Source organism: Coregonus clupeaformis, chromosome 1, assembly GCF_020615455.1.
Source record: "Coregonus clupeaformis isolate EN_2021a chromosome 1, ASM2061545v1, whole genome shotgun sequence".
NCBI classification, from domain to species: domain Eukaryota; kingdom Metazoa; phylum Chordata; class Actinopteri; order Salmoniformes; family Salmonidae; genus Coregonus; species Coregonus clupeaformis.
This window is the reverse complement of record NC_059192.1, coordinates 44967501-45111679: the sequence shown is the minus strand read 5'-3', so window position 1 is coordinate 45111679 and position 144179 is coordinate 44967501. Positions and strand designations below refer to the sequence as shown.

General features: G+C 42.2%; 2 protein-coding genes across 5 annotated transcripts in view; both read right to left on the bottom strand.

The window, feature by feature from the left end:
* The window catches only part of LOC123492430 (putative nuclease HARBI1), a 1408-nt gene extending 1242 nt beyond the window's left edge, over window positions 1-166 (bottom strand). The window contains exon 1 of the mRNA XM_045224973.1: window positions 1-166. This exon is cut by the window's left edge and continues 818 nt beyond it. The gene's annotated coding sequence lies outside the window, so the exon portion shown is untranslated.
* A 31276-nt stretch (window positions 167-31442) lies between these two features.
* On the bottom strand, window positions 31443-137334 carry LOC121569219 (cilia- and flagella-associated protein 46). 4 transcript variants are annotated; one of them, XM_041879994.1, is made up of 60 exons: window positions 137050-137334; window positions 136837-136958; window positions 125668-125799; window positions 123524-123588; window positions 122303-122467; window positions 121998-122121; window positions 121717-121811; window positions 120624-120785; window positions 120251-120350; window positions 119467-119568; window positions 118922-119112; window positions 118603-118831; window positions 118068-118188; window positions 116881-117010; window positions 116166-116290; window positions 114644-114783; window positions 105441-105553; window positions 104685-104897; window positions 104181-104406; window positions 100228-100377; window positions 98469-98579; window positions 97884-98065; window positions 97272-97403; window positions 96881-97046; window positions 96606-96675; window positions 95987-96134; window positions 92715-92898; window positions 91969-92122; window positions 91797-91859; window positions 89490-89713; window positions 89098-89235; window positions 88687-88851; window positions 87612-87760; window positions 86837-86935; window positions 86621-86696; window positions 85901-86053; window positions 85497-85697; window positions 85286-85392; window positions 84848-85030; window positions 84584-84716; window positions 81687-81884; window positions 71213-71401; window positions 70914-71036; window positions 69950-70132; window positions 69590-69763; window positions 69167-69264; window positions 68735-68811; window positions 65826-65995; window positions 64702-64808; window positions 58397-58482; window positions 52065-52232; window positions 42579-42661; window positions 42121-42181; window positions 41707-41739; window positions 39033-39135; window positions 38736-38848; window positions 35863-35944; window positions 35393-35529; window positions 35128-35229; window positions 31443-31788 (listed from the first exon to the last, which is right to left on the bottom strand). In XM_041879994.1, the coding sequence occupies exons 1-60, from the start codon at window positions 137096-137098 to the stop codon at window positions 31661-31663; spliced, it is 8007 nt and encodes a 2668-aa protein (XP_041735928.1). In that variant the 5' UTR covers window positions 137099-137334; the 3' UTR covers window positions 31443-31660. The 4 variants fall into 4 exon arrangements, with proteins under 4 accessions (XP_041735928.1, XP_041735957.1, XP_041735939.1 ...); XM_041880023.1 differs by having other exon boundaries at window positions 39033-39132; XM_041880005.1 differs by having other exon boundaries at window positions 42579-42658.
* Between the last annotated feature and the right edge of the window lie 6845 nt (window positions 137335-144179).

Genomic DNA, 144179 nt, shown 5'->3' with positions numbered 1-144179 from the left:
ATAGCTTTTATATTAACTGGGATTTTCGTGTCACTTTTAGGGGAAATTCTAAGAAAACGTCATGCCTCTGAGAATTTTCTTAGAATTTGGCCGCTAGGAGCCACTTTTTGCACAAAAATTCTTTAGAGATACGGGCCCAGGACTTTTGCAATGAAAAGGCCATGGACATTACATGTCCTGCTCCAAAGGGCAGGACAGAAATATCCTCTCAGTCTAGATTCCTTTGTTCATATCATAACATGACCTGAACCAAAGTCACTCAAAGGATCTTATGATATAGGCCTAGATAGTGTTTTTACCTTTGTGTTTGTGTGTTAAGTTTTTCCTAATTGTAGGCTACTACCTTTAGCACTTGAAGTTAATGAAGTCTTTTAATGTTGAAATCATTATTTAAGCACTACTTCACTGCTTTAGCACATGGCCAATGTGAATTCTTTAAGAGAAGGCTTTAGAGGGTGTAAACGATGCTAAATGGGCGTAAACAAATAGCAGCACTGTAGCTGTTCAATGTGAAAGGTTATCTTTATTGTACGAAAATAGGCAATTTAACCCATAAGAGTCTAAGCCCTGTCTAAACCCGGGGGGGTTCTACAAAGCTATATGGAATCGTTCTAAGAAGGTCATACTAAGGATAATTTAGCTATTTGATTATTCATTTTAAGACCCCTTGAAGTATAAAAAAAAAGATATACAAAAATGATTTGATGAAAATGTTTATTTGGCCTTACTGCTATTAGCCCATACAAACACATTGAATAACAGATAATCCCCCCAAAATCTAAAGGAAGTTTGTTCTGAAGTGTCTGTCCTATATCTGAGAGATACAACAAAGATCAGGTAACATTTTTTTTGTTCGTTTTTACATATATTTGACCCCTTATTTTTGGTACTAAACAGTCTAAGCCAGGGTTCCCCAATTTGCGGCCCGCAGACCGAATTTGGCCCGTGTGTGTTTTTATATTCTGAGCAAAATAAATACTGAGAATATTTTTTTGCATTTTCATTGTTGGAAATAAAAAAAATGTAAAACACCAGGAAATCAGCTCCATGTAGCCCAAACAGTTTGGACGCTACAGACAGAAGTTGGCAGATTGGCTGTACCGAATTCAGACGAGTCCCAAGACGCTTGTGGGGGTCGTAGAGCAAAACGGAGAACCCCATCGTGAGAGTCTCATCTTTCCATAGAGGTGTCATAATAGTTTAACCGTTCGGACGCTACAGACGATTTTGTGAGAAGACCGATTTTTGGGATGTCTCATGGTCTGACAAACACCGCTCTACTGTAGCTCTGTCACCTTTCACCGCAGGCGGATGTGGTGGATTGAGACGCATCCAATGCAATAAAACAGATATCTCTAGCTTAAACTGACAGATTGTTATGGGGATTTTTTTATGATGCTAATTTATTTCCGTGGGGGCGCGGACATCGACCTTAGGGGGTTAATACTGTTAATAGTTTGCTTAAAGAGGGAACTTGGTGAGCATTACTTTCCCATGTTTCCACAGTGCATGATATACCATTTTTTTACTCTGGGTCTATACTTTTATCCAATGTAAAAAACAGCATTAAACATTTTGGAACATAAGACAGAAAATAGATGGTGGGTCACGTTTATTTTAGAACAGACCTACTTATAACCTTACATCTTAAACTAAATATGGAGCAGACAATTAATAATACATCTAATTTAGTTTAGCAACAGAATTAAACAAAATAGGTTTTGCATGCATAAAGAACGGTTTTGATTAATACATAGGCTTACAATAATGACAATGATATAATAATAATAATAATAATAATAATAATAATAATAATAATAATGATAAAACAAATCATTATAAATACATTTAAGTTCCAAAATTGCATCCTACCTCAATAGGGAGTTGCACAGTAGCCTGCATTCTTCTCATCTTAGTCCACTACAATATGAACATTTATATTAAATTCCCCTTGTAGGCTTTTCACTATAGGCATACTCTTTTTTCCTCTAACTTTTGTTTTACAGCAATGAAAAAGGCCCCCATCTTCACAATAAACAGTGGCCTAGGCCAAGGCTCCTCTGCTACTCTCGCTTTCCTCAGCAGCAGATGCACCTGCACACAAGGCGTGAGAGAATGGTGCTGAAGCACGAATCTGGTGTGTAGGCTATGAGAGACAGCCTCTCCTGGACAATTTGGCCTGGTACAATTGTATTTATTGGCTTTAAAAATATGTATTAAATTTTTTGGACAAATGGCAGCTAAGCATCTATCATCATGTCACCAGAATAAGACCCTCGACCATCCTGTGAAGTTCATCATAATACGTTAAAAAAGTTAAATGATAAATATTTAGGCTATATTGAAGCTATGGGTTGGTTTAGGTGCGCAAGGAATAGCTTGGAGATGAGGCAGAGCTGTGTTAAGCATTCCTGAATAAATGGGCCTGCCAGGAGAATATGTGGCCACATTATTATAGGACGAATTGGGAGAATGATGATCTGCAACAAACAGCGCATTCAGTATCAGAAGTAAAAACACAGCCAGACTGGCCTGCTACTGTGCCTTTCTAGACCTTATAAACTGTCCAGAGTAGATCCCCAACTGATCCAAATTGATTGAAACATTAAAATCACTAGGGCTTTTGCACCGTCATTCTAATGAAATTTTCACTGCAGCCTAGAGTAGGCTAGAATGTTGTACTCACTTCAAAATAATAATGTAATTATTCATTGCATTGTGGTGCTGTAGGCTAGTCTAGGGAGGATAATTGTATTGTCACTAAACAAGATCAATAGGGGAGATTTTTGAGCTGTGTGTCTCATGTCTTCACTGTTCTATCATGCGCAATGGTGCACCTGGCCTCTGCTGCCTATCAGCTATTCCTATTTGTTCTTGTCGATTCATAAAAAAACAGTATGCAGCTTTGAATGTTTATGTATGGTAAGATTGCTAGTTAGCCTATTGCAGATCTGGACAAATGATCCACCTACCACTATTGTCACTATGAATGGTGGATAGAAAGCAGGATAGACCGTTAGACTGGTAGACTCTTCTGACCTGTTGTATAGTAAAAGTTAGCATAAGGAAAAGCGTAGTGCATAAGGGAGGTACCAAAACATCTTGATACAGTGGGGAGAACAAGTATTTGATACACTGCCGATTTTGCAGGTTTTCCTACTTACAAAGCATGTAGAGGTCTGTAATTTTTATCACAGGTACACTTCAACTGTGAGAGACGGAATCTAAAACAAAAATCCAGAAAATCACATTGTATGATTTTTAAGTAATTAATTTGCATTTTATTGCATGACATAAGTATTTGATACATCAGAAAAGCAGAACTTAATATTTGGTACAGAAACCTTTGTTTGCAATTACAGAGATCATACGTTTCCTGTAGGTCTTGACCAGGTTTGCACACACTGCAGCAGGGATTTTGGCCCACTCCTCCATACAGACCTTCTCCAGATCCTTCAGGTTTCGGGGGCTGTCGCTGGGCAATACAGACTTTCAGCTCCCCTCCAAAGATTTTCTATTGGGTTCAGGTCTGGAGACTGGCTAGGCCACTCCAGGACCTTGAGATGCTTCTTACGGAGCCACTCCTTAGTTGCCCTGGTTGTGTGTTTCGGGTCGTTGTCATGCTGGAAGACCCAGCCACGACCCATCTTCAATGCTCTTACTGAGGGAAGGAGGTTGTTGGCCAAGATCTCGCGATACATGGCCCCATCCATCCTCCCCTCAATACGGTGCAGTCATCCTGTCCCCTTTCCACCTCCATGCTTCACGGTTGGGATGGTGTTCTTGGGGTTGTACTCATCCTTCTTCTTCCTCCAAACACGGCGAGTGGAGTTTAGACCAAAAAGCTCTATTTTTGTCTCATCAGACCACATGACCTTCTCCCATTCCTCCTCTGGATCATCCAGATGGTCATTGGCAAACTTCAGACGGGCCTGGACATGCGCTGGCTTGAGCAGGGGCACCTTGCGTGCGCTGCAGGATTTTAATCCATGACGGCGTGGTGTGTTACTAATGGTTTTCTTTGAGACTGTGGTCCCAGCTCTCTTCAGGTCATTGACCAGGTCCTGCCATGTAGTTCTGGGCTGATCCCTCACCTTTCTCATGATCAGTGATGCCCCACGAGGTGAGATCTTGCATGGAGCCCCAGACCGAGGGTGATTGACCGTCATCTTGAACTTCTTCCATTTTCTAATAATTGCGCCAACAGTTGTTGCCCTCTCACCAAGCTGCTTGCCTATTGTTCTGTAGCCCATCCCAGCCTTGTGCAGGTCTACAATTTTATCCCTGATGTCCTTACACAGCTCTCTGTTCTTGGCCATTGTGGAGAGGTTGGAGTCTGTTTGATTGAGTGTGTGGACAGGTGTCTTTTATACAGGTAACGAGTTCAAACAGGTGCAGTTAATACAGGTAATGAGTGGAGAACAGGAGGGCTTCTTAAAGAAAAACTAACAGGTCTGTGAGAGCCAGAAATCTTACTGGTTGGTAGGTGATCAAATACTTATGTCATGCAATAAAATGCAAATTAATTACTTAAAAATCATACAATGTGATTTTCTGGATTTTTGTTTTAGATTCCGTCTCTCACAGTTGAAGTGTACCCATGATAAAAAGTACAGACCTCTACATGCTTTGTAAGTAGGAAAACCTGCAAAATCGGCAGTGTATCAAATACTTGTTCTCCCCACTGTATAGGGGAGGCACATGCAAGCATATTAGTAAATTTGGCTAGGAAGGAATAAATTATATAGTAAAACCTACAAATGAGCGAATGTAAACCATGGAAAAAACGCACTACCCCCTCCTGTGCGCAATAAAAAAAACACACAACCCTCACCAAAGCAAAACAAAAAAAGTTTGACAACCCTCCCCTATTTTGGACCATCCCTCTCCCTAGTAAATTACAATCTGTCCCTAAATGAATCCAATCTGTTAGTAATTGGACTTATTGCACCCGTTACTGAGATATCCTCACTCTGGCTGGATTCCAATAGGAATTACACGTCACTTTGCAAGCCAGCATAATGTGATTTGCATGTAGCCTGTAAAGGAGTTTCAGTACACTGTATTAGGGTAGAACTAGGCTGTCAAAGTAAGGCCTTATGATATATGTAATGTATAATAATAATAATAATAATAATAATAATATGCCATTTAGCAGACGCTTTTATCATAATGAGTATAAAAACATATTCACTTAGGCACTCACTTGGTGAAGGCTATAAGACTGAAAGTCATTGAATGCAACAGCCAGGGGCTAGATTCAATCTGTGTCGTTTAAATTCAGCGCTATAGCGTGATTGAAATGTAAAAGTTATTTCCGATTGAGCCGACATATGCAGCGTTTACCGTGAATACAGTGTCCGCGAACACGGGAACATTTCCTTTACATTCCAATCATGCTATAGCGCTGAACTTCAGCGATACGGAATGAATCGAGCCATGTGTCTCTGTCACTAACAAACACAGTCATGGGTGGTACAGTAACTCTACAATTCATTCGAAAGGCACACTGGGAAATATGCAAATAAGGCTTTACACCCTTCATAGAGGGTTCTAGAAATAACCTTTAGAGGATGCAATGGTTCTTGGTTGAACCCTTTGTAGAGGGTTCTAGGAAGAACCCTTCATAAAAGGTTATGTATTATTATTATTTTATTTTATGCACTTTAAGATTATACTCTATAATGAAAAGCACTATCCAAATGTAATACATTATTATTATTATTATTATTAACCATTTACAGAGGGTTCTATGAAGAGGGTTCTACCTAGCAAGCCAAAGAACCCTATATGGTTCTACTTAACACATTTATTTCTAAGAGTGTAAGTAAAACCTTGGTACAATATTATCACAGTTGCTAGAGTATACAGCTAATAATAAAATCAAGTAAACGTCCTGTATAATTTTCACTAATCACGATGGTCCTTGCAAGCACAGTGCTAAACTTTAAGGTACAACATGTAAGAATTTTTCATTCAAATAGCTCTAAATGGCCATAATAAAGTGGTAAGGATTCGAAACCCCAGTGTTGCCTCTGGCAGCTGCTGGAATTACAGTGGTCGGGTACGATATGGCGGAGAAATTTGGCCTGTGTGCTCTCGCGTAAGAGGGGTGGCAAAGATTGTCTATAATATTGACAAGATAGTCAAGTGACCGCTCTAACAATGGAAATAAATGTCCTCAAAGATGGAGGGAGGAAGGGAGATCAGATGGGACCATTCTAGCCAATGAGAGGGCAGATACGCATGTGAACAAAAGGCCATAGGACTCATCATTGTATGCCGAAATGTCATGTGCGTCCACTTATATCAGTGCGTTCGTAACAACCTAACCATTACGAAACTTGTATAAGCTTCATATAGCAAATGAGCAATTACAATTTTGGTTGACTAAATTCAACACTCATTGACCTCCACACAAAAATCCCACATTTCGTGGGCTTATTTTCTGCCCATGCTGACAGATTTTGGGCAGAGTAAAACCTCTCGCTTCACTTCTTCCTCTTTGGACGTGGCCACTTGCCTCTCCCAGGACCCCAGACCCAGACAGTCACAGCCACAACAAACATGGACGATATTACAGCGTGGACGAAAAAAAAGTTTGGCCAGCCAAGGATGAAGGTTGTGGAAAGACCAGGGTGATCAGACGGAGTGGATAGCAATTTATGGACCGTAATGGGAATACACTCAGCTGGTAAACTTAACACAAAACTCGACTAATGTTAGCTCTGTTAGAAATCATACTTTATATCTACAGTGGGGAAAAAAAGTATTTAGTCAGCCACCAATTGTGCAAGTTCTCCCACTTAAAAAGATGAGAGAGGCCTGTAATTTTCATCATAGGTACACGTCAACTATGACAGACAAAATGAGGAAAAAAAATCCAGAAAATCACATTGTAGGATTTTTAATGAATTTATTTGCAAATTATGGTGGAAAATAAGTATTTGGTCAATAACAAAAGTTTCTCAATACTTTGTTATATACCCTTTGTTGGCAATGACACAGGTCAAACGTTTTCTGTAAGTCTTCACAAGGTTTTCACACACTGTTGCTGGTATTTTGGCCCATTCCTCCATGCAGATCTCCTCTAGAACAGTGATGTTTTGGGGCTGTCGCTGGGCAACACGGACTTTCAACTCCCTCCAAATATTTTCTATGGGGTTCAGGCCACGTTTCATCTTCAATGCCCTTGCTGATGGAAGGAGGTTTTCACTCAAAATCTCATTTGACTCATCTTACGTAAAAAACTATGGACCTTCTTTCTTTTCTTTCCAAAACACTTGAGTGTGCTGTCTGATGAACTTTCTCGTTATATTTCTCAGAATGATCTTCTTGACCCTAACCAGTAAGGCTTCAAGACGGGTCACTCAACCGAGACTGCTCTTCTCTGTGTCACGGAGGCTCTCCGCACTGCCAAAGCTGACTCTCTCCTCTGTTCTCATCCTACTAGATCTATCCACTGCCTTTGACACCGTGAGCCATCAGATCCTCCTGTCCACTATCTCAAGGCTGGGCGTCTCAGGCTATGCACACTCTTGGATTGCATCCTACCTGGCAGGCCGCTCCTACCAGGTGACGTGGAGAGGATCTGTGTCTGCACCACGTACTCTCACTACTGATGTCCCCCAGGGCTCGGTTCTAGGCCCACTCCTCTTCTTGCTATACACCAAGTCACTCTGCTCCGTCATATCCTGACATGGTCTCTCCTATCATTGCTATGCACATGACACTCAACTACTTTTCTACTTCCCCCCCTTCTGACACCCAGGTGGCAACACGCATCTCTGCATGGCTGGCAGATATCTCAACTTGGATGTCGGCCCACCACCTCAAGCTCAGCCTTGACAAGACGGAACTGCTCTTCCTCTCGGGGAAGGCCTGCCCGCTCAAAGACCTCTACATCACGGTTGACAACTCCACAGTGTCGCCCTTCCAGAGTGCAAAGAACCTTGGCGTGACCCTGGACAACACCCTGTCGTTCTCTGCTAACATAAAAAGCAGTGACCCGCTCTTGTACGTTCATGCTCTACAACATCCGTAGAATACAACCCTACCTCACACAGGAAGCGGCGCAGGTCCTAATCCAGGCACTTGTCCTCTCCCGTCTGGACTACTGTAACTCGCTGTTGGCTGGGCTCCCTGCTTGTGCCATCAAACCCCTGCAACTTATCCAAAATGCAGCAGCCCGCCTGGTTTTCAACCTTCCCAAGTTCTCTCATGTCACCCAGCTCCTCCGCACACTCCACTCGCTTCCAGTTGAAGCTCACATCCACTACAAGACCATAGTGCTTACCTACGGAACAGCAAGAGGAACTGCCCCTCCCTACCTTCAGGCTATGCTCAAACCCTATGCCCTAACCCGAGCACTCCGTTTTGCCACTTCAGGTCTCTTGTCCCTCCCACTTGCACTTCCGAGTAAAGCAAGAAAAACAATCAAGCATCCCAGAAAAGTGTTAAAAACAGCCCACGTTAGCTTAAGAAACTAGGTTCATGAAATCAATAATTTGCTAGTAACAGATGACATTCATATTCTGACAATCTCTGAAACTCACTTAGATAATACATTTGATACAGTGGTAGCAATAAATGGTGATAAGATCTACAGAAAATACAGAAATGCGAAAGTTGGAGGTGTGGCTGTTTATATTCAGAACCACATTCCTGTAAAGCTTAGAGAGGCTCTCAAATTAAGCCAGTTCTGGTGGGAAGCTGCTATAGACCGCCAAGTGCTAACAGTCAGTATCTGGATAACATGTGTGAAATGCTTGATAATGTATGTGATATCAATAGAGAGGTATATTTTCTGGGTGACTTAAATATTGAGCGGCTTTTATCAGGCTGCCCACTCAAGAGAAAGCTTCAAACTGTAACTAGTGCCTGGAACCTGGTTCAGGTTATCAATCAACCTACCAGGGTAGTTACAAACAGCACAGGAATTAAATCATCAACATATATTGATCAAATCTTTACTAATGCTGCAGAAATTAGTTTGAAAGCAGTATCCAAATCCATCGGATGTAGTGATCACAATATAGTAGCCATATCTAGGAAAACCAAAGTTCCAGAGGCTGGGCATAATATAGTGTATAAGAGGTCATACAATACGTTTTGTAGTGATTCCTATGTTGTTGATGTAAAGAATATTTGTTGGTCCGTGGTGTGTAATGAGGAGCAACCAGACGCTGCACTTGACACATTTATGAAATTGCTTATCCCAGTTACTAATAACCATGCACCCATTAAGAAAAACTGTTAAATCCCTGTGGATTGATGAGGAATTTAAAAATTGTATGGTTGAGAGGAATGAGGCAAAATAAATGGCAAATAGGTCTGGCTGTACAACCGATTGGCAAACGTACTGCAATTTTGGGCAAAAAGGCAAACTCCGCTCCATCGTTCATTGAATCAGATAGCTCGTTCATCACAAAACCCACTGATTTTGCCAGCTACTTTAATTATTTTTTCATTGGCAAGATTAGCAAACTTAGGCATGACATGCCAGCAACAAACACTGACACTACACATCCAAGTATATCTGACCAAATCATAAAAGACAAGCATTGTAATTTTGAATTCCGTAAAGTAAGTGTGGAAGAGGTGAAAAAATTATTGTTGTCTATCAACAATGACAAGCCACCGGGATCTGACAACTTGGATGGAAAATTACTCAGGATGAAAGCTGACGATATTGCCACTTCTATTTTCCATATCATCAATTTAAGCCTACTAGAGAGTGTGTGCCCTCAGGCCTGGAGGGAAGCAAAAGTTATTCCCCTACCTAAGAATAGTAAAGCCCCCTTTACTGGCTCAAATAGCCGACCAATCAGCCTGTTACCAACCCTTAGTACATTTTGGGGAAAAATGGTGTTTGACCAGATACAATGCTATTTTACAGTAAACAAATTTACAACAGACTTTCAGCACGGTCATAGGGAAGGACATTCAACAAGCACAGCACTTACACAAATGACTGATATTTGGCTGAGAGAAATTGATTATAAAAAGATTGTGGGGGCTGTTTTGTAAGATTTCAGTGTGGCTTTTCACATTATCGATCACAGTCTGTCGCTGGAAAAACGTATGTGTTATGGCTTTACACCCCCTGCTAGAGTATATTGTGGATAAAGAGTTACCTGTCTAATGGAAGCCTCTCCAACATAATCCAGGTAGAATCAGGAATTCCCCAGGGCAGCTGTCTAGGCCCCTTACTTTCTTCAACCTTTACTAACAACATGCCTCTGGCTTTGAGTAAAGCCAGTGTGTCTATGTATGCGGATGACTCAACACTATACACGTCAGCTACTACAGCGACTGAAATTACTGCAACACTTAACAAAGAGCTGCAGTTAGTTTCAGAATGAGTGACAAGGAATAAGTTAGTCCTAAATATTTCAGAAGCTAAAAGCATTGTATTTGGGACAAATCATTCACTAAACCCTAAACCTCAACTAAATCTTGTAATGAATAATGTGGAAATTGAGCAAGTTGAGGTGACTAAACTGCTTGGAGTAAGCCTGAATTGTAAACTGTCATGGTCAAAACATATTGATACAACGGTAGCTAGGATGGGGAGAAGTATGTCCATAATAAAGCGTTACTCTGCATTCTTAACAGCACTATCAACAAGGCAGGTCCTACAGGCCCTAGTTTTGTCGCAGCTGTACTACTGTTCAGTAGTGTGGTCAGGTGCCACAAAGAGGGACTTAGGAAAATTGTAATTGGCTCAGAACAGGGCAGCATGGCTGGCCCTAGGATCTACACAGAGAGCTAACATTAATAATATGCATGTCAATCTCTCCTGGCTCAAAGTAAAGGAGAGACTGACTTCATCACTACTTGTATTTGTGAGAGATATTGACATGTTGAATGCACGAGCTCTCTGCTTGAACTACTGGCACAAGGCTTGGACACCCATGAATACCCCACAAGACATGCCACCATAGGTCTCTTCACAGTCCCCATGTCCAGAACAGACTATGGGATGCGCACAATACTACATAGAGCCATGACTACATGGAACTCTATTCCACATCAAGTAACTCATGCAAGCAGTAAAATTTGATTTAAAAAACAGATAAAAATACACCTTATGGGACTGTGAAGCAACACAAACATAGGCACAGACACATGTATACAAACACATGATAACATACGCACCATACACACACACGTACACATTGATTTTGTGTTGTAGATATGTGGTAGTAGAGTAGGGGCCTGAGAGCACACACTTAATATGTTGTGAAATCTGTTTTGAATGTATTGTAATGTTTTTAAAATTGTATAACTGCCTTAATTTTGCTTAACCCCGGGAAAAGTAGCTGCTGCCATCGCAGCAGCTAATGGGGATCCATAATAATTACAAATACCTCTGTCTTTATCATCCAATGGGTTTTGAGAAGGAGAGGAGAGAGGACGCGAGGAGTATGCAATTGAGATCTTCCCTTTGTCGCTGTTGTTGTGAGTGGCAGGGGGAGGGGCTTGATGTCTGTGTGCAAGTGGGAAGGTGCACAGACGGCAGAACTATTTTTTGACAGGTGGTGCAGGATATTTTTTTGCCTGATTTAGATATGTTTCTGCTTATAATTTCCGACAATTGGTTTGTTAGTCAACTTTAATTTAGATACATGCAACTTATCTTCTGTCATTATATGTTGCCCTAGAAGACTATATAAACTCTTGCTCACCAGAATGTCATAAATAGATTGAATGAATGTTAAATCTAGTTGACATCAGTAGTTTTCTTTGTGATCTCTTTCTTTCGTGGATCAAAGACATTTTGGGACCGGGTTGAAAATGCAATAACAAAAAAAGATTTTTTAAGATTTTCTGTGCAAAATGTCCAAATTACATCAGTTTGCCCGTTTGTAAGGAAATAGCAAGCTATGAAAAAGGCCCAACATGTTTCTGATAAGATTTAAGTTCTGCTTGGATGCATATTTTATGTGGTTGAAATACTGTCAGCTTTTATGATGCTTATAAAGATACAGTGCATTTGGAAAGTATTCAGACCTATTAACTCTTTCCACATTTCATTACGTTACAGCCATATTATAAAATGGATTAAATTGTTTTTTCCCGCCCTCATCAATCTACACACAATACCCCATAATTACAAAGCAAAAACAAGTTTTCTGACATTTTATAAAGAATAAAAAACTATCACATTTACATAAGTATTTAGACCTTTCACTCAGTACCTTTGGCAGCAATTACAGCCTAGAGTCTTCTTGGGTATGATGCTACAAGCTTGGCACACCTGTATTTGGGGAGTTTCTCCCATTCCTCTCTGGTAGCATCATGCTGTGGAGATGTTTTTCAGCGGCAGGGACTGGGAGACTAGTCAGGATCGAGGGAAAGATGAACGGAGCTAAGTACAGAGAGGTCCTTGATGAAAACCTGCTCCAGAGCGCTCAGGACCTCAGACTGGGGCAACGGTTCACCTTTCAACAGGACAACGACCCTAAGCACACAGCCAAGACAACGCAGGAGTGGCTTCGGGACAAGTCTCTGAATGTCTTTGAGTGGCCCAGCCAGAGCCCGGACTATATGAAAATAACTGTGCAGCGATGCTCCCCATCCAACCTGACAGAGCTTGAGAGGATCTGCAGAGAAGAATGGGAGAAACTCCCCAAATACAGGTGTGCCAAGCTTTTAGCGTCATACCCAAGAAGACTCGAGGCTGTAGTCGCTGCCAAAGGAGCTTCAACAAAGTACTGAGTAAAGGGTCTGAATACTTATGTAAATGTATATTTTCAGTTTCTTATTTCTAATACATTTGCAAACATTTATAAAAACCTGTTTTTGCATTGTCATTATGGGGTATTGTGTGTAGATTGATGAGGGAAAACAACAATTGAATCCCATTTAAAATAAGTCTGTAACGTAACAAAATGTGGAAAAAGTCTAGGGGTCTGAATACTTTCCGAACGCACTGTACATTGAACAAAAATATAAACGCAACATGTAAAGTGTTGGTCCCATGATTCATGAGCTGAAATAAACGATCCCCAAAATGTTCCATATGCACAAAAAGCTTATTTCTCTAAAATTTTAAGCACGAACATCCCTGTTAGTGAGCATTTCTCCTTTGCCAAGATAAAACATCCACCTGATAGGTGTGGCATATCAAGAAGCTGATAAAACAGCATGATCATTACATAGGTGCACCTTGTGCTGGGGACAATGAAAGGCCACTCTAAAATGTGCAATTGTGTCACACAAAACAATGCCACAGATATCTCAAGTTTTGAGGGAGCGTGCAATTGGCATGCTGACTGCAGCAATGTCCACCAGAACTGTTGCCAGATAATTAAATGTTCATTTCTCTACCATAAGCCGTCTCCAACGTCATTTTAGAGAATTTGGCAGTACGTCCAACTGGCCTCACAACCGCAGACCACGTGTAACCACACCAGCCCAAGACCTCTACATCAGGCTTCTTCACCTGCGGTTCATCTCAGACCAGCCACCCGGACAGCTGATGAAACTGAGGAGTATTTATGTCTTTAATAAAGCCATTTTGTGGGGAAAAACTCATTCTGATTGGCTGGGACTGTTTCCCCAGAGGGTGGGCCTGGCTCCCAAGTAGATGGGCCTATGCCCTCCCAGACCCACACATGGTTGCACCCCTGCCCAGTCATTTGAAATCCATAGATTAGGGCATTATTTATTTATTTCAATTGACTGATTTCCTTTTATGAATTCTAACTCTAACTGAAATTGTTGCACGTTAGGTTTATATTTTTGTTCAGTGCATGTACAGAGCCTTGTAAAAGTATTAATCTTCCTTGGTGTTTTTCATATTTTGTTGCATTACAACCTGTAATTTAAATGGATTTTTATTTGGACATACACAAAATAGTCCAAATTGGTGAAGTGAAATGAAAAAAATTAAGTGTTTCAAAAAATTCAAAAAAACTAATAACGGAAAAGTGGTGCGTGCATATGTATTCACCCCCTTTGCTATGAAGCCCCTAAATAAGTTCTGGTGCAACCAATTACCTTCAGAAGTCACATAATTAGTTAAATAAAGTCCACCTGTGTGCAATCTAAGTGTCACATGATCTCAGTATATATACACCTGTTCTGAAAGGCCCCAGAGTCTGCAACACCGCTAAGCAAGGGGCACCACCAAGCAAGTGGCACCATGAAGACCAAGGAGCTCTCCAAACAGGTCAGGGACAAAGTTGTGGAGAAGTACAGATCAGGGTTAGGTTATAATGAAATATCAGAAACTTTGAACATCCCAAGGAGCACAATTAAATCCATTATTAAAAAATTGAAAGAATATGGCACCACAACAAACCTGCCAAGAGAGGGCCACGCACCAAAACTGACAGACCAGGCAAGGAGGGCATTAATCAGAGAGGCAACAAAGAGACCAAAGATAACCCTGAAGTATGAAAAATGTATGCACTCACTAACTGTAAGTCGCTCTGGATAAGAGCGTCTGCTAAATTACTAAAATGTAAAATGTAAGGAGCTGCAAAGCTCCACAGCGGAGATTGGAATGTCTGTCCATAGGACCACTTTAAGCCGTACACTCCACAGAGCTGGGCTTTACGGAAGAGTGGCCAGAAAAAAGCCTTTAAAGAAAAAAATAAGCAAACATGTTTGGTGTTCGCCAAAAGGCATGTGGGAGACTCCCCAAACATATGGAAGAAGCTACTCTGGTCAGATGAGACTAAAATTGAGCTTTTTGGACATCAAGGAAAATGTCTGGCGCAAACCCAACACCTCTCATCACCCCGAGAACACTATCCTCACAGTGAAGCATGGTGGTTGCAGCATCATGCTGTGGGGATGTTTTTCATCAGCAGGGACTGGGAAACTGGTCAGAATTGAAGGAATGATGGCTGTCGCTAAATACAGGGACATTTTTGAGGGAAACCTGTTCCAGTCTTCCAGAAATGTGAGACTGGGATGGAGGTTCACCTTCCAGCAGGACAATGACCCTAAGCATACTGCTAAAGCAACACTTGAGTGGTTTAAGGGGAAACATGTAAATGTCTTGGAATGGCCTAGTCAAAGCCCAGACCTCAATCCAATTGAGAATCTGTGGTATGACTTAAAGATGGCTGTACAACAGTGGAACCCATCCAATTTGAAGGAGCTGGAGCAGTTTAGCCTTGAAGAATGGGCAAAAATCCCAGTGGCTAGACATACCCCAAGAGACTTACAGCTGTAATTGCTGCAAAAGGTGGCTCTACAAAGTATTGACTTTGGGGGGCTGAATAGTTATACACGCTCAAGTTTTCTGTTTTTTAAATCTTATTTCTTGTTTGTTTCACAATAAGAAATATTTTGCATCTTCAAAGTGGTAGGCATGTTGTGTAAATCTAATGATACAACCCCCCCCAAAATCCAGAAAATCACATTGTATGATTTTTAAGTAATTAATTTGCATTTTATTGCATGACATAAGTATTTGATCACCTACCAACCAGTAAGATTTCTGGCTCTCACAGACCTGTTAGTTTTTCTTTAAGAAGCCCTCCTGTTCTCCACTCATTACCTGTATTAACTGCACCTGTTTGAACTCGTTACCTGTATAAAAGACACCTGTCCACACACTCAATCAAACAGACTCCAACCTCTCCACAATGGCCAAGACCAGAGAGCTGTGTAAGGACATCAGGGATAAAATTGTAGACCTGCACAAGGCTGGAATGGGCTACAGGACAATAGGCAATCAGCTTGGTGAGAAGGCAACAACTGTTGGCGCAATTATTAGAAAATGGAAGAAGTTCAAGATGATGGTCAATCATCCTCGGTCTGGGGCTCCATGCAAGATCTCACCTCGTGGGGCATCAATGATCATGAGGAAGGTGAGGGATCAGCCCAGAACTACACGGCAGGACCTGGTCAATGACCTGAAGAGAGCTGGGACCACAGTCTCAAAGAAAACCATTAGTAACACACTACGCCGTCATGGATTAAAATCCTGCAGCGCACGCAAGGTCCCCCTGCTCAAGCCAGCGCATGTCCAGGCCCGTCTGAAATTTGCCAATGACCATCTGGATGATCCAGAGGAGGAATGGGAGAAGGTCATGTCGTCTGATGAGACAAAAATAGAGCTTTTTGGTCGAAACTCCACTCGCCGTGTTTGGAGGAAGAAGAAGGATGAGTACAACCCCAAGAACACCATCCCAACCGTGAAGCATGGAGGTGGAAACATCATTCTTTGGGGATGCTTTTCTGCAAAGGGGACAGGACGACTGCACCGTATTGAGGGGAGGATGGATGGGGCCATGTATCGCGAAATCTTGGCCAACAACCTCCTTCCCTCAGTAAGAGCATTGAAGATGGGTCGTGGCTGGTTCTTTCAGCATGACAACGACCCGAAACACACAGCCAGGGCAACTAAGGAGTGGCTCCGTAAGAAGCATCTCAAGGTCCTGGAGTGGCCTAGCCAGTCTCCAGACCTGAACCCAATAGAAAATCTTTGAAGGGAGCTGAAAGTCAGTATTGCCCAGCGACAGCCCCGAAACCTGAAGGATCTGGAGAAGGTCTGTATGGAGGAGTGGGCCAAAATCCCTGCTGCAGTGTGTGCAAACCTGGTCAAGACCTACAGGAAACGTATGATCTCTGTAATTACAAACAAAGGTTTCTGTACCAAATATTAAGTTCTGCTTTTCTGATGTATCAAACACTTATGTCATGCAATAAAATGCAAATTAATTACTTAAAAATCATACAATGTGATTTTCTGGATTTTTGTTTTAGATTCCGCCTCTCACAGTTGAAGTGTACTGTTACGAACCCCGTGGCTCTAAACGTCTAGGGTGGATGGACATGAGACCCGTAACATAAATTATGCAAATTAGGAGTGTGGCATGGAGCAGTGAGAACAAATGTGACACAACAACCATGAACTACCGTCAAACACAAATGGTTTATTTCAGAACACACGGTAAGGGTTTGGGAAAAAGGGCTGAGCAGGACCCAAGAAATGAAACAATAGTGTAAAACCCCCTAAACTGATCTAGCCTGCCTGAAGAACCGCTAGGCTACTGCTAGTCATACAAAAGTACAGTGGGTGGTCCGCTCAGGTCTAACTAGTGTTTTTAGACAGATTTCTTCCTACGGGTAATGTACGCCCAAGGGCAACTAGCTTAAACTCCCCTTTTCCCAGAAACACACAAAGCTACCAAACAGGGTAATCAGCAATTAAGTAGTACACAATACACAGGACACAACAGTATCCGCACTCACATAACAAAACAGTAGTCTAACAGAATTACCAATCATAATAAACAGCAACTTAGTGAGTAACCAAAAACAGGACACCACCGTGTCCATACTCACATACGGAAATATTCTCTCTCTCTCAACAAACACAAGACTGGTTTTTATACAATGGGATGTGTGATTGAACAAACGAGTAACAGGTGGTGCAATGCACAGGAATGTTCACTGATTGGTCCAATCAGCAGACACCTCAACGACCACCAATCAGGAACATACAGGACACCTGTGATTAGGGCAGAAGGAGAGAAACACACAAAAACACAGGATACCTGTATCCGTAACACTCCCACCCTTAAAAGAGCAAACCACAATGGTTTGCGACGCACGTACTATCACAACACCCAAATTCACAAATCATCCTGCCGGGATAACAACAAAAAAAACCTAGATCATTACACACGAGACAAAGCATCTGCCAACACATTATCCAACCCCTTTTTGTGGCGGATCTCCAAATTATAATTTTGCACGACAAGTGCCCAACGCATAAGGCGTTGGTTCTGGTTGTACATCCGGTGGAGAAAAACTAAGGGGTTATGATCAGTATACACTATCACTGGTAATGCACTGGAACCAACATAAACTTCAAAGTACTGCAGAGCTAACAACAAAGCTAGAGCTTCTTGTTCAATGGTGGAATAGTTTGTCTGACATTTGTTAAATTTCCGTGAAAAATAACAGACAGGATGGTCCACTCCACTCTGGTCTTGCTGCAGTAGAACAGCCCCAGCACCTCTGGCACTTGCATCTACCTCCAGTTTAAACGGCCGTTCAAAATCTGGCGCAGCAAGAACAGGAGTACTACATAAGAGTGCTTTAGCAGTGTTGAAAGCAGTACGACAATCTTCAGACCATACAAATTTTCTCGCCGGACTGAGCAAATCCGTTAATGGAGCAACTACAGCAGAGAAATTTTTACAGAAACTACGGTAGTAGCCAACCATCCCTAAAAAACGGCGTAGCTCTCTTCTGGTGGTAGGTGCGGGAAATGCGTTTATAGCCGAGACCTTGGCATCTACAGGGCGCACCTGACCATGGCCGACCTGTTTACCAAGATAAGTAACAGTGGCCTTCCCAAACTCGCACTTTGCTAAGTTCAGGGTTAGAGAAGCGGTTGCTAGACGTTCACACACTACCCTTAGAGTGTTAACATGATCAGACCACTCAGTTGAATAAATTACCAGATCATCAAGGTAAGCACTACAATTAGGAACTCCAGCCAATACTGTGTTAACCAGGCGTTGGAAAGTGGCTGGTGCGTTCCGCATCCCAAATGCCATGACAGCATATTGTAGGAAGTGATCTGGGGTCACAAAGGCAGAGATGTCGGAGGCACGTGGGGTTAACGGCACCTGCCAGTAACCTTTAGAAGATCTAGTTTGGTTACATAAGTAGCAGCACCAACAGTATCAATACAGTCATCCAGTCTGGGTAACGGGAACGAGTCGGGCACTGTGACAGCATTGACTTTCCGATAGTCCGTACATAATCTGGATGTCCCATCAGGTTTAGGAACCAGAATGCACGGAGAACTCCAAGGACTTGAACTTGGCATAGCCAGGTTATTCTCCAGCAAATAACCGACCTCACCGCTCATTATCTTTCTCATAGAGACGTTGACACGATAAGGATGTTGCTTGATAGGTGCAGCGTTTCCAACATTAATGTCATGTTCTAACACATTTGTACATGTAGGAACATCATTAAAAAGACATGGAAAGCTGTGTAATAGTCTCACAATATCATCTGACTGTCTGTCCGTTAAATGAATCAGGCTTGACGGGAGAGACAGCAGCATCTCTGAATTGGGCAATCTAGCACACTGCTGCTGAGTATTGCGCAACTCCAAACCATCTCCGTCCACATCATTAACATGACCTCCCACTACAGCCGTAGCAGCAATAGAGACAGCCGACTCGGCCAGTTTCTCTGGACTGTCTACCTGAGTGACGGGTCTGGTGTGGTATGTCTTCAACATGTTAACGTGGCACACACGAGATTGGCGTTTTCTATCAGGAGTCTGTATCACGTAGTCAGTTTCAGTTAGTTTCTTTTCAATGACATAAGGACCAGAGAAACGTGCTGACAATGACGCTCCTGGCACAGGCAACAATACAAGAACTCGGTCACCTGGCTGCAGTGAACGAGAAACAGCCTGTGTATCATAGTGTCGTTTCATCAGTTTCTGTGAGGAAGACAGTGCTTCCTTTGCTAGAGCACAGGCAGCATGTAGGCGCTCACGAAAGCGACTAACGTAGTCCAACACATTTTCTTTCACACACAACTCTTGTGACAAAAACTGATCCTTAAGGACTTTCATAGGTCCTCTCATGGTGTGTCCAAACACCAGTTCAGCTGGGCTGAACCCTAGGGATTCCTGTACTGTCTCACGGACAGCAAACAACACTAGAGGAACTCCCTCATCCCAATCTTTCTCAGATTCCAAGCAATATTTACGGAGCATAGACTTCAGGGTCTGATGCCAACGTTCAAGCGCACCCTGAGACTCTGGGTGATATGCGCTTGACACACGGTGTGTAACTGACAAGGATTTTAACACTTGTTTGAAAAGTTTAGAAAGGAAATTCGTACCCTGATCAGTTTGTATCACCTTAGGTAATCCAAAAGTTGAGAAGAATTTGATCAACGCTTTACTCACCACCGGAGCAGTAATCCTTCGTAGAGGAATGGCCTCTGGGTACCTGGTGGCCACACACATAATGGTTAACATAAACTGGTTACCAGATTTTGTTTTTGGTAATGGTCCAACACAATCAACCATCACATGTTCGAAGGGTTCACCTATGGCCGGTATGGGACAAAGAGGCGCGGGGAAATAACCTGGTTCGGTTTCCCAACTACTTGACAGGTGTGGCAAGTCCGACAGAACTGAGCCACATCTTGTTTTAAGCCAGGCCAAAAGAAATGTCGCAAAACACGATCATAAGTCTTGGTGACTCCCAGATGTCCGGACCACTGGTGATCATGAGCGAGGGATAAAACATTTTGTCGAAAGGCTGTAGGAATCACTATTTGGTAAACAGCATTCCAATCTTCGCCAGCGTCAACATGGGATGTCCATTTACGCATGAGGAGATTACCATCAATGAAGTATGCCAGGTTTTTCTTCTTTAGCTCCTCCTCTGAGACAACACTAGAAAAACATTTAGCCAGGCTAATGTCAACCTGTTGGTTAGCGATCAGCTGCTCACGAGTAACTGGTAACTGTATTGCCTCAGCAACAAGTTCCACATCCTTCTTCCTTTCTCTGGGCTGTTGGTCAGACTGCACCAGCTTACCAGAGGTAGCACCCGAACTATCCTCTGGGTCACACTCTCTGAATAGAATCGTGTTCGACAAATCTATCACTTCACCCACTTGTCGTGCTTGAGCACGTGTGACAGCACAAGCGGGGAACACATCTGGATAACCCTGTGCCAGCTCCTCGGAGAGAGACTGGTCACTTTTATCCAATACCTCCAATACGGGTATCACCTTTCCTCCGGCAATATCGTTGCCCATTATAAATGTCACACCTTTTACTGGCAACATAGGACGTACGCCAACTCTGAACAATCCACTGACTAACTCAGTGTGTACGTTCACAAAGTGCAATGGCACTGGGACGAAACCCATTTCAATTCCTTGTACTAACACACTGGAACCACAATATGTATTATTAGACAAGGGCAACACATCAGCTAGTATGAACGACTGCGCCGCACCAGTATCTCTGAGGATTCTAACTGGACGCTGAGACGCTTCGTCATCTGATATAGAAACAAACCCCTCAAAAATGAACGGTTCATAACTGTGATCTGGGACAGGGACTTTCAAACCACATTCACTATGAGGCCTCTGTCTTGATTCCGGCCTTACAACCGTACGAATCAGCCCAACACCCGTTGGCGGCCTGGCGTGCTGAGGCATCCCTGGTTTGCGTTTTAGCAGAAAGCAATCACTAACCAAATGTCCCACCTTATGACAATAGAAACAGTGACGCACATCTTTTGGGCGTGCTGGATGTACTGCTGGTCGACTAGGATTAAAAGTTAGCAACTCCGCAGCCCTGCTCTCCGTACGAGCCGAAAACACGCTCTTATGCGTCAACACAAACTCGTCTGCCAATACAGACGCTTCCGACAGTGAGGCTACTTTCTGTTCGTTCAGATAAACTACAATGCGTTCCGGTAAACAATTTTTAAACTCTTCTAACAAGATTAACTCCCGTAGAGAGTTAAAATCAGTTACCTTACTAGCACTGTGCCATTTGTCAAACAGATTTCCTTTGTCTCTAGCAAACTCCACATAAGTCTGAGTAGGAGACTTTTTATGAGACCTAAATCTCTGTCGATATGCCTCAGGAACAAGCTCATAGGCACGAAGAACAGTAGCTTTGACCACTTCATAATTCAAACTGTCTTCAAGAGGTAGCGCTGCCAGAACCTCTTGGGCTTTACCTGTTAGTTTACACTGAAGTAATAGGCACCATACCTCTTCGGGCCATTTCAATGCTACCGCTATACGTTCAAACACACTGAAATAGGAATCAACCTCTGACTCCTGAACACAGGTACCAAGGTGATCTGCCTACTAATATCAAACGTAGCAGATGACACAGCTGGTGAGGATGGCTCACTAGCAGGCATAGTATTAGCAGAGACTAACCTCGCTGTTTCTGCCTCTAGTTCCATTTTACGCACCTCCAGTTCCATCTTACGCATCTCCAGTTCCATCTTACGCGTCTCCTGTTCTGCCTCTAGCTTACGCGTCTCCTGTTCTGCCTCTAGCTTACGCGTCTCCTGTTCTGCCTCTAGCTCCATTTTACGCATCTCCAGCTTGTCTTGCCTGATTTGTGCCCGCTCTTCCGCCTCCATTTGGAGCCGTGTCGAGCGGACATCCATCCTGGCATCACTGTCAGTCAGTGGGGAGAGTGGGTCATAACGGGGCAATGTGGCTGGAGCCTTAGTCTCGTCCTCAGACACTGATGGGCTTACAGGAACAGCAACCACATCCCCTACAGGAGCAGCAGACTCAGGCGGCGGTAACTCAAGCACTCGCTCGTTTAACAATATCGCTAGCACTACTTCCCTAACTTCTGCTTTCACTAAACCCCTCGGTATGGGTACAGAAAAGTGGTCAGCCAAAGCCTGTAGATCCACTCTACGGCAATTATCAAAAACCTCCCACGTAGGGTTTTCCAAAAATGCCTCCAACTCAAAAGTAGCCATCCTACTAGCAACACGAGCCGTCGACTACTGAACACACAAACAAAAACAGGTAGTACCACTGCCAAGCTCAACACTGAACCAGACACTTGCTAATTTGCATGAGTAGCATGGGATATATCCCGGACGAACCCCCACTTTATGTTACGAACCCCGTGGCTCTAAACGTCTAGGGTGGATGGACATGAGACCCGTAACATAAATTATGCAAATTAGGAGTGTGGCATGGAGCAGTGAGAACAAATGTGACACAACAACCATGAACTACCGTCAAACACAAATGGTTTATTTCAGAACACACGGTAAGGGTTTGGGAAAAAGGGCTGAGCAGGACCCAAGAAATGAAACAATAGTGTAAAACCCCCTAAACTGATCTAGCCTGCCTGAAGAACCGCTAGGCTACTGCTAGTCATACAAAAGTACAGTGGGTGGTCCGCTCAGGTCTAACTAGTGTTTTTAGACAGATTTCTTCCTACGGGTAATGTACGCCCAAGGGCAACTAGCTTAAACTCCCCTTTTCCCAGAAACACACAAAGCTACCAAACAGGGTAATCAGCAATTAAGTAGTACACAATACACAGGACACAACAGTTTTGTGGTCCTCTGTAGCTCAGCTGGTAGAGCACGGCGCTTGTAACGCCAAGGTAGTGGGTTCGATCCCCGGGACCACCCATACACAAAAAAAATTTATGCACGCATGACTGTAAGTCGCTTTGGATAAAAGCGTCTGCTAAATGGCATATTATTTTTTATTATTTATCCGCACTCACATAACAAAACAGTAGTCTAACAGAATTACCAATCATAATAAACAGCAACTTAGTGAGTAACCAAAAACAGGACACCACCGTGTCCATACTCACATACGGAAATATTCTCTCTCTCAACAAACACAAGACTGGTTTTTATACAATGGGATGTGTGATTGAACAAACGAGTAACAGGTGGTGCAATGCACAGGAATGTTCACTGATTGGTCCAATCAGCAGACACCTCAACGACCACCAATCAGGAACATACAGGACACCTGTGATTAGGGCAGAAGGAGAGAAACACACAAAAACACAGGATACCTGTATCCGTAACATGTACCTATGATAAATTACAGACCTCTACATGCTTTGTAAGTAGGAAAACCTGCAAAATCGGCAGTGTATCAAATACTTGTTCTCCCCACTGTATATACACTGCTCAAAAAAATAAAGGGAACACTTAAACAACACAATGTAACTCCAAGTCAATCACACTTCTGTGAAATCAAACTGTCCACTTAGGAAGCAACACTGATTGACAATAATTTTCACATGCTGTTGTGCAAATGGAATAGACAACAGGTGGAAATTATAGGGAATTAGCAAGACACCCCCAATAAAGGACTGGTTTTGCAGGTGGTGACCACAGACCACTTCTCAGTTCCTATGCTTCCTGGCTGATGTTTTGGTCACTTTTGAATGCTGGCAGTGCTTTCACTCTAGTGGTAGCATGAGACAGAGTCTACAACCCACACAAGTGGCTCAGGTAGTGCAGCTCATCCAGGATGGCACATCAATGCGAGCTGTGGCAAGAAGGTTTGCTGTGTCTGTCAGTGTAGTGTCCAGAGCATGGAGGCGCTACCAGAAGACAGGCCAGTACATCAGGAGACGTGGAGGAGGCCGTAGGAGGGCAACAACCCAGCAGCAGGACTGCTACCTCCGCCTTTGTGCAAGGAGGAGCAGGAGGAGCACTGCCAAAATGACCTCCAGCAGGCCACAAATGTGCATGTGTCTGCTCAAACGGTCAGAAACAGACTCCATGAGGGTGGTATGAGTGCCCGACGTCCACAGGTGGGGGTTGTGCTTACAGCCCAACACCGTGCAGGACATTTGGCATTTACCAGAGAACACCAAGATTGGCAAATTCGCCACTGGCGCCCTGTGCTCTTCACAGATGAAAGCAGGTTCACACTGAGCACGTGACAGACGTGACAGAGTCTGGAGACGCCGTGGAGAACGTTCTGCTGCCTGCAACATCCTCCAGCATGACCGGTTTGGCGGTGGGTCAGTCATGGTGTGGGGTTGCATTTCTTTGGGGGGCCGCACAGCCCTCCATGTGCTCGCCAGAGGTAGCCTGACTGCCATTAGGTATCAAGATGAGATCCTCAGACCCCTTGTGAGACCATATGCTGGTGCGGTTGGCCCTGGGTTCCTCCTAATGCAAGACAATGCTAGACCTCATGTGGCTGGAGTGTGTCAGCAGTTCCTGCAAGAGGAAGGCATTGATGCTATGGACTGGCCCGCCCGTTCCCCAGACCTGAATCCAATTGAGCACATCTGGGACATCATGTCTCGCTCCATCCACCAACGCCACGTTGCACTACAGACTGTCCAGGAGTTGGCGGATGCTTTAGTCCAGGTCTGGGAGGAGATCCCTCAGGAGACCATCCACCACCTCATCAGGAGCATGGAGGCCACACACACTACTGAGCCTCATTTTGACTTGTTTTAAGGACATTACATCAAAGTTGGATCAGCCTGTAGTGTGGTTTTCCACTTTAATTTTGAGGGTGACTCAAAATCCAGACCTCCATGGGTTGATAAATTTGATTTCCATTGATAATTTTTGTGTGATTTTGTTGTCAGCACATACAACTACGTAAAGAAAAAAGTATTTAATACGATTATTTCATTCATTCAGATCTAGGATGTGTTATTTTAGTGTTCCCTTTATTTTTTTGAGCAGTGTATATACACAGTTGAAGTCAGAAGTTTATATACACCTTAGCCAAATACATTTAAACTCTGTTTTTCACAATTCCTGACATTTAATCCTAGTAAAAATTCTGTCTTAGGTCAGTTAGGATCACCACTTTATTTTAAGAATGTGAAATGTCAGAATAATAGCAGAGAGAATGATTTATTTCAGCTTACATACATACACTCAATTAGTATTAGATAGCATTGCCTTTAAATTGTTTAACTTGGGTCAAACGTTTCAGGTAGCCTGCCACAAGCTTCCCACAATAAGTTGGGTGAAATTTGGCCCATTCCTCCTAACAGAGCTGGTGTCACTGAGTCAGGTTTGTAGGCCTCCTTGCTTGCACATGCTTTTTCAGTTCTGCCCACACATTTTCTATAGGATTGAGGTCAGGGCTTTGTGATGGCCACTCCAATACCTTGACTTTGTCCTTAAGCCATTTTGCCACAACTTTGGAAGTATGCTTGGGGTCGTTGTCCATTTGGAAGACCCATTTGCGACCAAGCTTTAACTTCCTGACTGATGTCTTGAGATGTTGCTTCAGGGATGTAGCTCAGTTGATAGAGCATGGCGTTTGCAACGCCAGGGTTGTGGGTTTGATTCCCACAGGGGGTATGAAAAAAAATAATGTATGCACTAACTGTAAGTCGCTCTGGATAAGAGCATCTGCTAAATGACTAAAATGTAAATGTAAATATATATATCCACATAATTTTCCTTCCTCATGATGCAATCTATTTTGTTAAGTGCACCCCCACTGCATGATGCACTGATGATTCTTCGGCTTGCAAGCCCCCCTTTTTCCTCCAAACATGACGATGGTCATTATGGCCAAACAGTTTTATTTTTGTTTCATCAGACCAGAGGACATTTCTCCAAAAAGTACGATCTTTGTCCCCATATGCAGTTGCAAACCGTAGTCTGTATTTTTTATGGTAGTTTTGGAGCAGTGGCTTCTTCCTTGCTGAGTGGCCTTTCAGGTTATGTCGATATAGGACTCGTTTTACTGTGGATATAGATGAACCTGTGTGTACCTGTTTCCTCCAGCATCTTCAAAAGGTCATTTGCTGTTGTTCTGGGATTGATATGCACTTTTTGCACCAAAGTACGTTCATCTCTAGGAGACAGAACGCATCTCCTTCCTGAGCGGTATGACGGCTGCGTGGTCCCATGGTGTTTATACTTGCGTACTATTGTTTGTACAGATGAACTTGGTACCTTCAGGCGTTTGGAAATTGCTCCCAAGGATGAACCAGACTTGTGGAGGTCTATTAGCCTATCATAACCTTCTAAAGCCATGACATCATTTTCTGGAATTTTCCAAGCTGTTTAAAGGCACAGTCAACTTAGTGTATGTAAACTTCTGACCCACTGGAATTGTGATACAGTGAATTATAAATGAAATAATCTGTCTGTAAACAATTGTTGGAAAAATTACTTGTGTCATGCACAAAGTAGATGTCCTAACCGACTTGCCAAAACTAGTTTGTTAACAAGAAATTTGTGGAGTGGTTGAAAAAATGAGTTTTAATGACTACAACCTAAGTGTATGTAAACTTCCGACTTCAACTGTATATACAGTACCAGTCAAAAGTTTGGACACCTACTCATTCATGGGTTTTTCTTTATTTGTACTATTTTCTACATTGTAGAATAATAGTGAAGACATCAAAACTATGAAATAACACATATGGAATCACGTAGTAACCAAAACAGTGTTAAACAAATCCAAAAATATTTTATATTTCAGATTCATCAAATAGCCACCCTTTGCCTTGATGACAGCTATGCACAATCTTGGCATTCTCTCAACCAGCTGGAATGCATTTCAATTAACAGGTCTGCCTTCTTAAAAGTTAATTTGTGGAATTTCTTTCCTTCTTAATGCGTTTGAGCCAATCAGTTGTGTTGTCACAAGGTAGGGGGAGTATACAGAAGATAGCCCTATTTGGTAAAAGACAGCGTCCATATTATGGCAAAACAGCTCAAATAAGCAAAGAGAAATGACAGTCCATCATTACTTTAAGACATGAAGGTCAGTCAATACGGAACATTTCCAATAACTTTTAAAGTTTCTTCAAGTGCAGTCGCAAAAACCATCAAGCGCTATGATGAAACTGGCTCTCATGAGGACCGCAACAGGAATGGAAGAACCAGAGTTACCTCTGCTGCAGAGGATAAGTTAATTAGAGTTACCAGCCTCAGAAATTGCAGCCCAAATAAATGCTTCACAGAGTTCAAGTAACAGACACATCTCAACATCAACTGCTCAGAGGAGACTGTGTGAATCAGGCCTTCATGGTCGAATTGCTGCAAAGAAACCACTACTAAAAGGACACCAATAAGAAGAGACTCGCTTGGGCCAAGACAATGAGGAATCGACATTAGACCAGCCCAAATTGGAGATTTTTGGTTCCAACCACCATGTCTTTGTGAGACGCGGTGTAGATGAACGGATGATCTCCGCATGTGTATTTCCCTCCGTAAAGCATGGAGGAGGAGGTGTTGTGGTGTGGGGGTGCTTTGCTGGCGACACTGTCTGGGATTTATTTAGAATTCACTTAACCAGCATTGCTACCACAGCATTCTGCAGCGATTTGCCATCCCATCTGGTTTGGGCTTAGTGGGACTGTCATTTGTTTTTCAACAGGACAATGACCCAACACACCTCCAGGCTGTGTAAGGGCTATTTTACCAAGAAGGAGAGTGATGGAGTGCTGCATCAGATGACCTGGCCTCCACAATCCCCCGACCTCAACCAAATTGAGATGGTTTGGGATGAGTTGGACCGCAGTTTGAAGGAAAAGCAGCCAACAAGTGCTCAGCATATGTGGGAACTCCTTCAAGACTGTTGGAAAAGCATTCCAGGTGAAGCTGGTTGAGAGAATGCCAAGAGTGTGCAAAGCTGTCATCAATGCAAAGGTTGACTATTTGAAGAATCTCAAGTATAAAATATATTTTTATTTGTTTGCCTGCTTTTTCGACACCGGACGGCTTATATCAGTACCGGGTGCTCCCATTCGGTCTCCACGGAGCCCCACCCACGTTCCAGCAGCTGATAGACCGAGTCCTCCGACGCCACCAACAGTACGCAGCGGCCTATTTGGATGATATCATCATCCACAGCCAAAGTTGGGAAGAGCACCTGACGCGCCTCCAGGCGGTGCTGGACGTGCTCAGGCAAGCTGGGTTGACAGCGAACCCCAAGAAATGCAAGCTAGGGTTTGAGGAGGTGGAGTACCTGGGGATTTGATCGGATGGGGGGACGTCAAGCTCCAGGAGAGGAAGGTCCACGCGGTACGTGACTGGCCCGTTCCACGCACCAAGACACAGGTCAAGTCCTTCCTGGGACTGGCAGGATACTACAGCCGGTTTATCCCCAACTTTGCGGCTATAGCCTCCCCCCCTTACCAATCTAACCACGGCCCGCCACCCAAAAACAGTGAAATGGTCGGGCGAGACCGAAGTGGCATTCAGGCGACTGAAGGAAGCGCTGTGCTCCCATCCGATTCTCGTAACGCCCGATTTCCAGGTACCGATGTTGGTCCAGAAGGACGCATGCGACATGGGACTAGGGGCCGTCCTGTCCCAGGTACACAATGGGGAGGAGCACCCAATCATAAGCCGAAAGCTGATACGTAGAGAAAAAAAGTACAGCAGGTTAGCCACCAGGGGGAGACTCGTCGAGGCCTGGTGACAGACAGTCTACATCACGCGGCGATGTCTCCCTATGCTGGACGTGCCAGGTCTCGACGGGCTCTCCGGCCAGGACTAATTGGGGCTGATTGTGGTTGGTGAGTAATCAAGGGGCTGATTGCTCACCAGCTGGATGAGTCCCATAAAGCTGCCAGAACGGCAGCACACAGGAGTGGGAACTGGGGAAGAGAGATTACTCCCGTACAGTCGTGCTCAGTACCAGAGATAACGGAGGGAGCTTGGTTGTGTTCCCCACAGGATACAGCAAGAACCCGGAGCCCAGAAGACGGTATCCTGGAGGAGGTCTCCTGGAGGAGACCTATTCTTTTCTCTTTGTTTATTATTTAAATAAACACCATTGAAACCGAGCTAATACAATTCTGTCCGTGTCTGATCTGTGTAAACGTCTTGACCAAACACCCTGTGCTGCCACACAGCGTACAATGACACCTTTGTTTTTAAGCCCTGGATTTCTAACCCTTTAATATTATTGTTGGATCTGATTTTAACAGCTAACATTTCAATGGCAATAATAAATACATATGCCGATAGTGGACAACCTTGTTTTACTCCTCTTGACAGTTTAAAACTTTCTGAGAAGTAGCCATTATTTACTATTTTACACCTAGGGTTAATATACATAACTTTAACCCATTTTATAAGAGATACTCCAAAATTGAAATATTCCAGGCATTTATATATAAACTCCAGTCATACTTTATCAAAGGCCTTTTCAAAGTCTGCTATGAATACCAGGCCTGGTTTCCCAGATTTTTCAGTGTTCTATTGTTTCCAGTACTTGTCTGATATTATCTCCAATGTATCGTCCATGTAAAAGACCTGTCTGATTAGGATGAATAATATCCAACATTACAGCTGTTAATTTTACATTATTACAAGAAAGAAAATCCATACAATTAGCTTCGTTTAGTGGAGATGAAGGAGACTGAAACGAAAACATATGCTTAAAGTACTTTACTTCCTCTTTCAAAATATAGTTTGGTGAATCATGGGTCCATCATTTGTAACAAGTTTCAGTAAATTATTTTTGGTAGCATTTCTATGTTGAAGATTAAAAAAGAATTTGGTGCATTTTTCCCAATATTCCATCCAGTTCGCTTTATTTTTTAGAATATATTACACTTGATCTTTCTTGAATAAGTTCCTCCATTTCTTTTGGTTTTTCCTCTAACTTATTCTGAGCCTCTGGTACAGTTTTTATTGCTATCTATCTGTACTGTTAGTCCTTCCATTTTCTTTGTTAATATGGACTCTTTTGACCTAAATTGCTTTTGTTTTAGAGATGAGTACTGAATTGCATGGCCTCTAAAGGCACATTTAAAAGTGTCCCATACAATAAGGGGCTCTGCTGTACCTATGTTATGTCGGACAAAGTCAGTTATAAATTCTTCTGTCCTAGTTAAAAACAAGTTATCATCCAATAGGCTTTGATCACATTTCCAATATCCTCGCCCACGTGGAAATTCAGTAAGAGTAATATATATGCCAATTATGTGATGGTCTGACCGCATCACATAATTCAAAGATGGCTCGCATTCACTTTGCCTTGAGACTCAGGTGGTCATACTTAAAAATCTGCCTCAAGGCAAACGTTCACTCAATAAGCATCGAAGCCTCTTGCAACTACAATAACACACAGCATCCCTGCTTTACGAGAAGAGTTTTTGGACTTTCTATGGCTCCTCTAAATTATGTTTGGTCAGATCGTTTTTTTAACAACTCATTTACCATTCAATCCTTTATGTTAATCTGAGTGATCTCCAAGAGATGGAAAGAAAGAGACATAGAAATATCGATAGAAAGGGTTGTTTGAGAGTTTTACAGTGAGTCTTGGATACCAGATAACAGCCAACATCCCACTTATCAGCTAGAGTAGACCGTTAAGGTATATCTTGAGTAAACACAAAACCAAAAGACAACACGGAAGCGAGCACTATAAACAACAGAGTTGTTAACAAAGGTGTGATTTATCGACAGGGTGAAAGATGTCAAGAGCAACACACAAAACTACTTCAGTTGCATCTGCTGGGACGTCAAGTGGCACAATTGCTATTTGTGACCAGGGATCATATGTACCAAGTGTGTCAGGAGTGCTAATTTAGGATAAGATTTTTAGATTACAATGAATAAGGTCACACAGACAGCAGGGGGGGCCTGATCCTAGATCAGCACTCCTACTTTGAGACGCTTTATACATACAGTCCCAGGTGCTGTCCTGTGGCCTACTGTAGATCTAGTCCTCTCACAATTAACCCATGTGGTCCAAATATTATTTACTGTATATCCCTATGTTTTCATATAGTTTTATTGCATTATTGGCTTTGATAACAGTGTAATTCCAAAGCATGGCAGAGCTCCATAAGTAGGGGCCCAACTGTTCTCTCCTAGGGGAGTGGACGATAATGCCTTAGTGAGTTCCCTCTTACCCAACCCTGTCTATCCCACCACTGGCACCAGGTGCATTAGATGGCTTATTTCTGCTAGGCGCAATATAACAGATGAAACAAGTGGAGGCGAACAATATATTTATTAACTGAAGCCAAGCAAAGAATGGTGAACTGTCTCTTAGAGAAACTGAGGATTACTCTTGGGTAATACATTTTTTGGATCTGTTTGTAATTTTACAGCCTTAGGAATAACTGTGTTATTAGATTACCTTATGTTGTAATAAAACCATTTACGAATATCCTTACATTTGAAGGCATGTTACGAGGGACTGAAGTGTATCATGTAACAACTAAGTTAGGCAGTCCATAGATGACACAATTGAAGGCTGATGGTGAAGGGGTCACTCTTGGTTGAGCATCATGAGCATTCCCATCTCTATTTCCTGAATCTTCATGACATACGGTATCTGTAGAGAAAAGAGAAAGAGAGAGTAAGAGAGAGAGAGATGACTCATGAGGACTAAAAGGGAGTGAGAGTGACATAGGTAGCACACACAATGCGCTCCGTCTTTCAAATCATAATAATTGACAGAGTATTCCGTTTTAGGAACATTTTAATTCTAGGAACTGTGTCATGAATGGGATAAGTAAAAAATCACATTTTGCTTGGTGGCAAGACTGATTGACGTCTGAATACATGCACTTAACCCTTTACACTCGTACCCGTATACGGGTTGTAAATGGCAGATTTGAGCACTAATAAGAACCTACATTGGAACACAGTGGCTGTACAGTAACATGCTATACATGATGTAGAGCTCAGGTTCTCCGCTTTACAGCTCTGTATGGGTTTTGACTGACAGCTGTTCTGAACTTGAGCACCGCACACAACAAGAAGTTGCCCCCATCCCTCCCAGTTAAATGGGCAACTTTTGTAAATGTTTTGTTGTCTGAGTGAGGAAAATGCTGTAAATTAAGATGACTCTGTGTATTTTGAAAGATGAGATGTTGAGGATTATAATAAATACCGCTTTGATGTCATAAAAGCAAGCCAAACACCCGTGACTCCAAATGTGCACTTCACATTTCCAAACTCATGTCACATACAGTGTCAATATTCATGATCACTATGTTTGATGTACAGTTACAAGATTACATGGCGTCATACCCTGGATTGTTCTGAACAGAATGAGCCTAAGTTTGTATATTTTGAATAAAAGTAACTGCGGCACACGCACCTGAATACACTCATGACTCCTCTCTATGCGCACCAAAACTACGAACTGTTTCTTTGAATTGCCTCGTGAAAGCCTAACAGTGTAAAATTCTATTTTATAACTTAGCTAGTCATGTTGGCAATAGAACAAGCTTTCAAGTCATGCCCACCTGACCCAGATTGTGATTTATAATGGACCGTTTTTCGATTGCATAAACAACAACAGTAATTGTGTGATAGCAGGGATGCAGGGTTGTGTTCCAAATGAAACGACTGCAAGTATGCTTCCTCTAGTTCCTTAACAGCACAGCTAGGAATGCTTGAAAAAAAGTACCTTATACAGTTGAAGTCGGAAGTTTACATTACACACCTTAGCCAAATACATTTAAACTCAGTTTTTCACAATTCCTGACATTTAATCCTAGTAAAAATTCCCTGTCTTAGGTCAGTTAGGATCACCACTTTCTTTTAAGAATGTGAAATGTCAGAATAATAGTAGAGAGAATGATTTATTTCAGCTTTTATTTATTTCATCACATTCCCAGTGGGTCAGAAGTTTACTTACACTCAATTAGTATTTGGTAGCATTGCCTTTAAATTGTTTAACTTGGGTCAAACGTTTCAGGTAGCCTTCCACAAGCTTCCCACAATAAGTTGGGTGAATATTTTGCCCATTCCTCCTGACAGAGCTGGTGTAACTGAGTCAGGTTTGTAGGCCTCCTTGCTCGCACACGCCTTTTCAGTTCTGCCCACACATTTTCTATAGGATTTGAGGTCAGGGCTTTGGGATGGCCATTCCAATACCTTGACTTTGTTGTCCTTAAGCCATTTTGCCACAACTTTGGAAGTATGCTTGGGGTCATTGTCCATTTGGAAGACCCATTTGCGACCAAGCTTTAACTTCCTGACTGATGTCTTGAGATGTTGCTTCAATATATCCACATAATTTTCCTTCCTCATGATGCCATCTATTTTGTGAAGTGTACCAGTCCCTCCTGCAGCAAAGCACCCCCACAGCATGATGCTGCCACCCCCGTGCTTCACGGTTGGGATGGTGTTCTTCGTCTTGCAAGTTACTTCCTTTTTCCTCCAAACATAACGATGGTCATTATGGCCAAACAGTTATATTTTTGTTTCATCAGACCAGAGGACATTTCTCCAAAAAGTACGATCTTTGTCCCAATGTGCAGTTGCAAACCGTAGTCTGTCTTTTTTATGGCGGTTTTGGAGCAGTGGCTTCTTCCTTGCTGAGCGGCCTTTCAGGTTTTGTCGATGTAGGACTCGTTTTACTGTGGATATTGATACTTTTGTACCTGTTTCCTCCAGCATCTTCACAAGGTCCTTTGCTGTTGTTCTGGGATTGATTTGCACTTTTCGCACCAAAGTATGTTTATCTCTAGGAGACAGAACACGTCTCCTTCCTGAGCGGTATGACGGCTGCGTGGTCCCATGGTGTTTGTACAGATGAACGTGGTACCTTCAGGCGTTTGGAAATTGAGGTCTTGGCTGATTTCTTTTGATTTTCCCATGATGTCAAGCAAAGAGGCACTGAGTTTGAAGGTAGGCCTTGAAATACATCCACAGGTACACCTCCAATTGACTCAAATGATGTCAATTAGCCTATCAGAAGCTTCTAAAGCCATGACATCATTTTCTGGAATATTCCAAGCTGTTTAAAGGCACAGTCAACTTAGTGTATGTAAACTTCTGACCCACTGGAATTGTGATACAGTGAATTATAAGTGAAATAATCTGTCTGTAAACAATTGTTGGAACAATTACTTGTGTCATGCACAAAGTAGATGTCCTGACCGACTTGCCAAAACTATAGTTTGTTAACAAGAAATTTGTGGAGTGGTTGAAAAACGAGTTTTAATGACTCCAGTCTAAGTGTATGTAAACTTCCGACTTCAACTGTAGTTGAAATTGCTTAGGAACTGTGCACACTTTGGAGGTGTGTGGCCGCTTGGAGACACCAGTTAGTTGTCTCACTCAAACCCTTGCAATTTGTGTTGCACCTACCCAACATTTTCCAGGAATATTCTTATTTTGTTACTGAATGTATCCAGAACATTTTCAGATTTCGTTATCAACAAATATGGTGAAAAGTCAAGTAAATGTAAAATGCACATCACATCAACAGTGTAATCTTTGGATTCAGTGTTGTGTCAGGTGAACTGTTGTGTACTCACCTTTGGTCTAATAATTTTCCCATTATCTCCAAACTGTTCCCTTTCAATTGCTACCATGGTTATGCATATGCATTTCATATTTCTTCTGTAAGAAACATTTCAATTTAGCCCAATCCATATAGGCCAATTCCCAAGAGTGTAAAGGGTTAAAGGCTCATTCCAGCATAGTGCCACCAAAAAAACTGTAAACAATGGAGCAAATTCATCCCATGGCATCTTTTTATGCAAAAAGCACTCAACATTCTTCCAAATAGGTATATTTGACAACATATCAATTTCAACATATTTTCTCACTCCCTAACAGAATACTATCTCTAATTTATAATCCAGGCTACCAGATATGATTGAATATGGCCCAGCCCCAGCGTTGTAGTGACGGTATACAGTATATAGCCTACCATCTGATCCTGCAGTGTTTGTGTCTTTCTCTGTGCTCTGGACTTCTCCCTTCCTCAGTGCATGGACAGTCTGGCCAGAGGTCAGGCCCACCCTCAGGAGATCTACAACACATGAAAACACACAGTACACAACACATATTAGGGCTATTCTTAGACTTCATATCACACCTTAAATTAATGCTGGCATGTCCCAGTTTAGGTTTATATGAAACTGTTTTTAATTTACATACAGTAATGTGCATCAGTAACAGTGTATTGAACTCACTCTCCATGACGGAGTCCATGTTATTTATGTTCCTCTGGGGACTACTGTGCCACTGGTTGAGCAGAACACAACGGACACCACTCAGAGTGAGCAGCAGGGCCGTCTCCAGGGGCCTCTCCAGGGCCAGGTGCCCATCACTACAGGAGAGGGAGAGAGCGAGAGAGATAGACAGCGAGAAAGAGAGAGAAAAAGAGATGGATAGAAAGGGGAGTGACAGAGGGGGAGATAGATTGAGAATATATAGATAGAGGTAGAAAGAGGGATAGAAAGATGGATAGAAAGAGAGACAGAGACACATGAAGACTAAAAGGGAACTGTCCAGTGTCTTCTCATTACCATCCTGAGACAAAGCATCAAACAGCTGTACTACATGTGCTGTATTGTGCACTGCCTGTGAAGGAGGGCAAGAGGGGATGCAACTTAATACACTTCATTGGATAATGTCATAGTAAGCGCATGCAATGCGTTACCTCTTTTGCACATCTAGCTTGGATTGCCGTAGCATGCTGGCGCTGTTCTGGACGAGGTCAAAAAGGATAGCCATCTGGCACTCTGAGGACAAATAACAACACATTATCATCATTTGGTCATGGATCGTTCCACAAATAGTGACTTTTGAATCCCTTTGATATTTTATGTAAAATTGTGCACCAATATTACATATTAAAAGCCTGTTATATTAAATTAAGTGCACCTAATATAAACCACATGGAAAATTCTATAAAATTAGATTTTTTATATGAACAAAAACTTGCTAAAGTGCATGTTTTTCCAATTTCTAGGAAGATTTTAACCACTTTATCCAAAAATGTCCACACGTTTTCACCATCATTGTAAAGCCCTAGTTACTTTGTTGTTTGACAAAGTCATTTCTGAAGATTATTATTTATTTCACATTATTAGTGATTCATTTACGTTTGTCCCTCATTTTAAGCTCAACCCTGTTTCTACTGAACTCTCATTTTAATATTGTGAAACTATTCCTTTAAATTATATTTTCAAAAGAAACATCAGTCAAGTCAGTGTAAAAGCAGGTGAGCTGGTTCAACTCTTTTTGGCCATTTTCTGGTGTTTTGTGGTGGAAAACTGAACGGGTCGAGCATAACACGTCAACCCTGTACCAATTTACATTCAATTGCCACTCCATGTTGCACACAACAAGCTTCCATTCCCCCTGTCACGAGGGGAGTTATGGCTGATTTAAGATGAAATCGTCAGCCTTGTTACGTCAACCCTGTTACTTTAAATGACACTTAATGTAACCCTTATAAGATGTGAAAACATGCTTTTTATGAAGTTGACCATGTGCTCTTTATGACAAAATGTTGAAATTAGGTGAAATAAATAGTTTATGGGGAGCAAATTACACTACCCAAAAGGCACTCTATTGGTGGAATGACTCTCATATGTATTATTGTAATTATTTATTTATGGAATTTATTTGTCAGGGACCGTGCACATTAATTAGCATTTCCTTGTTTACATCAATGTAAACGCGGCGGAGTTAGTAAAAGGGCAAATTCTCGTCCGTAGCCCCTAGATAGGCTATGAAGGAAGGTCAATGAATTTAGGCCAGTGTGTGAGGCTAGACGAAAGGAAAAAGAGAAGAGAGCTGTTGATTCATGTTCATGCTTCCAACAAGCACAGTTAGTTATGGCCAAAAATCTCTTCAGGCATTAGACTGTGAGTGCAGGAAGTGACTCATCTATAACTCATACTCCCTCCCTCTGCTCTAGATCAGTTCTGAACATCTTGGTCTGATGCAAAAAAGGCATTTCACTGTACTTGTACTTGTGCATGTGATATTAAAACTTGAAACTATCTATAACATCTGCAAACACCTTGTTCCTGCTGGTTTGTTCACTGAGTGGGGTTGGCTTGTTATCGAGTAACAGCTGTTATTCAGACTAGGCAACATAGTTTGAACATTCCTCACCACTTTGTTGGGTTAGAAGTGCCAAAGCCCAGCCTGTCTATGATAGTGGATGGTATTGTGAGGCCCAGGGTGATGTGTAAGGTCAGCCTGACTTCCCCTGTCAATCAGATCAAATACACCCAGTGTCATCCACACCCAAAACATCCTTTGTTTTGGAGGAAGTAAAAAAAAAATCAAGCAAGGCCAAGAGCCATGCCTGTGAAAAAGGGTTTGAAAAGTATGAAAAGGGTTTGAAAGGTGTGAAAAGTCGGAAGGCTTTTTGGGGTGTGTGATCAGTTATTTAAGGAAGATTGGGGGAAAAAGTATCCTAAAAAAGGAATCAAGACAGCAGCCACTGAGGAAAGGGTAGAGTCTCTGTCTCCAAAATACCAAAGGCCTGCAATATGAACATTATGAGAATCAACCCAAAAACCAATTTTTTTACCTCTGCTTTATGCTCTATTCAGACACTGGTATTTAATTTCATATAATGCAAATGAGAAGAAAAAACGTAGCTATTCTTTTCATAACATACTGTAAGTTCAGCAAAAACATGTAATTATTTATGGTCAATGAACGTGTTAGTCAAGTGTCTATTTCCATTTACTCTTTAATGTACTACAGCACTACTACCTTGTACAGATTTTTGTGTGGCAATTGGTGTAAGCAATGTTTATAGACAAGGCCCCTAGTCAAAATCAACTGCGGAGGTGTTTGTCAATGGATCTGCCAAAGTGTAACACACCCGGTTAGGCCACAGGTGGGTCACTGTCAGCTCCAGACTCTGATCTGCTGGAATGGGAACGCCAGTGTTCCTGTCCAGGGAACTATTCAATGTGAGATGAACGTTAATTGACAGCTTGCTCTCTAGTGCCTATAATAACTACTTCAACTCCAGGCGACAGATTCAGAACAATCTGATTAACATCTCCAATGCACACTTGTTACATTAAACCTACATCAAACAATTACTGGGCCTATATCATGTTAATAAATCATCTAAACCTACTGATTATTCCTAATCCATTCATTCTGAATCTCTGTATCATTTCTACAAGTGCTTGGTGAAACTTGGAAAATGTAACAGCAAAGGGCCTATAATAAAATCTAATTGATTTCACATTGCTGTCTTTCTAAATATATCCACTCAGGGAATTAAAGATTGATGTGTTTAAAGAGATTAAGCCTACTGCTCCATTTACGTACATAAGCTACACACAGTCCTATTTAAAATGTATATTGGGGATTTTTTCTCTCCATCACTGATGCTGGAAAATCCTTAATTTGATTAAATAAATCATATTATCACCACATAATATCCAAAGACCTTCAGATCTTTGACATAACGTGACATTTTTAGGATAATTTTTACAAATATTCCCCATCATAACTTAACCAGAAAAAGTAGGTAGGTATTGGATACAGTACCAGAAAGGTTGAGGGCAGCCAGCTTGGATGGTGGGATGTTTGCGAGAAAGCGCTCCATTCCATGGAAGATGAAAGCACTGCAGTTTGTCAGCAGCTGCTCCAGCTCTGCGAGACTGACACACACATATCAGTATTAGTGGCGTAGAGTGCAGCAGGCCATGCAAAAACATCACGTAAAACACATCAGCCATCAGAATGGTATGCCAGTGGACAGGAATACATGACATACATGTAACCCTACTGGAGCACTTGTGTCAGTACTGCTAGTGAGTGTGTTGAGTGAAGGTGACTCCTGACCTGGGAGTGTGTTCACTCCCCATGAAGCCCTCCCACAGTGGGGTGAACTGCTGGCTGTATGCCTCCAGAGTCCTCTTCATCCTCTCTGTCAGGCTGCTGCCTTCTGACACATTAACCCCCCCCACACACACACACAACACACGCACACATGAACACACACACATAGAGAATAAACACAATAGTTACAGGTACTTCATAACTTATTATCATTGGATGAGGTACATTACTGTAGGACCACCCAATGTATAGTAGAAGCTGGATTGCAGAATCTAAATCTGTACCAAAAAATTGCACTGACAAAATGTACAGTGTGAAGGCCGTTTGGGGAGAGGGGGGAGGATATGTCAAGGCCAGTCAACAGTCCATTGGGTTTTGGCAAACAGCACATTAATCAATGCAAAATTCTCCTTGCTGAGGCTGAGAAGGAGTCTTAGCTCTAAACACAGAGGCCGTGTCCGAATACCCATACTAGCATACTACATACTGTATTTAAACTGCATACTATGTACTTTTCGTCGCATACTATTTAGCACGTACTGTTTAGTAAAAAGTATGCATTATGCCACGGCCGCAACGCAGGCAGTGTGGGTGGATTTTTCCAAATGCATCTTATTAACGAGCCTGATAATAGCTCATTTCTAATTCGATTAATTTCTCAAAGCTCTGAATAGAATAGGAATGGAGTAATAGGCTACTCAGGCTGGTTATAGGCAGACTACTCAGGCTGGTTATAGGCAGACTATCACATTCAACCTATACCGTAGCCCATATAGCCCATCTATCCTATTAAAATGTATAATTTGGTTCCATTTCAACATATTTATTAGTGAAACCTAAGTGCTGTAACATATATAAATGAAATCAAATAGCCTAGTACACACACCAAAACTTTTCAAATGCTCAAATCAAAAGGCTATTGCACAGAAAAAATTGGACAGTCGGGTGCATCACAAATTCAGAACCGTTGGACAGCAACATAATAAACTAAAGCACTGATCATTGGGAACGAGATGAGAATGACTGCAAAGGCTTGATCCATAAATGTAATAATTAAATAGGTAGCCTAGCCTACAAAACTATAACAATCCATATGTTCAAATCAAAAAGACCTGATTAACATGACATCAATGACGTAGCCACATCCTGAGTCCCTGGTGCTGACACATTCAGAAATCAAAAATGGTTTAAAATTGAGTTTAAAAGCTCTGATGAACGCCAAGAGAACAATAAACACTTTTCAATGAGAAAACAGAAATCCATCTTCCCAATTAAGTAGTCTAGTTTTGTTGTTTGGCTACTTGAAGAGAACTAGGGCCTATCAATCGCAGCCCACCTCTTCCAATGCATTGTGGAAAAGTGTGCATCAAATTCTACTAGATGAAAATCAGAAATGAGTATAACATCCTGGCATTTAAACCATACTCGATTGTTTGAAAATTCACATACTATAAAACGTTCTATTTTCACATACTGAGTATGCGTCATGCACGATTGCGTTGTTTTGTGTTATTGGTTAATTTTGGTAGCACATCCCCATATATGATTATCAGCTGTTGTCAAAGCTGAAATGAGAATGACATCCAGGCATTTAAAGTATACTTGATTTTCGAAATTTCACATACTATAAAACATTATTTTTTTGCATACTCAAACAGCCTGCTATTTAGGATGCAAGTATTGGTATTTGGACACATCCAGTCCAAATACCCATACTTGCATCCTAAATAGTAGGCAGTTTGAGTATGCGAAAAAATAACGTTTTATAGTATGTGAAATTTTGAAAATCGAGTATACTTTAAATGCCAGGATGTCATACTCATTTTGGCTTTTCATCTAGTAGAATTCACTGCAGAGAACATAATCGTTTTTTCACACCCAAGTGTGTTCGACACCAGCTGATAATCAGAATAGGGGATGTGTTCTACAAAAATTTATGAATGTCGGGGAAAAAGCGCGATTGCGCATTCAATGAGGCATTCTCAATATGGATGAGTAGTATGTTGATATTTGTTGCTTACTGCATACGTTTTTACTAAACAGTAGGTTCTATATAGTATTTTGTATGATTAGTACACAGTATGCAGTTTAAGTAAGTAGTAGGCAAGCCAGATTTCGTAAACGTCCACTCACATACTACAGCCACGCTTAGGGACATCAACATAAAAGTCTTGTTAAGGCTAAAAACTCTGATCATTACAATCACTTCTATTTGGTGCTGGCACATTTTCATGCTTATTAAAATGAAAGATAAAATCGGGATTGGAAAACAGTGCTATCTTGAATCCATTACTTTGAAAGGCATATTCTACACTAGATTGGAGGCACCTCTTTATGGTATTCTTGGATGTTTCATTCAGGAGAGACATGCCCGTATCTACTGCAACAAAACCCATCATAGCACAGCTTACAAAGATATCAGTAGAGATCAGGGCCCATATTCATAAAGTGTCTCAGAGTAGGAGTGCTGATAGGATCAGGTACCCTCTGTCCATATAATCTTATTATTTATGATATAAAAGGCAAATCTGATCCTAGACACTTGATGAATATGGGCCCAGGCTGTCAGAACAACATAGCTTATCGTCTGGGGCCGTATCCTGATCAACGATTTTCTTGGGAAATTATTAGCAAAATCAGAAACATAATAATGACAACTAAGATCATGTTTACTTACCATATTGCTCTTCGTTGTAAGGGTCTATGATATCTTAGGTGAGGTGTATTAAGGACCATTTTCTCCACAGTGTGTCACTGGCCTGGCATTACAAACAATCTTATTTCCCAAATCAAATGTAATTGTATAAATCCATTTCTACATAAGCAGTTGTCACAAAGTGCTTTACAGATACCCAGGCTTAAACCCCAAAGACCAAGCAATGCATAGGTGGAAGCACAGTGGCTAGGAAAAACTCCCTAGAAAGCAGGAACATAGGAAAAAAACCTCTGGCTGTACCGGGAAGATATTTAAGAAATACCTACTGTATCTAGGAAATTCCTAGAAATACTGACTATCTTACCACTGAGAATCAGTTAAATACTTATTGGAAGTGTTAAAGGTCATTATTGAAGCCAAACGAGGAAAATATACATTTGAAGTTGTGTGTGTCTACTGGGAGGGTGTTGGGGGGCAAGACACGATTGACTGGCACCTGGGTAACAAGAAACACAGATTAAATCCAGGTAGACTAATATTGGATAGAGACATCCAAACAAACATCTGTGACAGCAAGAGGGGAAGAGAAAAATTTGACTTGGGAGTGAGAGAGTGGGGTAGGGAGAGTGAGAGAGAGAGGGTGGGATTGAGAGAGAGAGATAGATGGGGAGAAAGAGAGGCAGAGGAAGAGAGAGAGAAAGAGAGCAAGAGTGAAAGGGTGACGGGATAAATATGATTTAGAAGCAAGACACAGGATCATTACAGAAACATTATGTAATTGATTGAGAAGTCACAAGCGAGCAAGGGGACTTAAATAATTGCCTGTGCTGAAGGCAGGTAAAAGTAATATTGCGGCTCTATCTGGCAAGCCCAGATTAATTTACTGAACTCACCATTTTGATGGCTTTGCTTTGATCTCCCTTCCCCTTGGCTCCCTTTCCACCTTTGGTCTCCTTTTTGTTGTCACTTTCAACTGCCACAAACAGGATGCAGAAATAATAAAGGAAGCAATTGTCTGGTGGGTTAAATTACAAAGTATTTTGACTGAAATTCTAATGACTTTACTTTACTTTCAGGTTTATTGCCAAAGCCAACAACATTTAGGTATCATTGAAGACGTTGAAAGAATAGAGCAACTCTCCGAAAGTTTTCCTATGACCCACAAATACTTCCTTCTGCAGTGACCACTTGCAAACTAGTAATCTCTCGTGGACAGACTATGTCTGACCAAATTAAGCAAGATTTTAGTTCTGTGTTAACCGAGATTAGTAAACTAGTGAATTGCAAAGCATTGAACCCTTAAACGTCAGGCTTTGTACTATTACTTTTCAGTAAATGTACCTTATAATTAAATCCAGAAACAACAGACAGACACCTAAACAAAATAACCATTGCTTTCCTAAAGGGAGTCTTTTGTATGCTCCAATTCATTTTGTTCATGTTTCATGCAAACTACTGCGTTGAATATCAAAGAGCCCTTTCCAAAAGGTGCTTCAGGCACTACATCTTCTTGACACAATAGTAAACTATAGATGTCAAAATTATGGTAATGTTTGTCCTAGGTGTGGAAAGTAAATGTCACTTTTTTATATATACTCCAGCCACCCTCATCCACATACAATCTCTAATCAGTACGACATCTGTGTGCACGCGTCACACACACACACCAGATTCCAAATGTCCTATGTACGTCTCTGCTCATTTAAGTCTGTAACCTTTGAGCACCCACTGGTGTTATGCAAATGATTTAACCTTTTTAAAGTTAGATAAGATTGCCCAAACATAATATAAAAAACTACTTTTTCTTTTGGAAATTCCAAATGTGCATATTTTTGCAAAGGTTAAGAAAACATTATCCTTGAAAATACCTTTTTTTTTTTTTTTACATACTGTAATTTTACAAGTGAAGAACATTTCAGAGGTGCAAAATGTTGAATGCATGTCTGCTGTTTATTACACTTGTTTTACATCCAGACAGGCTGCGAGATGCATCACAAATCTCCATGTATAAATAAAACACAATCAAGTCTTATCATCAGAAATGTTATGTTGTAGTATTATCATCGGCTAAGTTTTATAAACAAAACCTGAAGGAGGCAAGACGGGGTAAGATAACCAAAGCCTGACAGATTGATCATTTTGATGTCGTTTAAAGTTCAAGCAGGTATGAATATTGCAAGCCATGTTTCTGTCACAATTCTAGGAAAAAATGTACTATGGGATGAGGGGAATAGGTCCTCTCTCCTCAAGCCAAGCACACAACCCACTACATATCCGTCTGCATCTCCTATAGGGTAACTAAACCTATGACGCACTGTGGCAAGACCTAAATTACATTGGCCTAGTTATCTGAGTCTGTCCACAGAAACCTTCAAACGCAACCAAAGACGTCACAGCCGGAACCCCATAGTACCACGGCCTCTCTGCATTAGTAAAGACATATACAGTCAGGTCTAAATTATTGGCACCCTTGATAAACATGAGAAAAAAAGACTGTATAAAATAAATAATACAAATGCTGAGCTATATTGTATGCTAATACAAATGGAAATTATATTACTTTATACTAATACAATTGCTCAGAGAAATAGATTTTGTTTAACAAGTAATATAAATTGTTTTAAATTGAAAAGGGCAGTCTATAAGCACATACGAAGGATATCAAGGATCTGGAAAGATTCTGTATGGAGGAATGGTCTAAGATCCCTCTCAATGTGTTCTCCAATCTCAGAAAACATTTTAGAAAAGGCTCAGTGCTGTTATCCTCACAAGGTGAGGTATTGAAAGGTATTGAAAACAGGGGTTCCAATAATTTTGACCCCTATATTATGTAGAAAATAAAATATTACTTACTAAACTAAATCAATTTCTCTGAGCAATTGTATTAGTATGAAATAAATTATTTTAAGCATACAATATAGCTCAGCATTTGTTTTATTGATTTTATAGTCGTTTTTGCTCATCTTTATCAAAGGTGCCAATAATTTTGGACCTGACTGTATGTGACATACACTGAGTGTACAAAACATTAAGAACACCTGCTCTTTCCATGACAGACTGACCAGGTGAATCTAGGTGAAAGCTATGATCCCTTATTGATGTCACTTGTTAAATCCACTTCAATCAGTGTAGATGAAGGGGAGGAGACAGGATAAAGAAGGATTTTTAAGCCATGAGACAATTGAGACATGGATTGTATATGTGAGGGTGAATGAGCAAGACAAAATATTTAAGTGCCTTTGAACGGGGTATGGTAGTAGGTGCCAGGCGAACACATTTATAGGATTGATACCATCATCCTGTTTCCCAGAGTGCAAATTATATGCATAATGTGAATTAAACCATGACATTCGTGGGTCTAATAGTAAAGACGTACACTATATATACAAAAGTATGTGGACACCCCTTCAAATTAGTGGATTAGGCTATTTCAGCCACAGCCGTTGCTGACGTGTATATAATCGAGCACACAGCCATGCAATCTCCATAGGAAACTTCGGCAGTAGAATGGCCTTACTGAAGAGCTCAGTGACTTTTAACGTGGCATCGTCGTAGGATGCCACCTTTCCAACAAGTCAGTTCGTCAAATGTCTGCCGTGCTAGAATTGCCCCGGTCAACTGTAAGTGCTGTTATTGTGAAGTGGAAACGTCTAGGAGCAACAACGGCCCAACCGCGAAGTGATAGGCCACACAAGCTCACAGATGGGACCTCCGAGTGCTGAAGCGCGTAAAAATCGTCTGTCCCTCAGTTGCAACACTCACCACCGAGTTCCAAACTGCCTCTGGAAGCAACGTCAGCACAAGAACTGTTCGTCGGGACCTTCATGAAATAGGTTTCCATGGCCGAGCTACCGCACACAAGCCTAAGATCACCATGCACAATGCCAAGCGTCGGCTGGAGTGGTGTAACGCTCGCCGCCAATGTTTGTCTATGGAGATTACATGGCTGTGTGCTCAATTTTATACACCTGTCAGCAACGGCTGTGGCTGAAATAGCCGAATCCACTAATTTGAAGGGGTGTCCACATACTTTTATATATACAGTACCAGTCAAAAGTTTGGACACACCTACTCATTCAAGGGTTTTTCTTTATTTGGACTATTTTCTACATTGTAGAATAATAGTGAAGACATCAAACCTATGAAATAACACATATGGAATCATGTAGTAACCAAAAAAGTGTTAAACAAATCTAAATATATTATATATTTGTGATTCTTCAAGGTAGCCTCCCTTTGCCTTGATGACAGCTTTGCACACTCTTGGCATTCTCTCAACCAGTTTCACCTGGAATGCTTTTCCAACAGTGTTGAAGGAGTTCCCACATATGCTGAGCACTTGTTGGCTGCTTTTCCATCATTCTGCAGTCCAACTAATCCCAAACCATCTCAATTGGGTTGAGGTCGGGTGATTGTGGAGGCCAGGTCATCTGATGCAGCACTCCATCACGCTCCTTCTTGGTCAAAACCAGATGGGATGGCGTATCGCTGCAGAATGCTATGGTAGCCATGCTGGTTAAGTGTGCCTTGAATTCTAAATAAATCACAGACAGTTTCACCAGCAAAGCACCCCCACACCTCCTCCATACTTCACGGTGGGAACCACACATGCGGAGATCATCCGTTCACCTACTCTGCGTCTCAGAAAGACACGGCGGTGGAACCAAAAATCTCAAATTTGGACTCATCAGACCAAAGGACATATTTCCACTGGTCTAAAGTCAATTGCTCGTGTTTTCTTGGCCCAAGCAAGTGTCTTCTTCTTATTGGTGTCCTCTAGTAGTGGTTTCTTTGCAGCAAATAGACCATGAATGCCTGATTCACGCAGTCTCCTCTGAACAGTTGATGTTGAGATGTGTCTGTTACTTGAACTCTGTGAAGCATTTATTTGGGTGCAATTTCTGAGGCTGGTAACTCTAATGAACATATTATATGCAGCAGAGGTAACTCTGGGTCTTCCTTTCCTGTGGCGGTCATGAGAGCCAGTTTCATCATAGCGCTTGATGGTTTTTGCGACTGCACTTTTAGAACCTTTCAAAGTTCTTGAAATGTTCCATATTGGCTGACCTTTATGTCTTAAAGTAATGATGGACTGTCATTTCTCTTTGCTTATTTGAGCTGTTCTTGCCATAATATGGACTTGGTCTTTTACCAAATAGGGCTATCTTCTGTATACCAACCCTACCTTGTCACAACACAACTGATTGGCTCAAACACATTAAGAAGGAAAGTCATTCCACAATTTAACTTTTAACAAGGCACACTGGTTAATTGAAATGCATTCCAGGTGACTACCTCATGAAGCTGGTTGAGAGAATGCCAAGAGTGCGCAAAGCTGTCATCAAGGCAAAGGGAGGCTACCTTGAAGAATCAAATATATAATATATTTAGATTTGTTTAACACTTTTTTGGTTACTACATGATTCCATATGTGTTATTTCATAGTTTTGATGTCTTCACTATTATTCTACAATGTAGAAAATAGTCAAAATAAAGAAAAACCCTGAAATGAATAGGTGTGTCCAAACTTTTGACTTAAAAAAAAGGTAGGGGATGGATCAGAAAACCAGTCAGTATCTGATGTGACCACCATTTGCCTCATGCAGTGCAACCTCTCATTCGCATAGAGTTTTATCAGGCTGTTGATTGTGGCCTATGGAATGTTGTCCCACCCCTCTTCAATGGCTGTGCGAAGTTGCTGGATATTGTCGTGAACTGGAACACGCTGACGTACACGTTGATCTAGAGCATCCCAAATATGCTCAATGGGTGGCATGTCTGGTAAGTATGCAAGCCATGGAAGAACAGGGACATTTTCAGCTTCCAGGAATGCATTCAAATTGCCATCGATAAAATGGAATTGTGTTTGTTGTCTGTAGCTTATGCCTGCCCATACCATAACCCTACCGCCACCATGGGGCACTCTGTTCACAACGTTGACATCAGCAAACTGCTCGCCCACACAACGCCATACACAATGTCTGCCATCTGCCCGATACAGTTGAAACCGGGATTCATCCGTGAAGAGCACACTTCTCCAGCGTGCCAGTGGCCATCGAAGGTGAGCAAAAGCACTGTAGCAGTCACTCAAACGCAGAGGGGGTGTTTGTGAATGTCAGAATGGAGCACACGGATGAACATGCAACTAAACTTCCATTTGGTGAAAATGTATACATAATGGCTGCACTGCTAGACCCATCTATCTGCCTGTTCTGGCTTGATCATGATGTCCTCATTCCACATGAAGATAAAGCTGAATTGAAGGAGAGTCTGATTGGTAGGTACAATGCATTGCAACATGCAACGTTTTCTATGTCACTTGCATTCAAATAATAATGATTTGATTTCATGTATAATGTATACTGTTATATTCTTGATTATATACATAATTTTATGAAATTTTTTCAGACCTTGTTTTGGCTGAGGCACGGAAAGTCACCATTACGGAGAGCAGTAGTGGAGAAGAAGAACAACAACCACCTGCCAAAACCTCCAGACTGTTGTCTGGCTACCGCAACAAGATCAGCAAGATAAAGTCATCTGTCAGAGCAGAGATTATTCGCTACGTTCAAGTATCTTCTGATGAAATTGAAGTTGATTGCTTGGATTTTTGGAGAATCCATGCAAAATACTTTCCAAGGCTCAAGCAGGTTGGCTGTGCCTGCCACCAGTGCCCCAGTGGAGAGAGTGTTTAGTCATGGAGGTCTCATCATGTGCCCTCATCATGCCAGGCTCAGTGCAAGAACGCTGACAAACTTGATCTTTCTGAAATGTAACCTGTCTGCAACAGAAATGTTCTCTGTCTTAGGGCACAGGACGTAATTTGCTACTTGTTACAGGAAATTGTGTTGCTGTTGTTAAGTGTCCAGGTCAGTAAGTATATTTTAGGGATAAAGGTTTGATACAGTGGGGGAAAAAAGTATTTAGTCAGCCACCAATTGTGCAAGTTCTCCCACTTAAAAAGATGAGAGAGGCCTGTAATTTTCATCATAGGTACACGTCAACTATGACAGACAAATTGAGGAAAGAAAATCCAGAAAATCACATTGTAGGATTTTTTATGAATTTATTTGCAAATTATGGTAGAAAATAAGTATTTGGTCACCTACAAACAAGCAAGATTTCTGGCTCTCACAGACCTGTAACTTCTTCTTTAAGAGGCTCCTCTGTCCTCCACTCGTTACCTGTATTAATGGCACCTGTTTGAACTTGTTATCAGTATAAAAGACACCTGTCCACAACCTCAAACAGTCACACTCCAAACTCCACTATGGCCAAGACCAAAGAGCTGTCAAAGGACACCAGAAACAAAATTGTAGACCTGCACCAGGCTGGGAAGACTGAATATGCAATAGGTAAGCAGCTTGGTTTGAAGAAATCAACTGTGGGAGCAATTATTAGGAAATGGAAGACATACAAGACCACTGATAATCTCCCTCGATCTGGGGCTCCACGCAAGATCTCACCCCGTGGGGTCAAAATGATCACAAGAACGGTGAGCAAAAATCCCAGAACCACACGGGGGGACCTAGTGAATGACCTGCAGAGAGCTGGGACCAAAGTAACAAAGCCTACCATCAGTAACACACTACGCCGCCAGGGACTCAAATCCTGCAGTACCAGACGTGTCCCCCTGCTTAAGCCAGTACATGTCCAGGCCCGTCTGAAGTTTGCTAGAGTGCATTTGGATGATCCAGAAGAGGATTGGGAGAATGTCATATGGTCAGATGAAACCAAAATAGAACTTTTTGGTAAAAACTCACCTCGTCGTGTTTGGAGGACAAAGAATGCTGAGTTGCATCCAAAGAACACCATACCTACTGTGTAGCATGGGGGTGGAAACATCATGCTTTGGGGCTGTTTTTCTGCAAAGGGACCAGGACGACTGATCCGTGTAAAGGAAAGAATGAATGGGGCCATGTATCGTGAGATTTTGAGTGAAAGCCTCCTTCCATCAGCAAGGGCATTGAAGATGAAACGTGGCTGGGTCTTTCAGCATGACAATGATCCCAAACACACCGCCCGGGCAACGAAGGAGTGGCTTCGTAAGAAGCATTTCAAGGTCCTGGAGTGGCCTAGCCAGTCTCCAGATCTCAACCCCATAGAAAATCTTTGGAGGGAGTTGAAAGTCCGTGTTGCCCAGCGACAGCCCCAAAACATCACTGCTCTAGAGGAGATCTGCATGGAGGAATGGGCCAAAACACCAGCAACAGTGTGTGAAAACCTTGTGAAGACTTACAGAAAACGTTTGACCTGTGTCATTGCCAACAAAGGGTATATAACAAAGTATTGAGAAACTTTTGTTATTGACCAAATACTTATTTTCCACCATAATTTGCAAATAAATTCATTAAAAATCCTACAATGTGATTTCCTGGATTTTTTTTCTCATTTTGTCTGTCATAGTTGACGTGTACCTATGATGAAAATTACAGGCCTCTCTCATCTTTTTAAGTGGGAGAACTTGCACAATTGGTGGCTGACTAAATACTTTTTCCCCCACTGTATATAGGACACTTTAGTAGTGCAGTTATTGAACAGTTGTCAGTCATTTTAGTTTACATTTATACTTGTGCTGATGAGTTTCAGAAGAAAGTTATTTGTTTCTGGCCATTTTGAGCCTGTAATCGAACCCACAATTGCTGATGCTCCAGATACTCAACTAGTCTCAAGAAGGCCAGTTTTATTGCTTCTTTAATCAGCACAACAGTTTTCAGCTGTGCTAACATAATTGCAAAAGGGTTTTCTAATGATCAATTAGCCTTTTAAAATGATAAACTTGGATTAGCAAACACAACGTGCCATTGGAACATAGGACTGATGGTTGCTGATAATGGGCCTCTGTACGCCTATGTAGATATTCCATTAAAAATCAACCGTTTCCAGCTACAATAGCCATTTACAACATTAACAATGTCTACACTGTATTTCTGATCAATTTGATGTTATTTTAATGGACGAAAAATTGCTTTTCTTTTGAAAACAAGGACATTTCTAAGTGACCCCAAACTTTTGAACGGTAGTGTATATTTTTTATTTGTATTTTTTTATTATATTTTGACATTGATTACTGCACTGTGGGTAAAACTTGCAAGTTAAGCATTTCACTGTACTTGTGCATGCGATAATAAAACTTCAACTTACATTTTAGTCATTTAGCAGATGCTCTTATCCAGAGCGACTTACAGTTAGTGAGTGCATACATTTTTCATACACAAACACAAACGGTTCACAACCCTCGTTGGCGGAGGGAACATTTTGCCATTTTAAAGCTTATTTCCTGCAATTCTACAAATTTTTCCATGTCTTATGTGTGTTCATATGATATCTGAGTGACTCAAACATTACAACCAAATCAAATGGGGGCCTCAGCACAGAATTTGGCCATGAGAACTACAAGGTTTAGATAGGCTAACCAGCTAACTTACCTACCTAAAAACAAAAATACTGACATGGGCTAGTTGATTTCGAAATTGCACCTTGTGCATTCTTTTATTACAGTAACTTTCACTCAACAGTAAGATTAAAGCCCGACTGCGTTTCTTAACCCGTTTTAGGTCCGGGTCCGGACCACAGTCCGCCTATTGAGTATGGCTGGAATAGAGTGTTGTAGCCATGCAAACACGGTCAAAGTCATTCTACCGGAGGTTTAACAAGATTACAGTATGGGAGAGGATGTTAATCTGCCTGAACAAATTATGTCATGAAAACATCATTAGTATTCCAAAAAGTTTAATGAAGCTTTGCCAATTGGATGGAGGGGTAAGAATTGATTAAATGCTTGTAGAGAACAAAACCCTCTGGACGGGCTTAGACTTGCCTAAAATACCTCACGACTTCCATGCCCACAAACCAACAGTCAGCAGGAGATTAGCTAATTTGCACTTGCAAAGTTTGCAAGTTGCCTAATTTATGCATGTGTGATGAACTACTTTAAATAATATTTTTGTTAAAGGTAGACTCAGCTAAATGACATTGCCACGAGCAGCACCGGAGATATTGCAATGAACGGGAGGCAACACTTCGCTCTCACACAGTCACACACAGTATCTGCGCATGTGCACAGGTTTGTTTCACACTGTTAACAGCGTGGTAGCCAGGGCACCAAAACAGAGGAGAAGTTGAGCTTCGCGCTTCAATGCTCTTAGTTGTTGCAGAAACTGACGCACTATGCTGTTTACTTTCTACATCTACGTCATATCGCGGAGTCTACCTTCCTTTAATACGACTAGTGTGGGCAGGCTAATGAAGATTTGCTGTGTTTTGAAATGAAATAGAATGAAAACTGAATTGCAACTAAGAACTCCCTGTGTGTGTGTGTGTGTGTGTCTGTGTGTGTGTGTGTGTGTGTGTGTGTGTGTGTGTGTGTAACCCCTCACCTGGTTCCTCTCTCTGCAGGCGAGTGTGGAGGAGTTGCAGTGAGAAGTCACGAGATACAGAGCTCAGCCCCTCTTCTTGCAGGATGGCCAACGCTTCCAGAGGTAGTTCCATGAGCATCCAGTCAGCCAGGAGCACGACATACTCCCCGAGCTCTGCAGGAGACCCCACTGTACACACAAACAGACACAGACACATACAGTGGGGAAAAAAAGTATTTAGTCAGCCACCAATTGTGCAAGTTCTCCCACTTAAAAAGATGAGAGAGGCCTGTAATTTTCATCATAGGTACACGTCAACTATGACAGACAAATTGAGAATTTTTTTTCCAGAAAATCCCATTGTAGGATTTTTTATGAATTTATTTGCAAATTATGGTGGAAAATAAGTATTTGGTCACCTACAAACAAGCAAGATTTCTGGCTCTCACAGACCTGTAACTTCTTCTTTAAGAGGCTCCTCTGTCCTCCACTCGTTACCTGTATTAATGGCACCTGTTTGAACTTGTTATCAGTATAAAAGACACCTGTCCACAACCTCAAACAGTCACACTCCAAACTTCACAATGGCCAAGACCAAAGAGCTGTCAAAGGACACCAAAAACAAAATTGTAGACGTGCACCAGGCTGGGAAGACTGAATCTGCAATAGGTAAGCAGCTTGGTTTGAAGAAATCAACTGTGGGAGCAATTATTAGGAAATGGAAGACATACAAGACCACTGATAATCTCCCTCGATCTGGGGCTCCACGCAAGATCTCACCCCGTGGGGTCAAAATGATCACAAGAACGGTGAGCAAAAATCCCAGAACCACACGGGGGACCTAGTGAATGACCTGCAGAGAGCTGGGACCAAAGTAACAAAGCCAACCATCAGTAACACACTACGCCGCCAGGGACTCAAATCCTGCAGTGCGAGACGTGTCCCCCTGCTTAAGCCAGTACATGTCCAGGCCCGTCTGAAGTGCATTTGGATGATCCAGAAGAGGATTGGGAGAATGTCATATGGTCAGATGAAACCAAAATAGAACTTTTTGGTAAAAACTCAACTCGTCATGTTTGGAGGACAAAGAATGCTGAGTTGCATCCAAAGAACACCATACCTACTGTGAAGCATGGGGTTGGAAACATCATGCTTTGGGGCTGTTTTTCTGCAAAGGGACCAGGACGACTGATCCGTGTAAAGGAAAGAATGAATGGGGCCATGTATCGTGAGATTTTGAGTGAAACCCTCCTTCCATCAGCAAGGGCATTGAAGATGAAACGTGGCTGGGTCTTTCAGCATGACAATGATCCCAAACACACCGCCCGGGCAACGAAGGAGTGGCTTCGTAAGAAGCATTTCAAGGTCCTGGAGTGGCCTAGCCAGTCTCCAGATCTCAACCCCATAGAAAATCTTTGGAGGGAGTTGAAAGTCTGTGTTGCCCAGCGACAGCCCCAAAACATCACTGCTCTAGAGGAGATCTGCATGGAGGAATGGGCCAAAATACCAGCAACAGTGTGTGAAAACCTTGTGAAGACTTACAGAAAACGTTTGACCTGTGTCATTGCCAACAAAGGGTATATAACAAAGTATTGAGAAACTTTTGTTATTGACCAAATACTTATTTTCCACCATCATATGCCAATAAATTCATAAAAAATCCTTACAATGTGATTTTCTGGATTTTTTTTCTCATTTTGTCTGTCATAGTTGACGTGTACCTATGATGAAAATTACAGGCCTCTCTCATCTTTTTAAGTGGGAGAACTTGCACAATTGGTGGCTGACTAAATACTTTTTTTCCCCACTGTATGTGCACACACACCCACACACACAGTGTACAATGTCAATACAATATGCTCAGCTTGCTGTGAAACTGTTTATATTAGTGTATATATAGTCATTTTGTTGCCATTCACACATGGGTATACAGTGAAAATAAAATGTGCAAGTTCTCCCACTTAAAAAGATGAGAGAGGCCTGTAATTTTCATCATAGGTACACGTCAACTATGACAGACAAAATGAGGAAAGAAAATCCCGAAAATCACATTGTAGGATTTTTTATGAATTTATTTGCAAATTATGGTGGAAAATAAGTATTTGGTCAATAACAAAAGTTTCTCAATACTTTGTTATATACCCTTTGTTGGCAATGACACAGGTCAAACGTTTTCTGTAAGGTTTTCACACACTGTTGCTGGTATTTTGGCTCATTCCTCCATGCAGATCTCCTCTAGAGCAGTGATGTTTTGGGGCTGTCGCTGGGCAACACTGACTTTCAACTCCCTCCAAAGATTTTCTATGGGGCTGAGATCTGGAGACTGGCTAGGCCACTCCAGGACCTTGAAATGCTTCTTACGAAGCCACTCCTTCGTTGCCCGGGCGGTGTGTTTGGGATCATTGTCATGCTGAAAGACCCAGCCACGTTTCATCTTCAATGCCCTTGCTGATGGAAGGAGGTTTTCACTCAAAATCTCACGATACATGGCCCCATTCATTCTTTCCTTTACACGGATCAGTCGTCCTGGTCCCTTTGCAGAAAAAACAGCCCCAAAGCATGATGTTTCCACCCCCATGCTACACAGTAGGTATGGTGTTCTTTGGATGCAACTCAGCATTCTTTGTCCTCCAAACACGACGAGTTGAGTTTTTACCAAAAAGTTCTATTTTGGTTTCATCTGACCATATGACATTCTCCCAATCCTCTTCTGGATCATCCAAATGCACTCTAGCAAACTTCAGACGGGCCTGGACATGTACTGGCTTAAGCAGGGGGACACGCCTGGCACTGCAGGATTTGAGTCCCTGGCGGCGTAGTGTGTTACTGATGGTAGGCTTTGTTACTTTGGTCCCAGCTCTCTGCAAGTCATTCATTAGGTCCCCTCGTGTGGTTCTGGGATTTTTGCTCACCGTTCTTGTGATCATTTTGACCCCACAGGGTGAGATCTTGCGTGGAGCCCCAGATCGAGGGAGACTATCAGTGGTCTTGTATGTCTTCCATTTCCTAATAATTGCTCCCACAGTTGATTTCTTCAAACCAAGCTGCTTACCTATTGCAGATTCAGTCTTCCCAGCCTGGTACAGGTCTACAATTTTGTTTCTGGTGTCCTTTGACAGCTCTTTGGTCTTGGCCATAGTGGAGTTTGGAGTGTGACTGTTTGAGGTTGTGGACAGGTGTCTTTTATACTGATAACAAGTTCAAACAGGTGCCATTAATATAGGTAACGAGTGGAGGACAGAGGAGCCTCTTAAAGAAGAAGTTACAGGTCTGTGAGAGCCAGAAATCTTGCTTGTTTGTAGGTGACCAAATACTTATTTTCCACCATAATTTGCAAATAAATTCATTAAAAATCCTACAATGTGATTTTCTGGATTTTTTTTTCTCATTTTGTCTGTCATAGTTGACATATACCTATGATGAAAATTACAGGCCTCTCTCATCTTTTTAAGTGGGAGAACTTGCACAATTGGTGGCTGACTAAATACTTTTTTTCCCCACTGTACTTTATACAAAACATTAGAAACACCTGCTCTTTCCATGACATAGACTGACCAGGTGAATCCATGTGAAAGCTATGATCCCTTATTGATGTCATTTGTTAAATCCACTTCAAGCAGTGTAGATGAAGGGGAGGAGACGGGTTAAAGAAGGATTTTTAAGCCTTGAGACAATTGAGACATGGATTGTGTTTGTGCCATTCAGAGGGTAAATGGGCAAGACGAAAAATGTAAGTGCCTTTGAACGGGTTATGGTAGTAGGTGCCAGACACACCGGTTTGAGTGTGTCAAGAACTGCAACGCTGCTGGGTTTTTCACACTCAACAGTTTAACGTGTGTATCAAGAATGGTCAACACCCAAAAGACATCCAGCCAACTTGACACAACTGTGGGAAGCATTGGCGTCAACATGGGCCAGCATCCCTGTGGAACGCTTTCAACACCTTGTAGACGAATTGAGGCTGTTCTGAGGGCAAAAGGGGGTGCAACTAGGGCTGTTACGGTGACCGTATTACCGCCACACCGGCAATCACGAGTCATGATGGCAGTCAAATTCCACGTGACCGTTTAGTTACTGTAATTAGGCTTCTCCAAGCTCTGATGCTGCTGATGGTCATTAGTAGCCTACCAAACTTGCTAACTCACTTGTGAATGATATATTATCACTTGTGAGTGATGCCCAGCTTGTGTGCAGTAAGGCATGAAACAGCGCATGCTTTTTTTTGTGCAACTTTTTCAAATCATAGTCGCAAACCTCATGTAGCCTAGCCCATAGGCCTATATGTTTTGATAAGGTTTATATCACAACTAAAGTGGCCAAATAACTTCTTAAATTTAAGCACATTCATTCACTTTACAACAGTGTACAGCCTAACTGGCATACATACACAGCGCGTAAGTTTCAAGTTTGGGGAAGATAATTTTCACCATAAAAATGTACCTTTATAATAAAGGCATTACATGCATAATCGCATTAGCGGTCACTTTTGAAAATGGTGTTTTCCCGCTAATTGATTGCATTTTGGAACATTCGTGCTTATAGCCTACTGCCGTGTGCACATAGCTGCGCTTATAATGTGAAGAAAAAGCCTAATAGTTTATCAACATTCTAAGCTAAACGTTCTGATCTGTTGCATCAGCCTCATTGCTTACATTTTTGGGGGGATGCTAGTGGTTATACTGTATTCATTTGAGATCTATCGCATCCCACAACTGTCCCAGACTATTTTTGGAATATTTATTTCTCGCACAGAATAGGTCAACTTTTGTACTATGGGAGATAGTAGATTGACATAGCAGCCTATGTCAATCTACTATCCCCCATTGTACAAAAGTTGATAGGCTAGTGCTTTTGCTGTTCGTTAGGCCTACTGTTCGTTAGGCGGCAGGTAGCTTAGTGGGTAAGAGCGTTGTGCCAGTAACCGAAAGGTCGCTGGTTCTAATCCCCGAGCCGACTAGGTGAAAAATCTGTCGATGTGCCCTTAAGCAAGGCACTTAACCCTAATTGCTCCTGTAAGTCGCTCTGGATAAGAGTGTCTGCTAAATGACTAAAATGTAAAAATGTACTCATCTTGTTGGCTGACGAAAAGCCTGTTAGAAAGAGCTGATCACGTGACGGGCATTGGCTAATAAGAATTGAGCTATCTGAGAGACCCATGTGAGTGAGAGGTGCTTCGGAGCACGCAGCCGGGATAAGGGAATTATAATTATTCTATTCAGCCCAAGGGCATAACGGCCGCAAAAGGCATGGTTGTTTTTAGGTGGCATTATGGCCACACAAAGGGTATGCCGCTGGGAAATTCGAGGCATTATCAAGTGTTGTGAATAAGACACAGATTAAATGTGTACAACCTGCGCAAATAACAAAGCAGAGCTCATGCCTTTCATGCAACTTATTAAAAATACAAACGTGGGGCTATATGTTTTGATCACAACTACATTTGCATAAATAACTCTAAATTCAGGATATATTTGTTAACCGGTCAACACAGAATTTATTCAGCTATGTTCAATTGCATTCTTCATACTACATACTATAAAATAATGCCACGGAATTCCAAGCAAATCTTGTCTGCTAAATGAACTAGTGTAGCCCACAGCCATATGGCATAGCCAGATCAGGGCCTAACATAAGGACAAGGAGTATGCTATTCTGCTCTTCTGAAATATCTTTAGATCTGTCTAAAATACGTAATGGATTTATTGTGATGGTGTAGGCTATGGATTTATTATATATATATATATATATTTATTTAATGTAACTGTTCCAAAGGTCTGCATCAGTGGCTTGTAGGCTATGTGTGCAAGCCAGGAGATGCTAAATGTGTTTATATAAATTTTATTTTATGTTAATTAACGGTCAATTACCGTGAGACTGGCAGTTATTTGCTTGACAACCACTGGCTGAAAAAATTTCATGACCACCACAGCCCTAAGTGCAACTCAATATTAGGAAGGTGTTCCTAATGTTTTGTACACTCAGTGTATACTTATACATGTAATGGTGCGAGGGGAAATCCAAAGTATAAATCACCATCTGAAATGGGTCTCTTAAGCCCTGGTCCAGTTGGCTATTTGGTAAATTATATGTTCCATTACATATACTATAGCTGTACTGTATCTCGCACTAGTGTAAATATTTGAACATCATATATATTTCAGTTAGTATTGTATTTAGGGAATTAAATACCATTTGCCTTTCATGTAAAAACATGCTGATGTGGCTCCACTGTACATAATTTGGTCAATAAACAAACTGGTATAACAGAAATGAAAGACATGGGAGATGGGGGCGTCCATTCACTGTATATATCCTCTACTGCCTATCAGGTTTTTGGGACGAGCAACACGCACCCGCTAGACCTTTATCTGGGCCTGCTTTCTCCTCCTTTTCTTTGGTCCGGGTGGACTCCGGGATGGAAATTGATGGCGTCTGGTGCCTGAGTGAAGTAGATAAGGACAGGGAGGATCAGGAGGGATACAGTGGGGACCTGATCCAGACATGAGAACATTAATCAATAAGGCCCAGAGAAGCATGAGGAGGCGGAGGATACAGAGGAACGTGACAGCTGACACCTAGCTCGACAAATAGACAGACTAACGCATGCGGACACATACATGCACAAAGAAACTCACTCCCACACGCGCTTCCGCATGCGCTCACACACACAAACATACACACCACTGGAGGCTGGTAGGAGGAGCTATAGGAGGACGGGCTCATTGTAATGGCTGGAATGGAATAAATGGAATGGTATCAAACATACGGAAACCACATTTGACTCTGTTCCATAAATTCCATTTCAGCCATTACAACGAGCCCATCCTCCTATAGCTCTTCCCACCAGCCTCCACTGATACACACACATTTGTTTTACTATCCTTGTGGGGACCAAACAATTGATTACAATTCAAAATCCTATTTTCCCTAACTAAGCTTGGGCAGTATCCAGATTTTCATACCGTTATTCTGCCATCCCGGGATTTACGGTATTACCGGCATAGCACACAAGAGGCCGTTAAAAATGGCAGAAAAGTCCATTGTGCCTCTATTACCAGAATGCTAACAAATTTAGCACAAGTAATAGCGAAATCACATAGATGCTGTTAGCTAAATGCTAACGAGTGAAAACTAAAATGAACTCAATGCAAAGACAGGCAAATCCACCTCATAAAGTTATACAAGCATAACTAGTAGCTACCGAATATAATTTTTCAGGAGCGTGGACATTTACAAGCGAAAGTGAATGAGAGAAATAGTGCAAATGAACACAGTTGTGATGCATGCTTTTCTAAAGGAAGAGCAGCATCTGTACACGGAGTAGAGGGGAGAAGAATGGAGGAGGAAAAAAAACGCTAGCAGGAAGCACAGGGAAAACATGGCAGCCGTACAGATAAATTATTCAGAGGGCTCTTTGACTTCTCAAACACAGCAGAAAGCCGTTATAAGATATCTGATGGCAAACATTTAGTACTGAATTGCATAAGACTTAACTTCATCACCTCATGTGCGCCGCACAACAGAGACTGGCCGATAGATATAGAACGCTATGGGCTCACCAGTTCCCGCTTTCTCCTATTTAAAAACAAACAAGTGACTGGCTCAACTGTTCTGGGGAACTACGGTAGGCTTCATAATGTAAAATAATGTGACAGGTGAAATGAAGAACGCTATCTGCTTTATCTCCTAACGTATTGCACATGTTGACTGCTGGTATTAATTTAAAAAGTAGCTATAAATATTCACATTTATTGAAAAACTTCAAAGAAACTGTTTTGACGGTATTGAAAAACCCTCCTGTGGCTTTTTCCAAATACTCCGGTATACGGTATACAGAATACGATATACCGCCCAAGCCTATCCCTTAACCTAACCCTATCCTTAACCCTAAACCCCTAAACCTAACCGTAATTTTAACCTTAACCCTAATTGTAAATCTAACCCTAAACATAGCCTCTATAAAGTATTCACCCCCCTTGGCATGTTTTGTATTTTGTTGCCTTACAACCTGGAATTAAAATAGATTTTTGGGGGGTTTGTATCATTTGATTTACACAACATGCCTACCTATTTTTTCTTGTGAAACAAACAAGAAATACAAAAAAACTGAAAACTAACTATTCACCCCCCCAAAGTCAATACTTTGTAGAGCCACCTTTTGCAGGAAATACAGCTGCAAGTCTCTTGGGTATGTCTCTATAAGATTGTCACATCTCTATCATACTATCCAGGTCTGTGCCCAAACAGTTTGAGCTCCTACTTCTAAAAATCCACCTTTCCAGAAATAAATCTCTCACTGTTGCCGCTTGCTACAGACCCCCCTCAGCCCCCAGCTGTGCCCTGGACACCATATGTGAATTGGTTGCCCCCCATCTATCCTCAGAGTTCGTACTGCTTGGTGACCTAAACTGGGATATGCTTAACACCCCGGCCATCCTACAATCTAAACTAGATGCCCTCAATCTCACACAAATTATCAACGAACCTACCAGGTACAACCCTAAATCCGTAAACATGGGTACCCTCATAGATATCATCCTGACTAACTTACCCTCTAAATACACCTCCGCTGTCTTCAACCAGGATCTCAGCGATCACTGCCTTATTGCCTGCGTCCGTAACGGGTCCGCGGTCAAACGACCACCCCTCATCACTGACAAATGCTCCCAAAAACACTTCAGCGAGCAGGCCTTCCTAATTGACCTGGCCCAGGTATCCTGGATGGATATAGATCTCATTCCGTCAGTAGAGGATGCCTGGTTGTTCTTTAAAAGTAATTTCCTCTCAATCTTAAATAAACATGCCCCATTCAAAAAATACAGAACTAAGAACAGATATAGCCCCTGGTTCTCCTCAGACTTGACTGCCCTTGACCAGCACAAAAACATCCTGTGGCGTACTGCATTAGCATCAAATAGCTCCCGCGATATGCAACTTTTCAGGGAAGTTAGGAACCAATATACACAAGTAGTTAGGAAAGCAAAGGCTAACTTTTTCAAACAGAAATTTGCATCCTGTAGCACTAACTCCAAAAAGTTTTGGGACACTGTAAAGTCCATGGAGATGGTGTTCTCGGGGTGATGAGAGGTGTTGGGTTTGCGCCAGACATAGCGTTTTCCTTGATGGCCAAAAAGCTCAATTTTAGTCTCATCTGATCAGAGTACCTTCTTCCATATGTTTGGGGAGTCTCCCACATGCCTTTTGGCGAACACCAAACGTGTTTGCTTATTTTGTTCTTTAAGCAATGGCTTTTTTATGGCCACTCTTCCGTAAAGCCCAGCTTTGTGGAGTGTACGGCTTAAAGTGGTCCTATGGGAAGATACTCCAATCTCCGCTGTGGAGCTTTGCAGCTCCTTCAGGGTTATCTTTGGTCTCTTTGTTGCCTCTCTGATTAATGCCCTCCTTGCCTGGTCCGTGAGTTTTGGTGGGCGGCCCTCTCTTGGCAGGTTTGTTGTGGTGCCATATTCTTTCCATTTTTTAAATAATTGATTTAATGGTGCTCCGTGGGATGTTCAAAGTTTCTGATATTTTTCTATAACCCAACCCTGATCTGTACTTCTCCATAAATTTGTCCCTGACCTGTTTGGAGAGCTCCTTGGTCTTCATGGTTCCGCTTGCTTGGTGGTGCCCCTTGCTTAGTGGTGTTGCAGACTCTGGGGCCTTTCAGAACAGGTGTATATATACTGAGATTATGTGACACTTAAATAAAGTCCACCTGTGTGCAATCTAACTAATTATGTGACTTCTGAAGGTAATTGGTTGCACCAGATCTTATTTAGGGGCTTCATAGCAAAGGGGGTGAATACATATGCACACACCACTTTTCCGTTATTAATTTTTTAGAATGTTTTGAAACAAGTTTAAAAAAAATATTTCACCTCACCAATTTGGACTATTTTGTCCATTAAATCCAAATAAAAATCAATTTAAATTACAAGTTGTAATGCAACAAAATAGGAAAAACGCCAAGGGGGATGAATACTTTTGCAAGGCACTGTACCAAAAATAGCCTTTTTTCTTGTGGGGACTGGCGAAATGTCCCCACTTGTCAAAATGTCCCTTGTTTTACTATCCTTGTGAGGACTTCTGGTCCCCATAAGGATAGTAAAACCAAACACACACAGAGAGAGAGAGAGAGAGAGAGAGAGCGAGAAAGATCACAGGCCACACCGACACAAAAACTCATTTTAATATCTTGCAATGTCTAGCTGATACAACAAATGAATAAGTCAGACATGATGAACTAGAGCTGGGAAGGTAAACAGAAAATAATCGCCACTGACCATACCGATCATAGCCTACAGTGAGGGAAAAAAGTATTTGATCCCCTGCTGATTTTGTACGTTTGCCCACTGACAAAGAAATGATCAGTCTATAATCTTAATGGTAGGTTTATTTGAACAGTGAGAGACAGAATAACAAACAAAAAAATGAGAGGTCAGACATTTCTTGTAGTTGGCCACCAGGTTTGCACACATCTCAGGAGGGATTTTGTCCCACTCCTCTTTGCAGATCTTCTCCAAGTCATTAAGGTTTCGAGCCTGACGTTTGGCAACTCGAACCTTCAGCTCCCTCCACAGATTTTCTATGGGATTAAGGTCTGGAGACTGGCTAGGCCACTCCAGGACCTTAATGTGCTTCTTCTTGAGCCACTCCTTTGTTGCCTTGGCCGTGTGTTTTGGGTCATTGTCATGCTGGAATACCCATCGACGACCCATTTTCAATGCCCTGGCTGAGGGAAGGAGGTTCTCACCCAAGATTTGACGGTACATGGCCCCGTCCATCGTCCCTTTGATGCGGTGAAGTTGTCCTGTCCCCTTAGCAGAAAAACACCCCCAAAGCATAATGTTTTCACCTCCATGTTTGACGGTGGGGATGGTGTTCTTGGGGTCATAGGCAGCATTCCTCCTCCTCCAAACACGGCGAGTTGGGTTGTCTCCCGAGTGGCGCAGTGGTCTAAGGCACTGCATCGCAGTGCTAGCTGTGCCACTAGAGATCCTGGTTTGAATCCAGGCGCTGTCATAGCTGGCCGCGACCGGGAGACCCATGGGGCGGCGCACAATTGGCCCAGCGTCGTCCAGGGTAGGGGAGGGAATGGCTGGCAGGGAGGTAGCTCAGTTGGTAGAGCATGGCATTTGCAACGCCAGGGTTGTGGGTTCGATTCCCACGGGGGGCCAGTATAAAAAAGAAAATCAAAAAAATTATAATGTATGCACTCACTAACTGTAAGTCGCTCTGGATAAGAGCGTCTGCTAAATGACTAAAATGTAATGATTGGGTTGATGCCAAAGAGCTCCATTTTGGTCTCATCTGACCACAACACTTTCACCCAGTTCTCCTCTGAATCATTCAGATGTTCACTGGCAAACTTCAGACGGGCATGCATATGTACTTTCTTGAGCAGGGGGACCTTGCGGGTGCTGCAGGATTTCAGTCCTTCACGGCGTAGTGTGTTACCAATTGTTTTCTTGGTGACTATGGTCCCAGCTGCCTTGAGATCATTGACAAGATCCTCCCGTGTAGTTCTGGGCTGATTCCTCACCGTTCTCATGATCATTGCAACTCCACGAGGTGAGATCTTGCATGGAGCCCCAGGCCGAGGGAGATTGACAGTTATTTTGTGTTTCTTCCATTTGCGAATAATCGCACCAACTGTTGTCACCTTCTCACCAAGCTGCTTGGCGATGGTCTTGTAGCCCATTCCAGCCTTGTGTAGGTCTACAATCTTGTCCCTGACATCCTTGGAGAGCTCTTTGGTCTTGGCCATGGTGGAGAGTTTGGAATCTGATTGATTGATTGCTTCTGTGGACAAGTGTCTTTTATACAGGTAACAAACTGAGATTAGGAGCACTCCCTTTAAGAGTGTGCTCCTAATCTCAGCTCGTTACCAATATAAAAGACACCTGGGAGCCAGAAATCTTTCTGATTGAGAGGGGGTCAAATACTTAATTCCCTCATTAAAATGCAAATCAATTTATAACATTTTTGATGCGTTTTTCTGCATTTTTTTGTTGTTATTCTGTCTCTCACTGTTCAAATAAACCTACCATTAAAATTATAGACTGATCATTTCTTTGTCAGTGGGCAAACGTACAAAATCAGCAGGGGATCAAATTTTTTTTTCCCTCACTGTATACTAGAAATGAAATAAGTTTGCTAATATGGGTTAATATGACAATTGATGGCTACAACCATCAAATTACTAGTAGTAGTTTAAATGATAATAACAAATAAGCTGTGGTGCACATTAATGTTATAGTCTTATCGTTCTATTCATCGTTATCGCATCAATTCAGGCAATTCATTGCAATATGGATTTTTGCCCATATCGCCCAGCTCTATGATGAACTGTAGATAAAATCAACTGCATTGGAGTTTTCCTTATTCAATCTTGTTCCCAGGGCAGCTCTGCCTCAAGGGCAGAAACAATATCATTGGTTGAGTGGTTTAGCCAAGAAAAAAGGTTGGTCACATTTAGGTACAGTAAGTAATCGCAATTGGTTAACGTTAGGGTAAGGGGTTGGGTTAAGTTTAGGTTCGGCAATAAACAGAACTGTTTTTGACCTCCCAGTACAGCTAAGAAAACTGTATAAAATTGTTTTACCATAAAATGACCGTTGTACAAAACAGGACAATATCAGGACCTGTACTGACTTACCTGAAGCATGAGAAGTCAAATTGAGAGAGGATTGGACACAAATAGTCCTCCATTTCTTGTACAATGGCTTTAAAATGAGATTCCAATTTCTCTTCTGAGTTCGATTTCTGTACAGAGACAAAAAGTAAAAGCCTAGCTGACATGTAAGATCAACAATTGTCTCGAGCACTGACAATGATTACACAGACCTACATAACTTGAACAATGTTTGGACATTAAAATCCGATATCGTCAGAAAGTGAGGGAAGAGAGAGAGACATTCAGCTCCGGGATATTGTTGTAGACTGGTTTATTTATGAGGCCAGTCGATCATATTAAAAGAGAAAAAGAGAGGGTTTGTGGAGGGGTAATAGAGCAGGGCCACTAACATTTTCAGTTGGTGGCACCAGGTCATGATTTGGTCGCACCATAATGTTGTTGAGGCATCATAAAATCGATTTTTTTTTGCAATCATCTCATAAAGTATTTCACAGTGCTACCTAGATGGTATGTTTCAAGAAATACGTTTAATCTAACAAGTCCAAGCAGGAATGCATGATCAAGATATTTCTGTGTGCAATCTAAAAAAGTGATTGTCATACATTTTGGGTTGACAATTAGGCTATTGTTGCTATATTTTACTCTTAAAATAGGGCTCCAGAATTGCATATTCCTTTTGTTCAATAGAGATTCATTTGCTTAATCACTTTTGTGTACCAATATGACATAGACTAATTCATTTGGGGCTAATTCACCATTGTGTAATTAATAAAACGAACAGTACATATAATGTCCTAAAAAAAGTTGCAGCAAAAGTATTTCAAAGAAAAGAGAAACCTGCACACTGCTCTTGCTTGTGTCACTTATTAAAGCTCAAAGCTCTGACGAAGGCCAAGAGGCCGACACGAAAGCTTTAATAAAATGTATGATGCCAGCAAAAGCAGTGTGCGGATTTCTCTTTTCTTTGAAGTAATCACATTATTCTCATGCACCTGTATCGAGATACAGTAACTCAGCTTTTTGGAATTAAGCATACTAGAATTTGCAGCTCGCACCGATGCGACCAATTAAAAATGTTACTTGCACAGCCAAGTCAAAGGGTCGTAGAGGGTTCATAAAGGGGTTGTAGAGGGTTTGTGACCTACTGGGTGAATGTGACGCTCGCTCCCCGCCCTGCCCTCATTGCCAAGCCAATGCGCCTCCTTCAAGAAGTTGTGTTTGGTCTCGCGTCTGAAGGTTTGTGTTCTGTCCCGGAGATCAAGCAGAGCCCTGGGGTGGACAGCAACCTTGGCGACCCTGGTACAGACCAGCGTACCTGCAACAAAAGAACAGCACAGCCTCTGTAATTGGTCCCCCCGAGCCCCCATCCGCCTTCTCTGCTCAGTACCTCCTCCCATCTCTCTTTCTTTCTCCCCTCCCGGTCTCTCCCTCCCTCTCTCCAGGGTTCATACACATTTTGAAAGATGGAATTCCATGACTTTTAACCAAATTTCCATGACCAACAATTGGCAGCGTCTCTATGTACGTATAAAATAGTAAGCGTAATGTGGTATCGACACCATGGGTGGCTGCGCTCTGATCCCATGTACCATCTCCTGTCGTTGAGCAAGGCACCTAACCACCCACAAAGTAGAATACCTGTTAGGCAACTGTTTAAAAGACATGTGGTCAACCCTCAGTCTGGAGAACTACTGGTTCTGCAGGCTTTTCATCAAGCCCTGCTCAAACACATCAGAGCTAGTTTACCAAGGTCCGGTTGACCAGCTCATTTTTTAAATGTGGTTTGTTAGAGGGGGACTGGAATAAAAGCATGTACACTCATTAGCTCTCCTGGAGGATGATTGACCACCCTTGATGTAAAACATTGCAACATTACAATCAAATACATTTTATGCCTTCTTAAATAATTTGCTCATTCAATATATCAAAGATCAAATGGCTATGGTAAGCTACAAATGGTTTTATTCTGCTGAAGCAAGCACACACATTTTCTTCTAGTTTCTTCTTTCTTTTCTAGTTTAGTCATATTTATCTTAGCCTATACCCTGATGAAGACATCTTGGCTGTCAAAACATTGTTATTAATTTATTGCATCTGAGCTTCTAGAGTGTGCGGCTCGCCTTTTCTTTTTCAAATATTTATCTTAGCTACCTTAGAAGTGTTTACTTTGCAGGCTGACTAACATCTATGGAGTTGCAATGTCCTATACATTGGATGCCAAAATCAACTGGAAATATCTATAAAACAAGTTTTTAAGCCACATAATCAAAAAGAAAGGCTAAATCTAATATTTTTTCCTAAAATTAATTTTCACGATTCAATAATTATTATTTTGATTCACATGATTCGACTCACCACGATTTAACTGGATCCCAACTAATAGAATAGCAAAGTGAATCGTTCGTTTCATCAAAAATAATTGTTTAAATTAATCATATGAATCGTTCAAAAAAGTTAATCAATTTTGTACGGCCTTATTCGCAAGTGTCGGTGGAAACACCTGGATACACCAGGCCTGGAAAACACCATTTTAAAATTCAATGACTTTTCCAGTATTTTCATGACCGTACGAACCCTGTCTCTCCCTCCCTCCCCCTCTCTTCTTTGTGATGAACGTATTTGATCTCATTCTCCCGAAACAAGTCCAGATGCTAGCCTGTGCTTTTTCGAACAGCAGAGTCTACAGAAAGATCATTTGAGGAGATCAACGTTACTTTGTTTTTTAGAATGAGAAAATCTGCTATTCCCATGCTTGGCTAGCGGCTGCAGACGAAAGGTGAAAGGGTCCGTGTCCAGGTATTTACATTTACATTTATGTCATTTAGCAGACGCTCTTATCCAGAGCGACTTATAAATTGGTGCATTCACCTTATAGCCAGTGGGATAACCACTTTACAATATGTTTATTTTATTTTATTTTTTGGGGGTGGGGTAAGGGGGGGGGGTAGAAGGATTACTTTATCCTATCCCAGGTATTCCTTAAAGAGGTGGGGTTTCAAGTGTCTCCGGAAGGTGGTGAGTGACTCCGCTGTCCTGGCGTCGTGAGGGAGCTTGTTCCACCATTGGGGTGCCAGAGCAGCGAACAGTTTTGACAAGGGCTGAGCGGGAACTGTGCTTCCGCAGAGGTAGGGGGGCCAGCAGGCCAGAGGTGGATGAACGCAATGCCCTCGTTTGGGTGTAGGGACCGATCAGAGCCTGAAGGTACGGAGGTGCCGTTCCCCTCACAGCTCCGTAGGCAAGCACCATGGTCTTGTAGCAGATGCGAGCTTCAACTGGAAGCCAGTGGAGTGTGCGGAGGAGCGGGGTGACATGAGAGAACTTGGGAAGGTTGAACACCAGACGGGCTGCGGCATTCTGGATGAGTTGTAGGGGTTTAATGGCACAGGCAGGGAGCCCAGCCAACAGCGAGTTGCAGTAATCAGACGGGAGATGACAAGTGCCTGGATTAGGACCTGTGCCGCTTCCTGTGTAAGGCAGGGTCGTACTCTCCGAATGTTGTAGAGAATGAACCTACAGGATCGGGTCACCGCCTTGATGTTAGCGGAGAACGACAGGGTGTTGTCCAGGGTCACGCCAAGGCTCTTCGCACTCTGGGAGGAGGACACAACGGAGTTGTCAACCGTGATGGCGAGATCATGGAACGGGCAGTCCTTCCCCGGGAGGAAGAGCAGCTCCGTCTTGCCGAGGTTCAGCTTGAGGTGTACATCTTTGCATGTGTCTCTTTGTCTAAATTAGCTCTGAACCTTTCATGGGCCCTGTTGTTAGGGAGAGACCTGGCGTACTAAATGTTACGCTGGAATGATTTATTTCTTTAAAGTTTAATTCTGAATGCTGATAACACTTAAGGTCAGTGCTGCAGCATATCAATGGACTTTTTGCCTAGTCTTAAAAAACGATTTGCATATCATAGCAATGAAAATCCCACCCACACACAAAAATAAACCTTTAAAAGGTTGGCATCCATCTTCTTATCCCATAAATGCAAGCGTGCTACTGGTTACCACCTACTGAACATGTACTAAATGAAAATATTCCAAAGGTTGAGAAGCCTCACCAGAAACCTGCATGGCCTTCCCTCTCTGACTCTCTGTTAGTTTGCTCCTCTCATAGAAAGCTCCATAGAGAGTTGACCTAAAAAGGAACACACATTTCACCTATTTGCCTGCAAACTGTGTCACGACAGTACTTTATACGTATGGGTGGCATTTATAGTGAAGTATTTAAAATGGTATAGCAGGAGTCCGACTGTGCTGATTCTACAGAGGACATAGGATGACACTATCCCTCTTGTGGCATCATCAGGTATTGCACCCAGGCCACTTCTGCTCCAGAAAATGTATGTAAACTAACCTAATGTGAAATGTGACCACGCGGTCATAACATTACAGACCATGAGCCAGCGTAACAGATGGTGCCAGAGTAGACTTGTGGGCTTGTGTGTGTCTGACACACGGTGGACAGACTAAAAGCCCCCGTTGACATGTACCTATCTTGTGTGTGCTGAAGCAGCAGGATCTTCAGGTTAGAGGGCAGCTCTCCCAGGAGACTCAGGTGACTTGGGTTGATGGTCAGGTGGCTGTAGGCCTGGGCACGGATTTGATACATGCTGATACATTTTTTGCACATTTATACTGAGTACATTATTTATGTTGATACATAATTGAAATGGCAACTGCAAATAAATACTTTATCCAAAGCTTGTAATGAACACACTCTTAAAGGCAATTAGCCAGCTAAGAAAGATGGATACACCACAGAGAGACCACATGGCATTCAATGTGTGAAACAAAACAAGGCATATTTAATATATTGCATTACATTTCTGAGGAAGCAGTAATGGGGGTTCAAGTGAATCTCTATGGTGCCTAGAAAACATATGTTGTATTGAGGGTGTTTTGTGGGACAGTACCTTGGAGAGGCCATTGAGTGAGTCCTCCACTCCCTTCAGCAGACTAGTGGGGGTCTCCTCCTGTGAGGGGAGCAGGTTCCTGTGTAGGTTGAGTAGCGTAGAGAGCTGGGACACACGAGTGTCAGTGCAAGCAGATCTTAGAATGTCAGCCATCATAGCCGTGCAGGAGCAGCTCTGGGAATAGAGATTAACAGAGATGAGCAAAAGCACACAATATCTGCTATAAGGGGAGTAGGGACACTAACACACAAACAGTTAGACTGTGACACACATTTTACAGTGACCAAAACAGCGTCTAACTACGCACACTTGCACACACACGTGCAGACACGCGGACATACACATGCATGTACACTGTACCTGGAGCAGGGCCAGGTACTGACCGGTGGCACAGGGGTCAAACTGGCCGTGACACTCCAGCATATTGAGACAGGCTTCTGAGAGGATGGAGCTGGGGAGTTTGTGTTGGAGGGAGAGGCTGATGGCCTGGGCTAAAGTCTCACTGGCCTGAGCCAGCAGCTGCTGGGCAGAACGTTTTCTCCTCTGGAATACACACGCACACGGGCGCACGCACACACACACACACACAGAGAGAGAGAACACAAGTAGCTACAAGTTGTGTATGCCAACATGCTATCATAATGCCACCTGCTATTAATCTATTGCACCAACTTCAGAGTTACATTTCTGGATGGACTTGACATTCTTAGGTTACTTTTAATATAATCTCTCGTGGACAGATGAAACAGCGAGAATCTGTCAAAGCGCACGTAGAATTATGTGATTACGAGCAACAGTAGTTCCTGGTTTGGGGTTTTCGTCATTGATTATTTGGACGAATCAGGATTGGGCGAAGGCGGTGCTTAAACTTGTGCTGTGATTTTCAAGCCCGTGTGCGGATGATAAACAGTTTCCACTAGATTCCACAGCCACAAAGTCAAAATTGGCTGTATTGTAAAAATTCATGAAAACAAAAATGTCCTTTTTGGCCATGATAAACACGGGTGAAATTAGCGGAAGGGAGGGGTTTGGCCGAGAGTTTCCGTTTGCGAGGGAGGAGACTTCGCTTCCTTCCTTTGCACAAAGGTAATCACAATTGTTAACAGCATTCCCCCCAGAAGTAAAACAGGAAACTACAAACTTTAATGAGATAATTTTTACTTCTGGGTAACCAAGATTACTTTTAAAATAAAGACTATCTGTCTTTTACAATAAATAAAGACTAGCCAAGAACGTGACTTCTGTTGAAGATAAGATAGACTAGGCTTTGTCTAAAGACACCAGATTAAAGTGGAGGAAAGGTTCCAGGTAGACTATACAGTACCTGCAACTCAGCACATTTGGCTGTGTAATGTCTGGGCTCCGTTCTGCTTGATTCTCGGCCATTCTCTCCGGTTAACTCCTCCTCCTCCTCAGGGCTGGCTTTAGACTCTGACTGGTCCTCCTCCTGTTCATAGAATCAAGATTAGTTTACAATCTGGTCATGAACGCTGACAATTGTTTTTGAGCTCTTAGATTTTTGTGAAGAGGAATGACATCTCTAAAAGTCACTTTGAGCCCCCCTAAAAGTCAATTTTAGTCAATTTTTACTGTTTTTGGTAGTGTCTGTCAGAGTGTCCGTACCAGGTTGTGTCCATCCCAGAGGGTGAAGGGGTAGAGCGGGTCTCTCTGCATGGCTAGCAGCCTCAGGCACTTCCCCATCAGGCTCAGAGAGCTGGCTCTGGTCTCCACACAGCCCAGAGACAGGAAGTTGACCGTGGCCAGATGGCTCAAAGCCACCTGCCCCAGGGTCCTCCCTGTAGATATCCACTCCTACAGAGGGAACAAATAGGAGGGGGTGGTTAGAGGGGGCCACAGAGGAAATGGAGGGATGTATAAAGGAAGAAATTCTGCGGCACACCTAAAATGTCCCTATTCATTTATTTAGTGGTAATGACCTCCATCTCATCTGATCCATACTGCAAATCATCTATTTTCTGTGACAAAAGTTGAGAGATTAAATAGGGTTTATTTGAAATATTTTCATAGTTTTGATTGTTCCTTACTCATGATAGTTAATTTGTGTGTACCCCTGTAAGAGCGTCCCGCGAATCTGCACCAAGAAGAAAATGTAGCTCTGATAAAATAGGTCTTTAGTTTTGAACGGTTTGGGCTACAAACGAGCGGTTTTCTGCATTATAAAAGGTTCAACCACGGACACAAAGTCATGTTCTGTTTGTTTCTATGGCAGGGCTGTGGTATAGCTAAGCCCAGAGCCATGTATTAAGAAATAAATGACTCTGCATAAACCTAAATCAGATTTGCCTGTGCTAATGGTTTTCACAGAAGAAGAAAAATGATACAAATTACTTTGCTGGTGATGCACGCCCCTCAAATGATACAAATGTAACAACAGCCTGAGCACACTGGACTTGAAACAACGATACAGTTGTAACCATGTGCCATTTAATGTATTACCTGACTGGCACTAGTGCTCCCAAGTCTAAATTCCATGTGCATTCCACAGGTCACATTTATAAGTGAGTTGGGAAACACTGCACTAGGTAGGCCTAATCCTTATTCCAAAACCTACTTGGACTTCTTCTAATGGAGGAGCTTCTCCCTCCCGTGTACAAATTTTGGGAATTTCAAGACAAACACAAACTCCTCCAAATCAAAAGCACATTGGTTTAATGAATTGTCTTGGTTGCAGAAGAAGGGCCATTTCTCAACAAAAAAACTTTAAAGGTTGTAGCTACAGGACAGATCTTACTCTTAGTGAGATCTCGCTTAGTTTTTTCAAGGGGGAGCTGATATTACGGGGAGCAGCAACAGAGAGAAACAACATGAAGCGAGTCATCCAGCAATAAGCTTAATCACTGCCAGTATTGATCAGATCAGCCCCATAATAGTGGTGGAGATTTCACTTTGGGAGAAAAGCTCTTTACTATCAGTCAGACATGATTGCGCTCCTCCCACAGAACTACTGAAGATCGACCAGAGGAGTGTGTGCTCTGCAGTCTGCATGCCCATATCCCACGAGGCCTCCCCTGTCTGAGCTTAATCATCAGCTTCACACATAAATATTAGATCGAAAATGTTCAATTCAAAGCGCTAGTTGATGCAATCGGCAATCTCCTATCCCGCTCTCACAAGTCAGGCATTGACTTGTATTAAGCCTCCCAGAATTGAGGAAATGGTTTTGTAACTGTGTAGGCTAGTAGTTTTCTTTAGCTATGTTTATCCACCAGTCCCAAATTGCTCCTTATCCCTCCCCCTTGGCACTAATTCCTTGATGTTAGCATGTCTGAAGAGTCCGTATAGGTGTAGTGGTAAAGCTTCCACCATATTACTTTCACCTTACAGATCTGCAAACATTGAAGGGGTAATTAGGGCCAAGGGGAGGGGTACTGTCGTAGTAAATATATAATGTTATAGCTTGGTCTGACTAAAATCTTGTGCATGACCCATCTTGTGTTGGGCCTTTGTATTTAATACAATGCACAAAAGACTTCTATCTTGTCAGCCTTATCAGCAGGTGGCTATGGACAACACCCACGCCATAGGTCTCTCAGTTCTTCCAACTCACGAGTTCTTGCTCTGAGGACACACACACACACACACACACACACACACACACACACACACACATCATCACTGATAAACACACACACACACACACACACACACACACACACACACCACTGATAAACACACACACACACACACACCACTGTTAAACACACACAAACACACACACACACAAAAACCCCCTTCTCTTAGGCTGAACATCTGAAGACAGAGAACCCGACTCAGAGCCAATGCAACAGTGATACTAACCTGGAGGGGACCTCGCCCAACTCATCAGGACCAATCAGAAGATCAGAACTACTAGAATCAACCTACTTCATTTTATTGTATAAAATGTCAGCACACAATGTTTAGGGGCTCTCTCAGATATCTCCCTACGAGATTGACGAACGGGTCCGTGCACGCGATTCCAGATATCTTTACCTCTGAATAAACTGCCTTATATTATACAATTATCCACCTTGTCCAAAAGTCTCTACTTGGTCTCCGTTCTCCAGTAAACTTGTTTTATCAACAAAATTGGTAGCAGAGGATGGTTTTCTTCTCTGAATTCGGTCCATAGAAAGTTGATAGAGAGGGGAGACAAGTATGAGACGGATCAGAAAGGACGGGTGACCTGTTCGCAGGAGCAGCCAGGAATCCAGCTCGCCTCAGGAAACTGATCTAGACGGCCGTCAATACAAAGGTAAGCAGAACCTGTTAAAACAAAATCTGCATATTGTATTATAGGATAAACCAAAATTAAGATCAGTAGTACTGAGATTGAGTATGGATTACTGTTAAATTTATAACATATCTATTATGACTCAAAAGGCATATATGTAAAGATATCTGAATTCTTTAGGTTTTTACTGTTGAAATGTGACTCTCTAGGTGAGGAGTCTAGTTACAGAGGTTGTGGTTCACGAGAGAAGGACCCTTTTATTTTTGCTGTTGATGCTGATAAATCTTAGGTTTTTACTGTTGAAATGTGACTCTAAGAGAAGAAGTCTAGTTACAGTGGTTCACAAGAGAAGGACCGACTTTTATTTTCTGTTGAAGTGTGGCTCTCTAGTGAGGAGCCTATTACAGAGGTTTGGTTCACAAGAAATGGACCCTTTTATTTGATCCACAAGAGAAGGATCTGGTGGCTTGATAAAAAGATTCAGATAGTCGGGTTGAGTTAATTCCGTGAGAATCCAAGTCCAGAAAAGGTTCTCCCGACTAGACGCCAGTTGAATGGTTTAAACGACTGGGAGTCTCCTTGAGGAGAATCAATAAAATAAAATAAAAATACAAGTTCAGATAGTCGGGCAATGGTTGACTTGGCACTCAACTAGATGTACTGTGAGGAACTCAAACTGAATTAATGTGTTGATGCTGATATGTAATGCAAATGTAAATGTTGAAATGTTAACCTGAATGTTGTGTAAGATTGGCCGTTTCATGAGACTAACTAGTTGATAACTTTTAAGAGGACCACCGAGTCCTATTCGGCATGTTATGCAGCCGCTACGCTGAAAGCTGACTTGTACTTTTTCCCTCTTGTGGTGTTGGTATTTCCCTAAATTCTAAAATTAAATTGATAATTATTTTAGGAGCGCTCGAGTTTGTTAATATATTGTTCCAAAAGGGCGATTCTGATACCTTTTGGGAAAATATATAATAACTCGAATAACTGAAAAACAATAATAACTTTTGCAAAATAATTCCTAGGATAAAATTGATAATTATTTTAGAAGCGCTCGAGTTTGTTAATATATTGTTCCAAAAGGGCGATTCTGATACCTTTTGGGAAAATATATAATAACTCGAATAACTGAAAAACAATAATAACTTTTGCAAAATAATTCCTAGGATAAAATTGATAATTATTTTAGAAGCGCTCGAGTTTGTTAATATATTGTTCCAAAAGGGCGATTCTGATACCTTTTGGGAAAATATATAATAACTCGAATAACTGAAAAACAATAATACCTTTTGCAAAATAATTCCTAATAATAAATTATTGAAAATTCTTTGTGTACGAGGGTGGGGCACCTGAGATAAGTCGGTGTTGGCACCAAGAATACATTGCTGGCCTCGGCCAGTGACGGGCTAAGTACACCAAGATAGTCGGACCTTACCCGAAATTCTATATACATATATATATATATACTGAAATAGCCATGGCCGTCACTACTATCCCTGATAGGTTGTGAGTTTCCACAGTTAAAAGGTCCTATTTTAGATAGGTTGTGTGGTAGGTGTGTTTTGACGTATGAGTGGATAAGATTTGACCCATCATTAGGTGGGGGAGAATCACCGAAATTGACCAGAGGTAAATGTTTGTATGTATGTTTTCTGATAGGAATTGGACTCCTGCTGAGCACTCCTTATGAGGGGTTGTTGTGTGAAGCTATTTTGAATTACTTTAAATTTACTTGTAATATAGAAGAGGTGGCTAAGGGATTTTTAACAGTACCAACCATGGGGGGGGGCAAATCCTCACAAGAGGTCCCAGAATTTACTGGGGACGAGAAATGCTTGATGTAATTAAAATGGAATCCAGGGATAGCTTCAAATCTCCATTATATAACCAGGTGGAGGGAGAGGTATGGTTTTGAGGGACGTCTGGACGCAGATAAACTCGAATCCATGCTTAAAACAGATACATAAGGTGTGTAAAGGAGAAATGAGCAGTGAGAGAGAGAGAGAGAGTAGGAGGGGGCAAGTACCCACTGATAGCCTTACCTAATTGATGGGGGGGGGAATGAAAGGGGCCCCAGCAACCTTAGATGTATACAGTAATAATAATAATATGCCATTTAGCAGACAGGCCATGAACACAGAGGACGTGGCCAGAGCGGTAGAAAGAATGACCCACCCCATGACAGGAATAGTAAGGTTTGGGCTGCCGTTAGAGGGCAGTGGGTTTCAGGGGATGCCCATAGGACACTTTTGCCATGGGCCGATTACGGAGAGTATGTTGGGAAAATAACTGAATTGTGTAATAGTCTCAGAGAGACATGCAATCCATCAGACAGGAGAGAGGAGAGAGAAGTCCATCCCCCAGCTTTGAGCGTGAGAAAGAGGAAGATAAGGCGTGATTAGTCCTTGAGGGAGAAATAGTAGACTCTAGTGGGGGAAGACTAAGGAACCCTTTTTGATCCAAATTGTGAGGTGTTTGAATTGGCTACTATTGACTCAGCACTTCAACAGGAACAGAGAAACCTAATTTGGCATTGACAGTAATGGGTATGAAAATTAATTGGATGATGGGGTTTTGTGTTGAATTAGAGACAGTGAGACTATTAGTCAATACCTAGGGAGAGAAGAGAGGTTACGGTAGCAAAGACAGACAAGAAGGAAATAGTAATAGTGGAGACAGGAGTGAGTGGAAGTGTTACAATTGTGACAAAACGGGACATTTTGCTAGAGAATGTGAGGAACCGTGTAGTTACTGCAAGGAAAGGGCACCAGTTAAGAAACTGTAGGCAGAAGGGGAAGAGAGAAATCAGGAGTCCTCATGACCTGGCTGTCTGGTTGTTGTTTTTTAATTGGGGTTTTCAAATAGAAAACAACACACCTAGTATGATGTTAATAAAGTCTTGTTGTTTCAATTTTGGAGGGTTTTCAGCAGGTCAAGGGTTATAGGTCTTAAAGGTGCACACAGTGAATTTTATGGATTTTTTAGGTTTTGGCTGAGTTTGGGGTATATATGATTTCTTATGAGAATGAATGTCATGAGGACTTAATGAACACTTGGGATAACTAACATTTATGAAATATTTAGAATAATGGTAATTGTTTAGTATACTATGGGATTAAACAGTTCGTTAAATGATTTCAATGGCCTCTGAACTCTGTTTTAACATTCTGGTGTTATTTTAATCATCTACACTAGTAAATTCTAAAGGCATGAGAGGAGGACTTTAAGATAGTTTATTTTACTAAGTTGAGGGTAATTTATAGTACTGTGAAAATTGTGAAGAAGATTATAATTTGGTAATAATATATTTGATTTGAACCATAAATAACAGAAGAGAGAGTGGAGGAATGGCAATTGGATAATGAAATACCAATATTAACTAAAGTGATTGTTTAGGTAGGTGGTAATATTGACACATGGCCAAATCATGTGTCAAAGAGGGGGATGGTTGGATTAAATATTAAATATATATGAAGGAGAGGACAAAATACTTTTTAAAAAAAACATGTATGATAGTTTATTAACCACACCTGTATGTCAGAAGTTTTGTGCCCCACAGGTGAACTAAAGGAGAAGGTGACCCACTCTATCTAACCAGGAGACTGAATCAGGCCTGGCGGGAAGGGCCCTACCAAGTACTGCCTTTGCCAGCAGAATAGCTGAGAGATCCATCTGGGTCCATGTCACACACTGTAAAAAGGCAAAACCAGCTACACCTGACGAACAAACACAGAGTTAGGAGAAAGATCCGATTACCACTAGGGCTCGGGGGTTGGCTCCTTAACGAAGATTCCCTTACCCTGTCTGATCATCCCTGTGTGAGTTCGATAGAAGGTAAAGCAATGGGTTGGCCTCTGGCATCTGACATGTTCTCAGGGCAAGGGTGGGGATTCACAGGTCTCCCGACGGTAGGTAGCTGTCTGATTGTGGGGGCCATATTCCTAGCACACACGGACCCTCCTGTTTCAGCCAGAAGTGGTAGTTAACCTAACACAAGTTGAAAAGGCATAGGAGACAGCTAGACGTAGGGAAAGGGGAAATTCTAGAGTAAACCTCTCTGAGGGAGGTAGTGAGACCGGGGCTGTGATAAAGATAGTGCAAAACTATAGACCTGGAGGAAGTAGTACAGGTGGAAACGGGGTATAGAAATCTTAACCTGTGGTTGGAATGGATTCAGTATATGGCAAAAACGATGTCTAAATAGGACTGTTTTGCCTGTGGGACAGCCAAACCAGGGTTAACAACTACTCCGTTCCCCTTGACAGGCTTTAACTCTCTGTCAGGTTTTTCCTCCATGCAAGCCACCTGGGAATGTGGTGAAAGAGTCTTATGGTAACTTGCACTATCTGTTTCCCCCGATAACAAAGTCATCCCGACCTGGGTTGCCTCAATTTGAAGTCACAGGGGATTCTTATTATTGTTTTTCTAGGACTAGTAAGGATAGGATACAGGGTAGGGCATCTTAGCTCCTGCTCCCACACAGAGAATGTCACACCTAAAGAGACCATGACTAAATCTCTCCTCTTTGTTGCAGCAAGAGGATTATAGGAGCCAAAACCAGGCCCGTGCTGACATCTGATGGATGTGTGGTGATAACTGATTGTGAACTCACCTACATACGCAAACAATCAAACGTGTCAGAGACTGGTGAGTTGTCACATAGAAAGTAGGACCTCCTCCCGGGATCCTTTGATGAAAGGATATATATTGATGGGATCCACAATCAGATCGCAGCTGGGTTTGAATCAAGTATTTTCTGGTGGTCAACAATTAATAAAAATGTAGATTGGATAAATTATATTTAATATTGGTTATATATGGTTAAAATTATTATTTTTATTTTTTATTAACATTAAATGTTGTGATTTAATTTCCATATCCTGTTATTCTTAAGGGTGATTATACTCTGTTTAGAGTGACACCATAAAATTGTTGGCTTTTATTTTTAATTAGATCTGTATGTGATGAATAGCTTGGAAGGAATGCATTAAGGAGGAGCACTGTACTGATATGGATTGTTTCACATAACAGGCTGATAAGAACACTCTCTCTTTGTTGTCTGTGAAACTGTCCTTGAACATGGGTACATGGAGTACAGTTAGTGTCTTTTGGGTGCTGACTGTTATACCATTAATAAAAACGTCGATAGAATTAACTACATACATTAATGTTCAAAAATTAGGCAATTGGACACAACAAGGTTTTGAGGAGGTGCATGGCCAGTTGGCTGCAACCTCTCTCATGGCTTTCCAAAATCGTATTGCTGTCGACATGCTCCTGGCTGAAAAAGGAGGAGTATGTGCTATGTTTGGTGAACAATGTTGTACCTTTATTCCCAACAATACAGCCACAGATGGCAGCTTGACTGTCGCCCTGAAAGGGTTACGAACTCTTAATGGCAAAATGAAGAGCCACTCAGGGGTGGATACTTCAATGTGGGACTCTTGGATGGATGCGTTTGGTAAATATAAAACGCTTGTTTCTTCTATACTTGTATCCATCTCTGTTTTTGCTGCAATTCTAGTGCTTTGTGGATGCTGTTGCATTCCATGCATACGGACGCTGACAACCAGGATTATAACCACCGCTATTGATCCACATCCTGCAGATAACGGTCAGATGTTTCCTTTGCTTGCTATTGACGATGCTGACCAAGGATATCTGGATGATGAATAGCATTTAAGCTTTTTGTCACGTCTCTTGTGAGACGTGAAGAGGGGGAATGTAAAACTTTATCTTCTGATAAAGTTTTCCCTATTTTGCCAATTGCAGCATTTAAGCTTTTTTGTTACGTCTCTTGTGAGACGTGAAGAGGGGGAATGTAAAACTTTATCTTCTGATAAAGTTTTCCCTATTTTGCCAATTGCAGCATTTAAGCTTTTGTCACGTCTCTTGTGAGACGTGAAGAGGGGGAAATGTAAAACTTTATCTTCTGATAAAGTTTTCCCTATTTTGCCAATTGCACTATTAAGCTTGTGTCACGTCTCTTGTGAGACGTGAAGAGGGGGAATTAAAACTTTATCTTCTGATAAAGTTTTCCCTATTTTGCCAAATTGCAGCATTTAAGCTTTATGTCACGTCTCTTGTGAGACGTGAAGAGGGGGAATCAAAACTTTATCTTCTGATAAAGTTTTCCCTATTTTGCCAATTACACTGTTAGCTTGTGTCACGTCTTAAGCTTTCCTTCTTTACTGTTACTTGGTCACGTCTCTGGGGAGACGTGAAGAGAGGGATTTGTCGTAGTAAATATATAATGTTATAGCTTGGTCTGACTAAAATCTTGTGCATGACCCATCTTGTGTTGGGCCTTTGTATTTAATACAATGCACAAAAGACTTCTATCTTGTCAGCCTTATCAGCAGGTGGCTATGGACAACACCCACGCCATAGGTCTCTCAGTTCTTCCAACTCACGAGTTCTTGCTCTGAGGACACACACACACACACACACACACACACACACACACACACACACACACACACACACATCATCACTGATAAACACACACACACACACACACACACACACACACCACTGATAAACACACACACACACACACACCACTGTTAAACACACACACACACAAAAACCCCCTTCTCTTAGGCTGAACATCTGAAGACAGAGAACCCGACTCAGAGCCAATGCAACAGTGATACTAACCTGGAGGGGACCTCGCCCAACTCATCAGGACCAATCAGAAGATCAGAACTACTAGAATCAACCTACTTCATTTTATTGTATAAAATGTCAGCACACAATGTTTAGGGGCTCTCTCAGATATCTCCCTACGAGATTGACAAACGGGTCCGTGCACGCGATTCCAGATATCTTTACCTCTGAATAAACTGCCTTATATTATACAATTATCCACCTTGTCCAAAAGTCTCTACTTGGTCTCCGTTCTCCAGTAAACTTGTTTTATCAACAGTACCGATCGCATTGACACTGGCTTAAGCCCCGTTTCCATTGGGACTTTGAAGTCAACCCAGGTTGGGCTGGCCTTGGTGGGCTAGGTCAAATTTCCACTGCCTCCAGAAATGATGTAATGTTGCTAGGTAGCCAACATGTAACTGCAGCTAGCTTTGCTAATGTTGCTAGCTAGCAAGAAGAAGAATTTAATTCACCCTCACCATGCTGTAACTAACGTTACCCCATACTCCTGCCAGTGCCTTACAGACTCAGAGCCATGAATTTAGCTTGCTGACGTTAGCTAGCTAGCTAAATGGTTAGCATCGTCGCTAGCATAACAGACTACTGCAGTACTGCTTGTCCATGTGCTAGCTAACAGCAACAAGCTCAGACGAGCTAGCTAAACGTTGTGTCAGCATCCAGCAGTGATCCGCTTGGTGGTTGCATAGTAACGGCATCACCAGCCCCAATTTTAAGTGCCAGTGAAACGGGGATTGACGGTCTATGGCCATGTCCGAAATCTGTCTTGTCTACTACTAAATTACATACTGTGTACTAATAGCACTACATACTATTTAGAACGTACTGTTTAGTAAAAACGTATGCAGTATGCAACAAATATCAACATACTACTCATTCATACTGAATGCGCTTTCGCCCTTGTTCGCTGCCATTTGTTCCTTCTTTTTTTTTTTGAGCGTATCCCCTATTCTGATTATCAACTGTTGTCAAACACAAGTGAGTGTGAAAATATGATTCTCTTCCTCAGTGTGCAGCGAATTCTACTTGATGAAAAGCGAAATGAGTATGACATCCTGGTATTTAAAGCGTAAAACATTTTAGAAAGGTCACATACTATAAAACGTTCAATTTTCGCATACCCAAAAAGCCTACTATTTAGAACACAAGTATGGATATTCGGACACAGCCTCTTGTCTATGCCCTTACCTGCTCTACAGAGCCGAGGTCTGGTGTATTGCGTACAAACTCCTCAATGGTTCTCTCCACAGAGGCTTTCCTGTCTTGGGCCAGGGCTAGTCTGTTCTCCTCAGCACACACCTGTTCCAGCATGCCTAAGGACAGCTCAGCCAGAGCCAGTCTGACCCGCAACAGCCTCCTCATGGCTGGGAGAGACAGGGGCTGACACTGTGGAAGGTACAGAGGGCAGAAAGAGAGATAGAAAGAGAAAGAAAGAAAGACAGACAGACAGACACATTACAACAACAAGCACACACGCACAGACACCACTGTAAATGCAAATGCAAGAAGTGAAATGTCTTATTGGCCCCAGCTCATTTTTCAACCCAGTACAAGATAGCTTTAAAAGCCTTAGATCTGAATTTGATTTCCTTTATAATGGAAAAGTTTATGAAGAAGATAAATGTATATCGATGTACATCTTCAGACTGAACAAAAGTTACACCTTCATTTACTACGCAATGAAAGGGAAGTTACCAAGAAATAAATGTAGATTGGGTCAAATGAACTCAAATCTTCCGTGACAAACTTTATATGCAATTTCCAGACACTCGTCTGGTTCCACGAGAGTAAATTAATTCATATACACTGCTGGTTTCATATTTGGTTTGTCATTTCCATGTAACTTATTGGGGCAGCAGCACCATCTGCTGAAAGCACAGGGCTACAGACAGTGAATCCTAAATGCAGAATTAGACCTTCAAACTAGATTGTATCTGGCTAACTGGATTCTTCTAGATTTCAGCAGGTGTTTTAATAATGAAGCAAGAGGCTATTTCAATGTCCTTTCATGATTAGATCAAGATGTACTTCAAATATGAACTGAGGTCTGGAGCAAATAGGTGGGTCCACCAGAGGCCACACACGTTCAGTAATGATTTGGCTGAGATCAGTTGCGACCTGTCATTCAGGGCAGGTGGGGCAGAGCCCCACATTTAGCATGTTATTTTGGCATTAATACGTGTCACATATCAGTTTGAAAACATGGTCTCTTTTTTGCTTTCTTGAGTAAGGCAGCTCCCAAATGCAGGGGTTTCAGCCTAGCTCAGTGCTTTCTGTGGTGGTGGGGCAGCCAGCGGAAAATACGGAGCGTATGGGTTGGTAATGTTCTCTAGTTGCGCCGTGATTGGCTCAGTGTTCTGTCACCTGTTTTAGAGAAATGTAATCATCGACTATTGTAAGAGCTTTCATTGTCTGCTTATATGCCCCCTTTATTTATCCTACGGTTCTGACTTGGTGTAAAGGGAGAACACTGTAAGAACGGCCCATGCTGAACAAATAGTTATATTGTCTCTTATCCGCTTGTCGTCCCCTTTTGCCATAGTTTGTACATTTCAATTGTCAGTAGAAACCACATTTGTTTAAGCAAGTCAGCCATATCAGCTATGTTTTTTTAAAAGGCTGAATGAACTGTTTTGCTGCCAGACAAGGCTCCGCTGATAGCCAGGTGTAGCAGTGGTAACTCTGTTGGGACTCTGCAGTTGGGACTCTGCTGTTGGGACAGCTTTATGTAGGCCCTAACAGTTTGTGGGCACCGTTTGTCACCGTTATAGTGCAATTAATGTATTGTTTAGTGTTGTGTTGTGGCTTTGCTGCCATGCATCCCCACATTTTAGTTTTTGTTTGCCCCACCAAGATTTACATGCTAGAATCACCACTGGCTGAGATACCATGGGCAGTAAGAAACCCCAGATTATGGCATTTTTATTGAGCGAGTATTAACAGGCAGATCAGGAGGTTTATCTTCTTTATAGGTATATTTATCTGCTTTATAATGAATGGTTCTCTCCTTTTTAGGAATTCCTTGTTCTATAATAAAATAATCCATTTGGAAAATGTAACAATGTAGATCCCTAGTGAAACAAAGGGCAAAATGAATTCAATAAATAATTTAGCAGCACTGACTTGGACTTGGCAGCCCTGGGTCGACAGGAGTCCAAGCAGCGAATCAGGCTTTCTGACAAGCTATATATGGACTTTTCACAAGCAAATCTCAACCCTGCCAACATGTTCAGTTACTCTCTAAATAGAGTGTAATTTGTTTGCCATCTGCAAATGCTTTCAGTTCCAGGACAGATAGCCAGAACTCTGTTTTGAGGAACTGTAACAGCTGAGCAAAACAGGATTTGCAAATTCCATTACAATGAAGAACACTGCTGAGATATGGTTCCAATAAATGCGTTCTGGCCTACCGAGTGGCGCAGCGGTCTAAGGCACTGCATCGCAGTGTTGTGGCATCACTACAGCCTAGCCTGGGGTTCGATTCCAGGCTGTGTCATTACCGTCCGTTACCGGGAGTCCCATAGGGCGGTGCACAATTGGTCCAGCGTCGGCTGGGTTAGGGGAGGGTTTGGCCAGGGGGGCTTTACTTGGCTCATCGCGCACTAGCAACTCCTTGTGGCGGGCCGGGCGCCTGCAGGCTGACTTCGGTCGTCTGTTGAACGGTGTTTCCTCCGACACATTGGTGCAGCTGGCTTCCGGGTTAAGCGAGCGGGTCATAAAAAGCGCGGTTTGACGGGTGATGTTTCGGAGGACGCATTACTTGACCTTCGCCTCTCCCGAGCCTGTTGGGGAGTTGCAGTAATGAGACAAGATCGTAATCACGAAATTGGTGAAAAAAGGTGGTAAAAATTACAGAATAAATAAAATAAATAAATAAACACTTTCTGTTTCATACACACGTCATCCTTAGATCAGAATCTAACAGAATAACTTGACTCAAGCTGGTGGTGATGTTTAGTAAAATTACAACGGGTTTAAAAATAAGTCCAAAGTATTACCTAAGAGTTTGAACTGTATGGTATGTTCTGTTTGTGAGGTTCTGACTTGAAGGCTGATATTGGGAAGATATACAGTATGTGCTTTACCTCTTGTGATGGGAACAGGCTTTGGGCGTTCAGAACCACATGTTCCTGTGCGGAGACGGCTTGCTGCATGAAGGAGTAGGCATCCAGCAGGTGGCGCCGTTTCCCCTCATTGTCAGTGTGTTTAGCCAGTATCCTACAAAGCAGAACATGCTGTGAATGATTTGAAGCGGACCAACAGAGGAATAGTAGACAGGATGAATGAATGAATGATATTGATCCCAAATTGGATAGATCGTACTATGAGGTGTTGTGGTGATGTCTGACCTCAAAGCATGTGCGTGCTCCAGGAGAGCTTCGGCAGCTTGCTCTCTGTGGCCCAGTCGGAGGAACTCACTGGCGGTCTCTCTCAGGGTGTCACAGGCAGCCATGAGATTCTGCACTGACTGGGTGGACAGAGCCTCACTGGGCTCGACAGGGCTGGCTGCATGCACACGCTCCACCGCCCCTCTGAAAGACAGACATCACAGTGAGTCAGTGACATCTAGAGGTCTGCTTTGGTCACAGCAGAGGGGAGAACACTGTACACCAGGGCTTTTGATCCAACCCTGCAGTACGACACCTGATTCAAATATCAAACTAATCAAGGTGGTGAGTCTGACTCTGGACCATAACGTGATTTCCTGCGGGGCTGGATCGACAGCCTGCACAACTCAGAAGCTCTCCAGGACCGAAGTTGGAGAACACTAACAGCAAGAGCCTTACCTGCTCTCCAGAGACGTGATCAGAAACCTGAGATCAGGACCTCGGTTCCGCCTCTTTTCCAGCATCAATTTCAGGGCTACACAGCCTTGCTTTACTATTTGACTTGCCTGTAACGGGAGAGAGTGGTCACATTGAAAAGGACAAGATTTGCTTCAGAGGAGGTAAATGAGCTTCAATATAATAAAATAGAATAGAACAGAACAGTCTTGACCTTGGTGTCTGTATCCTGGCCCCTCTGGGCCACCGTAGCTGTCACCAGGGCCAGGGTGAGCTTGTACCAGAAGTCCTCGTCACCTCCCATGCCTTGGGCCTTCTCTAGTAGTGCCAAGGCCTGAGAGTGGTTCTGTTCCTTACTGGCCAGGACGGCAAGAGAAAGCAGACTCCTCCCTACTGCAGCCTGATCTCCCAGCTCCTGAGCACACAATATAAGAATAAAACAGAATAAAAGTGAATTGCTTAATAATTGCTTAACTGTTATGACAAGAGCTTCACATACACATAAATAGGAGACACGTTTTTAACCGAAACACAGAAACACTTCACAAAGATGCAGTGGACTACTTAGACAAATAATACCAAACTATTGACAAAATTACTCAAAATGAAAGAACTCACCTTAGCCACCAGATGGGCCTCTGCCAGTAGCTGTCTGGCTGGTTGGTACAGCCCCATACCAAGGCATATCTCAGCCTTATCAAGCCAGATATCCTGACTACACAGATCCCCACACTGTTTCCCAGACAGACGGATGTGGTCAACCTCAGACTTCTGTAAATGGAGAAATGGACAAAGGCAGCATTGTCAGAATTCTGATCCCTCAATTCTATTCAATCCCCAGGCCCTGCACCTCATGGAAAATATGGAATTATGGAATGAACTCAATAGGTTAGGTCTGAAGATACTGTAAATCTAAAGGATTGTTCATGGGCTACAGATCTCTGGTTAAGGCAATGAGAAATTACAACCATTAATAATGCTCGCAAGATTGACATGAGTGATGGCCATATGAAATTTTATGATGCAACTAATTAAACTCTCATGAACCTGTGATAATGATGTGATATGAGTTTCACATTATGATAGTGCAGTTAGGACATACATCCCTGTCTGCGTTTGACTGTAATCCACCTGTGCTGCTTGCCAATCATGCTTTCAACTATAATAAAAGTATAATCAAACTAAGAACTAGTACAGTTATTCATTTCAGGGGTCATTTCGCTTTCTTTCTCTTAAATTCTAGGTCTATAAACACTTGCAGTGATAATACACCTTGTATGGTACAGAGATTTAGTCTCTCCTGCTTGGTCATTTCAGCTATGGCGCTTTGAAACTAACCTCATTGTCAGTTTTGCAATTATAATCCATATACAGGCTGTTTCTCTCTCTTTGTAAAGCTATAGCTTTGCGACACCTGCAATGAAATAATGAATGTACAGGAGATCAAAACAGGACAAAACACTAGTAACAGAGTAAGAGTAAACACTACAGATCCAATACAAATTAGTATTCAGTATGTACAGCAGCTGGTGGGAAAGAGTGGGGCACACATACTCCATTTGTTCCTGCTCATGGATACCAGTCAGGCTCAGGAGCTTCTCGTGGTACACTGTAGATGTCTCCATAACCAGCTGAGAACAGCTCCTCACAATTCTAAAACGTTAGAATAAGGAAATAAATGAGAAAACTATTAGGTAATATTTCACAATAAATCAATGATTCTGCAATGGGCAGGATTTGGACAACACATTGACATAAATGTTGAAAACCTTTCATATTGAATGTTTAGCTCTATACCGTTTTTCAATAATTGACAAGACAAAAGTAAAAGCAGTAGCCTTAACTAACATACTCTGAGTATACCAAACATTAGGACCTCCTTCCTAATATTGAGTTTAACATTTTTTGTCTTGCCTATTCACCCTCTGAATGGCACACATACTGTACACAATCTCAATTGTCTCAAGGCTTAGAAATCCTTCCTTAACCCGTCTCCTCCCCTTCATCTACACTGATTGAAGTGGATTTAACAAATGACATAAATAATGGATCCTAGCTTTCGCCTGGATTCACCTGGTGGTCACTCTGTCATAGAAAGAGCAGGTGTTCTTCATGTTTTGCATGCACAGTTTCCTGGACACATATTAAGCCTAGTCCTGGACTAAAAAGCAAGGTAGATGGAGAATCTCCATTGAAAGTGCTTTTTAGTCCAGTATTAGCCTGGTATCTGGTAAAACGCCCCAGAGACTATTTCCAGTGAAAGTAGCAGTATTGCACCTGTGCACACACAGAAAGAATAAACTCTTGACGCCATATTGGCGTGCTTCACCTGAGACGGTAGAGGTCAGAGAGGCTCCTTCTGTCCAGCAGGTCATGGGCAATGACCTCAGCCAGGTGCAGTATGGGAAGAGTCAGGTGGGTGAGAGAGCGAGACTGCAGCTCTTTTACCAGAAGGTCCAGGAAGAACAGGCTCTGAGTCTGTAGTCACCCAGACACAGGGAGAAAAGGAAGTAAATACATTACTTAATCATGACTCTTTTGTTTCATTAACATCCTGCCTTTGTAATTAGTAATTGAATAAGTAGTTAAAGTGCAGGACAGTGGTTAAAGTTGATGTGTAGAACGTGTAGGACAAACTTTGAGCCATAGACAATAAGAACTTGTCTGTGGTGATACAGCTTGTGGAACAGAACAGAGAAAAAAATGCACTACAGTACAGCCTGATATCACATGAAGTGTTGGACTGGTCATCATTTAGCATATTTGACACTGTGTAGGACTGCACCATCTGAGCATGTTCTCATTTAATTTGTATGATTACCAAGCATAATTGTGTCACATAATACTATCATACTGTAGTGGCATAAGATAAATCAATCACATTTTACATTTACATTTTAGTCATTTAGCAGACGCTCTTATCCAGAGCGACTTACAGTTAGTGAGTGCATACAGTTTCATACTGGTCTCCTGTGGGAATCGAACCCACAACCCTGGCATTGCAAGCTCTACCAACTGAGCTACACGGGATTATCAAAACACGTCTTTAATTTAAGCTTAATTTAATACACTTATTTTTCATCTCAACATTCTGATTTGCAACACAACATCCAACAAACAAATTATGACTTGTCAAGACGAGGATCAATATCTTGTCGATGTTTCCGGCTTTCAAGCCTTCGACCCTGAGCCGCCACGGCCAATTGAAACAGTCCCTGTTCCGATAATGACTCAAGGACATATTCATTAGGGACCAAAAGGAAGAAAACAGACTGAAATAGGGACAGACTACCTGAACTTGTCCATTTTCCGTTGCAAAACGTTTTGCTACGGTGTGCCCTAATGAATATGGCCCCATTGAGCTCTATGACAGAGGCAGTAAGAGAGAGCTTAGTGGTGCCTGCCTGTTTGCTGATGCTGCGTTTGTTGATGCAGTGGGGGCTGGTGTCGAATCTGAAGGCCTGGCGGACCTCCTCGGGACAGTCGAACTGTGCCCACTCCTCTGGGCTGGAGGGCAACACATCATCCTGTGGCCTCCGGGCTTTGGGCTTCTCCTCAATAGGGGGTGGCTGTTTAAACACAGAAAAGCTCTGGTATTCCTTGGCATAATATTCATTCCTAATTGCTTTCAGCTGGCAAAAGTGTACAATTTAACTGTACAAATACTGTAAACTGCACATTGGCAAGACTGTACAATGGTAAAATAACATATCGTATTATTCATTACTTGTCATTTGCAATGCTATACAATGAGAAAACAACTAAAAATAGCCATGGACTTCTCTCAAGAAGTCTGTCTGGGTGGTCAGGTCTACCTCTTTAGACTTTTTGCCTTTGTCCTTCTCCTTATCTTTGTCTTTTTTGGCTGTTGCAGAGGGACATGGCCGGGACGCTGGGACTAGAGGATTCTTCATCATCTCCCTGATTACCTCACGTGCAGTTGCCATGGACACCTGCGATGGGAGTGCACTGCTATCACTCGTCGTTTTGTTAAACGTAAATAAAAAAACAACAACTGAGAAACCATTTTGTGGCTTATACTGTATGCATCTGCTGGTATAAAACATAGTGAAATTACTGGATCGTGTTCAGTAGGCATGAAACGTAAAAGGTACTATCTGAACCTGTTGTCTATTACAAAATGTTTTGCTACGGTGTGCCCTCATGAACACAACTTAGGTGTGGTCGCTTTTAAAGGAGTCCCTACCTGCCAGATCTGCAGCACTAGGCTATAGGCCCTGAGTAGGTTCTGTTGGTGGTGGGGGGATGCCCTGTCCCCCATGGCGGCCAGCAGAGTGTGTGCTCTGACCAGGCTGTCCAGACGCCTCACCTCCCGGAGGTCAGAGAGACAGGGCCCAGACACCACCCCCTGCACCCCGATGTGGGACTGAACCTTCACTGGTATCAGCAATGTCCCTTCTCCCGACTCATCTGTAAGGAAGGAGGATACACACATAGGCCCCGATTCAGACTTAAGAAATGTACGCCTTCTTCTGCACGCCTTTCCTACGCACTTCTCAGTAGTTGGTATTCAGACTTACCTTATGCAGGTGCGTAACAGGCTTTGTAGGCATGGTTCCTTTGCACGCACCAAATAAATGTAATTCAACATCTGAAAACCCTCCCACTTGCCAACAGATTTTCTTGTGGAGTTTTCCTTCAATAGGTTTTTCAGTACATTTATCTAAAGCCATCCCTTTAAATGTGGGTACCTCTAGTTTGAATTTTCTCGACAGACTCACTAGAATATATGGAGAGAACGGTTCAGAATATTAGGGATCAATGAAAGAAAGCCATGTAAGCCTAAATACACGCATATTCGTCTCCTTTTCAGCATCAATTGGTAGATTTAAAAATATTCTGATCTTGTATATTATTTAGGGTTAGAAAGTATTTATGAATGAATAAGATTTGGAGAGCTTTACGCAGTAAATATATTGGTGAATCAAAAATACAGTGGTTTGATTCATCCTGAAGTTGCCATATTCAATTGTTCAATACATTAAATATTGGAAGGTCAGCGTACAATAGGGGTTGAACAGTAGTCATATAAATCTACCCTAATAATCCTCACTAATCATGGAACTGTGATGACAACGGTCATCATGAACCATGCACTATGCTCCAGGTTTAAACTGCTATGTATGGTCTGCGTTCCATAATGACTCAAATAGGCTACATGTCCCAAATTATTGCACAACTTGTAATACATTAGCCTAATATGATCCACTATTGCTAGCAATACGTGACAGAGGAAATAAAGGTAAACTAACGATGTAATGGAATCATGCAAAATGTAAGGAAACTAACAAAAGTGAGAGTAATAAATGTATGTAGGGTTACTGACGGTGGCTACCGATAGTGGCTAATATTTAACACCATACTTTTTAAATACAGTGAAAAGTCTGGCCATAATTAAAACATTTTAGAAATCATATAAATCAACTTGGTAGGTTTGGCGCTATAGGCCTACTGTCATTTGCACATGGCTACAGAAGCCTATAGCTTTGGTCTCCAAATGTCATCCTTACAAGTTATAAGGCCACCATTTCATAAACTTCACTGTGGAAAAGGTGATATGTTGATATGCTTCAGTTTGCTGCCATATGACTGGTTTCACATTTGTCTCCAGCAATCATAAGGTAAAATAGATCTTAAACAATTGTAATTTATATTTACAATCCCCTTATCCAAACGGCTTACTCATTTACCTAGCTCTTATCAATTTGTAAATTACAGTGCATGTGGAATGGTGTTATTTCTATCAGAAAAAAATAAGTAGATGTTGTTCCACAGGTTGCTCGACCTTAATCATAATTTCATCGCGAGTAAAGGTGGTGGAATTATGAGGGAATAAAGTAAAGGTCAGAATACGGCGTATCTGTAGACACACCTCCACCACACCTTCATTTCTTAGATCTCCACCCCAAACTAATAGCAGGTGAATAGGATGCTATTCTCATTACATTTACATTTTAGTCATTTAGCAGACGCTCTTATCCAGAGCGACTTATAGAAGCAATTAGGGTTAAGTGCCTTGCTCAAGGGAACATCGACAGATTTTTCACCTAGTTGGCTCGGGGATTAGAACCAGCGACCTTTCGGTTACTGGCACAACGCTCTTACCCACTAAGCTACCTGCCGCCCTATTCTCATGCTTAAGTTCAAGGTCAGAATACGCATAGAGAGAAAAGTGCATATAAAGGGAACTACGTTCCAGTTACGCATGCTTAACTCGGGTCGGAATTCCCCACATACTGTACACCTGGGTTCAAACACTATTTTAAATCTTTAAAATACTTTCCCATTTGCTCTGGCCTGTCTGTAGTGCTAGAGTGGCAGGGTTGCAGTTTTGAGACTATTATCTTGGGTCCAAGCAAGCTCAATCAACCTCTGCTAAAATATTTGAAAACATTTGAAATAGTATTTGAACCCAAGTCCGGTGTACATGTACAAGCACACACACACAGCATTCAACATACATGTGTAGACTCATCCTAAGAGAAATCAGTACCTCGTTGGGAATTCTCTCTCCTCGCCGGTTCTTTCAGTTTGCTTCCCTTGGAACCAATCTTCTCTATTAATTGAAATTAAAATTAAAAATTAAATTGTTTACTATTCTTCAGTAACTTAACAGACCTTTACATAGCAATCATACAAACACATAACAATGACAAGAAACATACCATTGCTCTCTTCCTGGTCTGTGATCATGTGCAGGAGGATGTCGATAGCCCACTGTATCTGGTGCTGGGCGTCAGCCAGGGGAAAGTTCTGACAGTACAGCCACTCCCCAAACTCCAACAGGTAATCCACCTTCTGCCACTGACTCTTCACACTCTACACAAACACAACAAACCAATAAGGTTCACCCATTCATAGCTACAGCATAAGCAGTGCACAGAGCCTGGCTGCAATAGCACTAAGCTTCCACTAGATGCTGCTAGAGTCCCTTAGCTCAATAGCGCCACTTGGATTCAGACCTGGCAAGGAAGTGCTGCAATCTTTCACACTTCGAAGAGCACACTGAATAACTGTATGTGTATGTATGTAAAGTAATCAACAGTGAAAATGCAAAATTGAATGTGTATGTGTGTGGTGTAGGTGTGTTTGTACATGAATGTGTCTTCACGTGTGTATATGTTTGTGCATGTGTGTGTGAATGTGTCTGTGTTAGCAGAGGTGTGCCAACGAAAGGTTGCTTGTTCGATTCCCAGAGCCGGCAAGGTGGGAAAATATGCTGTTCTGCCCTTGAGCAAGCCAGCTAACCCCCTCAACAACTGCTCCCTGGGCTCCGATGACGTGGACCTAGATTAAGGCAGCCCCCCGCACCTCTCTGATTCAGAGGGGTTGGGTTAAATGCGGAAGACACATTTCGGTTGAATGTATTCAGTTGTGCAACTGACTAGATATCCCCTTTCCCTTTCCCTACCAGTAAAGAGGTAATGGCATTCTGGTAGCAGGCCAACTGCTGCAGCATCTCCCCAGAACACAGCGCCACTCGGTGCCACATGTGGGAGCAGTAGAGTTCCCCTTCATCCCGGAACTTCTGCATGTCCATCACCACACTCTCCCCCAGCCGGGCCCTCACCAGTACCCGGTGCTTGAACAGGAGCCTAGGGCACAGTCAGGGAGAGGACAAGCACAGTTTCACATTCTCATGCCCTTTTCACACCATCGTGCCAACCCAAACCATACTGGCTCAGACATTTTCTTTTCACATTGTCATTTCCAGTAACTATGTGGATCTGTAACCAGGCCAGCACAGTACAGCTTATCTTGGCTCAGTAGTGTGAAAAGGGTATCACATTCTCACACATGGGTAACTCCACAGAAATGTGATCGTGATAATGGCCATGAAAAAGTTAAGTTTCATATTTCCTTTTCAAACATTGAAAAACTTGTGTGATGCTTTATTAAGGGCATCTCCTCCGGCTAAACCAGGGGTGTCAAACATACGGCCCGCGGGCCGGATCAGGCCCGCAAACGGGTTTAATCCGGCCCGCGAGATGATTTAGAAAAAAATAATTTTTTTTTTTTTTTTAAGTATAAAAATGCGCTGCAATTTTTCAATAAAATAAACTGCTGTTCCAATTGAGTCCACTGGATGGCGCAATAGCAATTGTGTTAAGCAAGCAAACTGTTTATACCGGGGCAGAGCAAGTAGGTCAAGCACGTGCAGCCAATGAGCTACTTTGTTTTGCCCGCGATATTTATTACGGCTTCTACTTTTAACATTATGTGCTTTGGCACCCTCATTGCCCCAATATGTCTTTGGCACCCTCATTGCCCCAATTGGCGGGTCTGAAGAAACAGCAGTCTGTGTTTACTCACAGCCGAGACATCAGTGACGCTGCAGTGAAAGCTAGCTACCTCATTGCTAATGAAATCGCAGTGGCTTCAAAACCATTTAGTGAGGGTGAATTTGTAAAAACATGCATGATGAAGGCAGCGGAGATTGTGTGCCCTGAAAAGCGGCAGGCTTTTGCAAATATCAGCCTGACAAGAAACACAGTTGCAGACAGGATTTCCGATCTTTCAGTGGATTTGGACAGCCAGTTGAAGCAAAAAGTAAAGTCATTTATTGCGTTTTCGGTTGCAATTGATGAAAGCACGGACATTACAGATGTTGCACAACTGGCCATTTTTTCATCCGCTGGAGTTGATGACACATTGACCGTCACCGAGGAGTTCGTGCAGTTGGTGCCGATGACAGATACAACGACAGCAGCTGATATTTTTACCGCGACTCGTCGGGCGCGCTGGACAGGGTCGGAGTGGACTGGTCCCGCGCTGTCAGCCTGGCTACAGATGGTGCGCCCTCAATGATCGGGAAAAAAGCAGGCGTTGTGACAAAGTTCAGAGAGAAAGTGCAATCTGCAAATGGAGGACGTGATTTTTTGACTTTTCACTGTATTTTGCACCAGGAGGCTTTGTGTTGCAAGTCATTAAAGATGGATAACGTCATGAAGGTGGTCATCCAAACTGTTAATTTCATCCGATCCAGAAGCCTGAATCACCGTCAGTTTGACAGCCTTCTCAGAGAGAAAGACCACATCTATGGCCTGCCATACCACACTGAGGTAAGATGGTTAAGCCGAGGTGCTGTGCTGAGGCGTTTCTTTGATTTACGAGAAGAAATTGAACAGTTCATGGAAGAAAAGGGCAAACCAGTGTTAGAATTTCATTCCGCAGAATGGATGCCGGACCTTGCATTTATGGTGGATGTTACAGAGCACGTGAATAACTTGAACAAACAGCTGGTTGTCACGCAGTATTATGACAGCATACGTTCTTTCAAGTTGAAGCTGTCATTGTGGGAGACGCAACTTGCCGGTGGTGATGCAGCTCACTTCCCCTGTCTGAAAAATGTGTGCGCGACCCAACATGTGGCAGACATGAAGCGGTTCAAAGATAAAATAACTGGACTGTTACGGGAGTTTGAGCAACGCTTTCAGATTTATGTTTATATGTTTTTATGTTGATGTGCTATTGTTTTTAATTTATTTTATTTTATTTGTATATTTAACCTATTCTTGACTCTGTGGTTCTTGCACTTGTTTGGGGAACAGGATTTCATTATTTTTATCTACATTTCTGCCTGATAAATGACACCCTGATATAGTTCTGTGATCTGTGAAACAGTTCTGTTAATCACTGAGGCATTGTGTGTTTGTGTGTTCTTTTTCTTTAGAATTTTCAAATAAACTTGACGTGTTTTATGATTAATAGTGATGTTGTGCTCGTACTATTTTGGACACACTGTCCTCAGGCTCCAGCTTTATGTTGTATGTTGATCGTATTAAAACAAAGAAAACAATCTGAAGTTGTTGTTTTTAAGTTATATATACCATGATTTTTCCGGTCCGGCCCACTTGGGAATAGATTTTCCTCCATGTGGCCCCTGAGCTAAAATGAGTTTGACACCCCTGGGCTAAACTGTCAAGACCTAATGTTTTCATAACTAAGGATTTTACACTCTGAACAGCCCTCGCAAAAGCTGAAACAAACCACACACAAAAAACTAAATCATTTAAGAAGTAGATTTTACAAATCAAACATTTTAAGTTATACTCATTCACCCAATAAGGGTCAGGCTTTTTTGCTGAGGCTTCCATAATGATGGAATTGCCCATATCCAAAATATGACATTTCATAAAACACACATCTACCCACATACTTACTTATAACGTCATATTCATATCAAGGCATATTAACATGCACTCATGCATACAGCATGCGCATGCATACAAATAAGCACACAGAAATGTGATGACGCCAGTGATAGGAAAGGTAAACAAAGTTACAGACACATGCATACGCACACATTGTGATCTTGTTGTATGGTGGTATTAAACATTTTGTATTGTAGATATGTAGCAGTGTAATAATGTTATATGATGTTCTGTTTTATCTTTTGTTTTATATGTAATGTAAGTGCTTTAATATGTTTGGACCCCAGGAAGAGTAATAGGCAGGAGCTAATGGGGATCCCTAATAAATACAAAAATACAAATAGAAGTCTGCAGTCCTGTATAACCTTTTCCCTCTCTCTCCACCCTCCCTGCTCTCCTTTCACCCGTTCTCTCCTAGTGTCAGTGTAGTACTCACAGCCTTTAACCTCTTCCATCTCTCTCCCTTTCCTCCTGGCCTTCCCCCTTTCTATCTCCCTTATTTCCACCATCATTTCTCTCCAGCACTCACAGCCTGTGTCTGGTGCGGGGCATGTCTCTGATAGCCTGCTCCAGCAGCGTCAGAGCTCCTGTCCAATCTGAGCTGTCTGCGTGGATGTGGAACAGCAGGCCGTACATGGCTGCTCTCAGGGTCAGATCATCCTCAGGGCTGCCCGTGCCTACACACGCACACACAGACAGAGACGCACACACACAAACACGGTCATAGATAAACCCACACACGCACACATGCAAACACAAATGCACAGACACACACACAGAAAGAAAGGAATAGATACTGAGAATACAAATTCATTTGGATTCCATAGCTAGAGTGTATAGAGAGTGAATAGGTTGGGTAACTGAGAACTTCAGGAAAAGGCAATACTCTATGTGACTGCTTGGATGTAAATGCCACAGATCTAATGGCCTACTGGTGTGCGTGGGAATGTGACTTCATCTATCATGTCTACTAGTGGTGTTTGAGAATGATACAGCACGAGATAGGCCGTTTTGGAAATAAATGAATAAGCAGGCTTATGGAATTAAAGTCATAAACAAGATTATAGAATAAAAAGTAGTAGTTAGCTGTGAAACAGCAGTCAAAGGTTTGTGCGGTATGAGCATTTGAAGTTTTTGTGTGGAATCACTTGAGGCTTCCAGCGGTGAGGTCACAGAGGGCATCACAGTCAGGGTAGACCATCCCTTCTCTTCCCCCTGCTTAAACCACCAGAGAAAATTTATCATACACATGAACACTTCAAACCCCACTAGATTGAATAGGAGTAATTTTACAGTGACAGCACCAATGATACACATACTGTACAGAAGCCAGTTGGGAGAGGGGCTCGTACCAGAGAAACACGATAGGAGTTTGCTATAAAACTAGATCTGGGACCAGGCTAGTTCGAGATGGGGTTCTTACAGTTGGGTCTTTCTTGCTGGTGTGGACCAGGGCTTTCAGGATCTTCTCTAGAGGCTGTCGGAGCTGCTGTCTCTCCAGTGAGGTCTCAGTCAGGGGCAGGCAGTTGTTCCAGTAGTGGCGCGCTGTAGCCATACACAGGACAGAGTTACCTGCCCGCTCCGCATAGCTGAAGAAGAGAGAAAGCATTGGTTGTTATGGCACAAATGGATATGAAGAGGGTTGAAATGGAGAGAAACATAAAGAGGAGAGAGAGAGAGAGAGAGAGAGAGAGAGAGAGAGAGAGAGAGAGAGAGAGAGAGAAAGCGAGAGAGAAAGAGACGTAGGGGAGACAAAAAGAGAACAAAGTGATGAGCAAACTATTGTTTAGGAATTACAGAAAACAGAAACTAACCTGACACTGGACTGGAGCATCTGCAAGGCTTCTCTGTAACTGTGAGGATGTCCATTTGACTTGTGGACCATGCTCAATCCTCTTAGACATGCAGCATTGCTCAACATCTCCTCCACGGCTGACTGGCTGTACCTTGAAAAGGTCAAACATTATATTATTAAATAAGCAGACAAATATGTAGTTCAGATAATCAGTCAGCCAGTCAGAAATTTGACAAAATGTCACTGCTACAGTAATGTAGACATTGACAGTCACCATTTTTTAGAATGACTGATTGTCAGAACCCTACAAAGAGTGGGACCTTAAAGCCTTGAAGATAACCATTTACTGAAGTAATTCAATGATAGTATATTGCACATTGTTGTAACATAAAATTATTACTGCTCACATGGCCGTGAGTATATTGTAATGTTATCTTGTGGACACTACTGTGGGTGTCATTTGCACCTCATCTTGCTATGTAACCAAACACGTGATCCCATCCCATATTTTTATTGAAAGGCAAATTGACCGAAATGGGTAGATATCAGGTAAAACATACAGGGAAGATCTGACCATTTCAGCCTTGATAAAACTGATGGAATCAAAGTCACCATAGTAACCAACACCTACAGAGCATAGGCCATGACCTTCAACCTCTGAGCTGCAGCGGCCTCCAGCTGCAGTGCATTGTGGCTGCAGGTCATGACCAGGTTGTGGTCTTGGGCCTGGTGAGAGAAGCAAGCCAGGTGTGTCCACACCTGCAGCTCGACCACAGGGTCACTCCACTTGCAGTCTGATGCCATGCGGACCAGCTAGAGGAGAGGATGGAGAGAGGAGAGGAGAGGGGAGGAGAAAGGAGAGGAAAATAGTAGGGAAGGAGGAGAAGGGGAGGGAGATGAGGGAGAAAGAGGCAATGAGTGCTCTGTCCTCTGGATCCCTAGAACTGGGGTTTAATGATGCAAGAATGCAGGACTGAAATGCATACAGTCCTACAGGGCTAGGAAATTAAAACAAACAAATCAAATAAGATGTTAATTTGAGGAAGCATTTTTGACCAAACTCACAGACATAGACATGGACAAATGCTCTGATTACCAGTACGGTCTCAAGGCCCCTGTTGTCGCCTGGCCAAAAAATAAGTAAGAACAAACACACTTGAGAGACACTCTGCTCTAAAGGCATCCGTTTCCACCTGGCCAAGAAAGCAGGACCTACCGTAGAGAGACTAGGGACAGAGAACTCTATATGCCTGGGGTGACTGTTGCATAGCAGCATTTCCACTCCAACCAGCACACGTGTCATGGCTGACACTGCCTCATTCTTACACTGGAAAGACAAACAGAGATACAACTGAATATTTCATCACAATGGTACCGTGGCTTACCAGTCAAAACCATAGACATTTATTAACAATGCTATCTCTGACAGGCACAATCATACATGTACAGTATATCAATGAGACTGACATTTGAAATGAATAAATGATTCACTATCCCGTTGTGATACTGTTACTGAGTTAAATCAATGATTTTTACTGTATATAGACGGTGATGAATCATATTTCTTCTCACATTAACATTGCACTGACACAGAGTTTGGGGGAATAACGACATTTTGTAATTGTACATTTTAGTCATTTAGCAGATGCTCTTATCCAGAGTGACCTACAGTTAGTGCATTCATCTTAAGATAGCTAGGTGAGACAACCACATCTCAGTTATAGTAAGAAACATTTTCCTCAAAGTAGCTATCAGCAAAGCCAGTGCTAGCAGGAAAAAGTCAAGTGCAAGTTTTAGTTTAAGAAAGGCAAGGGTGTTAGTTAGTTGTGTTTTGTGTGTGGGGGAATTAAGATGTTTTCAAAAGATGGGCAGGTACTCTGCTGTCCTTCAGATCCACCAGGGGAAATTCATTTGGTCATGTGCTTAAAAAGACGGTACATAAAACATGAAAACACAGAACCTACACTATAGAATTAATTAAAAGTGCTATAGCTACACATTTAAAGTGAAAGTGCAATTTGCTATATACTCTAGGGACCAAAAAACTATCTATTATACAGCTTAATGGCTGTTGGAATAAAAGAGTCCCCATATTTGAAGAAGTCTCTTTCCCCTTGTCCGGCTGCTGCTATGACTGAGTTTTGAGTGAAGGGGATGAGAGTCAGGAGGAAGCTAGTTCCACCATTGGGGTGCCAGGACAGAGAAAAGCTTTGACTGGGCTGAGCGGGAGCTGGCCTCCCGTAGGGGTGGGAGGGCCAAGAGACCAGAGGTGGCAGAACTGAGTGCTTGGGTTGGGGTGTAGGGTTTGAGCATAGCCTGAAGGTAGGGAAGGGCAGTTTCCCTTGCTGCTCCGTAGGCAAGCACCAGGGTCTTGAAGCGGATGCGAGCTTCGACTGGAAGCCAGTGGAGTGTGCGGAGAAGCGGGGTGAGATGGGAGAACTTGGGAAGGTTGAACACCAGGCGGGCTGTGGCGTTGCAGGGATTTGATGGCACAAGCGGGGAGCCCAGCCAACAGAGAGTTGCAGTAGTCCAGAAGGGAGATGACGAGTGCCTGGATTAGGACATGTGGCGCTTCCTGTGCGAGGTAGGGTTGTACTCTGGATATTGTAGAGCATGAACCTGCAGGAGGGAGTCAATGCTTTGATGTTTGTGGAGAACGACAGGGTTGTCCAGGGTCAAGCCAAGGTTATTTGCACTGTGGGAGGGAGACACCGTGGAGTTGTCAACTGTGATGGAGAGGTCTTGGAACGGGCAGGCCTTCCACAAGAGGAACAGCAGCTCCGTCTTGACGAGGTTGAGCTTGAGGTGGTGGGCCGACAGCCAGGCAGATTCATAAACAGCTTATCATAGTGACTAACTTGACTGAGTGAGCATGTTTTTATTTGATTTTATCTAACATTTATTTAACCAGGAAGTCCCATTGAGGACAGAAAACCTATTTCCAAAGGGAGACCTGGAACGTTATGTTACTGTACCTCATCGTCAATGTCTAGCTTCTGTCCAATCTGCTGCTGGAGGAGCCTCTTGGTCCACACCCACGTAGAAATGACCTGTTTCCTCGCTGCGATAGGGACGCTCTCTCCCGGCACATTGCCATTAGACAGGTGCAGTGCATAGTCACACAGCTAAAAGTCCATAAAGTGGGGGAAATAAAAGTTAGCATAGTAACCATAGCAGCATAAGGGTTACATTTACATTTTAGTCATTTAGCAGACACTCTTATCCAGAGCGACTGACAGGAGCAATTAGGGTTAAGTGCCTTGCTGAAGGGCACAGACAGATTTTTCACTTAGTCGGCTCGGGGATTCGAACTAGCGACCTTTCGGTTACTGGCCCAACACTCTTAACCGCTAGGCTGCCTGATAAGCAAAAGGTTTAAATTGTTTGCATAACAATAGCAATTAGCAAAGTAACCAACCAAACCATGTGAATCTGCACAAGACACTTTTCGAATCAACATACACCCACAACCTTGGGACTCCATAGCCAGGGCTTTCAGTTTCACATATGACAGTATCTAGAGAAAATCCATTGCGTAATCTGAGTTTGTTTAAGTTAGCTATCTAAGATTTATCTGATATACAGCGCGTTCGTAAAGTATTAAGACCCCTTGACTTTTTCCACATTTTGTTATGTTACAGCCTTATTCTAAAATTGATTAAATTGTTTTTTATCCTCATCAATCTACACACAATACCCCATAATGAAAAAGCAAAAACAGATTCATCTAAAAGCAAAAAACTGAAATATCTAATTTACATAAGTATTCAGACCCTTTACTCAATACTTTGTTGAAGCACCTTTGGCAGCGATTACAGCCTCGAGTCTTCTTGGGTATGACGCTACAAGCTTGGCACACCTGTATTTAGGGAGTTTCTCCCATTCTTCTCTGCAGATCCTCTCAAGCTCTGTCAGGTTGGATGGGGAGCGTCGCTGCACAGCTATTTTCAGGTCTCTCCAGAGATGTTCGATCGGGTTCAAGTCTGGGCTCTGGCTGGGACACTCAAGGACATTCAGAGACTTATCCCAAAGCCACTCCTGCGTTGTCTTGGCTGTGTGCTTAGGGTCGTTGTTGGACAACGAACCTAAGGACCTCAGACCTTCACCCCAGTCTGAGGTCCTGAGCGCTCTGGAGCAGGTTTTCATCAAGGATCTCTCTGTACATTGCTCCATTCATCTTTGCCTCGATCCTGACTAGTCTCCCAGTCCCTGCAGCTGATAAACATCCCCACAGCATGATGCTGCCACCACCATGCTTCACCTTAGGGATGGTGCCAGGTTTCCTCCATACATGATGCTTGGCATTCAGGCCAAAGAGTTCAATCTTGGTTTCATCAGACCAGAGAATCTTGTTTCTTGTTTAAGTGCCTTTTGGCAAACTCCAAGCGGGCTGTCATGTGCCTTTTACTGACGAGTGGCTTCCGTCTGGCAACTCTACCATAAAGGCATGATTGGTGGAGTGCTGCAGAGATGGTTGTCCTTCTAGAAGGTTCTCCCATCTCCATAGATGAACTCTGGAGCTCTGTCAGAGTGACCATCGGGTTCTTGGTCACCTCCCTGACCAAGGCCCTTCCTTCTCCCCCGATTGCTCAGTTTGGCTGGGTTGGCTAGTTCTAGGAAGAGTCTTGGTGGTTCCAAACTTCTTCCATTTAAGAATGATGGAGGCCACTGTGTTCTTGGGGACCTTCAATGCTGCAGACATTTTTTGGTACCCTTTACCAGATCTGTGCCTCGACACAATCCTGTCTCGGAGCTCTACGGACAATTCCTTTGACCTCATGGCTTGGGTTTTGCTCTGAAATGCACTGTGGGACCTTATATAAACAGGTGTCATGTCCAATCAATTGAATTTACCACAGGTGGACTCCAATCAAGTTGTAGAAACATTTCAAGGATGATCAATGGAAACAGGATGCACCTGAGCTCAATTTCGAGTCTCATAGCAAAGGGTCTCAATACTTATGTAAATAAGGTATTTCTGTTTTAGTTTTTTTATAAATTTGCACACAAAAAAATAACATTTTCGCTTTGTCATTATGGGCTATTGTGTGTAGATTGATGATGATTTTTTTTTATTTAATCAATTTTAGAATAAGGCCGTAGCATAACAAAATGTGGAAAAAGTCAAGAGGTCTGAATACTTTCCGAATGCACTGTATACGCCTATATGTTGAAAATGGAGAACCATTTTTATCTTCTGTTCTGAAAGAGAACACTTAGTTAATAATTCACTAATAAAGTTACTTTTATCCAGAGTATGTGCTGATGACATAGCAGACCATTTGGAGAATAGCAGAATAGATGGAGGAAATGGGATTTAATTGGGAACAAATGCAGCAGAAAATAAAGACTTAATTCACATGAAATAGTTAAAACGTTTAAAAAACAAAGCAGGGTGAATGGGTGAAAATGGGTGAATGTCAGAATGAGTCACTTGGGGCTCACACAGACTAGGGGCTCTATTTTTGGCTGCCCCTACGGCGGCGCTATTGTCAAATGCACGGTAGTTGGCAATTTAGGCTTGTAATTTACCTGTCTAACATCAGCTTGCGTGCTTATTTTTTATTTTTTGTGTCCACATGCCCATCATGGAACGAGCGATGCGATGATGCCTGTGACCCTCATATTTAGAAATATTTAAGTTATTTTCCTGTTCAATTGCTTGTTTTCGTTTTTATTTGATTAAAAACAAAGCCCGCAGTAGGCTAACCCTACTATAATGAAGTCTGGTTCTACAGCAATGTATCTGTGCGTCTTTAAAAAAAATCCTGGCCATACATTAGCCAAGTAGCCTATCAATGAAAGGTTTTTAAATGGTCTACTCATGAGAGTGCCTTGAAATATTTGAGGTTTTTGTCCTCATGCTTTTGCTTAATTCACAATTAATCGGAGCCTAATGTTTTTTTATTTCTGGAGAAGTGCGAATGTGATGCGTAAAGACATTTAGGCTTACATGTTGAAGCCGAATAGAACAATGTGAATTGCAAACATGCGAAACAATGTATTTTACTGTTACTGCTATTATTCATTACTTTATGCTATTTAATAAACGGTATCAATCCACAATGGACTAGGGCGAGAATATTCCATGCCCTCCAGACAAATTGGAGTTGATGATAACGCAGACTGTCAATAGCCTAATCAACTTGAGACAACCGCATGCAGCATTAAGCCATGGAGAACGTTTATTAGCCAGTGAGTGGTCAAGCCCTCCCCACACCTACAACTTATTTATTCATCAAAACCCAGTCTTTCCTCGCCACCGCCAGCTAGTGCGCCCATGATTCCCGCTGTGAAAATAGCAGAAATATTTCTAACACCCACAACTCAACAGCGGCTACGCTAAGATTTACCATAGCGCTAGGTTAGAAATATGTATTTGTTAAAACAGAGCCCTAGTTGTATTTAGAGTATTTCTGAAAAGCAGCATGTTTCAAAGTGCCTTGATTCTTTCATTCTTTGTGCCCCCTTTTTCAATTTTGTTTGCTTTTTATGTACAACAGCACATCTAGGAGGTACTGGAGATAGTAAGATGTAAGCCAGAAAGATTTTCAACAGCCCTCCAGGAACTTATTTAGAGATAACTTATTCAGAGAGACTTGGGAAACCTGAAGACCAGAGGCTGCCCTTGACGAATACACAGGCACAGCTCTCTGATCCCTCAAACTACCCTGCAGTAACACAGTTCAGGTCTTTATGCATGTCCACCTCTGCCATCTGCCTATCCCAATAAGCTCAGAGTGGGAGAGAGTGTTTGTTTTTGCAGAGCCCAAATTAAGACCTCTTCAGGGGAGGGAGTACCCTTGACAGCACATTGAAGGATAATAGAACCTGACTCTCTGCCAATCCTTATTAGCAAGTCACCATTTAAATCTCCCATGGCCCCATCTCCTGTCTAGCTCACTACTTGACCCACACACACACACACCTCCAGAGCCTTCCGCATGTCCTGGAGGGCCGCGTGGTCCAGGGTGAGGCTGTGGATGCTGCCTGTCCTCTCGGCTCCCTTCCCAGCTCCTTTCTTCCTCAACTCCCCCTTGCCTCCGCTGTCCTCCCTTCCCTGGCCAGTTCCCAGCCCAGCAACCGACACAAACCAGGGCTGGATCAGCCCCTGGGCCACCGCATCACACAGCATAACCAACAGCACCGGCTCCCTGGAAGCACAGAAGAGCGTCATACTCTGTACATACAAACTGACATCAGCTACAACATCTTAACTGAGAGAGGTTTATGTAAATAGCAAAGCCCTTACAGCACCTGCATTGCCCTATTGTGGTTTTAATGGACTACTTTTCATGTAATGTAATTGTGCTTATATGTACTATGTCATTAAAAGGCTGATGAGCAGTAAGTGTGTGTCAGCAACAAGCAAATGTTACAATTTGTAGTATTTAAGTGTTACCGTCCAGTGAGATGTTCCTCTTAGACCTACCCAGCGTGTCCGGTCTGTCTCAGCAGCTCCACGGCTCTCTGAAAGGTGGGCAGGAGGCGCCGCTGCTCCCCAGCTGCCAGCAGGTGGCTGTTGTAGTTCCATAAGTACACGGCTGCGTTGACCACCACCCAGGCCTCACGAATCTCTGCTCCCAGCTCGGCTGCCCGCAGGAAGTTGGAGGTGGCGTAGGCAGATAAGTCCTGGATCCAATCTCTGGGAGTGGAAAGGAGGGGAACAATAGTTATGTTGTCTGCAATGCATAATATATGAGAAAACAAAGGAAGCCACACTTTATATTTAATATACTGTATAACACACTACTTATTACATATAACAAACTGGTGAACCAAGCTCTGTGACTACATACACATTTACACACTTGGCTTGCTTTGTCCGTTTATCTTCATGTTTTGTTTGTGTGTGTGTGTGTGTTGATTCTTCCAGCCTTGTGGGGACCTAAAATCCCCAAAAGTCCCCACGAGGATAGGAAAACAAGGAAAATGTCCCACGTCCTCATGAGGACAAAGGCTATTTTAAGCTTAGGGGTTCGGTTTAGGGTTACAATTAGGGTTATGGTTAGAATTAGGGTTAAGGTAAGAGGTTAGTGGTTAGGTTTAGGAATTAGGTTTAGGGTTTGGGTTACAGGTTAAGGTTAGGCTTAGGGTAAGGGAAAATAGGATTTTGAATGGAAATACATTTTAGGTCCCCACGAGGAAAGAAGAAAACAAACGTGAGTGTGTGTGCATGTGTCCTCACCTGTAGACAGCCCACTGTGGATTGTCCTCAGGGAGGCGGAGTCCTCTCTCCTCAGGAGGGACGGCTGGGGTGTTGAGCTGTACCCCCTCAGAGCGGAGCTTGTGTATGGTGGCCTGTAAGGTACAACCTCAAATTATATTGATGATGACTTGCCCTCCCCACACAGCCATAGTCATCAAAGGCAGCCGATATAACTGGTGAGCTCAGAGAAACAATGATTTTAACTCCTGTAGCTGTCTGACAACTGAGATGAAAGTCTTTAAAAGTTTTGTGTATCGTCACATGGGGCACTTTTTGAAGAGTCAACCTCTCTAAGAACAAAGGGAACCTATTATCTTAGAACAAAGAGATGGATATTATAAAAAGAGGGGCCGCAGATGATCCAATTCAGAATTCGACAAGGTCATCGCTTTATTTCTAGATTGTTATGTCTGTCTGTTCTTCGAAGCCAGCGTTGTCAAGTTAATACAGTGCATTCGGAAAGTATTGAGACCCCTTGACTTTTTCCAAATTTTGTTATGTTACAGCCTTATTCTAAAATGTATTCAATATTTTTTCCCTCATCAATCTACACAAAATACCCCATAATGACAAAACGAAAACAGGTGTTTTGAAATATTGGCAAGTTTATTCAAAATAAAAAACAGACCATTTGCTATGAGACTCGAAATTGAGCTCAGATGCATCCTGTTTCCATTGATCATCCTTGAGATGTTAGTACAACTTGATTGGAGTCCACCTGTGGTAAATTCAATTGATAGGACATGATTTGGAAAGGCACACCAGTCTACATAAGGTCCCACAGTTGACAGTGCATGTCAGAGCAAAAACGAAGCCATGAGGTCGAAGGAATTGTCCGTAGAGCTCCGAGACAGGATTGTGTCGAGGCACAGATCTGGGGAAGGGTACCAAAACATTTCTGCAGCATTGAAGGTCCCCAAGAACACAGTGGCCTCCATCATTATAAAATAGAAGAAGTTTGGAACCAACAAGACTCTTCCTAGAGCTGGCCGCCCACCCAAACTGAGCAATCAGGGGAGAAGGGCCTTGGTCAGGGAGGTGAGCAAGAACACGATGGTCACTCTGGCAGAGCTCCAGAGTTCATCTGTGGAGATGGGAGAACCTTCCATAAGGACAACCATCTCTGCAACACTCCACCAATCAGTCCTTTATGGTTGAGTGGCCAGACAGAAGCCACTCGTCAGTAGACCATGAGAAACAAGATTCTCTGGTCTGATGAAACCAAGATTGAACTCTTTGGCCTGAATGCCAAGCGTCACGTCTGGAGGAAACCTGACACCATCCCTACGGTGAAGCATGGTGGTGGCAGCATCACGCTGTGAGGTTGTTTTTCAGTGGCAGGGACTGGGTGACTAGTCAGGATTGAGGGAAATATGAACGGAGCGAAGTACAGAGAGATCCTTGATGAAAACCTGCTCCAGAGCGCTCAGGACCTCAGACTGGGGCAAAGGTTCACCTTCCAACAGGACAACGACCCGGGACAAGTCTCTGAATGTCCTTGAGTGGCTCAGCCAGAGCCCAGACTTGAACCTGATCGAACATCTCTGGAGAGACCTGAAAATAGCTGTGCAGAGATGCTCCCCATCCAACCTGACAGAGCTTGAGAGGATCTGCAAAGAAGAATAGGAGAAACTCCCCAAATACAGGTGTGCCAAGCTTGTAGCGTCAAACCCACAAAGACTTAAGGCTGTAATTGCTTAAGGCTGTAGGTGCTTCAACAAAGTACTGAGTAAAGGGTCTGAATACTTATGTAAATGTGATATTTCATTTTTTTATTTGTAATACATTTGCAGAAAATGCTAAAAATCTGTTTTTGCTTTGTCATTATCGGATATTGTGTGTAGATTGATGAGGGAAAAAACAATGTCATACATTTTAGAATAAGGCTGTAACGTAACAAACTGTGGAAAAGGTCAAGGGATCTGAATACTTTCCGAATGCACTGTATCTCTGAATATTTATTAAAAGCTTGGCGCCAGAGGTCCGATGGGTCTGTTGAATCACACAGTCTGACGAGCAGAACAATGTTGCATCAAGGTATCAAGAAGAGTGAACAAGACCGAAGAAATCAACACCAGAGGCAGGGTTCTCCTCAAAGAATGTAAGAGTGGCGCTGCCCCACCTTGTGGACTGGCTGTATGTAATAAAAAATTATTTTGTTATTTTTTTTACTTTATTTATTTAAGGTCAGGCATCACACCCTAATAGGGTATGTTTTTGCTCTAGATTGCAGGAAATGTCAGTTACAGGTGTTCAAAAACCTAAAAATCTCAGAATCCTAAGGTGGGCACTGCCCCTCTCCTTGTTAAAACATCCTGGAGAGAACCCTGAGAGGGGTATACTACGATACAAGCTAAATCTACTCAGGATTTTATAAAGCTAGCCAGCTTCAGTTAGCTTCACATTTCAGCTCAGGCTTCATCCATGTTACGAAGGTGGATATTGATCCTCCACCTGACGTTAACTACAGCCAGGCTTGTAACTGCGCTTACATGTCGCACACGGATAAGTCCAGTGAGTCAAACGGCGAGCTCTTCATGTTGTGGAAAATGACCCACAATGCTGTTTACTTTCTGCATCTACACTGACCAAAAAATATAAACGCAACATGTAAAGTGTTGGTCCCATGTTTCATAAGCTGAAATAAAAGATCCCAGAAATTTTCCATACGCACGAAAAGCTTATTTCTCTCAAATTTTGTGTACAAATTTGATTACATCCCTGTTAGCATTTCTCCTTTGCCAAGATAATCCATCCACCTGACAGGTGTGGCATATCAAGAAGCTGATCAAACAGCACGATCATTATTAGGGCTGACCCCATTTAGAGACGACTGGTCAATTGTTTGGTCGATAGGCTGTCGGTCGAGCAGTAGCGCAAAAAAAAAAATTATGGTGTACAAGACACCTGTCTGATTTGGGCCTGTCTGAGTGGACTGATCCATTGTGGAGGCCGTTGGGATGGCACAGTCCATCAGTCTAAGACATGCAACACAAATACAAATTATATTATTTTATAACAAATGCGCTTTCTCCCGCGTTAGATAGTGGTCGCTGTCCGCGGTTCTGAAACACATCATTGCGCTGTTGAAATGGCGCCTTTTCCCAGACCATGTTGCTATGTGCATAATAGCAAAGTTAACCAGCTTATTAGTGTTGAGAACAATGCGGCGGAAGCAGCAGCCGAGTTAGGAGATGAGGAAACATCCCTTGCCTTAATTGTCTAAGAAAAGTGAGGAGAGAGGAAACCCTAATTTAACTAGGTCTATAATCAATAGCCTAACTGTTAAATGTGCCTGGCTTTATAAATCATCCATACATATTTACAGAAATAAGACAGATCCTGCTTCTGTTGTCTGTTTGAGTGTTTGGTTGATAGCCTACTGATTCCATGAGCACCAAGCCTCACGCAACAATTTCACTAATCTGGCTGTTTTTAATCTTTGCTATGCTGTAATAAAGGCTTTACACTTGTTTTTGTTAGACCAGCCTCTCTGGTTTGATTTATAATTGTCAGAAAAATTATATTTATAATAATAATAATAATAATAATAATAATAACCCTCCTTTTTCTCTGATCTCCTTCTTATTGTTATTATTACTATTATTATTATGATCATCATTATAATAATAAGTAATGTCATTATCATTAGTAGGCTTAGCATAGCAGCCTTGTATAACCACCATCGAGCTGTAGGCCTAAGAGCACATCCTGTTTAGTCTTAATACCATAACTTACTCAGGCCTATATTTCAATACTTATATAGGCTACTGTGTCAATCAATCATTTATTTGTTCATGTCATCACTCAGCATACGAGTCATTCATGATGTGAAATGCAATCAAGCATTTTAGTTTTAAAATAAAATAAAGCGACCATTGAATAATTAGCGTAAACAATAAATAGGCCTAAACCGTTCCATTTCTGAAATTGCATTCACAAATGAATGCAACTGTTTTCAGTCTATGCTGTAATAAAGGCTTTACAAAAAAACATTACAACAGACTCTATGGTACGCTTATAATTTATTTTGTGTTTTTTACATTGTTCCAAACGGTAAGAAAAAGTATATTGTAATCTAACAGCACCTGTTTGGCACACATAGGCCTAATATGCACACAGCGCTTGCTCCATTCCTTATTTTCCACAACTAGTCAAATTTATTCCACACATCTGACTTCCCCTTTACCTCCTGCGCAACCAGTAAACATTCCCCCATTTCGAGTGTATTTGTCACGTCCTCTGCATCCATTTTGCTGTCAGGTGTTACGTTGTTCAGAGTTTGTTATAACCAATTTATTGATGTGATCATGATTATGCTATAGGTCAGGCTCTATTAGTCACGTGCATTGCGAAGCATACATGTGTCACGTAAAGAGAGCAAGGGTTGAGGGAATATTTAATGTGTTTCCTAAACAAATTAGGGATTTCGGTAACAACTTTTCAGTCAGAAATTGATGTAATTATGTTGCAGCTTCAGCAACACGGACAGCGCTATACACACTGATGTTCTGTGGTGGTCGCTGCAGCAGGGAGGAGAGAGACAACGGGTGCTAGTCACACAGTCACTCGCTGTTTTTTGTTTTAGTTTTTTTAGCACAGCAAGTTTGAACAAGGCGGCACAATCCCTTTAGTCATTTGTGTGTCTTAATTATTTCATCAAACAGTCCGCTTAAAGCATCAGACAAGCTCAGTGCACATACAGTGCATTCGGAAAGTATTCAGACCCCTTGACTTTTTCCACATTTTGTTACGTTACAGCCTTATTCTAAAATTGATTAAATAGTTTTTTCCCCCTCATCAATCTACACACAATACCCCATAATGACAAATCAAAAACAGGTTGTTAGACATTTTTGCAAATGTATAAATAAAAAAAATTCGGAAATATTACATTTACATAAGTATTCCGACCCTTTACTTTACTCCCATTCTTCTCTGCAGATCCTCTCAAGCTCTGTCAGGTTGGAGGGGGGGCGTCGCAGCACAGCTATTTTCAGGTCTCTCCAGAGATGTTCGATCGGGGTTCAAATCCGGACTCTGGCTGGGTCACTCAAGGACATTCAGAGACTTGTCCCGAAGCCACTCCTGCGTTGTCTTGGCTGTGTGCTTAGGATTGTTGTCCTGTTGGAAGGTGAACCTTCGCCCCAGCCTAAGGTCCTGAGCGCTCTGGAGCAGGTTTTCACCAAGGATCTCTCTGTACTTTGCTCTGTTCATCTTTGCCTCAATCCTGACTAGTCTCCCAGTCTCTGCCGCTGAAAAACATCCCCAAAGCATGATGCTGCCACCACCATGCTTCACCATAGGGATGGTGCCAGGTTTCCTCCAGACGTGACGCTTGGCATTCAGGCCAAAGAGTTCAATCTTGGTTTCATCAGACCAGAGAATCTTGTTTCTCATGGTCTGAGAGTCTTTAGGTGCCTTTTGGCAAACTCCAAGTGGGCTGTCATGTGCCTTTTACTGAGGAGTGGCTTCTGTCTGGCCACTCTACCATAAAGGCCTGATTGGTGGAGTGCTGCAGAGATGGTTGTCCTTATGGAAGGTTCTCCCATCTCCACAGAGGAACTCTGGAACTCTTTCAGAGTGACCATCAGGTTAAGGCTCTTCTCCCCCAATTGCTCAGTTTGGCAGGGCGGCCACCTCTAGGAAGAGTCTTAGTGGTTCCAAACTTCTTTAATTTAAGAATGATGGAGGCTACTGTGTTCTTGGGGACCTTTTGGTACCCTTCCCCAGATCTGTGCCTCAACACAATCCTGTCTCGGAGCTCTACGGACAATTCCTTTGACCTCATGGCTTTTGCTATGACATGCACTGTCAACTGAGGGACCTTATATAGACAGGTGTGTGCCTTTCCAAATCATGTCCAATCAATTGAATTTACCACAGGTGGACTCCAATCAAGTTGTATAAACACCACAAGGATGATCAATGGAAACTGGATTGTGTGTAGATTGATGAGGAAACAAATGTATTTAATCAATTTTAGAATAAGGCTGTAACGTAACAAAATGTGGAAAAATTCAAGGGGTCTGAATACTTTCCAAATGCACTGTAGTTGATTTAATTAAAACACGTGTCTATATATGGAAAAATACACGTAACATTTTGACCAATCAATTGGTCTAAAGAACAGACGACTCTCGCTCGACCAAGATTTTGTCAGGGACAGCCCTAATCATTACACAAATCAAATCAAATTGTATTTGCCACATGCGCCGAATACAACAGGTGTAGACCTTACAGTGAAATGCTTACTTACAAGCCCTTAACCAACAATGCAGTTTTTAAGAAAAAAAAAAAAAGTGTTCAGTAAAAAATTGATAAGTAAAAATAAAAGAGCATCAGTAAAATATAATAACAGTAGGGAGGCTATATACAGGGGGTACCAGTACAGAGTCAATGTGCGGGGGCATCGGTTAGTTGAGGTCATTGAGGTAATATGTACATGTGGGTAGAGTTAAAGTGACTATGCATAAATAAAAAGAGAGTAGCAGCAGCGTAAAAGAGGGGGTTGGGGTGGGGTGGGGTGGGGGGGCAATGCAAATAGGGCCAGGTCTCTGACCTCCTCCCTATAGGCTGTCTCATCGTTGTCGGTGATCAGGCCTACCACTGTTGTGTCGTCAGCAAACTTAATGATGGTGTTGGAGTCGTGCCTGGCCATGCAGTCATGGGTGAACAGGGAGTTCAGGAGGGGACTGAGCACGCACCCCTGAGGGGCCTCCGTGTTGAGGATCAGCGTGGCAGATGTGTTGTTACCTACCCTTACCACCTGGGGGCGGCCCGTCAGGAAGTCCAGGATCCAATTGCAGAGGGAGGTGTTTAGTCCCAGGGTCCTTAGCTTAGTGATGAGCTTTGAGGGCACTATGGTGTTGAACGCTGAGCTGTAGTCAATGAATAGCATTCTCATGTGGAGTGCAATAGAGATTGCATAATCTGTGGATCTGTTGGGGTGGTATGCAAATTAGAGTGGGTCTAGGGTTTCTGGGATAATGGTGTTGAACAGCCTTTCAAAGCACTTCATGGCTACAGACGTGAGTGCTACGGGTCGGTAGTCATTTAGGCAGGTTATCTTAGTGTTCTTGGGCACAGGTACTATGGTGGTCTGCTTGAAACATGTTGGTATTACAGACTCAGTCAGGAACATGTTGAAAATGTCAGTGAAGACACTTGCCAGTTGGTCAGCGCATGTTCGGTGTACACGTCCTGGTAATCCGTCTGGCCCTGCGGCCTTGTGAATGTTGACCTGCTTAAAAGTCTTACTTACATTGGCTAGGGAGAGCGTGATCACATAGTCATCCGGAACAGCTGATGCTCTCATGCATGCTTCAGTGTTGCTTGCCTCGAAGCGGGCATAGATGTGATTTAGCTCATCTGGTAGGCTTGTGTCACTGGGGAGCTCGCGGCTGTGCTTCCCTTTGTAGTCTGTAATAGTTTTCAAGCCATGCCACATCCGACGAGTGTCAGAGCCGGTGTAGTACGATTCAATCTTAGTTCTGTATTGACTCTTTGCCTGTTTGATGGTTCGTCGGAGGGCATAGCGGGATTTCTTATAAGCGTCCGGGTTAGAGTCCCGCTCCTTGAAAGTGGCAGCTCTACCCTTTAGCTCAGTGCGGATGTTGCCTGTAATCCATGGCTTCTGGTTGGGGTATGTACGTACGGTCACTGTGGGGAAGACATCATCAATGCACTTATTGATGAAGCCAGTGACTGATGTGGTGTACTCCTCAATGCTATCGGAAGAATCCCGGAACATATTCCAGTCTGTGCTAGCAAAACAGGTGCACCTTGTGCTGGGGACAATAAAAGGCCACTCTAAAATGTGCAGTTTTGTCACACAACACAATGCCACATATGTCTCAAGTTTTGAAGGAGAGTGCAATTGGCATGCTGACTGCAGGAATGTCCACCAAAGCTGTTGCCAGAGAATTGAATGTTCAGGCATAAGCTAAGGACAACGAATACAATTGCATTTTATCGATGGCAATTTGAATGCACAGAGATACTGTGACGAGATCCTGAGGCCCATTGTGAGGCCCATTTTTTTAAAGGTATCTGTGACCAACAGATGCATATCTGTATTCCCAGTCATGTGAAATCCATTGATTAGAGCCTAATGAATTTATTTCAATTGACGGATTTCCTTATATGAACTGTAACTCAATAAAATATTTTTAATTGTTGCATGTTGCATTTATATTTTTGTTCAGTATACATCATATCGCTGACTCTACCTTTAAATCAGTCGTCTTCCTCAAACGAAGGGGATGATGACGCCATCTTTGCGAGAGGGAATCTGATTTCATTCAGGATAAGTGGAGTTAGCCCTGAGTTAGTCTGCCCCGGAGCAGGTTAGTTCCGAAGGATTCGTTGCCATAAAAGGTGAGTCACTTTCGTGTGCCCGGTTATCCCGAGTTGAACTCAGTTGACCAAAGTTAGCTCACTAACTGTTCTATCTCGTATCATAGTACACCCCCTCTGTTCCGCTGGGCTCAATCTGATTAAATCCCACAGCGCCACTCTACTGCTAATATTGGTATTTTGTCTTTACTTTGCATTAATTGCATCAATAGAATCAATCATTGTCTATAAGAAAAGTCATAGTGACTATAGTGTGTGGTCAGGAGAACTGAGGGGGAGGGGGGGTTCTACTAAGCTAACATATGGAATTGTTTTAAGATGGTCATACCAAGGATCATGCAGCCATTTGATTTTGGATTTTAGAATTAACATTATTTGATGAAACACTGAATTTGGCCTTACTAATATTAGCCCATAGAAACGCATTGAATAACAGATTCATACATAGAAAAACAGATAGTCAAAAATAAATCAAAAGGAAGTTTGTTTTAAAGTGTCTGTCCAATATCTGAGAGATATAAGAAAGATCAGGAAATTATTGATATTTTTTTGGACCCATATTCTACCCAGAAAACTGGGCACTAAACTACTTCCATTAATTGTTTTAACTGGTACCAGACTACCTTCAGACGAGTCTTGAGGCTTGTGAGTGTCCTTGAGCAAAACAACCGACATGTACATGTTCATGTGTAGCCCAAACCGTTCAGACTCTACAAACAGAAGTTGGCAGATCGGCGGTACTGACTTCAGATGAGTCCCGTGACGCTTGTAGAAAAAAAGGATATTAAGAGAAAGGGGTCAAGGGTCAAAGGTGGTCATCTGACCTCAGCATTGATGAAGCACACTTCAGCCAGCAGACGGAGCAGGTCCTTCTCCGCACTCTGGGCCAGTCGCCCTGCCGATGGACGCCCGTCACCATGGAGTCCACCCTCCACTGGGCTCTCGTCCCCCGCCTTGCGCTCACCTGGGGACCAGAGGGTATCGAGTGAGCCAGAGTGAGCGTGTGCAGTTATGCATCAGTGCTTCCGTAAACAACCCAGTCTCTCCTCCCTCCTCCACTAATCTCCATTACCGCTGACACTACCCAGTGAGCCACCTGCTAGTTATCAATAGCACTGGTTGATAATTAACTCATTTGCACCCAAATAAACATGTAAGATGATTTTATTCTATATCCCCATAATGATTTCAATGAAGCAGTTGAGCGCTGTGGATAGACTGACTTTGAGAAATCAATTAGGCTGTGAAAACATTTTTAAAATGTAAATGTAACCTCAAAGCGTACCAGACGCTACAATCCTCCAGAGTAAAGATTCCCACTACTTAGGTTTCCTGGGCTAGGATTAATAATAAATTCCTCTTGATACAATTAGTTATGCTTGCTATATATATATATATATATATATATATATATATATATATATATATATATATATATATATATACTACCGTTTAAAAGTTTCGGGTCACTTAGAAATGTCCTTGTTTTCGAAAGAAAAGCAATTTTTTTGTCCATTCAAATAACATCAAATTGATCAGAAATACAGTGTAGACATTGTTAATGTTGTAAATGGCTATTGTAGGTGGAAACGGCAGATTTTTTATGGAATATCTACATAGGCGTACAGAGGCCCATTATCAGCAACCATCAGTCCTGTGTTCCAATGGCACGTTATGTTTACTAATCCAAGTTTATCATTTTAAAAGGCTAATTGATCATTAGAAAACCCTTTTGCAATTATGTTAGCACAGCTGAAAACTGTTGTTCTGATTAAAGAAGCAATAAAACTGGCCTTCTTGAGACTAGTTGAGTATTTGGAGCATCAGCAATTGTGGGTTTGATTACAGGCTCAAAATGGCCAGAAACAAATAACTTTCTTCTGAAACTCGTCAGTCTATTCTTGTTCTGAGAAATGAAGGCTATTCCATGCAAGAAATTGCCAAGAAACTGAAGATCTCGTACAATGCTGTGTACTAGTCCCTTCACAGAACAGCGCAAACTGGCTCTAACCAGAATAGAAAGAGTAGTGGGAGGCCCCGGTGCACAACTGAGCAAGAGGACAAATACATTAGTGTCTAGTTTGAGAAACAGGCGCCTCACAGGTCCTCAACTGGCATCTTCATTAAATAGTACCTGCAAAACACCAGTCTCAACGTCAACAGTGAAGAGGCGACTCCGGGATGCTGACCTTCTAGGCAGAGTTGTATAGAAAAAGCCATATCTCAGACTGCCCATCTTAATCTTTTCTTTTTATTGGCCAGTCTGAGATATGGCTTTTTCTTTGCAACTTTTGAACGGTAGTGTATATATATATCCCTTCTGTTGCCAAAGTGAAAGTTCCTCACAGTCTGATTTAGGAGCTTTCCATCTTCCATCATCGTAGAGCAGACAGAAACGACAGGCAGCTCGACACACATCCCAAACCTCTTGCTTCCTAGCTGTCTTTGCCAAGGCTGCCCACAATTTCACCCTGAAAAAAATAACAAATACAATGTTCCATACTTTCCCATAGGTGGGAGTCTGCCATGAGAACATTCTGTATTGGAAAAGTGTTTGTTTGGGCAATGCTAAATAATAAATGTTTCCTTTGGCTAGTTCGACCGCACTGGTTGTATGTTCTCCCCCCACCGTGATGCCATGCCTTTTTTATGTGTTTATTCTACAGGGTATTAGTGAAGCCTGGTGGAAGGCTGGTTGTGCTGCTACACATCATTCCATATCCTCACCCTGAAAAACCTCCTACTAATGATATTCAGTATCAGTATTATGCACTAAAAATGAATAAGCCACATAGTTCAGCTTGGCTTCACAGTGTCCTAGGACATAGAAACGTATTTAAAGTCGCTAGCTACCAAATGGTTAATGTTCATAACATTTTGATTACGCACCATGTGCACTCATTTGTGTTAAGGCCTGTAAGATATCAAGACAAGAGCACATGTTCATAGAAAACCTTGATATATTCTCTCTCACCCTCTCATTCATTCACTCACCCTCTCACTCACTCACTCATAAACACGTATGCACACACACATTCACTCATATTTACATAATACACACCTCTCCCTGTCATTCTTGCCAGCTCTCTGTCTGGCCAGGTGTCCCTGTACCTTCTCAACACATGCAGAGTGGTGCTGAGCCTTAGCAGAGAGATGAGCCACACCGCCAGGTCCACTGGTGCCTGAGGGGACTAAACACATTTGAATACACATTTACATTAAGAAACCAACTGCATTGGAATAGTGATAAATAGTCCATCATATTGGACAATCCCTTTGAAATTAGAACGAATCCAGGGAGGCTGCAATTTGCCACAGACTCTTCCCAGCCCTGACAAACAGTGTTGTGATTGGCATAAAATCAGGTAAATAAAAAGCTGAATCGCTGATTAATCAGAAATCAAAATATTACATCTCTGAACAAAGGATCCACACAACTGTGTCTGCAACAGGTTAGACCCTTACTCTCGCATCCGGAGCTCACTGACAGCCAGACATATCTCACTACAGCACATTGCTGATGACAGTCTGGGGGCCAATAACAGAATGGTACAAAAACTACATTCTATTATTAATTTGTTCATCTTCAGCACATGCTCAGCATATTTCTCCAATCTCCGGGGTCACTCGGGTTGCTTGGATGTTCAAACGGCTTCATCATTGGGTTTCTTTGTCTTAGGCCTCAAAAGCCAGCTTGTGCTTGAGGTGTTACTGTTGTAACACAGGAAGTATCACTAGGTAAAAGTAGTCGTGACCTGCACACCTGACCCGTGCCTGTATAAACAGCTAGTCAGCTCCAGTCTCATGGCCTGGCTGTCAGAGGCAGGGCCCTGGCTCGGTTGTTAGGCATCAGAGTGTTCACTTGATCCTGGGCACCTGGAAGCCCGAGAGGGGAGAGATCAAAGCATGCCAGCCCCTTAGCCCCAGGACTCCATAGGCTCTATGATCCAGTGCATCGGAGCTATAGGGATTTTGTCATGCAGACATATCGAAACAAGGAGTCAGTCAAATCCTCCAAGAAATGGTTCTAGTACTTGGATGTTGGGCTGTGAAGTAAGTAAGCCTCTCTCTCCAACTAAGCGCCCTCCAAACTCAGTCTTAGTTTTGAGGGTACCTTTATCACCAAACGTGAGCTTTGGATAGCAGGATTAGGCAATCCTATACATGGCTGGTGAAAGACACTACATCAAAGTCATTCTAAAATGAAATGGCTATTCAAAAAGATAGTTCAAGGGAAGGAGTTTGTACTTTTTGCCGCGCTATCTGCGTCGAGCACCACCTGGAAAGCGTCGGGGGCCAGGGTGAGGCCTGCGTTGACCAGCATAGGCCGTCTCTTTCTCACCTCCTCCTGTGGCTGCCCATTCTTAGCCTTTAACAAATAGAGAGAGAGAGAGAGCGCGCGACAGAGAGCGATGGAGCGAGAGCGACAGAGAGAGACAGAGCGACAGAGAGAGAAAGACAGACAAAGACAGAGAGACTTTGACACCCATGCTGTTTTCACCTACTATGATCTCTCCTCTCAGCAGGCCAACTCTGATGTCTACTCAAAGCATGTTACCAATTGACTGATCATCTCACAGTTTGACATATCATCACAGTTTGACTTTTCATCACACACTTGGGCAACAACAAACATGCCTATCAGGAACATCACTAGCTATATTTCACAGAAATTATAATGAATGTCTGCTTCACCCTACTGTCAGGTTTCATCTTACAGTAAGTTAAGTCAGGTCAAGTCTCCCCAGTCCTGCTTTGTATTGAGTGTAAGGGGTCAGCAGACCTGTTGGATGAGCATGGCAGCCTGGTCCTCTGTCCTGCTGGGGGTCTGATATAGGGTGCCGCGGAGCTGCAGGAGGTTGAGGGCTGAGGTGAGGCGCTCGTGGTGCACGCCCCTCTCGTCCAGCAGCAGGGCCCTCTGGAGGTGGAGCAGAGCAGGCTCCAGCCTCCCCTCTTCCTCCTCAATCACTGCCAGCTCACTGTGGACCTGACAGCGCATCTCCAGCTGCACACTGAAAGAACAAAGTTAACACTTTAGATTGGACACACATGCAGGCATGAAAGTGCACACACACATAATGGCCTCTTTGAGTGTGAGTCACCTGTGAGTGTCCTCCAGGACTTGGGCCACTTTGAGGAGCGCCCCCTTGACATTCCTCCTGAGGTTGTGTTGAAGGAGGGGCAGACAGGCGTTCCACTGTGATGCACACACCGCCTGCATCACCTTGGCATCCTCCTCTCTTACTGCACTCTGCAGCACCTTGTCCAGTCTGCCTATCACCTTCAGCTGGGCCTAAGGGATCAGGCAACAACTACAGCAAGGACTGCCTAACGAATCTACAGATTCTACAAAGTATGGTGCAACACTGTTGCAACACAGGTAGAACTGCCAAACAGAACAAAAAATATATATTTAATAACGCTACCAATATAATAATTATATAATAACATCATGACATCCACAGCTTGGCTTGAATTCAAAAGAACGAATGCATTAGAAATAACACTGCATTGGAAAGAACATTGCCAGGCTTTAAAGGTATAAGGCTCTTTTGAGCTCATTTAACACTGTATTGATGTACTGTAATATGTTCTGGGTGGCAAACTGGCATATTAATGCTGCTAATTCATGCACAGGAGAGGGCACCTCCATATTGGCTTTGGAATAGTCCTTCATCCCCCCCTCCTGCTTCTTCTGGAGGTCCAGGTCACACTGGACACACTCCATCATGATGCACTGGCCAACACTCTACAAATAGAGAATTTGAAACGTAAAATACAAAACGTGTAAGGAGAATGGCATTTCTACTGCTAAATTATAGTGAGACCAGCCATGTGTATTCACAGAGTCTCAGAGTAGAGAGCTGATCTAGGATCAGGTCCCCAATGTCCATAATCGTTTTCATTATGATCAAAATGAGATAATAATTATCCTTGATCAGCACTCCTTCTTTGAGATGCTCTGTGAAAACGGGCCCAGATGGCTCAAGTTGAATCACAGTATTGAAGTTACCCAATACCCATTTCCAACCACACATTACATTTTACATTTGAGTCATTTAGCAGACGCTCTTATCCAGAGCGATTTACAGGAGCTTAGGGTTAAGTGCCTTGCAGACAGATTTTTCACCTAGTCGGCTCTGGGATTAGAACCAGCGACCTTTCGGTTACTGGCACAACGCTCTTAACCACTAACCTACCTGCTGCCCCATTACACATGTAATGTAGAATCACTGAACGTATTAGAAATACTACTGAGGGTAAAGGGAATATGTGGGCCTCTTGGGCCCCAGCTCTTCTAGCTAATCAAGTCTCTTGTCGAGACCTCGACTGAGAAATTGGGTCAATTACGTGCATATGTTTGCATAATTGCATTACTCTATATGGCATATAGAGACATGATAATAGAGATATCTGTGACCGCCACTCACAGTGACTCCCGCTGTTTTCAGCTCTCTCAGACAGTCCGCTGCCATCTGGTGATGTTTCAACTGCAAGGCCAGAAAAGCTAGCTCCAGGAGGAAGGCAACTCTTTAGAAACAATTTATAAGATTAACATGGTTAATGAGACATTCATAAGACATTCACAACACTTTGATCATCTGTAAGAGTAAAAAACGATTTAGCCATGTAATATTCAGACTGATGCTACTGAGATGTAAAGCCACTGTATTGGTGTTGAAGATAGACTATCAATTCAAATGAATTCAACAACAGGTCAATAGAGTCAAACAAAATATGGCCAATTACTAGGCCAATTGTAGTGATGATAGTAAGTATTGCAACAGGAGAGGAGATGTAGACCTGTCAGCTGGAGGGATGGGTGAGGGGCTCTCTGCAAGACAAGGGCTGGAGCTTTGAGCTGTAGCAGGGGATTGGGCTGCAGCTGAATGCATAAGGAGCAGGAAAATCTCCTTAATCCTGGCAGCATCCTCTTTTCTGGCCTCACAAAGATCATTAACATTACTGTGGAACACAGAATGAACACACACAAAGCACATGCATCTTAGTGCACACACACACATACACACACTGAACCCAGGGCATGTTAACCTACTGTATATCATTCTCATAATGATGGTAGGGTCTGGGTGATGGTATGAGTCATGCTGCCCATGTCTATAGCTCAGCTTGTTAACCGTGAGATGGTCTGACATGTAGAGTACACGCCTGCGGAGAGGGTGCTGGTCTTCCTCTCAGTAGTACCAAAAGCTAACGGGTAATAAATATCAGCGGTCTAATAACCTTGTCCCCTCTGAGATGCTCCGGGTCTAGCTGAGAGACCGCATATCACTAACCCAATGACCTAGGTCCAGTGAGTACAGAAGGTCCAAATCAACTTATGTAATGTGATCTTTAGGACCACTTATAAAGAACTGCCCACTCTCAACTCTTAAACCATGGAAAACAAATAACATACAGACCACAGCAAACAATAACCTTTTAGTTTTTAAAAGGCACAATATGTATGGCTGTGTAGGCCTAAAACTCTTCAGCAAAAAGCAAATAATGATATCAAAGCTTTTTGCTTCTTGCAAACAACTTTTGAAAAAATAACAGTGCCTGCAGTATGATTCTTCAAATGCATTTTCAAAGCAAAATATTATCAATATACACATCACAACCTAATCCCAAAAGCACTTTCAAAATACGTAGCTGCAACTTTTTAACGGTTATTGTGGTTATTACTTTTCAGTCTCATAAATGAAGATACAGAATACATCCATAATTTGAAAATAAACATACTCTGATGCGTAATCTCTGGGGATATCTTGCCTCAAAAAACATTGAGCCTACAAAGACGATCAACGGGGCATGGAAAAGTTAAGTGACAAAGAACTTTTAAGTTGATTGAACAAAATAATATCATGTTAGATAAAGGGGGGGAAACACTTACTGTTTGAGCTTCTGCATTTTGTAGATGACTGATAAAACAGGACTTGCTTCAGTTTTCTTGGGGTTTTTATTGAAGTCAAACAGCTTATGTCGTACCTAGGAGCAACATAATTGTATTAGTAGATAAATAGAACTACCCAGTTTAACCCCACATGTAACCATGCTCTACCCAAAGACAGTCAAAACAAGTGAGACGCTGGTTGTGTCTTTCCAGGACCTGACACCACATCCGAAAAGGAGTTCATGACTTTAGTCAGCACATTAAAAAAGAGAAGGCTTTACCTGTAGGGAAAATATTTTTGGATACAGGTCAGGGATATGTGACTCTATGAAGTTTGAGGTGGCCTTGGCAAAACTAGAAGCTTCTTTCCCTTTCCCAGCATCCACAAGGCATTCAACAAGGTGTCTGCATGTTGAGACAATGGATACAACAATCAATATACTCTGCACCTCAACACAAATCGTTGTACTGAAATATATTTTAAAAAATCTGATTCATAAATGTTCTGAGTCATAATTGAGGGGCATTTGGCATTACTGATTGTTAGTGTATGATGAGACAGAGCATGACAGTTAGAGCCACCTACAGCATGAGCTGAGCCCTCCAACTGTAGTCTGGTTCCCCAACCTCCTCCAGGGCCTTGACCACCTGAGTGAGGGTGGGCACCAGGTGCTGGCGTGGCCCGGGCCGCAGGAGCGGCCGGACCATCTGGAAGTAGAGCACCGAAGCATTGAATACCAAAAAGTGGTATCTGCCCGAAAGTAAAGAGTATGAGGGAAAGAAGAAAAACTGTTTTACAGATCAATAATTTACACAGCAGAAAAACACTATCTGATCTTTTTAGTACAGTTATACAGTACATTTTAATTTAGGCCAAGTGTTGACTTTGGGATGGAAATTCCTATGAATTGCAAATGAATATACACAGTACAGTATACCAGTCTTTCAATGAGTCACTGGAGAGTTTAGCCCTATTGTAAATCTCCATTTGGAGTACAGCCATTACTGGCTTACAGGCCATGAGGGTGGAATTTATCAAATAAAAAGGGTGCAGAGATTATTTGAGTTTTTCTAACATAATTCAAACTCATTTATCCACCAGGGATGACTGCGTACATTAGTCTGGGCTGTGTTAGGCATTCCCTTTGGTCTTAATTGGGATCGTTCCGGCAGCCCTTTATTGACACATATAATTACATATTAGATCTGTAATTTAATAGGATCTCTGTGGGCCCTATATGATATTATGACTTCATAATGCACCTCTTACTGTCTGTAGACCTTTTTGCATAAATCTCATAACATATCTGTGTACAGTCACAGGGCATATAAACCAGCAGATAATTCTGTTTGATATTCTTATTGCTTTGCTATTTGCTTATGGCTAGCCTTTTCACACTTAAGGGAGAATATTATGTGAAACAAATATGAATCTTAAGAGCAACTTCATATTTGTTTCATATGTTTGTGGACCAAGAGATGAACTACATCGATAAAGGCCTACATTTTCACTAAGTCTCCCACTCCTGGATATTTTTGTGCCACAGCAACAGAGTAAACTTTCATCCCCCATACTCCCCACCTAAGCCTCTCGTCATCCTGTGAATATTTCCCCTCTATGATCTCTTTTAACATAGACTGACATGATGCCACTTTGTGCTAGACAATATGAAAGACGGAACACATATCAAATAAATAATTCAACTTTTCTGTCACAAAGAGTGTGGGCACGGCTCACTTTGGTCAACTATGGAGACAGGAAAATGACTCATGTTCCTATGAAACAGGTTCCTGTTAAATTGCATACCTTGGTTTGACCTTTGAAATCTCAATAGCTTTCAGAAAATAAATCACAGCCTTTTCAATCTCCTCCTAAGAGAGAAATCATGAGTATGAAAGAGGGGGAAAAAATCACAATAACAGACAGTCAGAGGAGGAATAACATTATAAACACTATAGATTTATGTTATATGAGTCATTCATCGTATTTCTATCAAAGCTTGAGATCTGGGCCCTGTTGCATAAAATATTTTCAGTTAATTTCCCTCTTCTCTTTTCCCTTAAAGTTGCACAAAACATTTCAAGGTGAATTTCCCCCTTAAATTAAAGAGTGCCCATGAGGTCCCTTACATGCTTCATTCAGTATGGATCTCAATGTAAACAGCATTTGTGGAGGGAGGAAAACATCAACCAGCTAAATAGATATCTAGCTAGCTACATAGCTAAACAATGGAATGTGCACAATCCATGGCTACAAAGCTAGCTGGCTAGCTAGCTACCTACTCTGTAAGTTAGCTTGGCTTGCTAGAAAGTAATAGAAACAAGTTGAGAAAAAAGTTAAAGAAACGCGTTATTATTATCTTCTGAATCAATTTGTTTCTCCTGTCTTGAATGTAGAAGTTCTATTTTGCAATAACCCAAAATAAATGTCATCTCTTTGAAGAGACTCCTGAGTGGCGCAGTGGTCTAAGGCACTGCATCGCAGTGCTAACTGTGCCACTAGAGATCCTGGTTCGAATCCAGGCTCTGTCGCAGCCGGGCGCGACCGGGAGACTCATGGGCGGCGCAGAATTGGCCCAGCGTCGTCCAGGGTAGGGGAGGGAATGGCCGGCAGGGATGTAGCTCAGTTGATAGAGCATGGCGTTTGCAACGCCAGGGTTGTGGGTTTGATTCCCACGGGGGGCCAGTATATAAAAAAAATAATTGTAGCGTCTGCTAAATGACTAAAATGTAATGTAATGTAAATGAGACATTCAGTCAGTGAATCAAGTCATCTCTATGGTAACCAGATACTCTTTCTACTTTACATGCCTTCAAACTACCATAAAACCCTTAAAAGATGCCTTTACTTAAGGAAATGTTTAAGGGCCTCTATGCAACACTATGCTTACACAATTCCCTTAGGTAAGGGAAAATGATTCCTTAAGGGAAACACTTAAGATGTTTTATGCAACTGGGCCCTTAATTTATGGGAGAAATTCGCCTTAAAATGTTTTGTGCAACTGACTTAAAGTTAAGGAAACTTTTGAGGGAAAAGATGAGAGGAAAAATAACTTCAGATGTTTTATGATAACGCATAATGTTCCCTTACCTAAGGGAATTGCTTAAGGGCGTTGCATAGAGCCCCTCAAATATTTCCTTAGTTGAGGGCATTCTTAAGGGGTTTTACGGTAGTTTGAAGGTATGTATGGCAGAAAGAGTATCTGGTTTCCATGGAGATGGCCTGATTTCACTGACTAAACTTCTCTCAAAGAGATCGCTTTCATTTTGTATAGATAGCAAAATAGAACTTCTACAATCAAGACAGGATAACCAAATTGATTCAGAAGATAATAAACCACATTTCTTGTAGTTACTTTTTTCTCAACTTGTTTATATTACTTTCTAGTACCTCAAGCTAGCCTACAGAGTAGCTATAGCTAACTAGCCAGCTACAGTAGCCATAGATTGTGCACCTTCCATTGTTTAGCTAAGTAGCTAGCTGGTTGATGTTTTCCTTTTGTAACCAGAGCAGATGAAAGCAACATTCACCTCCACAAATGCTGTTTACATTGATATCCATACTGAATGAAGCAGTTAAGGGACCTCATGGGCACCCTTAACATTTTCACTTATTTTAAGGGGGAAATTCACCTTTAAAAAATGTGTGCAACGGACTTAAAGTTAAGGAAACTTTAAGGGAAAAGATAAGGGGGAAGTTAACTTAAGGTGTTTTATGCAACCGGGCCCAGAGCTTCAAATGGAAGTATGCAGAGGTCAGACCAGAGGAACCAATGCTAAGCTGCTGGTTCTATGGGAAAATACAGACAGTGCTGCTAGAGTCACAAAGGTTGTCTCTGTTCATCCATTATAAAATGTCAAACCAATGGTTATCAGAGCAGATGCGCTGAGACGATCGAACATCGCTGAACAACCACAAACGAGTAGACTTTTAGTTGCGTTTGTCCTCACCACACTCCCAAAGCTCTGTGGAGACTTCAGCTGGCCCTGACAGAGGTACGCTCGGCACAGGAATTGATTGGCTGGGGGTTTCCCTTCAAAGTACATCATTAGGCAGTCTCGGCTGATATCTGCACATCCCAGCTGAAACACAAAACAGACCCTGAAATATGCTGTCTTCACACATTATTCTACTTTTAATCTGTAATTAAACAAGTTGACAGAAGTCTGAGAATGTAAGAGTTCGATGTGGATTTATTTCCTTCTTTGTATGCACGTGTTTTCCCATTAAACAAAGTTGACTTTGCAATGGAAGCCAGTATTTCACTGGCTAAAGCTATGTAGACCAGTCATACTCAACAGGCTGACCGCGGTCCGGATCCGGACCCAGAACAGAGTAAAATTAAATATACAGTGCATTCGGAAAGCATTCAGACCCCTTGACTTTTTCCACATTTTGTTACGTTACAGCCTTATTAAAAAATTTTATAAATTGTTTTCAATCTACACACAATACCCCATAATGAAAAAGCAAAAACAGGTTTTTAGAAATGTTTGCAAATGTATTAAAAATAAAAACTGAAATATCACATTTACAAATACTTATTTCCCTCATTAAAATGCAAATCAAATGAAAACATTTTAGAAATGCGTTTTTCTGGATTTTTTCTGTCTCACTGTTCAAATAAACCTACCATTAAAATTATAGACTGATCATTTCTTTGTCAGTGGGCAAACGTACAAAATCAGCAGGGGATCAAATATTTTTTTCCCCTCACTGTAAGTATTCAGACCCTTTACTCAGTACTTTGTTGAAGCACCTTTGGCAGTGATTACAGCCTCGAGTCTTCTTGGGTATGAGCTTGGCACAACTGTATTTGGGGAGTTTCTCCCATTCTTCTCTGCAGATCCTCTCAAGCTCTGTCAGGTTGGATGGGTGGCGTCGCTGCACAGCCATTTTCAGGTCTCTCCAGAGATGTTCAATCGGGTTCAAGTCCGAGCTCTGGCTGGGCCACTCAAGCACATTCAGAGACTTGTCCTGAAGCCACTCCTGCGTTGTCTTGGCTGTGTGCTTAGGGTCGTTGTCCTGTTGGAAGGTGAACGCCCCAGTCTGAGGTCCTGAGTGCTCTGGAGCAGGTTTTCATCAAGGAGCTCTCTGTACTTTGCTCCGTTCATCTTTCCTTCGATCCTGACTTGTCTCCCAGTGCCTGCCGCTGAAAAACATCCCCACAGCATGATGCTGCTACCGCCATGCTTCACTGTAGGGATGGTGCCAGGTTTCCTCCAGACGTGACGCTTGGCATTCAGGCCAAAGAGTTCAATCTTGGTTTCATCAGACCAGAGAATCTTGTTTCTCATGGTCTGAGAGTCCTTTAGGTGCCCTTTGGCAAACTCCAAGTGGGCTGTCATGTGCCTTTTACTGAGGAGTGGCTTCCGTCTGGCCACTCTACCATCAAGGCCTGATTGGTGGAGCGCTGCAGAGATGGTTGTCCTTCTGGAAGGTTCTTCCATCTCCACAGAGGAACTCTGGAGCTCTGTCAGAGTGACCATCGGGTTCTTGGTCACCTCCCTGACCAAGGCCCTTCTCCCCCGATTGACCAGTTAGGAAGCCTGCTCTGGGAAGAGTCTTGGTGGTTCCAAACTTCTTCCATTTAAGAAGGATGGAGGCCACTGTGTTCTTGGGGACCTTCAATGCTGCAGATATGTTTTGGTGCCCTTCCCCAGATCTGTGCCGAGACACAATCCTGTCTCGGAGCTCTACGGAGAATTCCTTCGACCTCATGGCTTGGTTTTTGCTCTGACATGCACTGTCAACTGTGGGACCTTATATAGACAGGTGTGTGCCTTTCCAAATCATGTTCAATCAATTGAATTTACCACAGGTGGACCCCAATCAAGTTGTAGAAACATCTTAAGGATGATCAATGGAAACAGGATGCATACGAGCTCAATTTCGAATCTCATAGCAAAGGGTCTGAATACTTATGTAAATAAGGTATTTCTGTTTGTTCTTTTTAATACATATGGAAAATTTTCTAAAAACCAGTTTTTGCTTTGTCATTATGGGGTATTGTGTGTAGATTAATGAGAAAAAAATAATTTCATCAATTTTAGAATAAGTCTGTAAAGTAACAAAATGTGGAAAAAGGGATACTGAATACTTTCCAAAAGCACTGTATATAAATAAATAAAAAATGTTGGGGGAAAATCAGCCTGGTATCATTACATGGCAAAATGTGTAGAATTGCAGTAAATTAGCATTAAAATTGCACAATTTTCTCTCCGCCAATAAGAGGGGTGTGAACAGTTTGGGGTTGCATGGGTTGTGAGGTGGGGGTATGCCGATAAATTATATATCCATACAGACCATTGTCACCTAGGAAATGCGTGTGACCAGACCTTCTCAAATATACTAAACAAAAATATAAAAATGCGACATGCAACAATTTCAAAGATTTTACTGAGTTACAGTTCATTTAAGGAAATCAGTCAATTGAAATACATTCATTAGGGCCAAATCTATCGATTTCACATGACTGGGCAGGGATGCAGCCATGGGTGGGCCTTGGAGACCATAGGCCCACCCAGTTGGGGAGCCAGGCCCAGCCAATCAGAATGAGTTTTTCCCCACAAAAGGGATTTATTACAGACAGAAACTCTTCACTAACAGGGATATAAAGAAATGTGTGCACAACATTTGTGATAAAGAAGCTTTTTGTGTGTATGGAACATTTCTGGGATTTTTTATTCCAGCTCATGAAAAATGGGACCAACACTTACATGTTGCGTATATATTTTTGTTCAGTGTAGTACTTGAGTACCCCTGATGTACACTGTGCAGCCTGAACACTATGCCTTAGGGATATCTTGGAGAATCAAACTGTAATTTACATAAATATTCAGTTTGGTAAATGTATTCAACAATCCTTATGGCACGTGTTTCTCTCGGCAAAAGCATACAATCATGATGAGTCTTTGTTGGTTCACTTAAGTCTTCTGAAAGGGTTCATATGAATAATGCTTAATCTTGTGAAGCATGTAGGCTACATGCCTAAGATTTTCCCCAAGTGAGCTCATATTGCTGTTGGCAAGAATTATGTAATATTCAACCATTCCTTATGGCCCATGGATCTCTGAGCAAAAGAAGACAAACGTGATTCTTATTCACTCTGACATCTTCTGTGCTATCCACCCTGACCCATATATAAACAAAAATACATCTCTGCTCATCTTAACCACAACATATTTGTCATTAGCCCGAGTCTCTAATTGCTGTAAACAAGGATGGCTCATTAGGAATTAAACAGTATTTTGATGGATTGATAACTTTTTATTTACTAAACAACATAGGCTATTCCCTTCTGCATCATATACAGTGGGAAAAAGTGTTTAGTCAGCCACCAATTGTGCAAGTTCTCCCACTTAAAAAGATGAGAGAGGCCTGTAATTTTCATCATAGGTACACATCACATCACATTGTAGGATTTTTAATTAATTTATTTGCAAATTATGGTGGAAAATAAGTATTTGGTCAATAACAAAAGTTTCTCAATACTTTGTTATATACCCTTTGTTGGCAATGACACAGGTCAAACGTTTTCTGTAAGTCTTCACAAGGTTTTCACACACTGTTGCTGGTATTTTGGCCCATTCCTCCATGCAGATCTCCTCTAGAGCAGTGATGTTTTGGGGCTGTCGCTGGGCAACACAGACTTTCAACTCTCTCCAAAGATTTTCTATGGGGTTGAGATCTGGAGACTGGCTAGGCCACTCCAGGACCTTGAAATGCTTCTACGAAGCCACTCCTTCGTTGCCCGGGCGGTGTGTTTGGGATCATTGTCATGCTGAAAGACCCAGCCACGTTTCATCTTCAATGCCCTTGCTGATGGAAGGAGGTTTTCACTCAAAATCTCACGATACATGGCCCCATTCATTCTTTCCTTTACACGGATCAGTCGTCCTGGTCCCTTTGCAGAAAAACAGCCCCAAAGCATGATGTTTCCACCCCCATGCTTCACAGTAGGTATGGTGTTCGTTGGATGCAACTCAGCATTCTTTGTCCTCAAAAGTGCTATTTTGGTTTCATCTGACCATATGACATTCTCCCAATCCTTTTCTGGATCATCCAAATGCACTCTAGCAAACTTCAGACGGGCCTGGACATGTACTGGCTTAAGCAGGGGGACACGTCTGGCACTGCAGGATTTGAGTCCCTAGCGGCGTAGTGTGTTACTGATGGTAGGCTTTGTTACTTTGGTCCCAGCTCTCTGCAGGTCATTCACTAGGTCCCCCCGTGTGGTTCTGGGATTTTTGCTCACCGTTCTTGTGATCATTTTGACCCCACGGGGTGAGATCTTGCGTGGAGCCCCAGATCGAGGGAGATTATCAGTGGTCTTGTATGTCTTCCATTTCCTAATAATTGCTCCCACAGTTGATTTCTTCAAACCAAGCTGCTTACCTATTGCAGATTCAGTCTTCCTAGCCTGGTGCAGGTCTACAATTTTGTTTCTGGTGTCCTTTGACAGCTCTTTGGTCTTGGCCATAGTGGAGTTTGGAGTGTGACTGTTTGAGGTTGTGGACAGGTGTCTTTTATACTGATAACAAGTTCAAACAGGTGCCATTAATACAGGTAACGAGTGGAGGACAGAGCAGCCTCTTAAAGAAGAAGTTACAGGTCTGTGAGAGCCAGAAATCTTGCTTGTTTGTAGGTGACCAAATACTTATTTTCCACCATAATTTGCAAATAAATTCATTAAAAATCCTACAATGTGATTTTCTGGATTTTTTTCTCTCAATTTGTCTGTCATAGTTGACGTGTACCTATGATGAAAATTACAGGCCTCTCTCATCTTTTTAAGTGGGAGAACTTGCACAATTGGTGGCTGACTAAATACCTTTTAACTGTGAGAGACGGAATCTAAAAACAAATTCCAGAAAATCACATTGTATGATTTTTATGTAATTAATTTGCATTTTATTGCATGATATAAGTATTTGATACATCAGAAAAGCAGAACTTAATATTTGGTACAGAAATCATTTGTTTGCAATTACAGAGATCATACGTTTCCTGTAGGTCTTGACCAGGTTTGCACACACTGCAGCAGGGATTTTGGCCCTTCTCCAGATCCTTCAGGTTTTGGGGCTGTCGCTGGGCAATATGGACTTTCAGCTCCCTCCAAAGATTTTCTATTGGGTTACTACTCTATTGGCGATACATGGCCCCATCCATCCTCCCCTCAATACAGTGCAGTCGTCCTGTCCCCTTTGCAGAAAAGCATCCCCAAAGAATGATGTTTCCAACTCCATGCTTCACGGTTGGGATGGTGTTCTTGGGGTTGGGGTTCTTCTTCCTCCAAACACGGCGAGTGGAGTTTAGACCAAAGAGCTCTATTTTTGTCTCATCAGACCACATTACCTTCTCCCATTCCTCCTCTGGATCATCCAGATGGTCATTGGCAAATTTCAGACGGGCCTGGACATGCGCCGGCTTGAGAAGGGGGACTTACGTGCGCTGCAGGATTTTAATCAATGACGGCGTAGTATGTTACTAATGGTTTTCTTTGAGACTGTGGTCCCAGCTCTCTTCAGGTCATTGACCAGGTCCTGCCGTGTAGTTCTGGGCTGATTCCCTCACCTTCCTCATGATCATTGATGCCCCACGAGGTGAGATCTTGCATGGAGCCCCAGACCAAGGGTGATTGACCGTCATCTTGAACTTCTTCCATTTTCTAATAATTGCGCCAACAGTTGTTGCCTTCTCACCAAGCTGCTCGCCTATTGTCCTGTAGCCCATCCCAGCTTTGTGCAGGTCTACAATTTTATCCCTGATGTCCTTACACAGCTCTCTGGTCTTGGCCATTGTGGAGAGGTTGGAGTCTATTTGATTGAGTGTGTGGACAGGTGTCTTTTATACAGGTAACGAGTTCAAACAGGTGCAGTTAATACAGGTAATGAGTGGAGAACAGGAGGGCTTCTTAAAGAAAAACTAACAGGTCTGTGAGAGCCGGAATTCTTACTGGTTGGTAGGTGTTCAAATACTTATGTCATGCAATAAAATGCAAATTAATTATTTAAAAATCATACAATGTGATTTTCTGGATTTTTGTTTTAGATTCCGTCTCTCACAGTTGAAGTGCACCTATGATAAAAATTACAGACCCGCTCAAATAAACCTACCATGAAAATTATAGACTGATCATGTCTTTGTAAGTAGGAAAACCTGCAAAATCGGCAGTGTATCAAATACTTGTTCTCCCCACTGTATATATATATATATATATATATATATATATATATATATATATATATATACAGTGAGGGAAAAAAGTATTTGATACCCTGCTGATTTTGTACATTTGCCCACTGACAAAGACATGATCAGTCTATAATTTTAATGGTAGGTTTATTTGAACGGTGAGAGACAGAATATCAACAAAAAAAATCCAGAAAAACGCATGTCAAAAATGTTATAAATTGATTTGCATTTTAATGAGGGAAATAAGTATTTGACCCCCTCTCAATCAGAAAGATTTCTGACTCCTAATCTCAGCTTGTTACCTATATAAAAGACACCTGTCCACAGAAGCAATCAATCAATCAGATTCCAAACTCTCCACCATGGCCAAGACCAAAGAGCTCTCCAAGGATGTCAGGGACAAGATTGTAGACCTACACAAGGCTGGAATGGGCTACAAGACCATCGCCAAGCAGCTTGGTGAGAAGGTGACAACAGTTGGTGCGATTATTCGCAAATGGAAGAAACACAAAAGAACTGTCAATCTCCCTCGGCCTGGGGCTCCATGCAAGATCTCACCTCGTGGAGTTGCAATGATCATGAGAACGGTGAGGAATCAGCCCAGAACTACACGGGAGGATCTTGTCAATGGTCTCAAGGCAGCTGGGACCATAGTCACCAAGAAAACAATTGGTAACACACTACGCCGTGAAGGACTGAAATCCTGCAGCGCCCGTAAGGTCCCCCTGCTCAAGAAAGCACATATACAGGCCCGTCTGAAGTTTGCCAATGAGCATCTGAATGATTCAGAGGAGAACTGGGTGAAAGTGTTGTGGTCAGATGAGACCAAAATCGAGCTCTTTGGCATCAACTCAACTCGCCGTGTTTGGAGGAGGAGGAATGCTGCCTATGACCCCAAGAACACCATCCCCACCGTCAAACATGGAGGTGGAAACATTATGCTTTGGGGGTGTTTTTCTGCTAAGGGGACAGGACAACTTCACCGCATCAAAGGGACGATGGACGGGGCCATGTACCGTCAAATCTTGGGTGAGAACCTCCTTCCCTCAGCCAGGGCATTGAAAATGGGTCGTGGATGGGTATTCCAGCATGACAATGACCCAAAACACACGGCCAAGGCAACAAAGGAGTGGCTCAAGAAGAAGCACATTAAAGTCCTGGAGTGGCCTAGCCAGTCTCCAGACCTTAATCCCATATAAAATCTGTGGAGGGAGCTGAAGGTCCGAGTTGCCAAACGTCAGCCTCGAAACCTTAATGACTTGGAGAAGATCTGCAAAGAGGAGTTGAACAAAATCCCTCCTGAGATGTGTGCAAACCTGGTGGCCAACTACAAGAAACGTCTGACCTCTGTGATTGTTGTTATTCTGTCTCTCACTGTTCAAATAAACCTAACATTAAAATGATAGACTGATCATGTCTTTGTCAGTGGGCAAACGTACAAAATCAGCAGGGGATCAAATACTTTTTTCCCTCACTGTATATATATATATATATATATATATATATATATATATATATATATATATATATATATATATATATATATATATATATATATATATATATATATATCATTATATTTTATTTCTTTGCCTGCTTTGCATGTTACTTTGGCATTAATATGTGTCACATATCAGTTTGCAAACAATGGAGAAATAAAATCATTGAGTTAATAAAGCTGCATACAAACATGGTCTCTTTTTTTCTTTCTTGAGTAAGGCAGCTCCTAAATGCAGGTGTTTCAGCCTAGCTCAGTGCTTTCTGTGGTGGTGAGGCAGACAGCGGAAAATACAGATCGTAGGGGTTGGTAATGTTCTCTAGTTGCACCGTGATTGTCTCAGTGTTCTGTCACTCATGGGGACACTACATCACTGCAAAATCTACAGGGAGAGCTAAATTCTAGCCCCTTGGGTGCTGCCATAGATTTACCTTAGAAGTGCCCATCCAAGAAGGCTCAAGGTTATTGGCCACAGATAAAATGACGTCAAATCACGTTAAATCTACCGTAGCTTTGATTGGACTGATCATGTCAACATCATACTTTCAAAATCTTAGCTAGCAAGCTAGACAAGCAGTCATCATCATGAATCAAGTCGACAATCTACTGGCAAATCCTTTTCAATCCTTGTCATATGAAGAGAAATTATAGATAAAACGTATCGGTGCTCATCGGCCATTGGACATAAACATTACACAACAAGTTGGAAATCGCAAATTCAACAATGAGTGGTTTGGAAGGAATCAGTGCGAAACTGCAAGCCTTGCAAAGCAATCACCAGCGTGCTATTCAGTGGAGAGGGTTTGTGGTCCAAGTCTGGTGTTTAAGGGTCTCTTTTCCAAGCTTAAAAGGATAAACATTCACAAGCAACACCATGGGCATGAAAAGGTTGAATACATTGGCAATGCTGTCAATCGAGCATGACTTGTGCAGCGTTCAAAACAACTGGAAACTCGGAACTGGGAAATCTCAGACTTCAGTGAGTTCAAGACAACTGGGAAAATAGGTTTTGAACAGTCATCCAACTCGGAATTCCAAGATGGGAACTCTGGCCTCTTTCTAGAGCCCCGACCTGAAGATCACTGACGTCACGATTCAACCTTGTTTTCTTTAGAGTTCCCAGTTGTTTGAAAGTGCCATAAATACAGAGAATGCCAGACATTGATGACAAAGTTTGACGACAAAATTTGCCCACAAGGACCGCCGCGCCACCTTCCTGTTTAAGTAAGCACAACAAGGTGAGTCCAAACATGTATTGTATGCTGCTGCATAAATGATGTAATATGCCAGGGAGATATGTATACTGTAGCTAAGAAAGCAATGCTAAGTGTATGTTGTGTAGTAAGCTGTTAGTAGCCCATGTGCCACACCCTAATAATTTGGTCACTTTCCCCCTCTTAACTTAGCCTACTGTTCTGACTTGGTGGTGTACAGTGGCTTGCGAAAGTATTCACTCCCCTTGGCATTTTTCCTATTTTGTTGCCTTACAACCTGGAATTAAAATTGATTTTTGGGGGGTTGGTGAACCTCCATCCCAGTCTCAAATCTGTGGAAGACTGAAACAGGTTTCCCTCAAGAATTTCGCTGTATTTAGCGCCATCCATCATTCCTTCAATTCTGACCAGTTTCCCTGCCGATGAAAAACAGCCCCACAGCATGATGTTCTCGGGGTGATGAGAGGTGTTGGGTTTGCGCCAGACATAGCGTTTTCCTTGATGGCCAAAAAGCTCAATTTTAGTCTCACCTGACCAGAGTACCTTCTTCCATATGTTTGGGGAGTCTCCCACATGCCTTTTGGTGAACACCAAACGTGTTTGCTTATTTTTTTCTTTAAGCAATGGCTTTTTTCTGGCCACTCTTCCGTAAAGCCCAGCTCTGTGGAGTGTACGGCTTAAAGTGGTCCTATGGACAAATACTCCAATCTCCGTTGTGGAGCTTTGCTGCTCCTTCAGGGTTATATTTGATCTCTTCGTTGCCTCTCTGATGGCTGCCCTCTCTTGGCAGGTTTGTTGTGGTGCCATATTCTTTCAATGTTTTAATAATGGATTTAATGGTGCTCCGTGGGATGTTCAACATTTCTGATATTTTTTTATAACCCAACCCTGATCTGTACTTCTTCACAACTTTGTCCCTGACATGTTTGGAGAGCTCCTTGGTCTTCATGGTGCCGCTTGCTTGGTGGTGCCCCTTGCTTAGTGGTGTCACAGACTCTGGGCCTTTCAGAACAGGTGTATATATACTGAGATCATGTGACAGATCATGTGACACTTAGATTGCACACAGGTGGACTTTATTTAACTAATTATGTGACTTCTGAAGGTAATTGGTTGCACCAGATCTTATTTAAGGGCTTCATAGCAAAGAGGGTGAATACATATGCACGCACCACTTTTCCGTTATTTTATTTTTTTGAAAATATTTTTTTTATTTAATTATAAAATAATAATATAATATGCCATTTAGCAGACACTTTTATCCAAAGCGACTTACAGTCATATTTTCACTTCACGAATTTGGACTATTTTGTGTATGTCCATGACATGAAATCCAAATAAAAATCAATTTAAATTACAGGTTGTAATGCAACAAAATAGGAAAAACGCCAAGGGGGATGAATACTTTTGCAAGGCACTGTACATGTGGCCTATAATCTGTTTTAGAGAAATGTCATCATCGAATACAGGGAGAATACTGTAAGAATGGCCCATGTTCTGAATTCTGTCGCTGTACAAATCAAAAGTGCTGAACAAATAGTTATATTAGCTCATTCATTAAAGTCTTCATCGAAATTACGTATTGCCTCTTACCCGCTCATCGTTCCCTTATGCTATAGATTGTACATCTCAATTGTCAGTAGAAACCACATTTGTTTAAGCAAGTCAGCCATATCAGGTATGTTTTTAAACACCGCTGATAGCCAGGTATAAGGTGGTAAGGATTCACTCCATGGTGCTGAAAAGAAAGCTCTGAGGTTGGGACAGCTTTATGTAGCTCAGGTCCCGTGTAGCTCAGTTGGTAGAGCATGTCATTTGCAACGCCAGGGTTGTGTGTTCTATTCCCACGGGGGGCAGTATGAAAAAAAAAAAATATGTATGCACTCACTAACTGTAAGTCGCTCTGGATAAGAGCGTCTGCTAAAATGACTAAAAAATTAATAAATAATAAATAAATAAAATGTAGGCCCTAACAGTTTGTGGGCACCGTTTGTCAGCATTATAGTGCAATTAATTTAGTGTTGTGTAGTGGCTTTGCTGGCATGCATCTAAAAACAAAATGTAGAGTTTGACCCACCAAGATTTACATGCTAAAATCGCCACTGCATGATTGTAGCGAACAACACGTCACTAGCTGGCTTACAATTGTAACAATGTAACAGTTTAGCTAATTGAATTGTTTGCAACATTATAGCACAGCATAGGCCTACCTGTAGGGCTTGTTCTGCGCACAGAACGTACAAATCTGGGCAGAAGCATCGCGTATCTGACGCGGTCTCTTCAGGTGTCCCCTCTCTGATCATGTCATAGGCTGCATTCAGCGCATCAGTGTCTAAAGACAAAACCACATGATGTGAAACGTGTTCAACAACATTGTCAGTCAACTAGTTAGCTAGCTAAGACACTAGCTAGTAGTGTGTTACCTTTTTGTTGGCGTGCCTTGGTCAAATACTGGCGAATGTGAAGATCCATGATGCTCAGTCTTGACAGGTGGTTGCTGTGCTAAACTTAGCCGGGCCCGGCTAGCTTTAGTTTAGCAAATAACTAACTTGCTAGCTAACGTTATGTATTGCTAACATAACGTTAATTAACCTGGTAAGTCAGTTATATGTCACTACTACTTTGCTAGATACTACTCGCTAAATACTTAGCTAAACTAGTAGCTATACTGACAAGGTTTTGCGTCTCCTGTAGCACCACTACTAAGCTTGTTGTTGTTAGGAAATTGGGAGTGTATCTTAGCAACAAGTAACGGCGGAAGGGACTCTCAGTGGGCCGGCCCATTTGGCTCCATTCAGTTAAAAGAGACGGTAATTTGGCTCCCAAATCGCTCTTCGTTCAGTAGCGCTTAAAAATGTAAGCTACCTAAAACCATGAAAAAATTGCAAATATCTAATGTAAAGCCTACAAAGTTTACAACCATCATGTCAAATTGTGACATGTGAGTTCAAATAAAGTTTTACCTGACCAAATTCTTAGATGGGCTGCAAAAATAAAGAAGAAAAATTGAACGCACTGCAAAAGTGTGGACACCAGAAAAAGTATTTATCCTAGACTCGCTACATACAGTGCCTTCGGGAAGTATTCAGACCCCTTGACTTTCCCCACATTTTGTTAAGTTACAGCCTTATTGTAAAATGGGTAAAAATAATAAATAATCTCCTCAGCAACCTACAAACAATACCCCATAATGACAAAGCGAAAACAGGTTTTTAGAACTTTTTGCAAATGTATTAAATATAACAAACATAAATACCTTATTTACATAAGTATTCAGACCCTTTGCTATGAGACTCGAAATTGAGCTCCGATACATCCTGTTTCCATTGATCATCCTTGAGATGTTTCTACAACTTGATTGGAGTCCACCTGTGGTAAATTCTATTGATTGGACATGATTTGGAAAGGCACACACATTTACATTTACATTTTACATTTTTTGTCATTTAGCAGACGCTCTTATTCAGAGCGACTTACAGTTAGTGAGTGCAGTTTTTCTCACACCTGTCTATATAAGGTCCCACATTTGACAGTGCATGTCAGAGCAAAAACCAAGCCATGAGGTAAAAGGAATTGTCTGTAGAGCTCCAAGACAGGATTGTGTCTTGGCACAGATCTGGGGAAGGGTACCAATAAATGTCTGCAGCATTGAAGGTCCCCAAGAACACAGTGGCCTCCATCATTCTTAAATGGAAGAAGTTTGGAACCACCAAGACTCTTCCTAGAGCTGGCCGCCCGGCCAAACTGAGCAATCGGGGGAGACGGGCCTTGATTCTCTGGTCTAATGAAACCAAGATTGAACTCTTTGGCCTGAATGCCAAGCGTCACATCTGGAGGAAACCTGGCACCATCCCTATGGCGAAGCATGGTGGTGGCAGCATCATGCTGTGGGGATGTTTTTCAGCGGCAGGGACTGTGAGACTAGTCAGGATTGAGGCAAAGACGAACGGAGCAAAGTACAGAGAGATCCTTAATGAAAAGCTGCTCCAGAGCACTCATGACCTCAGACTGGGGCGAAGGTTCACCTTCCAACAGGACAACGACCCTAAGCACACAGCCAAGACAACGCAGTAGTGGCTTCGGGACAAGTCTCTGAATGTTCTTGAGTGGCCGAGTCAGAGCCCGATCAAACATCTCTGGAGAGACCTGAAAATAGCTGTGCAGTAACGCTCCCCATCCAACCTGACAGAGCTTGAGAGGATCTGCAGAGAAGAATGGGAGAAACTCCCCAAATAAATATGTGCCAAGCTTGTAGCATTATACCCAAGAAGACTTGATGTTGTAATCGCTGCCAAAGGTGCTTCAACAAAGTACTGATTAAAGAGTCTGAATACTTAGGTAAATGTGAAAGTTCTGTTTTTTATTTTTAATAAATTAGCAAACATTTATAAAAACCTGTTTTTGCTTTGTCATTATGGGTTTTTATTATCTTAATTTTTTCCCACCTTTATTTAACCAGGTAGGCCAGTTGAGAATAAGTTCTCATTTACAACTGCGACCTGGCCAAGATAAAGCAAAGCAGTGCGATAAAAACAACAACACAGAGTTACATATGGGATAAACAGTAATAGTTGGGTGGGCAAATTACAGATGGGCTGTGTACAGGTGCAGTGATCAGTAAGCTGCTCTGACAACTGATGCTTAAAGTTAGTGAGGGAGATAAGAGTCTCCAGCTTCAGAGATCTTTGCAGTTCGTTTCAGTCATTGGCAGCAGAGAACTGGAAGGAATGGTGGCCAAAGGAGGTGTTGGCTTTGGGGATAACCAGTGAGATATACCTGCTGGAGCGCAGACTACGGGTGGGTGTTGCTATGGTGAAGATTGATGAGAAAAAAACAATTTAATCAATTTTAGAATTAGGCTGTAACGTAACAAAATGTGGAAAAAGTCAAGGGGTCGGAATATTACAATCTTCAGGGAATGTTATTATAACATCTGCAGTAGGCCTAGTGATTCTCGGATTGACTCAAAAAATAAAACAATACCTTAAGTCCATAAATGTTTAATTATTGTGCAATTTATATCTATAGGCTGCATTGAGGTTTTTCTTTCATTATTTTAGGCTATCTGGCATTAGTGTGTAGGATCATAGCCGCGGGAAGTAGGGGTGCTGAGGGTGCTGCAGCACCCCCTGAAAAATCAGGTTTCTTCACAAAAGTACACTGGGCCTTTACTAGTCCTGTATTAGCAGACCTTTATAGCCGTCTGTAGCGCAGGCAAACCTTTTGGGTCGTTTTCACAGCTTTCTATTTCCTTACAACCGGTCAAACTGATGTCATTTGGACATTTTGCACAGAGACCTTGTACTTTTTCATATTATATTTAGACTAGACTAACAGGGGGGTTTCCTCTATACAGAGACAGATACAACAACTGATGGATAATAGAACTCACAGGGCTGAGCTTTCTTATGCATGTTTGCATTGTGTAGGGCAGGCCTATGCAGCTGTAGGCCTAATTAAAAATGTATGTCATCACTTGATTAATACCATTTAATAATTTTGAATACAAACCAAATTTGATCACATTCACATTTTCTCCTAAAACAAACAAATTGACTATAAATAGCATACATAACGTTACCAATTAATTTAACCTGGCCAGATGGATACTGAATAGGGTGCATAGGCTGCTGTATGCAACTGCTGATGTAGCCTGGGCAGCCGCTAGTGGGCGCAATGGATCTATCGTCTGGGCTTAATGGGCCAAGCAGGTAATACACTCCTCCGTAACTCGATTTAATGGTGAGAAGGTGGAAAAAAACGGGGGAAATATGCCTACTTTCTTTATGAAACACCATTTTCCACCACCATGCTAAATGTTAGCCCCGGATGTTGCATATCGCCTAAAGACAATCAGGTTGCAGTAGTATGTTTTTCACCCCTAACCTAACATAGCAGGTGTAAAAGAAATGGAATCCCTGGTCTGACGCCTTGATCACACCTACTGTGAATATTTGGAAAATGGTACGCTGCATCATCTGGATATGTGTGTGACAAAAGTTCAAAATTCACCTTCTGCTACCATTTGTGTCAAGCCGTCTACGCATACAGTTTGACGCATACGTTTGATAAATCCAATTTATGCACTACACAGAAAGCACTGCTACTGCCTCTGCAACGCAATGCTGAGAGGCAAACGCAGCGTTCCATTGGAAATGAATGTACTTCTGGTGTAACAAAATGCAAAAGACACTAACGGTGTGATCGAGGCGTGATCGTTTCAAAATAAATGTTGCGCATACTGAACATACATTTTTTAATGACATGTATTGGATTTGTTGGCATGAACTCATTTACAGAACATTATTTACAGTTTTAATAAGAAATATTAAACATTTATTAATTGAAATTATAAAGTTAAAACAAGATTATGAGTAGAATATCTGTATTTTTCACCCTAGATGCAATATGCAATTAGTCATAGGTCATGTAGTACCGCTTAAATCCACTGTATGGCAGTACAATGCACAACATTGCCCTTACAAAAAAATATTGCAGTTTTGAAACTGGAGTAAAAGCGCTGAAACTGCAGTCAACTGTTGTATTTTGGACACAGTAATTGCAGAATAACTGCATTGTACTGCAGTTGAACTGCAGTTATACTGCACTCTAACTGCAGTTACACTGCAAAATTACTGCAGTAAAGAAAACAGTGTAATTTTGGATGCAGTATTTGCTGCATACTGCAGTTATACTGCACTCTCACTGCAGTTAAACCATTACGCCTCGATCACCATAGCATCATTGCATTCTGGTACAGCAGAAGTACATTCATTTCCAAGGGAGTGTTGCGTTTGCCTTGCAGCATTGCGGTGCAGAGGCAGTTGCAGTGCATTCTTTGTGGTGCATAGGTATGCGTCAAACTGTATGCGTAGACGGCTTGTCAGAAATGGTAGCAGAAGGTGAATGTTGAACTTCTGTTGCACACATATCCAGATGATGCTGCGTACCATTTTGCGCAATGACGCTATCAATGTCATACTTATGTCAGACTTATAGTTTACGTTTTTTATTTAAACAGCCTAGTACCCAAACTGAAACAATTGACATCATAGAGATATATATATTGGTCTCATCTTTGTATCTGTGCCATTACGGCATCTGTGACAGCATGGGCAGCGCCATTGAGGCTATCTCCATTTTAAAGTTGCATGCACCATGATCTACCAACTGAGCTACAGAGGGCCAACATGTGGGTAATGGACAAGTTCACACTTCAGGTATAGACTATTGAGATGCATAGTCAGCAGGGTGGCTCCAACCCCCCAAGAGCCCAAACTTTGACATCTACAGTATTTGGCCAAAACATAGATGTCTATAATGTACTATACTGTACTTTACTGTAATGCACTGTACTTTACTCTACTATACTGTACACTACTGTCAGTGGAGGAAAAAGTACACAATTGTCATAATTGAGTAAAAATAAAAGTGAAAGTCACCCAGTAAAATACTACTTGAGTGAAAGTAAAAGTATTTGGTTTTAAATATACGTAAGTATCGAAAGTAAATGTATGAATCATTTCAAATTCCTTATACAGTGGGGAAAAAAAGTATTTAGTCAGCCACCAATTGTGCAAGTTCTCCCACTTAAAAAGATGAGAGAGGCCTGTAATTTTCATCATAGGTACACGTCAACTATGACAGACAAATTGAGGAAAAAAAATCCAGAAAATCCCATTGTAGGATTTTTAATGAATTTATTTGCAAATTATGGTGGAAAATAAGTATTTGGTCACCTACAAACAAGCAAGATTTCTGGCTCTCACAGACCTGTAACTTCTTCTTTCAGAGGCTCCTCTGTCCTCCACTCGTTACCTGTATTAATGGCACCTGTTTGAACTTGTTATCAGTATAAAATACACCTGTCCACAACCTCAAACAGTCACACTCCAAACTTCACAATGGCCAAGACCAAAGAGATGTCAAAGGACACCAAAAACAAAATTGTAGACCTGCACCAGGCTGGGAAGACTGAATCTGCAATAGGTAAGCAGCTTGGTTTGAAGAAATCAACTGTGGGAGCAATTATTAGGAAATGGAAGACATACAAGACCACTGATAATCTCCCTCGATCTGGGGCTCCACGCAAGATCTCACCCCGTGGGGTCAAAATGATCACAAGAACGGTGAGCAAAAATCCCAGAACCACACGGGGGACCTAGTGAATGACCTGCAGAGAGCTGGGACCAAAGTAACAAAGCCAACCATCAGTAACACACTACGCCGCCAGGGACTCAAATCCTGCAGTGCGAGACGTGTCCCCCTGCTTAAGCCAGTACATGTCCAGGCCCGTCTGAAGTGCATTTGGATGATCCAGAAGAGGATTGGGAGAATGTCATATGGTCAGATGAAACCAAAATATAACTTTTGGTAAAAACTCAACTCGTCATGTTTGGAGGACAAAGAATGCTGAGTTGCATCCAAAGAACACCATACCTACTGTGAAGCATGGGGTTGGAAATATCATGCTTTGGGGCTGTTTTTCTGCAAAGGGACCAGGACGACTGATCCGTGTAAAGGAAAGAATGAATGGGGCCATGTATCGTGAGATTTTGAGTGAAACCCTCCTTCCATCAGCAAGGGCATTGAAGATGAAACGTGGCTGGGTCTTTCAGCATGACAATGATCCCAAACACACCGCCCGGGCAACGAAGGAGTGGCTTCGTAAGAAGCATTTCAAGGTCCTGGAGTGGCCTAGCCAGTCTCCAGATCTCAACCCCATAGAAAATCTTTGGAGGGAGTTGAAAGTCTGTGTTGCCCAGCGACAGCCCCAAAACATCACTGCTCTAGAGGAGATCTGCATGGAGGAATGGGCCAAAATACCAGCAACAGTGTGTGAAAACCTTGTGAAGACTTACAGAAAACGTTTGACCTGTGTCATTGCCAACAAAGGGTATATAACAAAGTATTGAGAAACTTTTGTTATTGACCAAATACTTATTTTCCACCATCATATGCCAATAAATTCATTAAAAATCCTACAATGTGATTTTCTGGATTTTTTTTTCTCATTTTGTCTGTCATAGTTGACGTGTACCTATGATGAAAATTACAGGCCTCTCTCATCTTTTTAAGTGGGAGAACTTGCACAATTGGTGGCTGACTAAATACTTTTTTTCCCCACTGTATTAAGCAAACCAGACGGCACCATTTTCTTGTTTTTTATTTATTTACGGATAGCCAGGGGCACACAACACTCAGACATCATTGACAAACTAAGGTTGTGTTAGTGAGTCCACCAGATCAAAGGCAGTAGGGATGACCAGGGAGGTTCTCTTGATAAGTGTGTGAATTGGACAATTTTCCTGTCCTGCTAAGCATTCAAAATGTAACGAGTACTTTTGGGTGTCAGGGAAAATGTATTATTTAGGAATGTAGTGAATTAAAAGTAAAAGTTGTCAAAAATATAAATAGTAAAGTACAGATAAAAAAAAAAAAAGACTTCAATAGTACTTTAAAGTATTTTTACTTAAGTACTTTACACCACTGTCTACTGTACTGTACTGTACTCTACTGTACTGTACTGTACTGTAATGTACTGTACCCTACT

Excerpts from the sequence above, each read along its gene's own strand:
- LOC121569219 (XM_041879994.1), bottom strand. The coding sequence starts at position 137,098 with ATGGATCTTCACATTCGCCAGTATTTGACCAAGGCACGCCAACAAAAA. Across the intron at positions 117,011-118,067 it reads CGCAGATAGCGCGGCAAAAA|TCCCCTCAGGCACCAGTGGA; the intron begins GTACAAACTCCT and ends AAATGTGTTTAG. Across the intron at positions 105,554-114,643 it reads TGTGCTTCATCAATGCTGAG|GCCACCATACACAAGCTCCG; the intron begins GTCAGATGACCA and ends TGTACCTTACAG.